At 39.1% G+C, this 131960-nt stretch overlaps 1 protein-coding gene across 1 annotated transcript; it reads left to right on the forward strand.

Moving 5' to 3' along the window:
- The first annotated feature begins 4144 nt into the window (after positions 1 to 4144).
- LOC122806302 (glutathione S-transferase P-like) lies at positions 4145 to 120252 on the forward strand. The gene is made up of 7 exons (XM_044076613.1): positions 4145 to 4273; positions 10540 to 10575; positions 22048 to 22154; positions 72634 to 72721; positions 74435 to 74538; positions 81518 to 81625; positions 119904 to 120252. Coding segments are annotated over exons 1-7 (633 nt in total). The 5' UTR covers positions 4145 to 4272; the 3' UTR covers positions 120093 to 120252.
- The last annotated feature ends 11708 nt before the right edge of the window (positions 120253 to 131960 follow it).

Here is a 131960-nt window from a genome sequence, read left to right on the forward strand (position 1 = left end):
TTGTACCCGTTTTTTCTTTTTCCTCCCACTGCATACAACAATGGCCATCTTTCCTTTTCAATAACATGCTGTAAAGTTTAAGCTGCCAGATAAAAGATAATCTAATGTCCAACATTTTTCACAGAGAATTGTACAGAAATGCTACAGGTTATTTGTGCCACACCCTCCACATACTAATGAAAATGTTTGGGTCCTGTAGGTAAGGCACATGAGATTGTATGTCACTCTGTAATGTACTAGCAATTGCCTTCTGCACTAATCTGCTGGTACTATAAAGTTGCTTAACATTATGTTTAATTTCCTGGTCCCCATCTTTTATCTGCTGTTTTGTCTGGCACAGATTAGTTGCTATATATGTGCATAAGTCTTGTATCAACCAAACGTATAACTTATCCAGATACCCGTTGCACTATTTTTATGGGATAATAGTGCTGCAATAGGGTTAGCACATGTGACAGAAAGCCTGAGGCATTTGTGACCCATTTTTCCAGCTGAAATTTTGTAAACAGCTGAATTCAAAGCTGTTAGCAGCACCACCGTACGTCTCAACTGTACAGATTTTCACAGAATGTCCAGATTTTTGCCTCATAGTTTTGGTCCATTTTCATAAAATTGTGGTCTTCTGGCAAATTAGTGGCAAATCATTAAAGACTGAAGTTAGAAAATAATGACAAACATTTGAGTTTCTGACTTCATACCATTCAGAAAATTCATGCTAATGCAAAGCCTGTTATTCTATCAACCTTCTAATTTTGTAAGAGCAATATTTAAGCATTGTCCCTATTTTGGGACATTTGTCTCACTTTTATATATGGCTTTGTCCAGATTTCATGATCTCATCACAATAAACAAAACATGTTGGGGGGAACAGGTTCCTGACCCAGAGACTCTGGAATAGACTGCCCATACATGTCAAGCAGAGCACCTCCTTGGCCCTCTTCAAAAGGAACCTTGATGATTGGATGGGAGATAGGAAATTCACCGCGGGGATCACGTCAGTCGCCTGCTAGACAGGGGTCCAGGGAAGTAAATACTGTGGGAAGAAATATCCAGGGAATTATTATGGTTAAGCTTGTATAGGCCCTAGGGCTGATAGCCTAGTACCAACCTATGAACCTATGATATTTCTAAAGCTTATGACAATTTGTGTCATAAGCAACTTTGGAATATTCTGTGATGTTATTGGCATGCAGTAAAGTTAAGACTGATGCTGATAGTGTATGAAAAATATTTAGTTGAGTTAATAATCAATGGATAGATACACAGAAATATTAAATTGGGGAAAGGCATTAGACAAGATTGTCCCCTAACATGAATATTGTTTTTTTAGTTATGAACTCACTTGTGTATTCGTGTGAGACTGTATTAAAACAAACAGAGTAGTTATTAAAAGAGGTAACAGAAGTGTCCTGAATTTGATTTATGATAATGTGGTGTAGCAAAAATTAGATATGATTAACTACACATATGTTTGCTGGAGGTAGAGTTAGGTGCAAATAAAGAAAAAAGTGAAGTTATTGAAGACAAGTAAAGCTTGCTTGGGAGTTTGTTTCATTGAAAAATATTAAAACTTCAGGTATTACCTGTGGGATATGAACATGTGTTGAAGAGTAAAAGGATAAGGTGATGACGAATATGAAGGGTATGGTTTAATGTTATTATTTAGTGAAAAGCTTATCTGAGTACTGAAACTCTTATAGGAATAGGAGGATGATCTGCAAATGTATATATGTTTATTTTGACATTTGGCAAAGGTTTTGACTACCATTTTTTTTTTCAGATTAAGAGTGAACCTGATAAAAAGGGACATTATAGTGAGAGAGTTAAGGGAGGTTTCAAACGGTTGCAGCCATGATTTTTTTATTTCTCTTTTTTTATCTTATATTAAAATTAATAAAAGAAAGATAAGCAACACTTAAGAAGTTTTTGAATAAAATAAAATGATCATTGAGAAAGTTTTAAGATAAAATCAAAAAGATATTGGAGGAAATATAAAAGAATGTTAAATGTTATTTTTTGTGGAAGTTGAATAGAGAAATTTTGAATTGTAGTAGGAAAACAGTATTGCTAAATTATGAGGGAATTTTATTTAGAAAATGGTTATTAAAACTCTTTCTCTAACAATATCACTAAACAAGACATACTCAGATGCGTAACACATGCACTAACAGACAACTAAATATATCCACTTACCTAACCCTTACTATAACTCACATACACCCACAGACACTCCTAAGCTCTAATACTGAACCCCACTTAACACCATACACAACACTAATACATATGGAAAACCCGACATTCAAACATCACAACATTTGACCACTTGCACACCCACAGCACACATTCAAAAGTCAAACCATTCAATACTTTAGCATGTAACCTTTTAGTAAATAATTACATACATGCATGTTTTTTTTATTTTTATTTTAAATTTTTTTATTTTAAAAATAAAAAAAGAAAAATAAATAAAAATACATGCATGTATACAAATATATCAGGGATGAACAATAATCCCTTTCTAGCCTGCCAATTTATCAAAAAGTCATCCCTAAGCTGTTTTTAGAATTATCTAAACCAGTGATTGCTCTAATATAACTGTGTAGTCTAGTCCAGGCATCAGTTACTCACTCAAAGAACTGATTAGTACATCATTCATTCCTATATAATCCCCTACATAGGTTGCCAAATGCGTATGTACCACTCTGTGATAACCCATCATTTTCCCATAGGTAGATGACTCTAAATGCCCTGTAGACCTGAAAAAGATCTCCTCTTAAATATCTATATGAGACAATGTGCAAAGTCAATTGTCACATTCCATATGCTATCTTTCTATTAAATGCATCATTCCAGTTAATGTTAGACAACAACTGTTTGCTTCCATTTAATTATTAATCCTCTGTGTATATGCTTAGATTTCAATTTGGAAGAATTATCTGGCATAGTTTAACATTTATAACTGTGAGTACTGCACATTAAAGATGGTCAAACTTCATATAAACTAACCATCATCTCTATAGGGAGACAAACAATATCCAAGATATATTTTGTATCGTATAATATCCAATATATTTTTAGTCAGCTATTGCAATACATCTGCTGCAAAGATTCTCTTCCCTTGTCCTTGAGAAATGGTATCTATCCTGTCTAAAAACATGTGAAATCAAAATAAGGTTAGGATGTTTTTTACAATCACAATCACAATTTTTAAAATGGGATATTTTTTCATGTAGCTACTAATTCAAAATTTTTTCTTCAGTCATGCTGGCCTGACTCTCCTTTCTACAAACTATGCCATGATGGCTGTAAATTTTTAACTAAGTCAGTGAGTCCTTAGAGATGAGATCATTTGATCCATACTTCCTTACATTTAGGCTTCCTAAGGTCTCACTCACAAAGCGAGTCAGGCCCAGGGTGAATTCATGGTTGCCCAGTCAATTGCCATGCATAGTTAGTCCTGAAGGATGAGACTGTGTCACTCTGTTTGACATATAAGGGATGTTTACTCCAGAAATGGTGGGGTATAGCTAGAAGAAGTAGTAAAAATAGTAGCAGAGGCCAGAATAGTTTTGATATTTAAAACAAAATCTTTGGATTTCTGTAATGAGATGAGGGAAAAGGGAGGCGAAGCTGCCCTGGGCAAACTGCAGCACTCAAGCAGACAAGACAGACTCACATTCTCCTTCTGCCTCCGCGCTATGATATAATAAAAATATATGATCTGCCACTGTAATGCAATTCTCAGCTAAAGTGTGTTGTTAAATCTGTACTCTATATTTTCTGAAACTTTTCATTTAAAAGTTTTCACACCTAGAAAATAGCAGCAGAAGGATATTTTAATACTAGTTAGCCTGTCCCTGTCTACCCCCATAGCAAAAAAAGAGTAAGTACTACCAAATTAGCCACACAGATAAGTTTCATATGCTTATTGCTCAGGCCCCTAAACAATGCTATCTCACCATTTCATTTTAAAAAGGAAATGTGCTTGAAGGCAAAAACGTTTTACTGTTAAGCAGTAGTATGAACCATGTCAAAAGACTTTTTTGGCAAAACACCAGCTCTACCTATAACACAAATACCTGCAGGCCTAAAATAGCAAAGCTTAGCAACTGTGATCTCAGAATGACTCTGCAAAAATGTTGATATATAACTAACACAGAAGAGCTGCCAAGTTTGCAGGCTGATTCCTATTCCCTCACTTTGAAAACGTTCAGCCTCGTCGGTCCATACACAGACAAGGGGTTACGAGATCTTCTAGAAAAAGAAGCGAACAGTAAGTGCCTACTTATTATACAGACAGTTAAAGTGATGATATTGAACGACATATAACTCATTTTAATAGCATAATACAGAACTAATCCTACTATTATTTTTAATAGTCATTTTATTTTGTGTTATTATCTAGTGATATGACTGCGGGTACTACTGATACTTAGGAATACAGATTTATGCATATAATAGACAAGGATAGCATAACTGCAATTTCACCTTGCAATACAAAACATTTTTGTTGTATAGATATTACCACTGCTAGACTGTGAACTGCAAACTTTTTTTCCCCAAGCACAATTTGCAAATGCTCAAACTCACAACAGGGAAGGGCATTCTAGAAAGCATGGCATTTAGTGCTGGTTAAGTGAAATTAACTGACACGCCTAACTGCATTAACTTCAGCCTTTTCTCATATTTGTTTTTTATGTATGAAGAAGGAAGGCTTTCCAAGTGTTACTGTAGCACAATGTAAATGTTATAGAACGCAGTTATGCCACATGGTGCATTCGACAAAGTCTTGAACCTGTGTTACCACAAAAAAATGTTGATTCTATCAGTTCATTCACACATTTGCACTGACAATAGGCAGAGGTGCCTAACAGTCACATAAGTAAGTTAAATACAGTTTAACTATAGGGTTTAAAGAATACCCACTTCAGTCATGACCTGAACACTGGCAAGTTCATAGCTAGTAGTATAGCCAAAATGTGCCACTGGTTTAGTAAAGTATATGCAAAATTTTATAATATTTGCAAGAGAAGAAGAAAACATCAGCATGTCCTATGATAATTAATATACACAGAATAAGTTACAGATTTCATGAATTTTTACATATATCTAACAAGTATCTGAAGAGCACGTACATTCACTACGTAGAGTCAAAATTTCGGGAAAAATCACCTCAGACATTGCATTATCTTATTATTCCTAAGGAACAGAGGATGCCTGTTGTAGAACTTGGGCTTGAGTTTGGAGAAGGCTCTTTTACTGAGTTGATAGGGGAAGGAAGAATTTGCCAGTTTCTTTGTGTCGTTTACTTTTGTCTTGAATTTTAGTAACCAAGGAAATAGAGGTAGTTCTGAGCTTCTTGGAAATGGATAGCAATCAAACATGGATTGGGCCAAGGGAAGACTGAAGTTCCTTTGAGTAAGCGGCAGCTGCTTAGTATGTTTTACTGTCACTAGAGAGCATCACACATCTACGGGACTATTCTTTACCATAGCCCGTATATTTCTATTAATCCAAACATTGTAATCTGTTATATTGCTTTAGAAGAAAGGGGTCTATTTTTTTTTTTTAATTTTGATACTTTGACCAGTCTGTGAAATATGCCAGCATAAAGTCCACTTTGGTTTAATAATGGTTCTGTATGCTGTGCTTTTTTTTTGGAGCACTAGCAGTAAAGCTTTGGGAAACCTGGTAATTCACAAAAGGTGTATATCATTTTATTTTATGGTATTGTGCTGGAGACTATAATAACACTGCATAAACAATGGCATCCCCCAAGTGCCCTGATTGCAGTACTTTAAGGTTTTGATGACAAGGGATCACTGAAGCTTCGCTCTCAGAATTTCTTGTCATCTGCCACTTAGTATCTTCTGTGCTACTTGTATTACAATATAAACTAAATGTTATCATATGCCTTGTATCTAGACAAAGAGGACATGAGTGACAAACGTTACCACTGAGAAAACATTCACTTAAATTATGCAAAATATTTACCATTACTATGGCCTCAAACCTCTGAAGAGGTTAAATCAATCTATATGAGCAACAGGGGTGCAGCAGTTTTTTGGGGGATGAAGGGCAATCTCGTGTCCAAGTATTCTCTGGAGGGGCAGACTTCAAGGAAACAACATTGTGACTATCAGAAGGAGGGGAATACAGGTTATGCTCTATGAAATGAAGGGATGAAGAAGCAAGACGTGGATTCTTTTACTTAAACTACTCATTACAAGTGCGAAGCTAATCTAACATTTCAGCACAGTCCAGATATTAATTCATTTAATCTCTGCTCACAGACTGTGTGCTCCTGAACAAATCATTTACTGCAAAATGCTCACTGATAATCCCTGAAACGAGATATCAGTGCATTTGTGGGTTGTTCCGATTAAGAAAATATATTAAAAAATGAGTCCATGTTAGCTAATATATATGTGTGTGCAAACAATATGTAGCTAAATGTGAATAATTCTGCAATGACACACAGCCTTAGGTCTCATTTCTAAACACATCATTGAATATGATTAGAAATTATTATTTAGTATTATGCAACAGCAATGTAAATGTTCAAAAATCCTAGCAATTCATAAATGCATGCATATGCCAAGGCCACTGGGCCTTACAAGCATTATCATCTTACTAGTACCCTCCCTCAGGCCAAACCTAAACCTCCTTTCTCCAGGCCACACCAGTCAATCCTAGAGTACATTTGTGGATCATTATCCAGTTATCAATGTTATGTTTAAAGGAAGATAGTAAGTCACACTGCTCAGCATGCAAGCGAAGTTTATTCCAGAGGTTTGGTCAGCATGCAAGGGAAGTTTATTCCAGAGGTTTGGTAGGTGCTGGGCTATAAAGCTGTTACTTCACTTTGTTTTGTTTATCTGTTGGTGAATTTATGTTTGTGGTTGTAATACCAGTAGAGATGCTGGACTTGAGGTCCAGGACAATCAGGTTTCTAATGGCGCAGTAAGTGATGCACAGAGCTCCCTTCAAATATATGTAAGACACTGAATAAGAGGATAGCACTTCCAGCTTCTCTTAGTAGATCAGGGACATTAGTCCTGTGATCTTTTTAGTTAGGAACCTTTGGAATCTTTCTGTTTGATATATTTAGTGAGATACACTTGCATTGAGGAGAGCCATCCCAACGTGTTTTGATTTTGGGACTGATATATTAGTAACAATGGAATGTCCATTAAATGGACTCTGCCTTAAAAAGGCACTGGGTGCCTTTATGTATAAGCCTTGAAACAAGAGATGCAGGCCATCCTTAGCAAAGCAAGCTAGACTGCTGAGCATCTCTCCCCCTGACAACAGCTATTTAAACAATTATTAAGCCAATTATCTTCTTCTTATTATTATTATTTTTTAGGTATCTTGTGAGGTGAAGGAAGGATTCCATTCAGGACTAGTGTCTTACCTGCATTTGTAACATGTATAGGAAGTTGTATCTGCATATTCCTGGGGTTTTGCATCTCAAGTCATATTGCCGTGTCATAGCCATAGTTGTCTAAATTTAAGGTCTTTATGTCCCTTGTAACTTCAAAGTTCTAGGATCCTGAAAGACAACTCACTAGAACAGAACACACTGTAACACTAAACACATCAGCTTTTCTTTGTGAGCTAAGAAAGACATCTCAGTAGGACAGAACACACTGTAACATTGAACAAATCAGCTTTTCTTTCTCAGTTAATTATTTATCCTTTTGCAGAAAATAATTGGTAACAACTTTAAATGGGTCTATATTAGAACATCGAAGTTTTACAACGTCGAATGTTCTAATATCGACCCCTATTCAGCGAACGCTTACAGTAGCGAAGCCGCAGAACAACGAATATTTTCCTAGGGAAAGTATTCGGTGGGCCATTTCTGCGGCGTCGCTATTTCCTCGACTGTGATGCGAAGGTGATGGACTGGGTTAAGGTAAGTGTGCGAATGGACTGGGTTAAGGTGAGTGTGTGATAGTTAGGGACCTTGGGGATAGGGAGCGGGTAAGGTGAGTGTGCGTTAGGGACCTTAGGGTTAGGGAGCGGGTAAGGTGAGTGTGTGTTAGTTAGGGACCTTAGGGTTAGGGTTGGGTTAAGGTAAGTCAATAGGTAGTAGTATATGTATGGTTTAGTGTAGGGTTTTGTGAAGTGTGTATGTGTGGATTATGTATTTTGGTGTGCTTGTGTTGTGTGTGTTTTTTCGCGGAACAGCAAATTTTTTCCCTTGGAAAAAATTTGCTGTTCTGAGCGTTCGAGTATATCACATTTCAAGATTTCAAGGTCGAGCTTATGGTGTTCAACATTGTGGAATTTCGGTAACGTGATATAGACCCCTTTAAACAAGTATCAGTGGTGTTAGCAAGAAAAAAAAATAACCAAAATGTGCCCATTCTCTTTTCATTAGTAAGTGGCAGCATCATTTAAAAATTTAACCACCAACCATTAATAATAAAAAAGAAAAGTTTTAACATTTATCTTGATTTTTGTGATATATCGTGCAGATGTAGCTTAATTAAATGGCAATAACAGCTATCTTGAGAATTATAGACATAAGAAACTACACTTAAAAGTGTATCTAATGTAGATTAAACTATAAAAAATACAGTATGGCATATAGTGTCACTGTCACCGCATAGTATGTAGCGAGACTTCCAAACACGTCAGCTTTACAAAACATCAAAATTCATTCCGTCACAGGCATGCAAAAAGTCTAGATCAGTAAATACTTCAAAACACATAAAAAAAAGAAAAGAAAATGTAATATCCTAAAAGGTATTGTATAATAATAATATCTCACATTTTATAATGTAAGTTATGCTATGATTTACTGAAGGATAATTTGCTGGTAAAATGAATAAACCTGATTAAATCCTAGCATAACCAATAGTTAGGGATATTATATCATGGTATATATGATATTAAAATTAGCCATTGACTCACTCAGAAACAACAAGATGGCTCCTCCCTTACTAAACATGATCAGCACCAGGTCCAGTTTATCAAAAGGGAACAAGGCATAATTGTATAGCAACAGACTTGAGTAAGCAAACAAGTCACCAGCACACTAATTCACATGCACACCCACACGTAACAACGGCGCTACTCTTTCTTCACAAGTTTTCTCATTATTTCCCCTCCAAAAACCTGTTTTTACATAATAATCGTGTGTAACAAACATTTGTTCAAAGCACCATTACTGTATTTGACTTGTTTAAGTAGCACAGCACTTTTGCTATTTAGTGATCAACTGATCCTATGCAGATGAATCACTTCTGACACTGTGCTAGTATTGTCCTCACATCTAATCCATAACTGCACAGGGTTAGGTAACCTTGGATCCTGTAATGTCTCAAAAAAAAAGTAATTAATGCCATATTAATCAAACAAAATGTGTTTTTCACCAAAGCAGCCATGTGTGATTTATACAGGGTCCACCTTTAAGGTGATGTTCATTTGAAACATTACACTTCAGAGGAACTAGGGCTGATAACTCTGCACGTAAAAATCAACTTCCAATAATTAGCAGACTGGAGTTCCGCTGTGGTGACCCCTAACCGGGAAAAGCTGAAAGACACAACAACAACAACACTTCAGGGGATCTATTACTTAAAGCTCATTGCAGACAGCTGTAGCCAGATTCGTAAGGGAGGATATAGCATGCAGTTCTGAATTCTTGATTTCTGAAACAAAGTACCAAGACTGAAACTCCAAGTTAAACTCCTCCACTGGAGGAGGCTTTGCCCTGCACCCAAGTATGCACCACCTTGGGGTTAATAATAACTGTCCAGTGATTTATCAAATTCTGTTTGAATTCTGTGTTTCTGAATTTCATGACTGAAAAGAAAAGTACAGTTCTCTGTATTTATACATTAACAAATATACAAAATAAGGTTGACTCAATGGGTTTTGTAATACCACAGAACCTTTAGCTCTAGATAAGCCTACTGTTAGACAAACTACAAGGTCAAGCAACTGTCTCATCCATGCTTTGTAGCACATGCACAGTCCTGTCAAATATATAATGAACAGTTAAGCATTCTGGTTTGTGGATAAGTGAAGCTTCCGTACAAATACATGTCACTTCAACTTGCATTTTCTGGTACTCACTTCCTCAACTCTGTGTTCACATTGTGACATACCATATGTGCAACACGTGCACGGTGGACGTAGCTGTTGTACCCAAATTGTGTTAAGTCCAGAACAGGTGATGTCACACCATAATAGAATGATGCTGTAAAACTTACTTTGATAATGGCAGTCACACAATACAATCCTAAAATTAACATGTTTTAAGCATGGTATTGTTTCTGCTTATTAATTCCTCTCAGCATTTCAGGGGTAGATGATTACAATGGTAGTAACATTTATAACATTCTTTCACTGTTACTGCTACAAGTGTGAGCATCTTCTTTTTAAATCATACAGTCAAGTTACAACATGGTGTGTTCAAAATCATATGCTTCTTTGTATGTTTTAGTTTTTGGTCAATTTTCATATAAACATAAGTAAATAAATAACAAGCTTTCTCTTTCCCTCTTTTTGTGTTTTGTCTAGTGACAAACTACGAGATCTATTATTTCCCAGTACAAGGTAAGTCATGATTTTTGATGTAGATTAAATATTTACAGAACTTCACTTTATTGGTATTGAAGCTATATAAGTTTTGTTTCACCTTCCAAAACACAAATTCTCAAATCATGTTAATTCAGGCACTGTATTTAAAAAAATGTTGCTTTCTCCAAATTTGTAGATGAAGGGCTAAAGACTAATTATCCCAACTTTGTGCAAAAAGCAGGGTATTTGTCTTTTATTTGGGTACGGTGACATTGAAGGTGTCAATATGAAGAGTGTGGATTCCACCACCCACCACTTCAAGGATACAGTGGGCATTTCCATGGAATAAAACACTATTTTTTTAGACAAATATCAATTTGCAATTTTCTCATTACAGTTTTGTGCATTCATGGTAGAAAGTGGAACACTTTTCAGAGAGGCCACTGCAAACATTATAAAATGTACTGCACATATTGGTTGACTACAATGAGTGAGGTAGTTTTTCCAACTTGCTATACATATAATGGACTAGGTTAAATCACAGGCCACAGGTTATAAAAATACAGGAAACTGAAAAGATATTCCAGGTGGTTATTCTATAAATGTTATACATCTCTATGAAAGAAAAGGGATTTATAATAGTTGAACGAAACACAATTTACAAACCATTTTCTGTCCATACTAATTTGATAATGTTTCCTCAAGTGATTCAATTCACAGAGAATCAAGTGTAACTTTTTTATTAAAGTTGTGTCCTTTACCACAATCAGCTGTAATAACAAAACAGTATCATAAAATGTTTGAAGAAAAAAATTGCAAGTGGTAGCCTTGTTCCCCAGATTCTATTTTTGGTGAAAACCAATTTCAGCAGCAATCAGGATGTCAAAGTACTAAAACACTGTTTTTTGAACTGTGTTCTTTTTAACTGGATCTTTTTAACAGAAGAAAGAGAGAATTATTCATGCCATCAAATGGAATCTGCAATGCCTGAAATTGCATTAAAAAAGAGAGGGGGGGGGTTCAAGAACAAGAAGCCATAGTCTGAAAATCTAGTGGTAAGAAACATCAATAGAAACATGAGAAAGTATTTATTTGTAAAAATATAAGAAATGCACTGAGAAACATAAAGAGATGCAGTTGTTATAAAAACATGGCAGAACTTAAGAAACTATTACAGAGACAAAAGGCATTTCTAGTGTGGGATACAGGAAAGCTGACAATTTATTCGCTATGACCAGTAGGTTGTGCAATAGGCAGGAACGAAGGCAGACAACTCAATGGTAACAGAACAGGCCTCAGACACTGATACAGTATTTGTATCTGGGTGACTCCATTTGTATTACACTGGCTACTTACAGACAAAATGCAAAGAGCACATAGTAAAAGTTGGAATTGGTTAACTACACTTACAAACCACATCCGGCCTTATTTTACCAGCAGTGTCTGATTTGGTTCCCACATTCTCAAATCTTCACATGGTAGTGTTGTCGCCTCACAGTAAGACGCTGTCCGGTTCGATTCTCAGCTAGAAAGTCTTCTGCGTGGAGACCTGCGTAAATGGGCATACCTTCGTTGAAGGTTGTGCGTCAGGCCTGGCAAGCCGGTACGTAAAAATCAACTGCCAATCATTAACAGACTGGAATTCTGCTGTTGCGACCCCTAACTGGGAAAAGTCGAAAGACACAATTCTCAAATCTTCACAGTTCTCATCATTAAACAACAGTACATCTATTTCAGTTAAAACATTCAGGCATTTTTTTTTATCATTGTATCATTTTAAGAGGACATAATTTGTAGTCATTAAGTTTTTCATATATATTTGTATTTACTTTGCCAAAAAGCAGGTCATATTTTTTCATCCTCCACTCACTGTATTTCCCAAGTCACTGCAGAATATTTGCCTCTTTAAAGCACAGTCTCCCCAAGAATACATGGTTGACTAATGCACTAATACTTTATAAATGGGTTCCTATCAGTTAATCAAAACTTCAGCAGTTTGAAAACTGATTATCGCGAAGACGAAAGAATTAGGTGGGCCATTTCTATGGCTTCGCTATTTTCAGCACTGTGGTAGAAAGTTACGGGTCGGGTTCAGGTAAGTGCACGATTGTGCAGACGTTAGGGTGCGGGTTAGGTGAGTTAGGGTTAGGGCACGTGTGAGGTGGGTGTGCAATAGTGACAGACATTAGGGCGGATTAGGTGAGTTAGGGTTAGGGCACAGGTTAGGTTAGTTAGGGTTAGGGTTAGGGTGCGGGTGAGGTGGGTGTGTGATAGTAACAGACCTTAGGGTTAGGGTTGGGGTTAAGGTAAGTGGATAGATAGTAGTGTATGTACAGTTTAGTGTAGGGTTAGATGTAGGATTTTAAGTGTATATGTGTGGATTGCTGTTTTTTTTTTGGTGTGCTTGTGTTGTGTGTGTGTTTCTTGGAACAGCGATTTTTTTCCCTGGGAAAAAAAATTGCTGTTCAAAGCCTTGGATGGTTTTGCGCTTCGAGGTTAGAAGTTCGAACATATGGTGTTGGAACTTCTGCCGTTTCATCGAAATGATATAGACCATTTATAAACAAATAATCAGGGTGATGAACCCACTATTTTAATGTTAATTTAAAGACAGTTTACTCCAGCTTTGTAAAACAGTGTCCCTTTCAATAATACATTGTCTCCAGACAGCATCAAGTGGGCTAATGCTTATGCATACAAGTACACAACCTTGATCAAGCTGACTTATGTTTCAGGCATTTCCCTCACATCTTATTGCAATACCCAGAACTACTGTCAAACATTATCTGTTTAACAAATTAAGACTCTCCAATATTGAAAACTTGACTTTTGCATTTAAAACAGTACTTGTATACCACTTGTTTGTTGGGTAATTATGGAACAAGCTAGACCCTTTTAATCCACAAGCTGGACCACAGCCTTTTCCCCTGTTTGGACTATGTCCCCTTACATCAACATCTCCATCCTATGCCAGTTTTCCCTGACAGAAATGAGCATGCGGCCAACCCCCCCCCCCCCAGTGGGCATGCCCATCCTTCCCTGCTGCTCCATCAATTGTCCAAGATACTAATGGAATCCAGGGCAGCTGGGCTGTAGTCAGGGCTTTAACTCTGTATGCTATGAGCACAGAAGTTCCAGTGGTACATAGTTGAATTTCTTAGCAACTTATTGTTTGCCTGAAATTCCACACATAACTTAACATTTTTCACATCCACATTTAAGCCAGGCACCATCCTAGCATTCTAGGATGAAATTGGTACATCATGTTTTAGTATTAAAAATTACATTGGTGAAGGATTATGACTATGTCTAAATCTGTAAACTTTCCAAAAACAGATGGCCTACTTAGTGTGCTATCATTAGCATGGCACATTGGTGGTCTGTTGTATCTTAATTTGGCATTTACTACAACACAAATAGTAGCTGTAATTCCTTTTGATATACTCATTTCCATTTTTTGAATTGTTTCATGTCTCATAAGCATATTCTCTAAAGCTTCACTTTCAGAATGCACGTACTTAAATTCTCCACAGTGTAAATGAATTTTATTTATCTATTTCCTTACAAGTAAACCAGGCCCAGTACCTTGGACTAATATAAAAGGTAATTTTCTTTTATTACCTTATGAGTAATTTTCATATCAATAATTCTTACTATTTACTATGTGCTTCTGTGTAAGTTTTCACTACAAAATCAGCTGGCTGAAAAACTCTTAAAAATGTCTCTAAAGTTTTTGTTTAGTTATAAGGATTATATTATTGCCATTATTTAAAATGTACATGCTTGTTCTCTCTCTGGAGTTCTACCAGAAAATATTTCATTTGACCATCCTGTTCTAAACGTATCAGATCATTCCACTCTTTCATTTTCAGAAAAAGATAGAAAAGCCACTGCAATGTTTCATTTCTGCTCCTTTAACACTATTTTTTCAAATGCTTCTCTATGTATAATCATCAGGCTTTTGCTGTGTGACCACTTCTACCACAAGTATAAGATTTTTTATCCCAAGTTTACGATAAGAAGATGTTTGCTGTTTACCCACACACACGTAACATGTTGTAGTTTTGCTGGAATGCATGCTGTTGGAACCATGCCTCTACTCTGTTGTTCTCTTACTTGATTACATATTATTGTTTGCAAATATGTTTTGACATTTCTTCTTCTGCTTATTCCTGCCAACCATCAACCACGTCCATTATTTGATAATCCTTTTCACTCCTCATGATTTGGCTGTTTTTTCAATGGTTTGGTATGACCTGGACATTAGTAAGGAAAAATGCACAGGCAGGTTCATAACCACCACCTCTGGAATCCTGATATCCATTTTGAATGGGTCTGCATTGTTACCCTAGTGTATCCTGATTCCAGTTACAGTGCTGTATGTTGCTAGGCAAACCACAACACACACATCCTGGTCCTTAATCTATGTGCTTTGTGTCTGGTCTCTACCAGATATCAATATTAGTACTGCAGTAGACCAAGCCTTCCATCTGCATGAATGGGAAAGCTCAGTTGCTCAATGCCACATCTAACCAAAAACAGCACGGTGCACAGAGTAGTTTACTACCAAAAGGAACCATGCATAACTCTTTTAAACATCTCGATTACCAAACATCTGTGAGTTAAGCTGTTTTGCCCTAACAAAACAACAGGACTCCAACAGAACTGCATTACTCTAAGAGTCATGTGTTTAAACAACTTAATGTGAAGTCACATGATCATATTTAAAAGGACAGAAACTCAAAACACACCACACCATGAACATATTTAAAACCATTTCTTCTTCATCACTGTAACATACATAAAAACTGACTCACACCTCTTCTAGTTGGGTCTTCTAATTTGTATGTCGGTAGTAAATTGTTGACCATTTACTTTATTCTCAGAGCTTTATCCATCTATCCTACAAAGCCGGCATACTATTCTACTTGCACATTTTCAACATGGTACAGCGGTAGCGTTGTTGCCTCACAGCAAGCAGTTATCCTGTTCAATTTTCGGCAGGAGTGCCTTCTGTATGGAGTCTGCACGTGCTCCCTGCGGTCGAGTGGCCTCTGAAAGACATGCGTGAATGGGCGTACCTTCGTTGAAGGTTGGCCGTCGGGCTGGCAACTCGGCACCATAAAAATCGACTGCCAATCATTAACGGACTGGAGTTCCTCTGTGGCGACCCCTAACCGGGAAAGGACAAATAATAACTTATTTGCAGCCTCATTTATTAAAGCGATATCTAAGGCTTTTTTAAATTTCAGGTTGCTTTCTGATACTATCCTTCTTTGAATGCCTCCATTATTTACTGCACATATAGTTCTGTCTCTGATGATATGCTACAATTCGTCCACTCATTGTCTAATGCCTTTAAGTAATTACAGTTTTAGGTCAAGTTTCATAATTCCTTTACAGAATCTGACAGAGATGCAATAAGCATTGTAGCACAGCATTAATGTTTCTATTGTGTACTATCTTCCTATGTTTACGATTAAAATGCGTCTAAATATGTTACCAGTTGCATGCATGCATGTCTTTTCCATGGTTTAGTGGGCATTAAGAAGTTGTTTGTTAAACTATAAGCTTCAGTCCATATCTGTAAAAGAGCCTAGATTTTTCCTGTCTTCATTTGTAATATCATTGGCTATACTATACAATATCTGCTCTATCCATTCAGGGTAATCTTCCCAGGACTAGGTTTTCACATCATATATTGTCAAGTACCCACAGTTGCTTTTTCTTCTTCTAATTTCTCCTCCTCATGTTAAATGCAAGTGTTAAATTCTTTACACCTCCCTGCCAATAAAACTGAAAGTGTTTATTGACATAAAGTCCAAACACGTTAAAGTCATTTAAGATTTGTATTAAGAAATCTAAATGCTAGTATAAATCAAAATAGTTATAAAAGCAGTATTCATGGCTCAGAGGCTGAGAAAATCATTTTAGATGCAGTCTTGCAGAAAGTTGAGCTAAAATGAGATTAGGAAGGGTTCCAAGAACTAAATGTACTTTACAGCAGAATGTTTATCTTTCCAATTTGTACTGACTAGTTTACCATAATAGTTAATTAAGGGGTTACTGCAGAATTGGCCATTTTTCAGATTGAAGTAATAGTAGCAACTTTCTTCTTGCTAATGCGTTCTGAGCAATATTTTAAAACTCAGAGTATATATGGCATCAATATAGGATAGACAGACAGACAGAAAGAAAGATAAAATCTTGTGCATCCTGCAAAATGCTGTTCATGGTTTCCAAAAAAGAGGAAGAAAATGTGCAAGTCCATGGCAGGTATAGCTTCTCTTATGGACCTTAAGAAGATTATGAGACAGTAAGCAGCTTAATGAAAAGAAGATGGCTGCACCAGTGAGTTTTTGAGTGCGCTAATATGAATCTTATGCCTCAAGATAAGCCATCAGACTGCTACAAAGGCACAGTTAAGAGAACCCATCTTGCATGTCCCCTCATAATATGAATAATCGTAATAAGAAGAAGAATCTTCCTATTGTGTGACACAGTGGCACAATGGATAGCAATGATGCCTCACAGCAGGAGGTTCCCTGGTTTGATGCTCAGCTGGAGTGCCTTCTGTGTGGAGACTGCAAATCCTCCCTGTGTTCACATGGGTTTCCTCTGGCTGCTCCAGTTTTCTCCTACATTCCAAAGACATGCAGTAGTAAATTGGACACTCTAAATTGGGCATAGGTGTGAGTGTGTGGTGTGGAAGAACAACCGTGGCATGGCTAGCCACCTGGTGGTGTAAACCTTGGCTCTTGATGATTGCCACTGTTGAGGTGACACCCTGACCCTATGAGCAAAAATGAGAAAAAGGGGTTGTGGATGGATGGATGTTGCAAGTCCCATGTGAGAAACCTGGCGGTTCTGTGGCAATGTAAGTCTCTAAGACTGGATTTTGAAAATAATCCCAATGTAGTTCTGCTGTAAGTGAATGCTGAGAAAGCACACTCCTGGCACTTTGTAATCAAAAGACACGGAAATGATGTCAGGCAATCATATACAATTCATTAAGTCTGCTGTTCAGCCTATCTAACGTCTAGTCGGCATAGGCAGACAGCTCAAGCTTCAAATCTAACCAGATCCCTGGATATTTAAAGGTTTTTATAGACCTGTTTGTAACATTAGCAGCAGCAAATGTGCAGGAAGCAGCTTCTGTTAGCATCTTGCTGGTTGAGGCCAAATGGAATGCTTTGGTGGGGTTACTACATGGTTCAGTGGTGCAAAGTTAGTCTTCCAGCACAAGGAAGTGAATGTATACTCAACTCAAAATCATATTTGTATTTGGGTCAGAATGAACTAAGACTGCTTCATCTACATTTTGGATTTATTTGCTATTCTCAAAATGCCAGTAAAGTTCATTGATAGTGACATTTATAATTAGACCACTAAGTCCTAAAGGGCACCTGTTTGCACATAATAGAGATTATACAGCTGACAAAATGTTTTTAACGTATCCACGGATTGTTGTTTTTGAACTATTGGAAAGAAAGCTCATCTAACTTGTGGGTCTTCAGCCTATCTGTCCAGCAGTGAAATACTCTTATCAAATGTCTTAAGGCTAACAATGTCACATGAGAAAGTACCCACCAGTCATTTCATTTAGTAACATCAGTGCATCACACTTACAGTGTTTGCATACCCAAGTCAGGGAAGAGGCCATATTAAGTATTATAGCTAACTCAGTGTGCCTTCAAATATTTTAACATGTAAAAATGGATAAGGACCCATAAACCCATTAATTACCCTTATCATATGGCTCATAGCTTAGAAGTGAGACAGGATGTCACCAATTAATGAATTATTTTTCTAACAGAACATTTACTGTTTTAGGTTACAATTCCATCACTGAAAAAGAGGTACTTAATAAGGGGGTTCCTCAAGGATAAGCACTTGACCATGTGCTTTTTTCACTGTTCAGAATCAGTTTGCCTGGGATCTTCCACAAGATGATATTTAAAGCAAATTTCATGTTTCTGCTTAAGTTATAAACTCTTATTTTCAAATGGCTTTGCTTCAATTGGAACTGGTGCACTAATACAATGATCATTAGCTCATTAAAACCAAAAATTATGTTTTTGGTATCTCTTAAAGAATCAGTAAAACACTACCTTTCTGTATTACTTTTGGTGCAACTCTATCTTATACAACCTTGCAAAAGAATTTTAGTTTATTATGTGATCAAACTTTATCCTTTCATGACCATATTGACCTGTTAATGACCAAGTCAGAATACTGAGGCTTGTAAGACAATATCAATTAATGCCTTTTAGACTTCAGAATGCATTCCCCATTATTGAACCACTGTCAGTATAAACACTGTTTTACTACAAGCTACTGAAAATAAAATCATTAGGTTTATCCATTCATGTAATACACAGCCCTATTGTTTTATCACTGAAAAGGCAATATGGTTACCTGTCACAGTAATGGCTTCCTTTCTGTTAAATATTTTAGCATATAATTGCTTAATGAAGGGTACTGCTGTCCAGTATCAGACAAACTTGTGTGGGAATTTTGATATTCCTTGAGAAGTCACCACAGCATTAGGGAGTACACCCCAGCCTTCTTTAGTTAGCTGTGAAAAAGCATTCATCAGTCTTGCCTCTGCCTCTTGAAACAATCTTTCTTACAAAATTACTGGAAGTGATGACCTGCATTTGTTTAAGAAAAAAAATGAAATCACAACATAATTAAAATTTCAAATGCAATTACTTTAAAGACCCTGGTTAGTATAATTATTTTACTCCACTGGAGTGAAGAAAATAAATACTTAAGATTGTTTGCCGCAAGAATGTCTAACTGATTTTATACTATTGTTCTATTCTTTGTTTTAGTAACATCGTATATATAACATTCATGCTACTTTCACTCTTTCTTTCATGTTAGTTATGTGACTGTAAAGATCTTCTTTATTACTGTAATGTAAATATTGGAAGTGCGTGGGTGCTTTGTAACTAAAGTTTTCTTATGTTTCCCTTGTGGCTAAGGTCATGGCTGAAAAAGATTATTGACCAGTCTGCCTACCTATGTAACAAACAATAACTAACTATTTAACTAATTAAATGAATAAATAAATACAGTTACAACACTTTACAAGTGGAGAAAATCAAACCAGTCTGCAGATTCATTAGACTATGGTGAAGTCCTTCTATATTACACAGCTAATAAGTAAAGGGATTGTGTCTATATCTAGGGATGTCATTGTCCCCCTTTACTCAGCCCTCATTAAGCCAGTCATTAAGTATAATGCCCCCTTTGTTATGTATCTGCCCAGACACATGCAATAACTGGAACACCCACAGAGATACCTTACTAAAAGGATTCAAGGTATAAACAACATGTTCTGCATGGACTGACTCACAGCCCCGTCACTATCCTTGGTATCCTACAGGCTGTTAAGAGGTGACCTGTGTCTGGCATATATGGTACATCTGACCCAGTACTGATGGATTTAATGCACATCAGCAAGTCAAATAATAGCAGAAATACTTGGTCTAGGGATCTAAACCTCTTCTGTAACATCAATAGAATGGTTTGGAGGGACAGGTATATCTTGCAGAGGACATCACTGCTCTGGAACATAATCCCCATCCACATAAAACAAAGCTCATATGTGTCTATAATCAAGTACAACTTGGATCTATGGATGGGAAACAGAAAATATACCCCAAGACTGCCCCCTGCACTACTAATGGGCAGAGGCAGCTCGTAAAAGCTTTATGTCTTGCATGGGTCCCCTCAGATTACCTATGGTATGATCCCAGTTATTCTCATTAGGGGTAATATATAATCATCAACCATGGGATGGATAAGGCCAATATAAAACCAAACAGGATAGATTTATTCAAGCACCAAAAGGGAAGTTGTCTAGGCTTAAAATGGCCCACAAGGGCAGCTAGCCTAGTACTTAAGCTATGAACGTATGAATCAGTGAATTCAGAAATTGCATAAATGTGTGAGGACTTCCACATTCTTGGCTTAGAGGAATCTTAAGTAGTTATAATTGGCATACTTTAGTATATATTTAAATTGAATGCAAGTGCTTAAAAATAGTTGCTGCATCTATACGTAGAAAAGTTCAACATTTTTGTTTTCATTAACATTATAATTTAGTATATGTCCTTCTATGAACATTTTATTGAGTGATGTCCAGTGGCAAACTGCCAGGGCAAAAATAAATTATTATTCTGAGAAAATATTCTAGAATCCTGTGGTTCAAACCTATTGCAGTTCCATGAGCGAATTTTGGGGTAATGGTGACAGTTCCTAGGGCGAACTGAGCTGAAATTTGCCTCTCTGGTGTTACAATATGAACGTAGTCAGTAAGAGACATAAAATATGTTTAGCAATTAGCCTTCGAATTCCACCCTTCCTATAAGAATTAAAAGTCATGACACACTGTCCTTCAAACATATATTACAGGACAGGAAAAAAGAGTGTATTGCCTTGTTTCACTTGAAATGGTTACACAAACATTAGACCCAATGGAGTTAGTAACAAAGAATGTTTGCACATATCCTTACTTCAGTGATTTAATCATGTAACCATCCATAAATCTCATTTACTGAATAGCATTACCAAGTCTATGCAGAACAAGACTAAATATGAACAGAAAAAGAAACAGTGCTATGCTGAAATTACATTAGATGACTGACTTGCAGCTCTTGCCTTTACACCTAGTGTGTCAACTGATACTAAAATTGTTTAAAATCAGGGAATCCTTTGATGGAGTCCATCTGACATGCAAAGTGTTTCTGATGATCTGCTTTAGTAATTTATGAATGGCTATCACTTCCAGTCTCTTAATAGCTGAATATTACCAGCCAGCATTTCCCGAAAGAGGACTATGCAGTCTGCATGAAAGGAGTCTGGTGATCCAAGTCAGTTAGTCTAAGACAAGGTATAATGAGGATGAATGCCTTTGTCTTCCTAAGGTTCCAACATTTTGTAGCTGATGATATTAAAGTTGATTTCATGGTAGGCAATGTTTTAGCCACCCCGTTGGCAAGATACATAAATCAGTATGTCATCCTATCAAGACAGAGAAGGAGAACTGAAGGATTAAGGTTTGGAAACAGAAGGCTCTTTTTCCCTCTATCTTACACAGCTTCTAAACAAAGGGATTGTGTCTACGTCTTGAGATTTTACTGTTCTCCTTTATTCAGCTCAGGTGGTATTGAATGGGGCAATAATCGTGATGCTGTGGTTTGTTAAATATTGCTTTATGTCTCTTGCACACACACCTAGCCTGTCCCCCTTCATCACTTTCTCTCCCTGTCTCTGTCATTTCTACAACTGTCTGTTTGTACATTAGTCATGCTTGTACATTTGAAATGCTTCATGGAAGTGTCTTGAGTCACAACCCAGTTCTCAAGAAATCCAGAGCTGAAGATGGAAGTCACGAACAGGGCAAGGAGTCACATTCTATTAGAAAATAAGTGAAACTATAAACAAAATACAAAATTAAGTTTCTAATCGCTCTCTCTGTCTCCCCTAACTTCATAGGTCGTATAGAGAGCACTTATCTGCTTCTTACAGATCAGGGGATACCTTTCAAAAAGCATATCGTCACTAGCGAAATTTGGGGCAAAGGAGACTTGAAAGGGAAGTGTGTAAGTAACCATTTGTCATTTTCTTCATTCGTGTAACTATTAAATGGCTTAGATTTTGAAAATATGTTTTTTTTCCTCATTTTACCTGGATAACTAGCTGCATTAAATTACAACAGTACTATATAGATCACATATTTACGTTGGTTGCAGGCAGTGTCAGTAAAATTAGGATACAGCAAGAGTGACAGGTAGAGAGAGAAAAATCGTACAGTGAGATTTCCCAAATGGACAGCAAAAGATGCAGTTTTCTGATGAAAAATGGTGGTATTGCCAAGTAAAGAATTTACAGCAATTCTACATAGCAGTTGCAAAATCAACAAACAGTTGCTAATGGTCATTATTACATATTTTGGTGATTTTCTTATTATATTAAAATACATATGAGTTCAGATACTCCTCCAGAAAAACAACGGTTCTTCATATCCCATGGTTAAAATTCTGCAATTGCCTCTCTGTCACCTCAAATGGATGCATGTCACCTGTTCACACACCATCAGATGCAAATGGAGAAGGTACAGAATTTCTTCACAAAGTGACATGGCAGACAGATGCAAAAGACAGAAGGGAAGGGAATGAGTTCCAAACAAGAGGTTACTCCCTAGTCTAGAAGACGTCAATTGCCCACCCCCTTCTCTGATGGAGCATAGGAGGGGGACCACTATATGCAGAGATGGAGGCCTCCAGTGGCTCAGTGGTCTAAGCCTACTTGATCAGCATGTCTTGCAGTGCTGGAGGAGGCCTTCAATGGGTTGCAGGTACCCCCTGACCTCATACTCAATCATTGCCTCAACCAGGTTCTGAAAGTCATGGTGATGGCAGTTTACAAGGCTGTCATGCACTGTGAGGCACTGCCCCAACCCTGTGAAGATATTCCCAGGTAGGCATGGGGAGGCTGCGCTCAGTCCCTTACATGAGAGGCATGAGACTGAACTGCCCCTAGGATCTCTGGACCTGTGTAAAAGTACATAGAAGGGAGGAAAAAAAGAGAGAGAGAGAGAGAAAGAGAAATATGGAGAGAAGAACCCATAAGTGCTTTGGACACATACCACTGTATTTAGTGAAATGAGTGGATACTTATTTAATTTTAAAACTATTGCTAACTCCCTACTGACTGCATTCTTAGACAACATATTGATGGCACATGGCACTACTGTTTTGTAACGTAGGTATAGGAAATACTCCTGTTTTACATTATGGATTAGAAATGAAAATACTTATGAATGACTTATTGATATACATATATTTAAACCTCTTTTCACCATGCTACCTCGGTGCATTATGTTTATTTATTTATTTTATTTTACATTTGTTGACCGGGATAGTCCGACTGGATGCATGTCCATTTTCAGCGGAGACCCAGGGAGAAAAGCTCCATGGGTAAGCAGATACAGCATTACATAATACCAGCATGACATATTACAAACAGACTATTTACAGAGATTACATAAGTAAGCAAGTTAAACAAGTTCCACAGGCTACAGTTAATCCTGAGCACAAGTCAGGATTAAATTAAATTACACAGTAAACTGGTTAACAGGTTTTTACACATTTTAGAGAGAGTTAGCCAGGCTTGATACATTGACATAGCCAGTTAAGTGACAAATGTTGTTTGAGTCTAGTTTTAAATTGACCTAAGGTGGAAAGTAATGTAATATCAGCTGGAAGTGAGTTCCAGGATCTACTTACAGAGTTTGCAAAGAGAGAATCACCGGCTGTGTTATTAATTTTGCTAGTCTGAATTAGTAGTTTGTTAGAGGATTGAAGCGGTCTAGGATTGTTATAGGGGTGATAATATTTTTAAGTGCAGGAGTATTGTCTGGATTATAGAGGATTTTATAGGCCATAATCAGTTGGTTATACTGGATTAGGCTGGGTAGTTCAAGCCAACCAAGCTGATTTAGATTGATGCAATGATGTGTCCTAAAAGGCAGCACAGTGGCAAACCTGGCAATGTGGTTGTAGCAAATTGAGAGTTTAAGGACAGTCTTGTTTAAATTCGAGAGTTGATTGGATGCATACAGAAGGGTTGAAAGAAGTTGAGAGCGAGCTATGGCAATTTTAGCTGGAGGAGTTAGGAAGGCTTTTATTCTGTAAAGTGACCCTAGTTTTTTATTGATGGTTTTGATAGTTTGGTTAACATGTAGGTCAAATTTTAGATTATTGTCTGTGATGACACCTAATAGTTTTGTAGATGGGTCAGGGGAGATTATTGTGCCATCATTTGATTTTATGGTAAAGGTGAAAGCAGTAGATCTACGTGTTGGTGAAAATAACAGCATTTTAGTTTTTTTTGGGATTTAGGATCAGACGATGTTCAGAAAGCCAGTTTTCTATTGTATTAAAGGTGGTCTGGGTAGCTGACCATAACTCTATTGGAGATGTAGCTGAGCAAATCAGAGTAGAGTCATCAGCATATTGGATACAGCTGACTTTTGGGATGACAGTATAAAGGTCGTTAATGAAGATGGAGAACAGCAAGGACCCTAGTATAGAGCCTTGTGGTACTCCAAGGGTGTTAGGTAGAAGGTTAGAGAGTTTGTTCTGCCAGAGGACAGCCTGCTGTCGACCATTCAGGTAGGATTGAAACCATTGGAGGGCTCCAGTATCTAGACAGAATGCTTGCAGGGTGTGGATTAAAAGTTGGTGATATATTGAATGCCTTGGAAAGATCCAAAAAGAGGGCTGAGGATATATAATTATTGTTGCGATTATGGTTTATGGTGTTAGTAAAGGCTAGGAGGGCTGAAGTAGTGCTGTGATGAGGACGGAAGCCATGCTGAGTATCTACCATAAGGCGATTTTGGATTAGGTGGTGCATGAGTTGTCTGTGAATACATTTTTCCATAATCTTTGCAAGTGGAGAGAGTATAGCTATTGGCCTATAATTGGAGAATTCAGTAGAGCTGCCTCCTTTGTGAAGTGGGATTACATAGGATATTTTCCAGATGGTGGGAATTTTAGCTTCTACTATGGTTCGATTGATTAGTATTGAGATGGGGTAAGCAATAGCATCAGCTGATTTTTGTAGGTATTCGGCAGGGAGTTGATCAGCAGAAAGTGTAGTGGGGTTTAATTTTTTGATCAAGGTACGTATAAGTGAAGTGGCGACTGGTTGGAAGCTGAACGCAAGTAGGTTTCTAGGGGTGCTACTTTCAGGACCAGGGGAGCTAGGAGGTAGTTGGCTAGCTAGGACTTGAATTGTCTCAGTAAAGAATTGGTTAAAACCATCAGAAACATCTTCAGGAGTTTTATCAATAGTAGTAGCAGAGATTGGCGTTGAAGTTTGTCCAGGATGTAGTAGATTATTTAAACCTGCCCAAAACTTCTCAGGGTTATTTTGATTTACTGTCTGTAAATTACAGTAGTATTGTTTTTTGTCTTGTAAAATTGATTTTTTGGTTTGTTGACAGCTATTTTTTTAACTTTTAGCATAATCTGGTCCATTTTTTTTTGTCTCCCACTTTTTTTCTGCACTCCTTTTTTTCGATGACTTCCTGGACTTCTGGATTCTACCACCAGTTTTTATTATATACCTTGCTTCCATACTAGGTTCAGCCACATATTTGTTTTACAGTCCACACACATGCTGTTTTGAGGTGCTACCATTCCTGTTCAACTCCACCTATGTCCTCTTCTTTTTGAGGTGCTAGAGTCCAGAGTAGTTACATGAATTCTTGTGCTTTCTCTCCAAATGACTACCAGGTCTTCAGTCTAGTCTGTGTTGACCTTAGAGCCTTCTCTGACCTCTGCTTGCACCTAATTGTGGCAATCTGAATGAAAAAATATGCATTACCTTGTTAAAAATCAAGCCTGTTGTACAGAATATTCTAATATATGTGACAGGGCTTTTTCTGTATTTTTTTTTTTTAATTTTACGCTGTTAACATTTTCAATATGTAATGAATATTTCATTTCAATGTTACTATCACTGTTTTTTTTTTTGGGGGGAGGGGGTCCCAGGCCCTCTGCTAAAAATGTGTAAAAGCCCAGTTATAATTTCCCCAGCAAACAAATGCCAACAAATATTTATATTATATTGGTTGCATGTCAAAGCAGCGAACACGCATTCATATGAAAGAATCCTTTTTTTTGACTGGAATTTCTAAGTCAGCATTTTGTATGAGATTGTAGTGTAAAGGGGTCAGGGAATTTGCCCTCACCCCACTGCTGTGTGATCTCGGAGTTGGCATATATATATATATATATATATATATATTTTTTTTTTTTCAATAATCATTTTTATTGTTTTTCAAAACCATAATACGATTCACACACTATTTACATTATGTACAAAATTGCTTCCAGTGTTCAGTTCCATTTCGAATTTCCACATTATACATTAAGAATAGATATCGTATTAATCAAGTACAGGAAAATGTAAAACTAAACATAAAAACATCTACTATAGACAATTATAAACCAACTCAAGCCAACAATCTGTATTATTTCTACATCTTCTATCTAGTCTAAGAATGTGTTTGTACACATGCAAAATGTCCTAAAAGAAAGTGGATAGGAAACTCTAAGCCAATATAATGTTAAAGATTTGTTCCCAAATTTTTATACTATTTATACTTTTCTTATTATTACTAATTAATAATTTGTGCACTAAAATATGCTTGATCGCTAACAGCCTGAATTTTTGCCACGATGTCTGTGCTGGGTTCAACCAATTTGTGGCTATATATAATTTCATTAGTAAACTGATATTCATAATTACAATCTTTTTTGATTTGTCCAAATTCTCCGGTGGAATATGTAGAATCAAAAATTCTCAGGTGAGTGTTGAGTTTTGGTAACCCATTTTTTGTAGCTGCAACTTTAATGAGTTCCACAATTTATAAATGCACTTGCAACTCCAGAACATGTGTAGCAGGTCTACTGTCTGATCTAAACAGTGTGGACATTTAGGTGAATTTTTTTAATCAAATTTATGAAGAGTGAGATGGGTATAATACGCATTGTTAAATATCATCAGTTGAGTAAAGACCAGTTTTTGAAGTGATACGGATTTCAATGTTAAGTTAAACGCCTCTACTATCTTATTATCGTCTAGGGATACCAATTTCTCTTTCCAGTATTTCGATAACAGAATATGATTATTATATTTTCTGTCTTTTACCATTTTATATGCTGAGGATATGTATTTTCTGTCTTGTTGCAATGCTTCCCACAGATGACGCGAAATAACTAGTTCCTCTTTTTTGATTTCGGAACTATTAAAATAATTTATGGCGAGATCTTTTATCTGCCGCATTATAATTAAATAAGAAATAGGAAGATTCATCTCTTTTAAGATATCCTGTACCGCTACTCCTAAGAAGGGGTATAAGTCACTTACAGTTAAATCCTTAATAAATGGAAATTTCTTTAAGTCTATCAGTTGATTACCATATATATATATATATATATATATATATATATATATATATATATATATATATGTATATATATATATATATATATATATATATATATATATATATATATAAATATATATATATATAATTAGCAAGGTATGGAGGTGTACAGGGGAAACTGACCCTGCAAAAAAATTAGTTTTACTTTCTGTCATTTTCTAAAATGATTGTGCTTTGTTCATTTACTCTTATGAGTATTCAACATTTGATAAGGCACTCTTTAGTTGTTTGAACTTTCAAATGTTCGAAACTCATATGGCCGACACCATATGTTTCCTGCACTGTAGTGCGATCTCGGAGTGAGAATAATTCAGTAGCAGGGAGTGTGGGGGTGCAGGGATGCTTGCTTTTACTGTGTTTCCAGGTAGGTGGTGGTTCTATTTCAGGATGTCGGCATTCTGGACTGTTGATCATATGGTGTCGGCCATATTAAAAAATCGTCATTCTGGACTATCGACATTCTGAAATAGATCCATATATATTTATATATATATATATATATATATATATATATATATATATATATATGGATCTACTTCATTTACCATTTCGTCGAATTTCACATGATCCAGTAAACTAACAAACTGGCCATCATGCCGAACTTTGCCCTTTTGTTCACTGTAGTGCTATCACTGAGTTGGTATATTTAGTTTTGTGAGTTTAATTTGCTTATGTTTCTATTTTAATTCTTGGTGGCTAAGTGGTTAGTTTCCTAGAGAGAATGATGTTCTTGGAGTTCGATATTTTAAACTTTCAACAGTGTGGTCTCAATCATGTCAAAGTCAATGAAATGGTAAGTCAACTATAGACTATAGGAAGTAGATGCATATATACATATATATATATATATATATATATGGTTCTACCTCACATAAACGAAACACCACAACACCGACAACGCAATCACCGACACCACATAACCGACAGTACAAAAACACGAAATCCCACATGCCCGACAACGAAATAACCGACGGTACACAAACACGAAACCTCATACACTTCACACACCACAATCAACAACCAAAACACATTCCCCGTCCAAAAACCATATACACAACACAAGCACACCAAAATCCCTACAAACCCACACTAAACCACACATACACAACTACCTACAACCCTGACCCAAACCCTAACCCTAAGGTCCGTCACTACCGACACTTACCTGACCCGCTCCCTAACCCTAACTCACTTATCCGCCTAACCCAAACACAATCACTACCGACACTTACCTGACCGCTCCTAACCCTAACTCACTTAACCCACCCCTATCCCCACTTACCTTACTGCACCCTAACGTCCGTCACTACCGCATACTTACACAGCCTTTTCCCATTTCGGCATCCTCGGCGTGGTGCTTTCATCCGTCGGTCGGTCTTCTGCTTGTCGATCTTCTAGGTCCCGTCGCGTCCGTCTTCTGCGCTGTCGATCTTCTGGGGCTCGCGATTTCCCTGTCGATGTTCAAGTGTCGTTGAAGTGAGGTAGAACCATATATATATATATATATATATATATATATATATATATATATACATATATATATATATATATATATATATATATATATATATATATATATGTGTGTGTGTGTGTATATATATATATATATATATATATATATATATATATATATATATATGTGTGTGTGTGTGTGTGTGTGTGTATATATATATATATATATATATATATATATATATATATATATATATATATATGTGTGTGTGTGTGTGTGTGTGTGTATATATATATATATATATATATATATATATATATATATATATATATATATATATCAAAAAAATATAAGAAAATATAAATACCTCACAACGGTTAGCTGCACTAAACCAAACAGTCAACAGGTAAAAAAAACAAGAAAAGTGCAGTTCCACGGCTGATCTTTTTCATTAAACTTTTTGACTACATTGGATTTGTAATTTCGTCTTTTATCAGCCGTGGAACTGCACTTTTCTTGCTTTTAATATATATATATATATATATATATATATATATATATATATATATATATGTATATGTGTGTGTGTGTGTGTGTGTGTGTGCATGTGTGTGTGTGTGTGTGTATATATATATATATATATATATATATATATATATATATATATATATACATATATATATATATATATATATATATATATATAGATAAAATGGCATCAATGTTATCAATGACCCCTTTTTCTACACAGAGTTGGGGTGCTGTGTCAACTAACCATCTACCTCTCTCTCTTTGTTCAATGCCACTCTCCTACCTTCTTCAACAGTCATGCCTGACTTTCGCAGATCTTCCCTCACTCAGTCCATCCATCTCTTTGCTGGAAGCCCCTATTTCCTATTGACTCAAATCTTCTTTATCATTTTGTCTTTTGCTTCTCCACACTTGTGCCCGAACCACTGTAATCTGTTCTCTTTAACCTTCTCTGCCATTGGAGTTACTTTGGCTTCTGCTCTGATGTCCTCATTTCTTCATCTGTCCCACAATGTGCATCCTACCACTCTTTTCAGGCACTTTATCACCTCTGGCTTCCTCAGCTGCTCTGTTTTTACTGCCCAGGTTTCTGTATCTTATTAGTAGTACTGGTTACACCTTTGTTTTTTACACCTTATTTTTCAGCTTCTTTGACATTCTTCTGTCATACATTATCCCTGATACACTGTGTCAGTTGGCTGCAGACCCTCTGATTCTAGCTGTAACATCCTCATTTAGACTGCCTTTCTCTTCAACCCTCTCTCCCAGATACTCGAAGCAGTTAACTGTTTTCACTGTTTTGCCTTCTATTTCTGTTCTGAGCTTCCTCTGATTCACCCATTTGCTGCCATTATGGTACAGCGATAGCATTGTTGCCTCACAGCAAGAGGTTCTCCTGTTTGATTTTCGGCTGGAGTGCCTTCTGTGTGGAGTCTGCATGTCCTCCCCGCGGTCGGTTGGCCTCCGAAAGACATGCGTGAATGGACGTGCCTTTGCTGAAGGTTGGGCGTCGGGCTGGCAACTCAGCACCATAAAAAAAAATCTACTGCCAATCATTAGTGGACCGGAGTTCCGCTGTGGCGACCCCTAACCGGGAAAAAGTCAAAAGGACAGACAACCATCGTAGCTGCATTTAGTTTCACCCCATGTGTCTTCAGTTTTGCATTCCACTTCCCTATCCTTTGTTGAAGTTCTTGCTTGAAGCCTGACTGCAATGCCACATTGTCTCCATACAGAAACTTTGTTTATCTTTCTCGTCTGACCTGTTTGCTAATGTAATCCACCACCAGTATAAACAGCAGTGGGCTCTGAGCAGAACCCTGATGCACATCCACTCCCTCTGAGAATCCCTCTCTGAGTCTGAACACTGTTTGTACTCAAGTCATTGGGTCCTTATACATAACATGCACTAATTCTACCAATGTTTCTGGGACTTCAAACCACCACAAGGCTGCCCAAATCAACTTTCTTGAGACCTTGCCTTATGCTTTCAGCAAGTCTAGAAATGCCCAGTTGGACTCTCCTCATCACCAGCTTCTTCTCAACAATCTGTATCACTGCAAACATCAAGTCAGCTGTGCTGCATCCTGATCTGAATCCAAACTGCTCATCTCTCAGCTTACCTTGTACTACCCTGTGTATTCGCTTATCAATCACCCTGGACAGAATCTCATGCAATGTGACAGGAGTTTGTTTACTTCTCATTACTGCCCACAGTTGTGGATGTCCCCTTTGTTCTTGTATACTGACACTAGTATGTGCATTCTCTAGTCATCTGGGATACACCTTTCTCTCCATATTATGAGTAACCTCAGGAAACGTTTCTGTCTCACCCACCATCTTGATCATATCTACTGTGACCTCATCTAAGCCCACTTCTTTCCCAGACTTAATTTTTCTTAGTGCTTTTCTTACTTCTTCTTTCGTCATAGGCTGTGTCTGGGGCAATACACCCAAACGTCTCAACCTCTTATAACAAGAAATCTGGACAAAGCCAAAAATAATGAGGGGGGGACAAAGGTCCAAAAATGGGGGCACATTTTAAATATTGTTCTTATAAATATAGAAAGTTCTTAGAATAAAAGGTTTTGGGTTATGATTAATTTTACGAAAGCTACAAAGTCTGAAACTCAAATATCTGTCATTATTTAATGAATTCGATCCTAACTGCTTTGCCAGAACACCACATATTTCAAGAGGAACAGACCAAAAATTTGAGACAAAAATCTAGACACGCTGCAAAAATCTGGACAGTTGAGAGGTATGAATGCAGCTTATGTGAGGTCGTTTATTCAGAAGCTACTGCAAGTACTTCTTCCACCTGCCTTTGATGTCTTGGTGCCTGATGAGCATGTTTTTGCTGGCATCCCTTATGACAGGCATATGACTATTTTCTTTATCTTTCTGTCTTTGCCTTGAAACCTGATAGAGTGTCTGTACTATCTACTGAATTGCATTCCGGACATTAGTAGAGTGCCTCTGATGCTTTGCTCTTTGCTATTGCAACTCCTCTCCTTGCTCTCTGTTAGCCAGCCAGTTTCCTTTCTTAGCCTGGTCCATTTTTTTCTGTCTCCCACTTTTTTTCTGCACTCCTTTTTCTGATGACTTCCTGGACTTCTGGATCCTACCACCAGCTTTTATTATGTACCTTGCTTCCATACTAGGCTCAGCTACATATCTGTTTTACAGTCCACACACATGCTGTTTTGAGGTGCTACCATTCTTGTTCAACTCCACCTATGCCCTCTTCTTCTTGAGGTGCTAGAGTCCGGAGTACTTGCTTGAATTCTTGTGCTTTCTCTCCAAACAACTACCAGGTCTTCAGTCTAGTCTGTGTTGACCTTAGTGCCTTCTCTGACCCCTGCTTGCACCTAATTGTGGCAACCAGTGGTTTATGCTGTGCGCTGACTGATTCACTGGAGATGACTTTGCAATTACTGATTCTACCCTAGTGAAGTTTACCTGAGTTGCCTCTTGGCCATTCTTGTATGTGATCTTATGACTGTCTGTCTTACGTAACCATATGTTGGCCAACATAAACCCATTTGACTGACAGAAGTTTAGAATGACCTGTCCTTCTCAATCCATGTTGCCCACCCTTGTGGAGCAAGGAAATCCTTATATCCTATTCTGTCTGTCTGTCCCACTATGTGCATTCAAGTCAGTCATCATCAATATCAATCCATGCTGTCCTGCTTTATCTAGGAGGTCCTGCAGCTGCTATCTGAAAGCACTCTTTTCCTTGCTAACACAACCATGATGTGGGGTATAAGCTGAGATTATGAATAATGTCCAGTCATTACACTGAAGTCTGATGGCCATGAGTCTGTCACTAATTCTGACCACATCTCTCACTGTTCTCATCTCCCTCACCACAATTCCCACACCATTTCTAGTCTGTTATCCACCTGAGAAGTAGACTCTGGATCCCAAGCCTGTACTGCCCTTTCATGTTGTCTCATGGATACTTAGGATGTCCAGCCTCCTCTTACCACCACATCATCCACTTCCAAGCTGCGTCATGTCAGTGTACCTACACTGAGTGTAGCAATCCTTAGCTAATGTTTGGAAGGTTGATTAGTTTTACTTCCAGCTTTTGCTTAACAGAGGTATCCAGGTAACCCAAGATGGGCAACTGGACACTGGCCAGCCAGTATCTTATTGGGCTTTTATGGTGGGCACACACTGGCTAATAGGGGCACATACACCCCTCCCACAATTAGCATGGGACCCTGGTGTAGGTCAGAGTCATCTGGGCCCTCAACCCACTTATCATCAGCAAATACTCTTGCCCCATTTTGATGATATTAGTCAACATGACTGAATTTCTCAGAACCAATTTTTACACCACTAGTGGCTTGTCCTCATGAGGTGTGCAGTCTTTGATCTGTGTTCTCCTATCTAGGGATACTGCACACCACAGTTGTTGTCCAAAGTGGTTAGTCTTATACAACCTTTCCCTCTATAGGGCACCATCTAGAGGCTGTCCTGCTGCCCACAACTCCATTCTTGGGTGAGTATGAGGTGGAAATCCTCAGCATGTTTTTGGGAGGTGGAAGGAACCCCACTGAGGCACAGGGAGAACATGCAAACTCCATACAGGCATGCATGACCCAATTTCAGGATCAAACCGTATACCTTCTACATGGAAGGCAAAGTCTTTAATCATTATGCCAAGAGGTCTCTAATATATTATATTTATATAAACACACACACACATATCTACACACACATAGAGATAGAGAGATAGAGATAGAGAGAGAGAGAGAGAGATAGAGAGAGAGAGAGAGATAGAGAGAGAGAAGGAGATGGAGAGATAGACAGAGATTATATATATATAGAGAGAGCGAGCGAGAGATAGAGAGAGCGAGAGAGAGAGAGATAGAAAGATAGATAGATAAATAGATACATAGATAGATAGATAGATAGATAGATAGATAGATAGATAGATAGATAGATAGATACCATCAGCATCAAAACCTTTTCCCCATTTTCCCTACGTTCAGTGCCACTCTCCTACCTTCCTCAACAGTCATGCCTAACTATCTTAGGTCTTCACTCGGATACTCATCCCTCTCTTTGCTGAATAACCTTGTTTCCTCCCTCTCTCTCCTAAATATATTACTATATATGAGTATGGATCTATGGCGTGCATTATCTCAGATCTTATTAATCTGGACATTGAAAATCTCTTAACCCTGGACATTCATCAATTTGGCTTTGCCAAAGGAAGACCTGCCGCTTTCACCTTGTTAATTTCTTTGAAAATGTAACCAAAGCAATGGATAGTGGTTATGCAGTGCATACAGCATATCTAGACCGGTCCAAGACCTTTGACTCTATTCCCTATGCAGGCATTATTGATAGACTTGTAAATATGAATATAAATCCTTATATTGTGCATTAGATAGCTAACTTGCTGTCTGACAGAACCCATGTGGTAAGAGACACAGGTGCCACTTTTGAAACCAAAAAAGTTATCAGTAGTGTGACACAGGGCTCAGTTTTGGGACCTCTCCTATTTGGTATCTATTTCTCAGACTTTTAGGCTAGTACTCCTATTCTATGGTTAACTAAGTTTGCAGATGACTGCAAATTGGGTGTTGTTATTCAATCTTCAACTGACTCACAATTGCTCTAACATGGGTTAGACCATGTTAACAACTGGTACAAAGGCAATGGCCTCAAATTAAATGTAAAAAAATGTAATGTAGCTCATTTTGGTAAACAAAACAGTTTCACTTGCTTTGTAGGTGATGCTCCCCTCCAATCAGACATGGTTCTAAAGGATCTAGGCACTCTTGTTGATAATTCCTTATCACTTGACCATCATGCTTCTACAGTAGTTCAGAAAGCCTTTTATCTGGCTCATCTAATTTCAAAAGGTATCTCTGCTAGACTCATAGACGTCTTAATTCCCCTTTACTTGTAACTTATCAGACTCATTATTGAATACAATGCACCTTTTGGCATGCATTTGTCTAAATATATCACACAACTTGAGACCTCAGCGAATTATAATTAAAAGATCAGTGGCCTCCAAAATACTAGCTGTCAGGAGAGACTGGTAACCCGTTCTCTATAATTAACCTTTTACAGACTTCTCATTGGAGATCTGTGTCTAGCCTTTCAAGCAATGAAAGATCCATCACTATTTGAACACTGCATCATTTGATGGTAAATCATGCCTATCAAAAGCTTTTGCATTTCTATTGTAAATTACATCTGTTAAGAATTTCTTGTAATTTGGAGCTTTTCTCTCCGGGCTTCCACTGAAAAAGGGCCTTTGCCTAGTCAGCCTTCCCTGGTCAACAAATATCAATCAATAAATCAATAAATAAATAAATAAATAAATAAAATTTGACAACCCATTCCTTCACAGAACCAATGTTATCTCAAATACTCAGTTAAAGAAACTAAATCTTCATCAGCAGGTAAATAAGACATGGCATGATAGATTCATATCCCAATGTATCCTTCAGCTCTAGAACAAGCCTCAACTACATGTCAAGCAGAATAGTACCCTTGTCAACTTCCAGGTAAACCAAGTTGATTAGTTGGGCAGCCTCGAATTCTGCCCTGGTCTACCTTGTCTTGCGCTCCTTGAGACAACAGAGAACTTTTGAATACAGTATTTTGGCTTAACTTGTAATGGTTTGCAGACTGATTGCCTAGTACTTAGTAGGAACGTATGGATTTATTTTAGTTGGTCGAAATTTTAAATCGTCAAAACTAATATGGTTGAAAACATATGACTGACAATTTAAAATATCAAAAACTAACTAGGAAGAAGAAAGAGCATTTCCCTGCACACCCTCACCCCCTACTAATTATATATATATATATATATATATATATATATATATATATATATATATATATATATATAAATATATATTCACTCTGAGATTGCAGTACAGTGGAGAAAAGGGCATATTCGCATATTCACTATTCCACACTGTACCATGATCTCCAGGCAACTCAGTTTCTTCTCCATAGTTGTTTTCCCATTTTTGCATTGTCAATCATATGGTCTAGACCATAGGAAGTTCAAAAATGTAAAAACTCAACAAACTAATATAGACCCATTTACCTCTGCACTTGATGTACCTATTTTTGGAAGTCTCTATTTTTTAGGCTTCATTTACCCCTTCACACAATTTTCTGAATCACAACATAATTTTTTAAACTGTCCTGTACACAGGAAAACACACTTTATGACCAACATACTTGTGCCACCAATAATTTAAAGAAAGAGGATGCACATTTCGTATTTCCCTCCATTTCAGAAGGAAAATAGATGGCCTTGTGTGGTGGAATTTTGCAATATAGTCCATTAAAATCTACAGATTGTACACTGTCTCTTTGATAAAGTGCTTATATTTTCCATCATTTTTGTCACTCTGTTTTTTAATCATGTGTTTCTGAGTAGTATCCCACACTCCTAATGGAAATGGGAAAATATATTTCCTATTTGGTATTCAAATTTCATGTTAATTAATTTCCCAGATTTTGCTGGATATACCTACTTTTCAAGGACCTTTGTACCTATTTTGAGTGTCTGCAGTTTGAGCGTTTTGATGATAGGTGATCTCCCAATTTCTCCCAGCTGTCATTGTTTTCCCATTCAGAGTTGGCAGTTGCCATCTAACTTCTGGAAGTATTATTCCTGCAGTAGGTAGAAAAGGATGTTGGTCTGCTTATCAGACTGGCTTTCAGTTTGATCTTGTGCTTTAACAGAATCTATCCTATGGAAGTCCCAGAACAAGAATGAAATAAGTAAGTCTGATACAGGGGATAAGAGGGTGTGCAGCACACCCTCTGAGGTGTGACTTCATTATGACCATCCATTAAACCCGTATAGTGGTAATACCTGTGGAATTGATACCAGTATAAACATTTTGTGTAATAACAGAATGGTAGAACTCACATGCAGTTCAATTATTTCTTCCAGTCCCATTGGCTCATTGGGTAGATGAATGAAAAACATCCTGCAGTGTTATAGCCGGACACATTGCTGAGCACTTTATCTATCTTTATTATTTGAGGTTTAAGAGGCAATGTTGATGGTTTTACTGGCAAGCTTGCAAAGGAAATTGTAAAAAGATATTCACTGGGTTATTAGGAAAGATTTATTTTTTTATTTGTTTTTTGGTATTGTCTCATCAATGTCCAGTGTAATGAAACATTATTATATATATATATATATATATATATATATATATATATACACACACACACACACACACACACACACACACACACACACACACACACACAAACACACACATAAAACAAATGTACACACATAAACACATGCATACATGCATGCATTTCTGTTTTTTTTCCTTTGGTGGCATCAGTTTTTGTTAATACATGACAAATTTTATGGATTTTATTTTTATATACTTCAGATAGGTTATGGGTCTGTTTTGTGCACATTGGTACTAATCCATACTGGTAAGAAGTTGTGGCACAGTTTAAGTAGTCATTTTCAGTGCCAGAAATACATCATTACTATGTCAATGGTATAGCACACTGGAGTGTGATTGAGGTTTACTTGGCAGTTATGCATATTCACAAACTCATTTCCCACTAGCATATCTCACCCCCAGCCATCCAAATGCATTTACACCTATAACAACATATACACATCTGCAATTCAGTGAGATTCGAGGAGCTCAGCACAACTGAACTGATTTGTTTGCAGTTAAAAGCATTCTCTAGAGTCTCCTTGCTCCTTTATCTGTTTAAAACTTTAATTTACTGGCTACAGCTAGTAGCTGTAATAGTTTCCCATCCCTCCTCCCTGTTGTTGTCTTGTTCTTATACTTGGTGGCTTTGCAGTTGCCCGCCCATACTGTGTGCTTGGTCTGGGACACTCTTCCCAGTCTAGTGTCTTTTGTTTATTCTACCTAATAAAGAGAGAACATTTGTGAGGGCCAACCCACTTATATTCTTAACCTTGAATTACCTTCTGTTCCAGCTTTCTCCTTTTCCACTTTAGTAAAAAAAAAAAATATTCTAAGCTTGTTTCTCCCCTTTCCTGTAACTAGTCTAGCCCAGATACACATTTGCTGTATCCAGGACTGTGTGTAAGCTCCTGAGCCCTCCCAAGCCTTTCTGTGTTGGAGCTTATCAGTGGGAGTGGTAAGCACTAGGTAACCTATCTACCACATAAGGAGTGGTTTCTGGCCCAGAAATTGTAGTTATTGGCTGTTTGGTCAGTTTTTCCATCTCTCTCAACTTCCTGATTCAAAAACCCGCATTTGCACTTGTTTCCCCCCTTTCCTGTAACTAGTCTAGTCCAGAAACAGATTTGCTGTATCCAGAACTGTTTGTAAGCTGCTGAGCCCCCAAGCCTTTCTGTGTTGGAGGGAAGCCTTCTAGCTTATCAGTGGGAGTGGTAAGCACTAGGAAGCTTATCTACCACATAAGAAGTAGTTTCTGGCCCAGAAATTGTATTTATTGGCCATTCGGGCAGTTTTTCCACCTCTCTCAACTTTCTGATTTAAAAGCCTGCATTTGCACTTGTTTTCCCACTTTCCTGTAACTAGTCTAGTCCAGATACGGATTTGCTGTATCCAGGACTGCTTGTAAGCTTCTGAGCTCCTCAAGCTTTTCTATATTGGATGGAAGCCTTCTAGCTTATCAGTGGGAGTGGTAAGCACTAGGTAGCCTATCTACCACAAGATGAGTGGTTTCTGGCCCAGATTTGTTGTTTATTGGCCTTTTGGAAAGTTTCTTCCATCTCTTTCAACTTTCTGACTTAAAAGCCTGTGTTTGCGCTTGTTTCCCCCTTTTCTGTAACTAGTCTAGTCCAGATACAGATTTGCTGTGTCCAAGACTGTAAGCTTCTGAGCCCCCCAAGCCTTTCTGTGTTGGATGGAAGCCTTCTAGCTTATCAGTGGGAGTGGTAAGCACTAGGTAGCCTATCTACCACAAGAGGAGTGGTTCCTGGCCCAGAAAATGTAGTTTATTGGCTGTATGGACAGTTTTTTCATCTCTCTCAACTTTCCGGTTTAAAAGCCTACGTTTGCTCTTGTTTCCTGTCTTTCCTGTTACTTGTCTAGTCCAGATACATACTTGCTGTATCCAGGACTGTTTGGAAGCTTCTGAGTAGTGCCAGAGTCTTCTCTTCAATTTTCCCTTAGATCTACTAGTTCTCTCTTCTCCTGCACTTATACTAGCTTATTAGTCTAGAACTTTACCAGACTTCTTGTAGCAATTATTGTAGCACACAAGTGCTACCAGCACTAAACATTCTACAAGGAAACAGATCTAGTACTTATTATCAATGCCCACTCCTCCAGGCATGTCTAAAGGTCTGTTCCCTGTGCTTTTTCCTATTAATCTGATGAACTTGGGCATCCTGAGGCAATGTAGCAACTGCCTTATGTACACCAACAACCCTCTCCTCTTACCTTCCAACACTCAGACTTGCGAGAGATGCACTTAGATATCCAAATTGGAAACCACGCACTCTCCGGAACACACACCAGCACTGCCTTCACATAAAAACACAAACCACACACCCACCTTCGTAGTGGCTCTCAATAAAAATCTACCCAAGCAGCAGAGACCTCCAAGGCAGAAACGCACTTGACCACCACAATACAACACTAATCACGAGATGAATAACTCTCCTAAACAGTGTGCCACTCAGCCAAAGCCCCTAAGGCAAAACAGCATGCCCAACACACTAGTCATAGGTGACTGAATATTGAGGCACACTGATGTCCCACTCACTAGGTTGAATAAGGAGAAAGTAACAGTAAGCTGCCTGTCAGGTTCCAGGATCCAGCACATAATGCACACACTCAGGTCGCTCAACAACATGTACAAATATGACTCTGTCGTTATACATGTGGGGTGTGAATGACTGAGACGTACCTCCCTGGACTACATGAAAAGAGACATGGAGGAGCTCTCAGATTATGTAGCCCAGGTGGGTATGACCCTAGCCCTGAGCAGCATCCTACCATCACCCAGAATGATACCACAATACAAGCAGAAAAGTATTGATTTCAACAATTGGCTAAGGTTCTGGTATCACTCTAAGGGGATCCAGTATCTGTCTGCCTGGGATGACATGATTGATAGACCTCAATGCTTGCCAGACATGGCCTGCATCCATCATCCCTGGGCTTCTGGATACTGACCAAGGCTCTTGCCACCCCTGTAGTCCCTTTTTAGATGGTGTTCCAAAGAACAAATTACCACCGTAACAGCTACAAACAAATGCAGTCTGAGGGTCATGTTGCTCAACGCTAGAATTCTAAATCTCAAAATCCAGTCACTTGAAGCACTCCTTAAAATGGAGAACATCGACATTTGTGCTGTAACAGAGACCTGGTCCAAGGCAGCAGAAAGCACCCTTGCACTACCAGGCTATAATTCATTCCACACCTTTTGGACCCAGAACTTGGACTGAAGCTCCAAAGGCGGTGGTGTTTCCATATTCACAAAGGATGTGCACACCTCCAGACTGGTAGCCCAACATTACGCATTAGAGATACTTCAGGTGCAGCTAACATTGTGTAAGACAGCGATTCAGGTCATAGCCTGCTATATGTCCACAACCATGTCCCAAGACTCGCACTCCATGTTCCTAAGCACCCTGGAGAATATTTGGGTCCAACCTAACACTCTCTTACTAGGCGACTTCAACTACCCCTCCATTAACTGGGTAAACTACTCATGTACCAATACACTTGCCCAACATTTCCTGGAGTTCATTAATTACAATTCCCTGGACCAGCTCGGTCTTACCCCCACTAGAGGTAGCAACATCCCTGACCTGGTCATTGCTAACAAGGGCTACCGTTGCCCTACACCAACAGTCAGCTCCTCCCTGGTTAGATCCGACAACAAACTAATCACATTGGAAATCCACATCCCTCCCACCTCACCCCACCCTAGCAAAGGTAACCACAATGAAAAACTTCTCCAAAGCTAACTTTGGGATCCTAAAAACAGAGGTAGCTAACTTCATGGCACCGATGCAAATGGAGAAGAGTTGCATGACCACAGAATCATACACCAATGCACTGTACGAACACCTACACAAATGCATGGATCTTGCCATACCCAATAGAACCAAGACACTCTCCTCCAAAAAAAGGAAGCCATTCTGGTGGTCCCCTGCCATAAACAAACTCTACAACAGAAGGAAATAACTGATGCGAAATAAGGTGAAGTCCCAAGACTGGAAAAACTCCTTTATCTGCCTCAACAAAAAGTTGAGATCCCTCATCAAATCCTCTAAAGCTAGGTATGAAAACAGAATTGCAGCAGTTAGTAAAGACAACCACAAGGCCTTCTATAGTTATGTAACGAATCTCCACGGCAATACCCAGATTTGCTCTGAGCTACTGCACAATGGCACCTCCTATACCGAGCCAACAGATATTGCCAGTATACTGACCAACAGATTCAGTGCCGACTTTACCCCCCAAAAAGGATCAATCACAATACCAATAGATTGCCAGGTACTCAGTATTACTGCTGCACAGGTTAAAACAGCACTGCCCAAGGCCAAGAATACAGCTTCTAAGGGACCTGACAATATCCCTGGTTGTGTTCTACATGAACTACAGAGTGGAACTGCCACCTCACCTGTGTGCCCTGTTCAATCACATCCTCACCTCAGGCTTTGCCCCTGCCATATGGCACACTGCTACAGTCATCCCTCTCCACAAAGGAGGAGTGACTACAGACCCTGGGAACTATCGCCCCATTAGCCTGATGAGTCTGATATGCAAAGCTATGGAACACATCATTGTGGACCTAATAAACAAGGATATAGGGAATCTCCAAACTTTGGATCCCACACAGTTTGGTTTTGTGAAGGGTAGATCATGCCTGCTCAACTTGGTTGACTTCTTTGAGTCAGTCACCAGAGCTGTGGATGAAGGCAAAGTGGTTCATACAGCCTACCTTGATCTGGCCAAGGCTTTTGACGCCATTCCTCACTCAGGAATCATAGAAAAACTCACTAAGCTTAGTATCAACCTCTATATCACTATGTGGGTTGCAAACTAGCTCACAGATAGAACCCACAGTGTGAAAGTAGCTGACTCCAAGTCAGACTGCCGATTAGTCACGAGTGGAGTCCCACAGGATTCAGTCCTGGGTCCTCTCCTGTTTGGTATCTACTTCTCTGACGTCCAGGCCAACATGAAGGGGACTCTGGCTGACAAGGTTCACAGACGATTGCAAGTTGGGAGCTATTATTAACTCCCCACATGATGTTGATATCCTACAGAATGGCCTCACTGTGACCAACGACTGGTGTCAGAACCATGGCCTTAAGCTCAATGCCAAAAAATGTGCCATCATCCCCTTTAGGAAAAACCTGGCTCCCATGAATTACCACATTGATGGTAGTCCACTGAAGACAGAAGGCATTATAAGAGATCTGGAAACACAGGTTGACAGCAACCTCACTTTTGATCACCACATTGCCACTGTGGACAGAAAGTCCTTCTATGTGGCACATCTCATTACAAAGGGTTTTGTATCCAAGAAGAAAGAGATCATAGACTCCCTCTACTCTTCCCTCATTAAGCCAATCATCAAATACAACATCCCATTTGGCATGTACCTCACTAGACACCTACAACAACTAGAGAGGCCGCAAAAGTACCTCACAAAAAGGATCCTAGGCCTAAACACTTGTCCTATATGGACAGGCTCAAAAAACTCCAACTATTCTCTGTCTCATATCACCTACTTAGAGGCGATCTCTGCTTGACTTACAAAGCCATGTCTGACCCAGCTCTGTTAGAAATGCTGCATCTAAAGAAATCCCAATCCCTCCGCACCACATGCTCCAGAGACCTCAACCTCATTACCACAATTAACAGGACATGCTGGAGGGACAGGTTCATAACCCAGAGACTGCCCATGCTATGGAACAAACTTCCCATACATGTTAAGCAGAGCACCTCGCTGACCCTCTTCAAGAGAAATCTTGATTAGTGGATGGGAAACAGAAAATTCACCCAGGAGATAACATCAGTGGCTCTACTCGACAGAGGCACTGGGAACTAAGGTCGGGTGGCACTATGCCAGGGTAATCCTATGGCTAGGCTTGTAAAGTCGAAGACATAAAACCAGGGCCAGCACCAAAGTAGTTGATTTAATCTTTCTTTATTGAAAAATAATGAACATTAAAGGGCAGGGTTAAAATCCTTAAACCCCAAAAAATCCAACCAGACAAGTTTCGACTGAAATAGCCTTCCTCAGTGTAAAAACACATATAATCACATCCAGTAATTTATACACAACACTTAATTGGATAACACTGATTATTGGTTGACTATAAATGATCATTGAGACCAGGATGAAAAAGTCCACCTAATTTGACAATCCATTTTTTCTCCTTGGCATTGAAAATATCATGCCACCCAGATTTATTAATCCTATCACCCATAATTTTTTTCAATGATAGTAAATCTGTAAGAGGCATTAGTGTGTTTAAGTGTATGTTTAAAAGAAGCATTAGCTTGTCTCTTATTCCTTATGTCACTCATGTGTTCCCCAATTCGCAAACGTAATGGCCTAGAAGTTTAGCCAATATAGATGGCAGCACATGTACATGTTGCCAAATATATGACCCAATCTGACCCACAGTTAGCCATAAACTTGATATCATACACCCACGGGGTATTCCTACTACTGAACTGTTTGGTTTGGGCCTCCATTCAAGACAGGAAGGACTTGCTTTTGTACAAACAACACTCATCAGAAAGGAAACTGGATTTGAGGCTAGTGCTGTGTATAAATTACTGGATGTGATTATATGTGTTTTAACACTGAGGAAGGCTATTTCAGCCAAAACCATTCTGGTTGGATTTTTTGGGGGTTTAAGAGTTTTAACCCTGCCCTTTAATGTTCATTCTTTTTCAATAAAGAAAGATGAAATCAGCTACTTTGGTGCTGGCCTGTTTTTTTGTCTTCACATTCAGTTTGTTGGGTCTGTGCACTTGCCGTACTTGTGGGGACTTTTTTGCTTCACATAGGCTTGTAAAGGCCGCAGGACCATTAGCCTTGTACACACCTATGAACCTATTTGAATAAGAAGTTTTTAAAACAGCCCAAACTTACATCAATTGGCTTTAGTCCACCATTTTAAATGTGCTGAGCTATGCACATCGACAGTCCAGAAAAAAATTGAACTAACTGAAGATAAGATATGAAAATTGAAATTAATAGAAATTAGAAGAAGATACAGTAATTGGTGTAATTCACTAAGATCTTGTGACCAGTATCCATATTTTACCAGTAAGATGACAGCTAGCAGCATTTCTATACTTTATAAATGAAATGACTTGAATGTGTATGGGGCTATTTTCATTGCTAGGTGCACATGAGAAGGTGCTTACTGTTGACAATTGACAGTGTTAATGGCCAGCAGAAAAGTTGACAGTAACAGGAAACTGATTTGAAGTAACTAGTGGCATACATTACTCTGTCCACTACCACACCCTAGCAAGACGTAGCTACAGCTATAGATTTAGTAATTACAGAATATGTTAACATGAGACATGCTACTTCCTATGTAATTGAAACCCCATATTTCTGAGGTAACCCTTAGTGCATGTAAACTTTCCAACAATGGGTAGGAGTACCTTAGAAAAAGTGTACACCAATGTAAGGTAAGCCTACAAAGCAGTGCAGCATCCACACCTCAGCAGCTCGGATCAGCTTTCTATCATGCTGATGCCTGCTTAAAACCTGCTCTGGTCAGGGAAAAACCCACAATGAAACAGATCAAGATTTGGTCTGAGGGAGCATTATCAGCTCTCCAGGATTGTTTTGAGTGTACTAACTAGAACGTATTCAAGGAGGCAGCCACAACAGGCCAACATATTGACCTAGATGAATACATAGAAGTAGTGATGGCTTACATCATAAAGTGTGTTGATGATGTCACAGAGATCAGAAGCATCATCACAAGAGCTAACCAAAAGCCAAGGCTTACAAGGAAGGTCTATGATCTTCTGGAGGCATGAAATTAAGCATTCATGGCGAATGACAGGGAAGCCTTAAGTGTGGCAAGGGCAAACCTGAAGAAAGGCATAAAAGAGGCTAAGAGGGAATATGGGAGGAAGGTACTAAACCACTTTGAGAACAAGAGGGATACCAGACAGATACCATTTTTGGAAGCTTTGAGGAGAGGAACACCACAACTGTGCAAAGGTTACACACAGAGCAGTATAATGGAGTACTCAGCCTTAACCTGATGGAAGTAAAAAGGGTGCTACAGAAAGTCAATCTCAGAAAGGCGGCCAGTCCAGATAATATCTTGGGTAAGGTGGTAAAGAGCTGTGCAGACGAACTATGTACAATATTCACAGATATATTTAATACCTCACTTGGGCTAACAAAGGTTCCTTCATGTTACAAAGTAAGAAATACCATCCCTCTACCCAAAAAAGCCTCACCTTCCAGTTTGAATTACTTCAGGCCTTTTGCACTAACATCCACAGTTATAAAATGTTTTGAGATGCTAGACAAGAAACACCTGTCTGCGGAACTACCATCAACTTTTGATCCACTGCAGTTTTCCTATAGAGAAAACAGATCCACGGCTGATGCAATAGCGGTCGCATTGCATCTTGCTCTTGAGCATCTGGAGAGCAAGGACAGCTATGTGAGAATACTATTCATTGACTTTAGCTCAGCATTTAACACAGTTGTCCCTATGCAGGTGATAAATAAACTAGTACATCTGGACATTGGCAAATGCCTCTGCAATTGGATCTTGGACTTTATGATTAACAGGCCACAGAAGGATTGTGTGGGCAAGAATACCTCTAGGAGCATAACACTCAACACAGGTGTTCCTCAGGGTTGAACTTTCAGCCCCCTGTTGTTTACTAATACTATCCTAACCCATGACTGTACAACAAACTTCAGTACAAATTATATTATCAAGTTTGCTGATGACACCACAGTCGTGGGTCTCAACAAGAGAGAAGACGAGAGTGTATACAGAGAAGAGGTTAACACACTGATTGCCTGGTGTGCAAGAAACAACCTGGACCTGAATGTAAGCAAAACAAAACAGATCATCATAGACTACAGAAAGAAGCAAACACCCCATGCACTGCTCTTGATCAATGGTGAGATGGTGGAAAGGGTAAGCAGTACCAAATTCCTCAGAGTACATATCTCTGCTGATCTCTCTTGGTACGGGAACACCTGCCACATAGTGAAAAAAGCACACCAACATCTCCACATTTTGAGAAGACTCAAAAAGGCAAAACTACCATTGTCAGCACTTTCCACCTACAGAGCAGAAATTGAAAGCATCCTAACATCCAATTTTTTGTTATTGTATGGGAGCTGTTCAGTTGCAGATAAGAAATCACTGCAGAGAGCAGTGAGAGTTGCTGAGTGGATAACTGGCACTATTCTGCACATAATCCAGGATCTTTGTACATCAAGGAGCCTAAAGAAAGCCATCAAAATACTAAATGACTCAACTCATCCTGCAAATAGTCTGTTTATGAGCCTGTCATTGGGTAAAAGATACCGCAATGTTCGATGCAGGACACCTAGATTCAAAGATACCTTTTATCCGAAGTGGATCAGACATAACTCCAACATTAGGTCTGATCATTGACAGGTCAGGATTTTGGGACTTCCCATTCACTGTGCAATATTACTTTATATATTATTTATTAAGCCCAGCCAACCATTATCATTTATACTACTAACCCAGGTGCAATATTTTTTCTTCAGCTGCTACTGCTATGTGTTTGTTCACCCATAATGTGGTACATGGTTCATGTGCAATACTATTACTTGAACTTTGCTGCTAGATAAGTATTTTTTTAGTATCTTAACAAGTGTGTGTTTCCAGGAATATATGTAGCTATATACTTAAGTGTAGAGTTGATTTACAACATGGTGGTAGTATTATTATTATATGTTGTTTTAAATTATCTCTTTCTATGTGTGTAGTTTCTTTTTTGTCTGTCCCGTGATGAGCTGATTGTGCAGAATCTCATTTAATCTATACTTGTGTAGATCTAAATGACAATAAAGTTACTTCTGACTTTTGACCTTAGTGCAATGGTCAGATTTCTATTATGAACTAGACTGAAGGAAAATGTAACTGTCATGAATAGGAGGCTGGTTTATATTTTGCTTGATATCTGCTTATAGATTGCAAAGTCCTACAGCAGCAGGTAATAAGACACAGGATAGAAATTTTATTCTGGAGGTGAACTACATTTTTGTGGGCACTCTGAGAACATATGGGATATGACTCTTTGGCAAGGGGGGGGGGCAGAACAGGCAGAGCTAAGATGTGGCATCAAGTAGTTGCTGATATCAGTGCTTTTGGGGTAAGGAATCCCCCCTTGGTACACTATAGGAAAATAGCAAATTACGTGGTAAGACATGCATAGCCACTGCCAATGGGAGGCAGGCAGAGATGGTTAGAGTGCTACAGGGTATATGTGAGGAATTTCACTAGTACATGGGAATGGGAAGGCCATGGACAATGCCCTGATAATCCTCATGCAAAGCATAGTTGCACTTGCAGCATCCATGTCCACCTCCACATGCACATTAGTAAAGACTTAGACACACATTGTCAAACCAGGTGGATCTGGACAGGGTACTGTCCGCACTCATTCAGGACAAGTAGGTCAGACCCCACATGGAAGTCGAATAGAGATTCTGAGGATGCAACCCAAAAAAGGCAGCAAGATTTCATCTGACTTCAACAGCACATGGTAGAAGTATTCAGTCACAATCTAGGTTACATAGCACTGTCCAATCAATGTCTAGAAACTCACCCACATCCACTAAATCACTGCATTACAGCAACTCAACATCAGGCTGACATGCCAGGACTTATTCACAATCTATTGTACCATCTCCTACACTATCCTTAGGGGGAATTGGAAATGGATACTTTGATATGTAGATCACATGTCAAACTGTGCAAAGTAAAAGTCATCAGTCTCCCAGCAGTTACTATCCAGACATGGGTATCCAGGCATAGTTCTTCATTACACTGGACACTGATGATACAATACCAAAAACATAAATAAACACATAAACCTTTCCTAGTAACCCAATGCATATCCTAATACAATTTCCTTTGTAATCCTGCCAGTAAAACCATCAATGTTGCCTCTTTAACTTCAGCACTGTACAAAATGATGACTAAATCAACCTTCTGAAGCAACAAGTTTGTTTTGAGAAACATGAAGTCTGATGTACATTGGCAATAGACCATGCATCAACAGTGTATACAGGGAACATGCACCACACAGCATAACCAACAGTATATACAGGGTACATGCACCACACAGCATAACCAACAGTGTATACAGTGTGCATGCACCACACAGCATAACCAACAGTATATACAGGGTACATGCACCACACAGCATAACCAACAGTATATACAGGGTACATGCACCACACAGTATAACCAACAGTATATACAGGGCACATGCACTACACATCCTAACCAACAGTATATACAGGGTACATGCACCACACAGCATAACCAACAGTATATACAGGTTACATGCACCACAAGGCATACTCAACAGTATATACAGGGTATATGCACCACACAGCATAACCAACAGTATATACAGTGTGTATGCACCACACAGCATAACCAACAGTATATACAGGGTGCATGCACCACACAGCATAACCAACAGTATATACAGGGTACATGCACCATACAGTATAACCAGCAGTATATACAGGGCACATGCACTGCACAGAATAACCACCAGTATATACAGGGTACATGCATCACACAACATAACCAATGGTATATACAGGGTAAATGCACCACACAAAATAACCAACAGTATATACAGGGTACATGCACCACACAGCATAACCAACAGTATATACAGGGTACATGCTTCAAATAATTTGTAAAGCACAACTGAGTATGAAACATCAGTACTTACCAGGTAGTCATTGTGCTGACCAGCAACTTTCTTCATTATATCTGAAATTCAGAATGTGACAATACCACACAACAAAAAAGGGAAACAAGTTTCATATAAAGTATTAGTGCATTTACAATAGTGCACTCATATTACTCTTCTGTACCCACTGCACTGAGGAATGTTAATACCACTCCATGCATAGTGCAATTCACTTTCTTTTCTAATACTGCTTGACATCCTGACATAGCACCTCTCAGGTGTATACCAGTTCTACTTCACCCATCCTAAACCTGCAAATTACTTGGGAAGTAGTTAGGAGGAGAATCACATATAAATCTGTGTCTGATATGAGATCTTCACTGATATGTGTTATGCCTGTACCACTCATTGTGCAGGTGACAGTTGAGAGGTATATCTGGCAGTAGATGTGTCACTGTTACTACTTATTCCAATACAACTCATAATAAAACATTCAAATAAGTCCCTGAAAAAATAACTTTTTTGATCTAAAAGAAAAATGTCAGATGTACAGTATCAGCTAGCCATACACCACACAACATAGCCTGCAATTAACACTGTATGCATCAATTATTATCTATATGATTTTTGTTGTTTCACTTTCACTAAGAGGATAGATCATAATTGTAGACTAGCTTCTTTGCCTGTGCTACCATGTATCGTGCATGTGCATGCTGCAAGGGTTCCTATACTACTACCATCAGCTGACCAATGTCCCTATCAAAACTAGTGGAAAGAATGGTAATGAGAGGTGCACTGCATCATGGGGCAGCTGGCACCAGACCAATGTATAATCATGTTGTGAAGAACACAACACAATATACAGTAAACATCTTGCATATGATAGCAGGATCATACTGAAGAGCACTGCCAGACCCATGTATGAAACCAAAACCGGTCTTGAGCAGGCCAAACACTCACTCACTGGCTTTCCATGTTTGGGATAGGGTGGTGTTGAATTGCTGCTCAGCGGCTTCTGGAAGGGTACAGACTGTCATTAGCTAAGGTTTCAGTATGGCTTGTTAGTGATGCATCTCCAAGCATTACATACTACCTGGCAGCTGATGAAATGGTAATCCTTCCTGTTATAATACCACCACTCCTGTAACCCACATTGGGTCTTAATAGCAACATGGGTGCAATCTATCAAACTAATAATCCCTGGGTATGTGCCACCCCACAGAAGGCATGCATGCAAGGGCGCCCGCAGGCAGGTGCAAGGGGGTGCACTTGCACCCCCCTGGAACTGGCTGGCCGAGAAATTAATTTTATTTTAATTTATAAAAAAAAGCTTTGTCTTTTTTAAAGGCGTTTCTCTTTAAGAATGCCATTTACATCCTGTCAAGCTGCACAGATGCAACAGGTGTTTGCGACCCGTTTTTGTCTTCAGCTGCAAAGACCGGTTGTAGGACCCAACAGTCATGCGTGCGTCGCATGAATTTTAAATATAGCTCCGACTATGCTAAGCGATATTGAGATTAATAAGGAAGATGTAGTAGATAACGCTAAAGTGGTAGAAGAAGATAGACAAGATGGGAGTGAGAATGGTTTGTACTACCCCTTACTATAGTGTCAGGTCCAGGTCTTGAAGTTAAAGACCACTTATTATTTTGCAAATGCCTTTTAGAACGATATCTTTGGTTGTAATATTTTAGAAGCGGTCATTATGTATCAGTGTGATAGAGTTTATTCAGATTTTTAGTGTGCTGTAGCCGTATTGTTATTAATAAAAAAGTGAAAATTATATAGAATATTCCAACCAATTTATCAGCGTTATAACAGAATAATATCAATTAAAAATGTGGTGGCCGGGATCCCATCATTTTTTGTACTGTCTCTGGTTTGTCTTTGCTCATGATTCTTAAAAAGTTGAGATGTGACGAACTGCCATTGTTTTAACAATGTCTTTGCTTGTTAGGTAATGTAGCTTCATTCACTTCTAAACTCTGGATCTCTATCCGTGCCTTTTTCCTTGAATCTTTAGTTAAGACTTTGAGCGTTATGAATCTTTAGTTAAGACGTTGAGCGTTATGACCTACTGATTTTTTAAAGGTATTTCACATCTGTTTGATGTAGAAACCTCGTAGATTTCACTTCTAAATATTTCTGGGCCTCTCTCAAAAAAAGTAAAAAAGTAAAGCAGACTACAAAATCCGTAGTTTGTATTTTTTTTTCTACTTCTGCATTTCTGCATTTTCTGATTTTTTTTTTTCTTTCGGCCATATCGTTTCGCCTGAAGTCCTGCCCAGAAGTCATTTTAGTGGAAAGTTGTTGATGTTGATGTGGTATAAGGCGTTCTCCCTTTCATTTGTGCTGCACAAACAAACGTTAAGTTTAACAAAATGCCTTGAAAGTACAAGCGTACAGCACAAAACGTCCACATGCAGCGTGGCAAGACTATAATTCACAGCAGCGTGGCAAGACTATAATTCACAGCACAACTAAATTCATACATTACTGTTTATGTCAGAAATATTTATAACAAAATACATTTGTTTTGCTTAGTTTGATTTGTGATGGTCATTTCCAAAATCCTAATTAAAATGTCAAAAACATGTAGCAGGGTACATTTTATGAAATTAATAATCAAGTGACGCTATGGGTGCCATCCACATCATTACAGACATTGCTGAAATATTTTTTAACATTAATTCGTAGCAGCTGATGTCTTCTGCACAGAAATACCTCACAAAGAGGATTACTGGCCTAAAACAGATGCCCTACGCCAACCGTCTCAAAAAACTCCAGTTTTACTCTTTAGCATATCGCCTACTCAGAGGCGATCTCTGCCTAACATACAAAGCTATGCCAAACCCAGAGCTGTTGGACATGCTCCACTTAAAGAAATCCCAATCCATCCGAGCTACACGCTCTAGGGACCTAAACCGTGTCACCACAATAAACAGAACATGCTGGAGGGGTAGATTCCTGTCCCAGAGACTTCCCATACTCTGAAACAGACTTCCTATCCATGTCAAACAGAGCTCCTCATTAGCACTCTTCAAGAAAAAATCTTGATGATTGGATGGGAAGTAGGAAATTCACTCGGGGATCGACAGGGGCACAGGAAAATAATTTTCTTGGGTGGCGAAAGCCAGGGTACATTTTTGGCTAGGCTTATGTAGGCCCTAGGGCTAATAGCCTAGTACCTAGCTATGAACCTATATAAACGTGCAGGCAGTGCGCGGGAAGGGAATCACATAATTTCTGCCAAAGAGTCACTCACAGTTTGATACCTTTCGTCAGTTCTTCAACTCTGTGATTTCACACTTAAATGGGGTTTTTACTCCTCCACCGAACTTACTGCAGAATGAAATATTTGAGCAAGCTCTTGGTAACTTTGGGTAAGTCAGCATTATACAGTTTTTCTGTATAAATAAATAACCGGCCTCCTTACTACCAGTAATGTACTAGGAATGCTAGCTTTGGTCGTTTTGTGTGGTAATTACAGTTTTGTCTATGTGACAGGCAATGCGTTTACTGTGTTACCACTATTACTTTGATGAAATAGTTTGTTAAATGGCAAGCAGGTAGAGTCCATGAGTTAATGTGACTAAAATAACCTTATACTAGTGAATTTGTGAACATGGAAGGTAAAGTGGAGGATACTGGGATGCTAAGAAATAAAATGTTTATGAGTGATGGAGCAGCAGATAAACGAATACATTCTAGTGTTCATTGTGTTCTCTTTGTGTTTGGGGTTTTTGGAAGGTGCAGTAGACCATATTGCGCTAAATCATTGGTTTACTTTGCGAAACTGTCCCTGAATGTGCATCAGTATTGCGTTTTGTCCGTTATAACATTTTTGATGAAATAATGAGGTTTGCAGTCCCTAAATCCTACCACATATCACACTAACGCAATTCTCATTAGTCAAAAATGCGTATCACCAAAAAGTATCTTGTCCTTTTAACTTTATGAGTGAATAGTATCAGGGTTTAAAAGGTGGCCCTGATTTGGGCCTTTGTCTCTGATTCTTGAGGTGAGAGAGCAGGACCCATGGTTGGAGCTGTGTCTGTGTTTATTTTAGTATGAAGGGAGAAAATTTCCTGGGGAGAAGAGTGAAGCAATTTAAATCATAACATACTACTGAAATTTTCTGAAGTTTGTGTGCTAATTTGCTTGCTGTTAATGTTATGCCTTAATTAACGTTATATTGGTGTGAAATGGATGCATATTCATTTTAAAAGTCTATCAGGTGATTTGTTTGCATTTAAAGACATTTCTTGAGCTTTATCAACGTGTGCACCTATGAGCAGTTGTTATGGTCTTACTTTTTCCCTGTATGTTGGCGTTTTTCTTTAAGTGCTTTTTATAAAAGAAATGTTTTGAAAACTGTGATTCACAAACTATTAAATTAATTTAAGGAGTTGTTAATTTGTTTTGTGCTGTGCAGGACATTGTGTATGCTTCTTATATGTTGAAATTGTTCACTTTTTGTGTTTTGTGATGGGGAAAGTTACTGCAAATATGCACTTTAGTTTGTTCTAAATATGTGTGTCACTATTGATGTTAAGAAGTTGAGACTAGATGAAACACAAGAAAATTCTGTAAAATAGTAGAATAGAATTCCAGAACTAGTGAAGCCCTGAAACAAGAGTGTGACATCCTAAAATGATCACACATTGGGCATGTGTTTTGTGAGATCCATAGGTACTGTCCTAGCACTGATCCCCTCCCCACACCTATTGTAAGTGTAAAAATGGCTGTAAAATATCATTCATTTTGTAATGTGTAATTCACTGAGGTGTTTAAGAATTAAAGGCTGTATATTATGTTTTATAGTGCATAATGAGCTTTATAATGTGGGTTGCATGATAGAATCATGCATGCATTACTGTTAATATTTACACTTGGTAAGCAGTGGAGTGGACTGAATTTTGGAGGACATTATGCCTGCAACTGTTTGCCTTGTATTAAGTATGTGCTCATTATAGTATATTCATGCAGGCATGGAATGTGGGGTAATTTCAGAGACTGGTTTCTGTCTCTCTTTTTTGTAACCAATAATTGCAAACAGCTGATGATGAATTATTAGGATTTGATACTTGCCTGACACTGGGTGCTGTCTAGGCAGTGGAAGAAAGCTTAGGTGTACTTCCTCTCCTTCTGTATAGGGGACTAATCTTAAATCCTTGGCTGTTTTTTAAAAACGAGTCCAGCTTTTGTTTTTTTGTGTGTGTGTGTGTGTGGGGGGGGTAGATAAATGGAACTCCACACAGGTGAGTTCTGTGAAAACGTAAAGTGCAAAAATGAATGCATTTATAATCTTGAAGTAAAGTGAACAAAATCAAAGTCAGGTGCCATAAATCGCCACTGTATTTAAAGTCCTTCAGCTCATGTTTTTGACACGGCACAATACATGAACACCAACTACCCTTATTTCATTTGCAGGACTCTCTTCTGTGGATGTCCCACTTCGTAAGTGGGACAAAAGACTAGCAGTATCCAGCCTCCGTGAAGAGATCAAATTACTTCCAGAAGTAATTTCAAGTCTGAACCAAGGGTAACGCTACCAAAACTCTCTTCTGCCAAATTTAGTATAGAACTATTCCAAAAGAAGTCTTTGCTGAGGGAAAATTTTACATCGCTTTCCCATTTCCGCATCTGCTGATGGGTCTCATTTAGCAGACATTGGCATCAAAGTAATTCATTCATGGAACCTATTCTGACAGACTAGTCACTCTTTACAAAAAATATCCTGCTACATCTATATATACTACCAGGGACACAGTTACATTAGAAAAAAGTGAATTGTCATAAGTTTTATGTACTGTTTAATATTTTGGGGATAAAAGGAATTAAGATGTAGTAAAACTTTTGGTGGACTACAAAAGGTATCAAATGATGTGACTATTACTCTGCTGATTCAGAAGGACCTCCTTTATAGGAAGCTAGTTTGTTACAAAATCAAATTGTCTCTCTAGTGGTAGAAGTTACCAGCTGAAATAAAAGGAAGCATAATGGCACAACAATCATCCCTGATACTGGAATGCATAGGAAAACACCAATTACATTCAATGGCTTTCTTTAATCTAAAATATTTTAAACTTTATTTTTAAGTTGATAGTAAAGTAGGTAATTAGCTGTTGAATTTGAAGGAAAGTAAGCTTTAATTAGGAAACCTGTTCAGGCAGGTTTAATATGTGGTTTGTTGGCATCCCTGAACCATTGGATGACACTAACTCTCCTCACGAGATGGCTCAGGATTTTTTTGAAAGTTTAGATAATAGATATAAACCAAGATGACATGCTGAATAATGCTGGAGGGATAGATTCCTGTCCCAGAGTCTTCCTATACTCTGGAACAAGCTACCTATCTATATCAAACAAAGCTCCTCATTAGCACTCTTCAAGAAAAATCTTGATGACTGGATGGGAAATGGGCAAATCATCTCTGTGGCTCTGCTCGACAGGGGACAGGAAAATAATTTTCTTAGGTGGTGAAAGCCAGGGCACCTTTTGGCTAGGCTTGTATAGGCCCTAGGGTTGATAGCCTAGTACTTACCTAAGAACCTAAGTATGTTTATATTGGTTGTAGAAAGTCAGTGGACTTTGATGGGCTCTCCTCAAACAGGTAGTGTTTGTGACAGATTCTGACACTTGTCTCTGCTCCTACTTCTGTCTGCTGTCATACTAAAAAGTTTAGTAACTCCCTCCGTGACTTAACCTGTTTGGATGTGCTTGAAATATCCTAAACTCTGCGGGTTAACATGCGGTTGTGTATGCCATCATGCTAAACAGCCACAGGAGCAGGGATTGGGGGAGCAGTGTCCCCACCTTGGAATGGATGTTTTGATATTGAGATTCAAACATAGTTGAGAGTTAAAACTAGTTTCCCTTGCATTCTTCCTTACTTTAGGTACATACAGTTCCATGATCATAAAGTAACACTCAGCAGTGTGTTTTTAAGAACTTCTTAATCCTGTAACACATAGCCCAGCAGTGGTTATCTGCTCTGATGGCCAGTAAGAATTAATAGTTTGATTCGCTTGGTGTTTTGATATAAATTGAAACCAGAGAAAGAAAACTTGCAGACCAAATGCATTGCTAAGAACTTCCCATTTTGATATAAGTTGTCACTTTAGTAGACCAGAGTTTAGGTGGAAGTGTGATTGTTGCAGATTTATGCCCCATATTCCTACTGAGCTTTTCTCCCCAGGCTTCCACTGAAAGAGATTTTGCACAGTTGGACTATCCCGTTAACAAATGCCAAATAAATAAAAAGGATTGAAGTTGCTAAATAATAACAGACATTTGAGTTTTAGATGTCATATCCTTTAGAAAAATGCATACTAACACAAATCCTGTTCTACTATTATTATGTTCATTAGAGCAATATTTATAATCCGTCCCCATTTATTTTAGGAGTTGTCCAGATTTCTTGCAGTAAGAGGTTGAGATGTACATGTGTGAGAGTGAAATGCCCTATTTAGAGTTAGCAGGTGGAATTTATTTTCACATACAATTTCAAGGAATTGTGAGCTTCAAGGGAAGAGATGTTTACTGTTCATGCGAAGTCTGCTTAAAATGTGCAACTGTTTTGTTTAGCAAATGGTATCACTGTTGTGGTATAGAATGTCAAAACTGTCTTAGTAGCACAGCAGGTAGCATGCTTGCATCTTGATGTAGAGGGCTGTAGGTTCTACTCCCACCACATGTAGATTTGTATTTTAAGGGGGTGGAGTGCTGCAGTCCTGAGTATGTCCTCCTTTGGATGAGATGCCTAGTAACTATGAACCTGTGTTTCCTCTTGCCACTTATTCCTATTGCAATATATAAGCTTAGCATTTTTTTTTTAAATGTAACATAGGCAAGTTATTGTTTAAGGGCAGTAGGCACTGAATTTGTAGATGAAACACTGAAATATAAAGCTGTTTTCTAGCAACAACCTTTCCATTAGTTTCATATCTCTTTAATGTGAAATTATTCAGATGACTTTTACTTCTGCAGAGATTGTGCATATTGACTGATATTGGTAGATTGCAATGATAGACGTTTAAGTGGCCTTTTATGGTTGAAATGTTCTGAATTGGGCAATTTGTCATTATTGGTTCATATGTTTTGTTTCATTGCTTAATGGAAAAAATGTTCAAAACTATAAAACACACTCAAGTGGTGCTGTATTAACGAGGGATATAATTCAGTTATTGTAAATTATAATTAATACAATCAGGAAGGTGAATCAAAGCAGTTATGCATGGTTCTGAAATGTGTGCAAGGGGCCTATGATTTGAAAACAGTCCAAATGTAAACTTAACCTGCCATTGGCCAGATGCATTTTCTTTGAATGTGGGTTTAAATGCTGTTTCAGTGCATGCAAGTTTCAAAGGTAGGGAAGTTTTAATGCTAAGTCTGTTTTCATTGTAAGACTATTGCTTTGTTTAAGTTTAGCAAATGTCTATCAGTGTTTGTGCTATAAAACAGGGGGTTACTAAGCTATTGGCCCTGAGGCCCTAAAATTTGAAATAAAAGTTGAAAATTAAAACCATCTGTAATCATTGTAGAAGTAATGCATAAAACAGTATGCACACAGAGTTTTGGACAGTGTTTATGGCAACCGGGGAGAAATAGCCAAGTAATGGGATACTGGAATGGCTGCGTGTGTGTGTTGGGGGGGGTTTGAAGGGGGTGGGGTTGGGGGCGGTGCTTTGACGTGGGTGGGGTTGGGGCGGTGCTTCGGGTTTGCACCCCCCTGCAAAAAATCCTGCGGGCTCCCTTGCATGCATGGTATTGGCTTGATCCTGAGATGAGACCAGGAAGTTGATGTACTGATCTACATGTACAAAGAGTATATTAAGGAAATGCTAAAGTATTCTGGAGGCAGAAGCTTATGAGATACTCAGTGTATCCCTACTTTGTCTTTGGAAACTTCCAGTGGTAAATATAATGAGGGCTGCACATACCATATTATCCACAGGTACAGGCAGACCATGCAGATCCCCAGTCCTCATCTGTGAGCCATACAAACTGACTAAAGCCCACACTGTATCCTTCTCATTCTAAATCTATCAATAATTACTTAGTCTGCAAAGTTAAAATGAGTCAATCTTTCTCAATATCGTCACCTTCTTCTCTGGTGGGTGTTGCTGGTTGCCAGTGGTTTTGGTGTGGCTGAGACATGCAGCTCACAATGGGAGACAGCCAAGATAGCAGCTACAACAAGTATCTCCATGGAGTGCAAAGTAGATTGAAAAGGCGTGACTTCAGTATCTATAATGAATGTGCACACAGTGCCACTGCATCTGAAAATGAATCCAACAGATGTGGGAAAGGTACCTTGCTCACATAAGGTAGTTGCAGAATTTTCAGTCAGTTCCCATTTACATGTCATTAGTGCCTCATTTGCATACATCTTTCCAAACCACATTAAAACTGCTGCACCTAAGTGCAGCCACTGTCTATGAATTATGTCTCAGCTGTGTTATGGAGCAGCCAATGAAAATTCCTGCTATGCCTTAGCAAAACAACTATGAATACTGCCTCATATCTCAAAATAGTTCCACTTTTATGGCAAAACCCCATCCCTCTTTATAATTAAACCCAGCCTATGAATTCATACCTTTAAAAAGGAATGGAATGAAACATGGGCACCAGCAAGCCCCAGCGCAGGATCTACAGCATCAAACGTCTCGATGCCCAAACAGCCTTGAGCTTGTTCACCAGACCTATGAACCTATAATGGTAATCATGCAGCACAGATATGCATGAAATTCATGTCTGTTATCAAATCTAACATATATAATGTAGTACATTGAGACGTCTACCTCTTCAAATGATATCTGTATCTTATTCTACCTAGGAGGACAAGCTTGCCTTACAACACGATAGTAGCATGAATACCATAAATAATATTTGAATAATGATCACAAACTGATGCAATAAGCACAAAATAACGTTCTCTAGGTTGCGACCTGAACAATTGCCCTCAATATAAAAAGCGCATGAAGAGCTGTTGCATTATGGGGATGCCAGAGGAAGAAGATAGTTGAATCAGCCTGTTTTGCAGATAACCATGTATAGATGCCCTCCATTTCCCTGTTCTTTCTTTTCTATGCATTGCAGTCATCTCTGCAACCTTCTACAGATCTTCAGTTCAGCACCACATTCAGCAATGTATTTAAGGGAAAATGTGTATGTACCTGCACAGAAACACAGCACTTTGTTGGACTTGAGAATGACACAGCAAAAACAAAACTAGAAGTAAAATCCAGGCATTTATTCACTACTGAATAATCCAGGCATGAGTACTTTTGTGCTGCTCTGCACTGTTAATTCTTTGTTCTGTATTTAAGGGTCTCAGTACATTCTCTGCACTGTTATATTTTATGATGTCAATTCAACCCTCCAAATTGTCACCCAGAATATGTCTGCCTTTCCTGTTATTCTTCTAGACCTCACCTCTGTGCACCATAATGATGTGGTGTACATATTTTACCTTATCTACTTTATGTTTTTCCCACCTTCGTGTACATTTCTATAGTTCTGAGCCTTTCTGGATACTTTTCATCCATTTTCTTTCTACCTGCTTGGTAACAGCCATTTGTGCATACTACCAGCTTTAATCAATCTACAAACATGGCACTGAGAAATGAAAGCTTATTAAAAACTAAGCATCTCTAACACCTCTGGTATTGACATCCTATATCTCTTGATTCCAAATCTCTTACAAAATATCACAGAATTCTGCCAGTCTTTGTTATTATCATGATATCAAGGTATTCCTTCCTTTGTCCACCCTGCAGGTTCTCATTCTAACACCTCTGCTGCACTTTAACACCACATCAAAGAAAGTACAGAGGCCTACAGTTCTTCACAGTGAAACCCAGCTATTACCTAGGTGCCCATTCCTCCTATAATATCACATCATGGTGGAGGTTCTGCTCTCTCTGATGACCATTCCAGTCCTTCTTTCAATGGCAAATAGGCTGATATTATCTTCCAACCACAATGCGATGCACAAGACCCAATCTTTAATTCCATATCTCCTTTCAGGAAATTCATTGGCACAAGGAGACAAACACACCACCTATAAGTTTCCAAGCACCACTTCATTCTCCAAGTAAAATCTATGTACTTTTGTCAGTGTTGAACTATACACTTCAGAACCAAATGGGATAATCTGTCTAACACTTGCACCAGGTCTGTTATAGTCCACTCTGCAATTTTCCACAGCCCTTGGAAGTAATATGTCTCAACCATATGTTGTAAACTACTATATGACAGCATTTTCATAACATAGGCACCTTCCAAGGTTTAATGCTGTCATTTGATCATTATTATAACCATTACTGGTGATGAATCCTCAAAATAAAGATGATCAATTGAATAGTTCACTGGTAGCTCCCGAGAAGACACAGTAAGCTAATCCTTGAACCTGAGATTTGTGCTAGAGCATTAACAGTCCTTCTGTTGAATTGCATCTAATGTATACTGAGTGGAAAGATGCAAACTGACTGAGAAAGCCATAAGAGCATTCCCCTTCCCTCTGCTCATATTCATTTATCTAGTGTGAGTTTCCCTACGCATGGTTGAATGTAACATGGACCAATTTGAACTTATTCATTTCCATTTCTCTTTTTTGCAATTGTTCAATCACTTTCTACAAAAGAAACCACTGCTGGTGCATTGTCTATGTGTGCACTAGCAATAGGTCCAAGTATTTGGGCTTTTAATTTTCCTCTGCAGTTGTGCAACTATGGAGTTCGGATATGTAAGTAAGAGATGTGTGTGTGAGTCATGGGGTAAGAAACACATTTTTGTTTGTTTCACAGAGCTGAAGTTTTGACTAGTTTGTTTCATGTGTTGAAGCTTCAGTGACTTGAGAATGAATGAAATGTAGAGGTAACCTGGTGTCCCTTTCCAATACACACTATTGACAGCTAATAGGGGTTTCCTATTTAGCCACAAAAGCATAGTATCTCCAAGGCACTTATTTTATTTATTTATGTATTACTCAGACAAAAAAGACTAGATGTAACTATTTCTTTTTAGGGATGAACAAGCAGCATTGATTAAGAAAGTTTCTTGGAGTCACAAGATATACGAGTGGAAACTGTGGGAATCTAGCTTGGAATTACAGGAAGAAGCTTATTAGCGGCTACATGTTCATAGGTCCAGCTGTCAAACTTATCACCTATTTCCTTAATGACATGTTGTTATTGTCCACTTCTCATATATATATTATTTCTGAGTAAAGTTAAGGGGGGAAGCAGCATAATGCATAACTCTGGAAAGCACTGCGTAAATTATCTGTCACTTTTTTCTGTTACTGATATTTTAAATTTAGTATTAGGTTTCTCAGTCTGATATTACCTTCCCTAGTGGCGTGTTCCAAGCATATACTTTCAAACAGAACTGGATCAGATATTCCCCTAAATCTAGTGACAGATTGCCTTTAAGTCACCCATAAGAAACAGACTATAACCACAGTTCCTGAAGCTTTTCTCAATAATTTATTTTTCCCAACTGTATAATTTTTTTGATAAGGAATCATTACACCTTTTCAAGTTCCTTTATTTGGCTTATTCAAAGGTTATAAAATTTAGCATTGTATTCAACAATTAACTGGATCAATGAGTATAAGGTGGTGTAACCATCTCCTTAGACTGACTAAACATGCCTTTCAGAATAAAATAACAACACAATATGTTTTTTTTTTCTAATTCTGGTAGCTATACTCTGGTCAAATTTTAACCTGTCAGGTTTTTATGAGGATTCCAGCCATAGCTCTCATCCTCTTAGCATAAAAAATCTGGACAAAGCCAAAAATAGTGGGAGGACAAAGCCCCCAAAATAGGAGGATTACTCGAATAAAAAGTATTGTTACCATGCATTTTCTAAAGGATATGAAGTCTGAAACTCAAATGTTTGTTATTATTGAGTGAATTCAGTCCTCACTGATTTGCCACAAAAAATAAAGAAAAAGATAAATTTTATGAGGAACAGACCAAAAATATGAAGCAAAAATCTAGACATTCTGCGAAAATCTGACAGTTGAGAAGTACAATTCCAGCTTGATGTTATATATCAAGAAAGTACTTTCTGAAGAAGAGAGGTATTGCTATGGGGAACAAAACTGCCACCAGGTAAGCAGACTTTTTGTGGATCAATTTAAGAATCACTTAACTTACAATGCCCCATAGTAGTTTACTCACGTGAAATTGTTCTACAGATTTATGGATGATCTTTTTTTGTCGAGGAATACTTGAAAGTTTTCCAAATTCTTTAGTGAATACCACAAAAATTATTCTGATGATTTTTCTTCTTATAATACCAATAGACAATGTTGGTGTGAAAATATATGTAGATATACAGTGAGAAACCACACATTGTGTTAAGGTGCCTGATTCCAATGCTGGAAGGGATAAGGTAACAATTTATTGGATCTCAGGAGCATTCATGTGGGGTAGAGAGCTAGACATCAAAGAAAATAAAATACTTTGGCTGAAAAATCAATTAGCGGAGTGTAGGATAGGCTGAATGAAATAGGTAATTGAAAGGAGCCTTGGACAAGCTGTGCATCATGTGTCATCATGACTCTGAAGAAGACTTTGAAAGTTCTAAGGTGAAAGCGCTTAGTCGTTTTGTTTTAATAAACAAGTTCTCGTTTACTCCAAGTGTTCGGGATTTTTATTGTTTTTTTGTTAAGATCATTTATTTATTTTGTGAAATGATTAGTTTTCTCATTATGCTTATGGAATATGTATTTAATACAGTTAAAAACATCTTTATGCAACAAATAATTGCAAAATAAAAGTATATGCAACAAATCTGAGTCTGATGTGTTAGTTGTTCACTTCACATATTTTATTTTTCTTAAAGTTATGTTTTAGTTAACTTTACATGTGACAACTTCATGTGTAATGTTTATTTTTCAACCTGCTATCTTTAGAACTTGTGGGTTATAAATTTTAAATTGTTGTCTATCACTGTACATAGTTGGTATTGTTTTATTATTTAGGCATTTGTCTTGTAATCATAGTTTATGTCCCTTTTGCCAAGTCTCATGATACATATTGTAAGGTCACTAGTATTGTAGCAGGTATGTATTTTAGACAATCTTAGAGAAATTTATCATCTTTTAATAAAGTCATTATGTTACCTAAATTGCAGATCCTCCATATGTTTGGCTATTCATACCGTACTTCCTGCATTTATAGCTGAGATTAGCCCAAACATATTCCCCAGTACAAAGTCCTCTGGGACACCATTGGTAACGCCTGCTGGGAAAGATAGGTAACCTCACCACCCTAACTTGTATCCTGTTGCTTAACCAGTGTTCTTCCCATTGAATTGTCTATTGACTGACATTTAATACTTTTAAACTGTCAGGTATTCCCTTATGTGGAATAGTGCAAATATTTTAACAGATTGGCTATTGTTAGCCCACCATCCAGTACAGCTATTACCTCTTCAAACAATACCACAGTTCATAGCTCATAGTTTTAAGTATGTTGTGTCATACCTACTGAAGAAAGTATCCATTCCCCTCTCCTTTAACTACTAACAGCCTTTAGTAGGGCAGGATGAAAGGGGTGGCTTTCCCGGGCACAAGGTGTTATGGGGCACAATCAATAAGTTCAAATGGTGTGAGACTGTGATATCTGAATGCTGATACTGCACTTGCAGTCATGGCTGAAGTGCTGAGGCACTCATTGTGTGGTGATTTAACTGAAGCAAGTTGCTTGTTATATTTGTTGCAAGTAGCTTGATACAGTTTAAAAGTAGAAAAGGTTAGAGCTTTTGTTTTTAGTCTTCATCTTTGAGAAGACCTGTTTTATGATTTTTAACTGAGTTGAGGGAGGTGACAGTTTGGGGAAGTGCACAAGTGCCAGATGACCTTGCTATGGTACTGTAGCTGCTAGCCAAAAAACAGGCAGCCAAGGACTGTAAATTGTCTTGATATAGATAAATAATTAACAGCAAGAACTGCAAGGTCAGAGAATCCCTAAAAGTAAACTGAGGTCAATAAATAGTCATACATCTTGCAGTTTAGAATGGAATGTTAAGGCTACGAGTTTCATCCTGTAGTTTGAGGTTGATTCCCTCAGTCTGCACTCACATACTGTGTGACTCTGAACAGCCCACATAAACAAATCAGGTCTCTTGATCACCCCTGTTAGGAGACCCTAGTTCATAGGTAAATACTAGACTATCAGTCTGTAAGCTTTTGCAAGCCTAGGCAATAACCAGTGGTCAGAATCAATCCATGTACCTTGTATCTGTGAGGTAATGACTTTAACTATGCCAGCCTTGCCCCTCCTAAAGACGCTGCCTCCCCTTTAAGGAATCTAACCCCAGTCTCTAGTGTGACAGGTATGGATAACACTAACAAGAAATACTGTTTTGTGTATCTTACTCCATTAACAAATAAAATGTAGATGAGAGGAATCATTTAGAGTTTATGGGAATGTAAAGAGAAGTAGTGTTTACGTGCCATGGTAGTTTTGCAGATGTTGTTTGAGAGAAGGCCCTACTGCCCTGTGGCAGGGGAATTTTCTAAGCTGCACAGAGAAATTGCTCAGCTCCATGAAGATCTACTCATGAGTGAAGGAGTCTTCTCTCCTAATTGGTAACTACACAATCTACCATTAATGTCTCAGGAATTACCTACAGTGACGAACAGTCAAGTAACTGTGAGTTCTAGAAAGATGAAAGTGGTGACGAAGAGACACATTCCTTCAGCAGTAACCCTCTAAAATTCTCATGTTATACTGGCATAAACTAGTGCCTCTATGAAAGCGTCTAAAGTGGAGACCAGGGATATTACTGGTAGCATCTATTGTGAAACCCTCAAAGGGCAGTATGGGATACCACAGGAGAAGGAATCTATTGGGACACTCCATTCTTGGGAAAGCAGATGAAGTTGGGAGACCTACCATGGCTGCAAGGTGCTTAGTGCCATTTCTGTGAGGAATAGTGATAATCCTTCAAATCCCAGGAAAAGTTACACAAAATAAAGTCACATGGGTATAAAATTAAGCAGAACAAAGTAGGAAAGGTTTGAACAGAAGGCATCTTAGATAACTTTTGTAACATTCACAACAAAGTTGCATGCCCTGCTGTAAGGAGGAAGATGGTATATCTCATTATGAGGTTCAGCATAGGGTTGAGAAACTGTAGAAGAACTTAGGGCTTTGGCTTCATAGCAAACTGAATATCCAGTTGGAGTGATAATGCATACATAAGGGGAACTAAGATCCTATGTGACAGATTAAAGTGATTCATTCACAGCCATTTAAGTAAGCCAAGATGAAAACATAGAAACACATTAACGGAATAATGATCGCTTCACTCAGTGTTACTTATAAAATCCATTTTAAGACCTAGCACCTAAAGAATTCTGCCATTATAAAAATACTGTGTGCTGAAGAGTTTGCCATTTACACTTCTTAAGTAACCCTTATGGATTCACAACTATGAATATTTGTTTGAAAAGTGGCAAAATAGTTTGAATCTATCAAAAAAGCTTAAGCTCCACCCATTGGAAGTTACAGTGCAAACTTCCAGAGCTCCATTGGATGGCATGAGATAATTACTTATCCCTTACCTATTGCTATCCCATAACTCAAACAACAAAAATATCTCAGACTAGTACTTGATCAACATCTCAGCTTTCACAGACACACATTCCCAAATACATAAGATATTAACTCAGCTCAAAATGTCATACATATCACATTTACTAACTGTTGAAGCTAGAAGATCAGTAGAGAGGGCCAGATCTAGCATAAGGTGACCTAGACAGCTGCCTAAGGCACAGTGCTGGTGGAGGGGTGGAGCCATGCAACATTATTTTAACAAAGGTCTGTTTTCCCAGCCCTGTAAAATGATGTAAAGAATGTCCATTTGCCTCTTTAAAAAGTTTGTTTTTAAGAGTGAGTTCCTGCTTTGTGTAAAGCTGCACATGCAATGCAGACTTTCTCCACAATTTGCATGCCAAATCTAAAAGTCAGCCAGCAGCATTGCATGCTGCTTGATTTATGTTGCAGCAACCACAATAAATTGCAAGCAATGCAAGTCCTAGGTTAGTGTGTGTGTGTGTGTGTGTGTGTGTGTGTGTGTGTGTGTGTGTGTGTGTGTGTGTGTGTTTGTTTAATGCCCCAGTTAGGGGCACTGTTTAGTTAAGTGAATTGCTGAGGTTCAAACCCTGTACCTTTAGTTATGAGAAGCAAGAGTCTTAATCCTCCATACTAATTGCCAGGCCTCCTTCATTTTCTTACTTTCTTCATTTTTTCCTTCTTTCTTTTTTGCTTTCTTATGGCAAATCACTGATGATTACAGTCTGTCGTCAGCCATCAAGTTTCATGGTTTTCTGGTTCATAAAATACACATTGAACAAAAACGGTGTGCTGTTAACATTTTAAGTGATTTAGAGTAGTCTGTTCTTATCTGTCTTCAGTTTAGCAGACTATCTCTGATTTTTGCCTTATATTAATGTCCTGCCCTGTCCTTGTGCAAGTCACTTAACCAGGCAGTGCTTTGGGGCAATGGGGAATTTGGTCAAGGCTCCTTAACAGTCTGCATGCCTTGTAACTATAAACCTGTTATCATTGTTTGCCAGCCATGCCCTAATGCACAGCTGATCTAGCCTAATGTTAAGGCAATATCAGCAGCACACCAGTTTTATATGTAACATAAACAATTTATTCCTCAATTGCAGCAGGCACAGCATTGGTAGATGAAGCACTGAAATGCCAACAGCAACCTCTGCATTAGCAATAGTTCTCTTTGATGTGGAATTATTCAGATGGCTTTTACTTCTGCACAGACTACATATGTTGACTTAGCATATGTTATCAGGTGGTTAATATTTCTTATGCTGTCACAAATACTCTTCTGTTTAAACTGTGCTGCACATAGCTGAATCTTATGCTATGATGTTTATGATATTTATACAGTTTCATGTATTTTATCCAATGCTACTAATAGATTATATGTAATTATATTTCTTCATAACAATAAGGTTGTACACAGTCAACAAAGTGGTTATAAGTACTGGTGGAGGTGGGATGAGGCTCTCTGTCAATGAAAGTACCTTATGTTCTTATCATCTGCTCATTTTTAAACTGTTTAATCTAGCTTTGCACAAATAGTGTGTGTGTGTGTGTGTGTGTGTGTGTGTGTGTGTGTGTGTGTGTGTGTGTGTGTGTGTGTGAGTTAAGCTGGAATAATTTGGCTATTGTGTGTTTGTGTGAAACAAATTTGAAAGGTGACTTTGGCCTTTATTATTATTATTATTATTATTATTATTATTATTATTATTATTATTATTATTATTAATTTCTTGACTCAGATAAGGATGCAGTCAACAATGTAGTTATTGCTGGGTTTGGTGGATGTCTGTGGCTATAAATGTATATATATAATCCTCCACCAGTCAGATGCATTTTCAATAAATGTGAATTTCAGTGGAACAGAAGTTTACTGTTGCTCATGCTAAATCTGTTTTCAATGTGAGACTGTTTTGTTTAGCAAATGTTCTTCAGTATTTCAGCTATAAAATTTGAAATAAAGATTTTAAAGCAAATCTCTGTAATCCTTGTAAAAGTAAAGAAATAAACAGTGTACACAATGACAGGTTTGAACAGTATTTATGATAACAAGGGAGAGACAGCCAGATAATAGCACACTGGAATGGCTTCGGAGGGTCCATTACCCTGACGTGGACTGCATTCATGATCCAGTTCTGTCAGTAGCCATGAATGTATTACTTTCCATATTAGAAACACACACACACACACACACACACACACACACACACACACACACACACACACACACACACACACACACACATTACAGTATATTATACAGTTCACATACCTGATGAAAATCAAATGAATAAATAAATAATGGCCACAGTAATGTATTTAGCTCACTGCTCTTAGAGCCTTCACATACCTGATGAAAATCAAATGAATAAATAAATAATGGCCACAGTAATGTATTTAGCTCACTGCTCTTAGAGCCACAGTGCATCCTTTTCAACAACCCTACACACACACACACACACACACACACACACACACACACACACACACACACACAGTCATCAATCACAGCTACTTCTATGAATTTATACATCTCAGATGTCTGATTATAATAACATGGATTAATTTTAGCTTGCTGCCATCAGAGACATCTAATCTACAACCCACTGCAAAAATACTGGCTGGGAGTGGCATGCATTGTGCTTTAAAAATAAATAAAATCAATGTGTTCCTGCGCTAATTACTCTAGGGCATTTTCTATATATATTTAATTTATATGACTTTAACATAAACGCGTAACAAACTTCAGAACAGCCATGGTCCAGTTTAGAAGAAATGCAGTATTTGCCCTTGAGTCTTGCATTCACCTGTGTAAAACGTCTGATTTTTTTAAAATCTCTTCATTATTGGAGAAGTCCAGTAAAATAACTGTAGAGAAATGCATCTTCAAATTCAACATACGTAGCTGCTATTTCAAGCTAAGTAAGCTACAACCGGTCCCACCATAAAACTCTTCTTTATTAATGGTGTACATGACCATTAAAAATTTTGAACTATCGACACATCTTTTTCATAATAAATGTTAAAAATATACTTTCAAATGACTGCAAGAAACTACTCAAGCACAAACTATGGAACATGGGAAAGATTACTTACTTCCTATATTCGGTGTTGCCTTAACTGGCCCATGTCATAAGATTCTGCAATCTCTTTAGAAGTAGATGATCATATTAACAACATTGCCCATATTTATCTGCACTTTTTCTGTATGATGCTGGAAGAAGCCATGGATTTCTGCACATGTTTATCCACGCTAAAACTCCAGGATGATATATCTGTAGTAATGTGTACATGCTTTCATCAAGATTAATGACTTTCATGCAAAAGAGTTGTGCTGAACTGTGTCACACGAAAGTATCATCCTGGATTGTAGGGCAAGTAAATACAGGTGACAAACTATGACTTTTACCAGTGACAAAGAAATGGGATTAAAGTAAACCTACATTTGTGTCTGACTGCATCTCTCTCTCTTTCCTGGCAGGAACAGCAGCGCCATAAAATTTCAGCCAGATGTAGACGGGACTTACAGTGCATTTTAAAAATATATGTATACCTTTATTCATTTATTTTAGCACCAGGCATGGCACAGTCAAGAAAGTGCACTAACAGTGGAATGTGAACCCCACACTCCATGGTTCTGGCAGCCTTGTTACTGTAAGGAAAGCGTCTCATCAAACAAGTAGAGTGAAACCTCCACAGTGATGTACTACTTCATGCTACTAAATCAGCATGTTCACCCCATAAATCATTCTTGTACATGATTAAATCCATACTAAAATGAACTCACAAGTCATTCAGACTTCAATCTATGGAATATATTCAGCATGAATCAAAACAGCTTGAACAGTTTAGTAATTCCAAGCAATATTCAGCTAATAAAGAGATTTTACTGTCCTCTACTGGCTAAATGTATAATTACAAAACAATTAGTATTGTCAGTAAGTGCCACCATTAGCATTCAAATATAAGAAAATAAAGCCTTTCCCCAGTTTGAACATAGTCCAAGATTCCTGTTTTTATCTAAGATCACCAGTCTCTGAGGAGTATTTCCCCTTCTTCAAATAGTGACCTCGGGTGACAGTATGTTATGACAGGTGGTATTGTGAACACAGTCTCCCTGATGGAGCTGTAGAGGACTTGCCCTTCTACACAATGAATAGTATGTTGTTTTGTCTCCCATTTTATAGTACCCTTACACTTGTGTGGTTCTGAAACCAAGCATAACTTTTGGAAAATAGTACTGGGAATGAGCATTTTTGAAGCTTTGTGATTAAAAGTATGTCTCTAACTTAGACTGTGAAGGAAATAAAAAGGCTGCACAGAAAGTTTACAACAAATTATGGTGTGCAATGCACAGTAATACTGTAATGCCCGTCTTTTACCCTTCTAGCCAACCATGTGTTTGAACCTGCTATGATTTTTACATGCTGCACAAAACTGAGAATAGCAGAATTAATTAATTGTTGCCAACAGGTTTTGTGTTTTCATTATTGCTCATATTATTCCATTGTCTTTAGTTTAATGAAGTGTCAATAAATTGTAAAAAAAGAGAGAATAACAGAATGAATGAGTAACAAAAATAGGGGGTGTGGGTTGGCATAACGGCTAAGCTGCTAAGTCACAGATAAAAGATATAGGATCTGAGTCTCACCTTTGGTCATGGTCTGGTTATTGACTAGGTAAATAATAGTCTCTGAATCCGTGACAAACAAATGTTATATATTTGCAATATAGTCAACAATTCACATAGAAATACTGATGCAGCACTTGCTAGTCTGGTTTGTTTTCTGCTGGAGGTGTTTCTGTGTGAGTCTATATATCCCTACTTGGTCTGCTTGGGTTTTTCTTAGGGTCTTCAAATTTCTTCCAAATCCTAAAGAAATGGGTTGAATCTTCTGCACTCTTATTTGCCCATGGCTGAATGCACAATGTATTGAATACATATCGCTTGTGATGGACCTATGTCCCATCCATGACTGGTTCCTGCCTTGTGCCCTTATCCCCATTGTTTGCTGAGATAGGCTGCAGTTCTGCACAACCCAGCACTGAAAAATGTAGATAATGACAAAAAAAAAATTTCTCTTTCTGTGTTTTAGACAGATCTAGTAAATTGCAAAATACCACCCATTCAAAAATAAAATTCCAAAGAATTTGTTTAGGTATGCCATTTATTTACATTTCTCAATTCTGTATATTTGAACTTCCAGTTTATGTACATACAGCCTGGTGGTGTGTGATCTTTGAGACTGATTCCAGTGCTACAAAATAACAAACTTTTATTTAATTACATTAAATATACATCAAAGGTATTGAAACCTTTCTCTGTATACATGTGAAGTATCCATTCAATGTTTTATTAACATCTGCACATTACAAAGTCTCATTATAAATGGTCATTATACAAAGAATCAAATGACTGACAAGGTTTGTGTAATATACAATATAAAAAGAAACAAGAAAATCATTATTTTTGGTTTTCTAGATATAAAAATGTATCAGAATACAGACAATATCACCTCCAGTTTTATTTGTAGAAGTAGTAATCTAATCATATTGCTCACTAAAATCTAAGGCATTTGGGAATGTTGAAGAAATCTAATCTTAAAAAAAAAAATCTAGTAATCTTTTATGAGTCTTCATATTTGTAGACCAGTCATCTTAGAGATTGAAAATAGACATCTAGAGTGCTCTCCAGCCAACAGTAAATGGGCTGTGTGTTCAGCCTTAAACATCCTGACCCAGCCAAGGACAATAGCCACTCAGTGGCTGATGCTTGCCCTCACTGTTGGAGAGGCCTCTAGAAGGCAAATCTTCCCTGAAGGGAAGAGATTTCAAACTAGGTGATATAGGGTGCAATAGATGAACAGGATGAGAGACTGTTTGGACATTGGCTAACGAGCTACATCCTGATTATCCTGGGAAGTATTCAAGATGAAGTTAAAAGAAGCACTCATCCAGGATTTGAACTCCAGGAGCAGTTTAAAGAAGGAAGTTTGTGAAGCTTGTGAACTCCAGTTAAGTAATCAAACATCTGTGTGCACAATAAAGAGTCGGCTGGTATGGGCAGAATTCTAAAGTCTGAAACATTAATCCCACATTTCCTTGTTTTTATTACTAAGTATCCTAACTGGCCCTTTAAAAACTTTTTGTAATAAATTACTGTAAATGCAAATGAGGGCATTATTCTGACTCTTCACTGGGGTAGAGTATTATTATTATTATTATTATTATTAGTTTGCATCTTTTGCCAGTTTTTTTGTTTATTTTACCATATTTGGACTTTCTAATCAACTCAGTAAGACTATTTCTGTTTATTATTGTTACTTAATGTGAGAAGCTTAAGATTTTTTATTGTTAATATGCTCATGAGACATCAATAAATCATTTGGAAACGACTTTAAAGAGCATAAAATTAGTAATTTTGCAGGATACTTAGCTGTCTGTTTTCTTTGTGTATAACTATCTTTAATTTTAAGTTATTCAGTTGTTAACTAGGGGAGTAAAGTAGTAATTGCGGATTTTTTTCAGGTGAGGACAAAGATAAATACAATGGAATATACACTTACAAGCACATACACACACACATACATGAGCACGCACACACACACACATTCTCTTCACTCTGTCAACAGTTTGTTGAGTGCACATTTGACCTAGCGTATTTATGCATATGTAGAAAGTAAATAAATTGGCTGCAAAAGATAAATGTGGGTCTGAAGTATTAATACCTAAAGCTTTGGATGCATGCAGAAAGTTTCATCATTAGTGGTTGGAAGTATATCTCAGAGTGTTTGCAGGTTAGGATTAGATTAAGGGCTAGGGAAGGGGTTACATTTTGTGGTGTGTGTGTGTGTGTGTGTGTGTGTGTGTGTGTGTGTGTGTGTGTGTGTGTGCATTGTATGTGGTGTGTTGCTGAGTGTCTTGCCTACTGTACTTGTGGAAAAACTCATATTTTTTCAATGTTGTTGGTCCCCCATTTGTTTTTGTTGCTCATTGTAAGTTGCATAATAACTTCAATGAGAAGGAAGCTAATTCAAATACTTTTTACTTTTGTAGGCATTTGGTCAACTACCCTTGCTCCAGGATGGAGAATTTAAGTTAAACCAATCTAACGCAATTCTCAGGTTTCTTGGAAGGCAACATGGTAAGTGAAAAAGTATCATCTCATGCATTAACCATCAATAGACACACCATCTGTCACTTTCTGCTGTATGTTTCTCTATGCTTTCAGCTAACTTCGTATATGAGCATTGCACTCCATTGTCTTTCATATGATTTATCTAGAATGCTCTTCTTCTCCTTCTCCCTTTGCTGTTTTGTGTACCTGTTTACCACCTCATTCTCTGCCCATTTTAACACCTTTATTGAGTTATCATTTGACACAGGCAAACATGCATTTATATAAAAGGAAACAAACCATATCAACATGTTCCTAATTACATTTCTCTGGTCATTTTAGTTTATTTTTTGTCTTACTCCAAGTGTTTCTCTTGCCTTCTAAGGGAATATTCCCTTATCCCCACTGTACCACAATGTCAGCAATAGTTTCCTTAGTTGCACATCAACAGTAAACGTTGATGTACAACTAAGGTTACATGCAAATTGCATGTTTTCATGTAGTATCTATTTTTGTTTTTTACTTTATTGTTTTTTTTTACCACGAAAGTGCATTTTCGACAAAATGCAGAAATGCAAATTCAATGGATCAAAGTAGATCCAGATATATATATATATATATATATATATATATATATATATATATATATATATATGGGTCACCTTCATTTCGTCGACAGTTCATTTCACTGACAACCAAGTCAGTAGGCCCAATTCACTGAAAGTTCATTTCACTGACACTTAATTTCACTCTCACTCATTTTGTTGACAATGATATAAGGCCTATTCCCCACTGTTGAGCGACACTGGAGTTAGAATAGATAGTAAGGGGGGTTTGGAGGGCACAGCCCCCCACATATCATAAACGTTTGACAGTATACAGATGTATACTTACAAGTGCAATGAATAATTGTTTCCAAAAAACCATTATAGAACCTCAGTATGTGGGGGGCTTTGCCCTTAACAACCCCCACATCCCCTTACTATCTATTCTAACTCCAGGGTCGCTCTACAGTGGGGAATAGGCCTTATATCATTGTCGACGAAATGAGTGTCAGTGAAATGAAGTGTCAGTGAAATGAACTTTCAGTGAATTGGGCCTGCTGAGTTGAGTGCCAGTGAAATGAACTGTCGATGAAACGAAGGTGATCCATATATATATATATATATATATATATATATATATATATATATATATGTGTGTGTGTGTGTGTGTGTGTGTGTGTGTGTTTTGAGAATATATGCTACCTAAAACTCTGAACCAATGACCAATTTTCAGAGTTTAACCCATACTTATGAACAATAATGTTAGTCAATAAAATTGTGGTTCCGTTTAGACAGTTAAACCAATAATGAATAGGGTGTTCCCTTCTCTTCATAAAACCTTGAGTTAAATAATGACACTGTTATGACTGTAAGGCATTTGCGTCTGAATAATTACAAAGTTATCATTTCAATACTCTTATTTTTCCTACTATTGGTGGAATAAAATGTGTATCCATATAGTCCTATTCACACATATGCATCCCAAAGTATTTACAATGAGACATTTTAGGTACTGGTACGAGAGGAAAATAATTCAGTTTTCGGTGACTTTCTTAACATAAGTTACATTAGGAGCATTTTAACGCTGTAGTGTTGCTTATGTTGGGATGCAAAAGAATTATTTTAAGTTGGTTTTAACTTATTAGTAAAATCATGTATAACTGAAACTCAGATTTTTTCCCCCACACTACTCTAGGTCTCTATGGCAAAGATAATAAGGAGGCTGCTCTGACTGATATGGTAAACGATGGAGTGGATGACTGCCGCACAAAATACTTCAAATTCATCTATAGTGATTATGTAAGTTATCCTCTTATTTTACCACATGCAACAGTAGAACAGAAGTACCTAACCAAGCTTAAATGAATTATGTCTACCATATTATGTTGTTTTTCTGTTGTTTTTTCATACTAGTATCCCATTGCAGGTAGTATAAATGATTATGATCAAATCTCCTATCATAAACAGGTTATTACTTGTTCAAGACATGAAAGCCAAGAAATTCACCTCATGAGTGAAGCTTGAAAGAGGAATCTTGGCATACGTGTGAAGAACACATAATAGGTTTATAGGGTCATAGGGCTATACTAGGTTGATGACCACTAGGGCCCTTGTAAGCCTAGCCATGCAACCCAAATGTGACTCACAAATTTGATTTATATAGGGGGTGATTTACTGACTGACTTAGTCCATCGGAGACATAGCCACCAGACCAGGGATGAATTTACTATTACTCTGCCATTGGTCCGAGTCTCACTTAAATAAGGATAGGGATAGGGAGGAACGCTGCTGCACATCGATGGGGAGCCCGGTCCAGAGAATGGGAATTCTCTGAGAAACATCTCTGTCTCTCCAACATGTCCTAGTTATGTTGCAAGCAAAATTGAGATCTTTTACTCTAGTAATTCCGATGCCGTTTGTTTTGTGGATGTGCAAATGGTTCATCAATACAAAGTCTAGAGATGTCTTGTATGCCAGGCAAAGATCATCTCTCAGATGTCTGTATGATGCTATGTAAAGAGACGGGGCTTTGAGGTTATCAGCACATGAGAATGTGTTTGCTCCCTGTATTCTGTTTGTAAGAAACCTTTGTAGTTGTTCCATGTGCTGCATGTGTCTAGTCAGGTATATGCAAGAGGGGGCATTAAGCTCTATGATGAGTCTAATGAGAACAGAATACAGTGGTATGATAACTTCTCTGGACCTAGATGCCATGCCCTTGCTTATAATTTGAACAATGCACAAGAATGTTCTTACTACCTTGGACACATGTTGGTCGAAGACTGGGTTACTGTCTACATGAGTTCTCAAATCCCTGACTAGTGAATCAACTTTTAAGGGTGTTTTATTGACTACATAGTTATCCAATGTGCCAGCCTTTCCAAAAGGTACTATAATGCATTTTTGAATTCTGAGTTTTAAGCAATGGTTTTGGCACCCAGCATTTGTCTGTATTAGATCTTCATGAAGGGTATTCTCATCTTGGGGAGATTCAATGACTGCTCCCAGTTTGCAATCATCTGCAAACTTTGTTAGCCATAGGGCTTTGAAATTGGCTTTGACATCTGAAAAGTAGATGCCAAAGAGGAGTGGGCCTAACACAGAGCTCAGGGGGTCTCCACTTCTGACTGACCTCTTTGTGGAGATGGCCACACCACTTCTAACCTCCAGGGTCCTATCAGTGAGCCAACTAGCTGTCCAGCATGTTAAACATGTTTTTTTATACCTAGTTCCATAAGTTTATTGACAATGGCCGAGTGGGGTATTGTGTCAAATGCCATACCCAGGTCTAAGTAGACAGTATGCACCATTTTCCCTTCATCCATTGCCTTAGTGACCTTTTCAAAGAAGTCCACCAGATTCAGTAAGCATGACCTTCCTTTGACAAAGCCAAACCTGGATAGATCCAGTGTCTGGAGATCTTCTGTGTCCTTGTCAGTAAATTCCACGACAATTCTTTTCATGGCTTTCCTTTTCATGTCTTTGCAAATAAGACTAGTCAGACTAATGGGTCTGTAGTTTCCAGGATTTGTTGAAGACCCTCCTTTATGAAAGGGAATGACCATCCCAGTCCTTCATATCATGTGGCACAAAGACTGTTTTAAGACTATAGTTAAATAATGACTCAAGGCTTCCTGATAAGTTGTATTTTAGACTATTCAGAAGGCATTCTGGGATGTTACCAGGGCCCATTGAGGCCATGTTCTTGGCTTTAGTGAGTGCAGCCAGTACATGCTCCCTAGTTGTATTTGGAGGGGTTATGTTTGAGGGTATTTTTGGGGAGATAGTTGGAAGTAAGGGGCAGTAAAGTTGGAACTGAATTTGTCTGCTAAGTTCACTATATTATCAGGCTAAGTAAATGTGGCACCACTAACCACCAGTTCAACACATTACTGTGTGCTGATGTTGAGGTTTCTGACATAGCTGTAGAAGGCTTTATGGTTATCTTTCACCTTGGAGGCTAACTTAACCTCAGACTTGGCTTTGCTTGACCTAATTAGCCCTCTAATTTGCCTATTTACTTTGATGAGAGAGTTTATATCTTTATAGGAGTTATCCTTCCTGGTTTTTGCCATAATTTATTTTGCTTTTGTTGTATCCATCCATCCATAGCTCCTTTTCCCATTTTTACATAGTAAGTCGGGGTATCACTTTAACAGTGACAATCATCTAGAGCCAAGGTTCACACCACTGGGTAACTAGTCCTGCTGTGGCTGTTCTCCCATACCACACATTTGTATGCACACTCACACCTATGGCCAATTTAGAAGGTTCAGTCCACCTACTGCATTTCTTTCTGATTAATTTTGATGCCACCAGTGCAGTTTGTTTCTGGGGCTAGTCCTGGGCTTGCTTCCTGTAGGTAAAGAAGCCTTTATGCAGCCATTGACATGGTTGTACAGAGTTTCTGAGAACAATTCAGTATAGGCTGTTTTGTTCTCAGGGTTTGGAGTAGCGCTGAATTTTGACAAACCATCACTTAATAATAGGTAATTTGCCTTGGAACTTTTCTTAACTGTTACTTGTTTTAATGGGATTACAGAGTTGATTTTAATTTTGGCAGATATGGTTTATGGTCAGACCTTAACAGGGATGACAAGACATTGGGGGGGGGGGGTGCAATGTTCTTCCATATTTGTGAGTGTGAGGTCCAGTATGTTGGAGCCTCTAGTGGGCATTTTCACTGTTTGGTCAAGCATGTTTGTATTTATGAAGTCCAGAGATCTCTGCCTGCAGATTTGAGGCCATGTAGGATTCTCAGTCTATAGAGGGGTAATTAAAGTCTCCTATGAGTAGAGTGTTAAGGTGGATTTTAAGTGTCTACAGTAGGTCCAAGTATGCATTGTGAGCATCTTGTGACATGGAGGGTGACCTGTAGCTGGCTAGAATATGGTACAGGATGTTGTCTTTGGTGAGCTTCACATGGAGGAACTCCAGCATGTCATCCTGGCTTGACCACCCTAGAGGTGTGCTTGTTGTTTATGTATATTGAGACACCTCCTCCTTTAGCCCTTGTCTGTGCATCTGCTGCTTTAAAACATGTCTTGGTAACTGGTTAGATATCTATATTCTTGAGTATGAGGAGGGCTTGGAGGGAGTGTAGTTTTATTTTATTTTATTTTTTTTAGGCTCCTAACTATGAGGTTCAGTTGAGTTGATTTTGCTGTGTCAGTAGGTTTGTCAGTTTGGCATCCCCTAAAAAAGGCACTATGGGGTTTACAAAGCTTTAGCCAATATTCCAAAGCATACAGGGGAAAGCTGCAGATCATCCTTGAGAAAACAACATGGTCTGTTGACCATGTCCTCTCAAGCTGACAAATACTGGATCCCCTTAGAATGACACCAGAAAGGCAGCCAGTTCTTGAAATTATTTTTTGCTCATATTGTGGCATCATCCTCGGTGATAGTAATATATTGCTGAATGCTAGGCTCATACCAGCCTGAAAAACATCATCAAAAAGCTCCAGTGTCTCTCTTCAAATAGCCCAGGGAGATACATCTCAGGTCATTTACACCTACATGGATTATGATGGAATCATACTGGCACCTGTGGTGTAATGACGTGAGTGTATGCATGCGTGATTTGGTGGAGCATGGCTCTAGATAAACAACTAACAGTCATCTTCTCCTTGTTCAACCTGGTTAGAGGTGCATCAGTATATCTTCCAATGGACTCCCCTATGGCGAGAGTCCCGGGAGGTGTGTTTACTTGCCTTAGGAGCTTAATGTTTGGGGCACCAATGAAAGTGACCATATCTGTGGTGCTAGATGTTTTTTCTGAGTTTCTTTGGCCTTGCTGAGGCATAGCTTTGGCAATGGCTGGTCTAGGCAATCTTTGCTGTTTAAGAAGATTGCTTTTAAGTGCCTCAGCATACGTTAGTCTATGTGTGTTGTGTGCTATGTGTGGTGGGTGTTGTGTGCATGGATTCAACAACCTAGCGTGTACTTGTATGTGAGAGTTTAGCCTCCAGTGTTATTGTGTAAGTACACCTTTCACATACCGTGGTTGTCAGTAAACATGAGACAATTTACTACTTGTCTCAAGATGCCCATGTCCACCAAGGTGGCTACAGAGAAGTTAGGAAATTGCATATCCATACTGTCCTGTTCTTTGATTTGTGAGCTTCAAAGGAATGGTATATTGGGGTTACAATCCAAAACCTGATTTGTGAGCTGCAAGGGGGTGGTGTACTGGGGTTATGATCACAGACCTGATTATAATTCTTTTTAGTCCATGGACATTTACAGGAGCACTAAGAATTTTACCAACTTTCAAATGTAGTAAAACACTTTAGCATCTATGTGACAAACTGCAGGTAGAAAAGAAGTGCCCCTTGGTAGAACTAATGGCTTTTTAAAGAGCTACTAGATGCTTCATTCTGCCACACTTACTGTTTATAAGTGTGGCAGTGGGAAGTTCTGACAGCTTTTAAAAGCTCTTTTATCTTCTTCTGCTGTTCTTTGTCAGCTAGCACTGTTTGTTTTAGTCTCTAGCAAAAAGACTGATCTTAACAGCATTTGGTGTCTTTCGTTAAGCAAAAATAAAGGTCTCACATGACAGAAGCAGTTCACAAGTGTGTCTTTTCACCAGGTTCACGGTATGGTCACTTCAGTCCATGCATTAAGCACTACATAAATGTTAACTTAAGTGTCTCATGCGTTCTTGCATGTCAGCTGCTTTGGTTATTTTATCATTGACTGTACCTACAGTTACATCTGAATTTGGGACAGTCCCTTCCACCTAACATTCTTGTTTTTAAAAAATACGTTAATCAAACAAAAATTCAGAAACTTTCACCTGTTACTTACAGGGGAATATCGTAGCACCATGAAAAGATATGAACGGTACAATCAACAAGTAGGTGTAATGTGAAGTTAAATACCTCACCTGGGTTATTTCTGAACAGTTTAGATGATTATGTGATGGACGGTATTTTATTATACTAAGAAAACTATGGCATACTTTCATTGCACTTTTGGTGTATATCCTAAAGCCTACCAATACTATACCTGTTACGGTAAAAGGAAATTCACAGTACCACCCTGTACCACAGCAAAATCACAGAATTCAATCTATGTTGCACTAGCTGATGAATAACTGATTTAACAGTGAGCAAACAATTACACATAAATAATTATTGTAATTATGCCAAGACCTGTTAATATCTCTGTAATTATTGTAGATATACCCCTATTATCAGTGGGGCTTTTCTTCATGCTGATCCGAGCTTCAGCTTGTTACAAAACAACTTTGTTGGGATATAGGAAGCTGCTAGGCATGCCGTCACTGGGACCGTAAGATGTCTAGCCCTTAAACACCTTTAAGGAAACTACAGTAATACTCACCTTCTTTCTGTTGCAGGATTATACAGGTAATCACTAGGATGAATTTGTGGCTACTGGAGCATTCATTTAAGTTGCCTGTGAAGACCATAGTAGCTGTGTTCAGGAAGTTAGTTCCATAAGTGGGGAATGGATTGGATTACAAACCTAACTCTCCAGTGAGGTTTGTTAATGCGCTGACATAAATTAAGATCTATTTATTTAGCATTTGTTTACTGGGAAAGTCTGACTTGGAATGAAGCCAATTTTCACTGGAGGCCTCGGGAGAAGCACTCCAGATGCATTTCTTTCTAATGTGGAAGGAAACCAGAGTACCCAGAGAAAACCCACTGAAAGTAGGGAGGACATGCAGGCTCCACACAGAAGGCACCCCAGCTGAGAATTGAACAAGAGAACCTCTTGCTGTGAGGTGACAACTCTACAACTGCACCACTGCGCCGCCATCTATCATATGGATGTTTGAGATGCCACTACTTCTGCTATGATAATCAAGGTCAAACAGGGCTAGTTCCTTCATTGCACAGAAGGGCATATATAAGTCACTGTAAGGGATCTGTTAAGCCACAGAACACAAGACAAGTCAAGCTGTCAGGACAGCCGAGAGCTTTATGACCAATCATGAGCATTAAAAGAGCAAAGCAAGAAGTAAAGCAAGAAGGGAAACAACAGTCACAATGAAGTCAAAAGAAAGTACCGTCACATGGTAAAACAAAAAACACAGCAATGTCATATGAGCTATTTTGCATGGGAACAGAAATGCAATTAGAAGAATCCAGCTGGCTGTATTCAGAACTACATAAATACCTCCTCATCCCATTTGTCAGTCCTTTGGTTAGACATCTGTTCTGCTTGGGAAGGTCCTGATAGACATGGGGGGCAAGCACAACTTAGAAAATTGCACTAAAAAAACAGTAACACTTGAAAAGTATTGTTTGGAAATACATGATATTACATAATGCTCGTGCTGACACTGCATATAGAAGTGTTAGCCACTGGGGATCAACCAGATTAGAATGTAACAGTAAAGATTAGAATGCAACAGTAAAGATAAAAAAACAAACATTTGTTTTTAATTTTCAGTGAAACAGTATGCATTTTCATATGTTTAGATAAAGATACAGCAATCAGGGAATTTAGTAACAATGATAGTGCATCTTTAACTGCTATACCAAAGTTAGTTTAGTCATTTGTTTTAAGGAGCATACCTAGGGGCTCCAGGTACAATTGGGACACAGAGGCTAGTACATGTATTTTGAAGGCATGATTACAGGATTCCAGAACTAGCACTGTAGGTAAAATTGGGTTATAGATTATTGTGCAATCCCATTTTCTGTCTGTAGGTGTCATTGTGTGAAATTATGTAACAGCAGCTAGTCACACATTTGCTATGAACGGTAAAACTGCATTTGAGGGTGTTACCTAATCTCTTTTGCAGGACATTGGCAAGCAACAGTACATTAAGGATCTCCCAGGATGCCTCAGCCCATTTGAGAAGCTTCTCCAGAAGAATCGCAATGGAAGTAGTTTCATAGTTGGAGATAAGGTAAGAATATGCATCAGGAATCAGTTGTGTCTCCTGAGTATGTCAGAAGCTATCAACTTTCTTGTTAAAACAGAGTTTTGCAGTATGTCTATGCCTAACCCTAATCTATGATGACAGAGAGAAAGTAGATCAGTTTTATCAAGGCAATGTAATCCTCTGATTCTGGCTATTATTTATAAATGGCTCCTGCATTCAAACACTAGAAAGCAGTCAGGAAGATATTATCTTTAAATGTGATTGTGACCCCCCTGCACTGGCCCAGTAATCAAGGAGCCTCAGTCCTCACTACTAACAACAGTGAGGGACGTGCACATTGGGAGGATGACAAGCACAATTTCCCTTAAGAGCACATAGAGATCACAGTCAGTCTGGGGCTGGTTTCTCCCTCTCTCTCTCTCCAGATCCCCAATAAGACTCCCCACTGGCACAGCTATAGGGTTCAGATCTCAGCTGAGTGGTCAAGCCAAATCCTCTAGCACCCTCTCTGTCTAACCAGTGCTTTGTGTCCCTTCCCAAGTAGCTGACACACACACACACACACACACACACACACACACACACACACACACACACACACACACACACACACACACACGCACTTTGAGATTTGATTTATTTGCAAACACACAGACACTCCTGGAGAAGGCTGGCACAGGTTCTCTAGCTATGCCCCCTTCTGCCCAGACTATAAGGTAGTAATCACTGCCACCAACCACCGTTACCTATCAGCTAATATAAGGCGCTTACCAAAGGGTGACCAATTCTACTGTGTAATGTTACTGTTATCCAAATGGTAAGTGTGACTAGACTTTTAAGGCTATTTAAGAGTGGCCTGTCCAGAGTCACCAAATACATATGCAAGTATGCTAAGAGCTTAAATATCTCTAACAAACCAGCAACAATTAAAAGGTTTAAATATATTTAATAATAAATAATAAAAGAACAAGACAATACTTAACTTGGCACAGTGACAACAGAGTTCAGAATCACAGGAAATATTTTAAAACAACATTGCAGGACAGTCTCACAAAAAAACAGAAACATCTAAACTAATCTTACTGTATTCCTATCTATCTCTAAGAGAAATACTATGATCTAAGTCTTACTTACAGAGCAAAACGCAAGCAGAAATGCTGGGTGAATGTTTCTAGGTCCAAAGACAAATACAAAATGCACTGATTTTCTCTCTGAGATAGTTCTTAAATTACTATCAAACATTTATGCTGGCTCATCTCAGATTACATAATTTTTGTCACCTCTGCCTTAGTTTCCAGGTCAATAAGAACTTAAAATTTAACATATGTCTGTGAAAAATACTTCTCTCTCAAATGTACAGCTGCTAGGAAGCCACAAAGCAATACAAAAACAGTTTACATGTGAAACCTAGTAATTATCTCTGTCTCAAGACAATAGAAAGATACCCCTAGCACTAGACATCCTGTCTCTTAGCTGAGATAAACTAACAGGGAGGTCACACACTTGGATTTGGATAACTTTATAGCACATTGTAAAACTCTTTACTTATTTTCTTAGAGTTTGCAAGTTAACTCTGTATATTCTAGCCTTTACCATCAACACATACATTTGCATAGGTATGTAGTTTATAGACATTTCTGCTCTTTTCCAGCAGAGTGCATTGTGGTTACATTCTTGAAGTTCAGTGCATAACATATAGTTTTCTTACATTTGTAAGACAAGCATACAAATCATATTACTATTCACAAATGACATAGAATTATTTACAAAATTCTAGCTGGCTGGGCTGGCAGCCTTCACAACCCCCCCCCCCCCTGAAAACTCAAACTAGTTTTTCAAGTAACCCTTGAGAAACATTGCTTGAGAGGATTGAGCCTATTTGGGAATAACTTACCCCATTCCCTGTCTTGAGAGCCCATCTGCATTGACATTGCTAACCGCACTGGAGTACTGCACTGCCATATCATATGCTTGCAATCCTAGGCTCCACCTTTGTAACTTGGCATTTTGCTGGCTGGCTCGATGTAACTATGTTAGGGGATTCTGATCTGCAACTGCAGTGAATTTTCTTCCATACAGATAAGGCTGAAGTTTCTGCAGTGTCCATACTATGGCTAGACATTCCTTTTCTACAGCTGCATAGCATTCCTCTCTGGGTTGGAGCCTATGACTGAGATAAACTACTGGATGCTCTTCTCCCTCTGAAGAAATCTGGCTAAGTACAGCCCCTACATCATGGTTCGAAGCATCCACCTGCACAACAAATTATTTGCTGTAATCTGGGCTCGCTAACAAAGTGGGTCCTCCCAAAGCTCCTTTAAGCTTCTGGACCTGCTCACATGCTGGGGTCCACACTACCTTATCTAGCCTGTTTTTCCTTGTCAGGTCTGTGAGGGGAGCAGCTATGGTGCTATAACTGGGGACAAACTTTCTTTAGTACCTTGCTGTCCCTAAAAATGCCCTCACCTGCTTTTTGGCAACAGGTGTTACCCACACCTGAATGGCTCCCACTTTGGCCAGTTCTGGCCTGATCTTACCACTCTCCACTCTATGTCCCAGGTAGGAGACCTCTGCCATACCCACCTGACATTTGCTGGGCTTAATGGTCAACCCTGCCCTCTGTAGTCTGCTCAGCACCTTCCTGACATGCTGAAAGTGCTGTTGCAGGAATTGCTGAAGATGGCAATATCATCTAGGTAAGCAAGGGATAAATCACATGCTCCTGCTAGGATAAAATCCACCAGCCTCTGGAAAGTCACTGGGGCATTTTTCATCCCAAAGGGCATCTTTGTGAACTCATACAATCCAAAAGGAGTCACAAAGGCTGAACTCTCTCTAGCATTGGGAGTCAAGGGCACCGGCCAGTAACCCTTGGTAAGATCAATGGTGGTAGGATACTTAGCCTCACCCAGCTGCTCTAGGGCTTCTTCTTTCCTAGGCATGGGGCAAGCATCTGACTCTGTGTGACTATTTAATTTCCTGTAGTCCACACAGAACCTGGTGCTGCCACCCTTCTTTGGTACCAGCACCACTGGGGAGGCCCAGGAACTGTTGGACTCCTGAATTACCCCTAGTTCCAACATTTCCTGTATCTCCTCCCTCAGAGTCTGTTTGACTCTCTTAGGCACCCTATAAGGGGCCTGCCTAATAGGCCTTTGGGGACCTGTATCGATATGGTGCTGCACCAGGTAGGTGCATCCTGGTTTCCCAGTGAACATGTCCTCAAACTCCTGTAACACTGCTCAGATTTCTTGAACTTGGGTAGGGGATAGCTGCTGGGACATTGCTACCCCTTCCACTGAGGTGTCAGTCCGAGCCTCATCAGTCACCAATGCTCCCTGAGACTCCTCCTGCAATCCACTGCAAATACTCAGCACAATGGCCTCCCTATCATGGGAAGGTTTCATCATGTTAACATGGTACAATTTGTCCCCCTGCCTCCTGCCTAGCAGTTCTACCATGTAGTTAACATCACTGACCTTCCTTACCACCATGTAGGGTCCTTCCCAAGCTGCCTGCAGCTTGTTGTGTCTGACAGGAATGAGAACCATCACCTGCTGCCCTACAGCATACTCTCTAGCTCAAGCTTTCCTGTCATACCAGACCTTTTTCTGCTGTTGGGTTTCTGCCAGACTCTCCTTGGCCAAGCCCATGAGTTCCCTGAGCCTTGTCCTGAGGTTTAGGACATATGCCACAACAGACTCCTTGTGCGATTTACACTCATCCTCCCACTCAGCTCGAATTAAATCTAGAGGTCCCCTCACCATATGCCCATACAGCAACTCAAAGAGTGAAAAACCTGTGGATTCCTGGGGAACCTCTCTGTAAGCAAACAACAGATGGGGCAAGTATTTGTCCCAATCCCTCTTAAACTGGTCTGAAAATGCCTGTAGCATTGTCTTGAGTGTAGAGTTTAACCTCTTAACAAGACCATTAGTCTGGGGATGGTAGGGGGTGGTTTTTAGGTGCTTCACCCCACAGTACTGCCACAGTCAAGCCAGCAGGTCTGACAAGAAATTGGCATCTCTGTCAGTCAGTATTTCTTTTGGGAAATCTACTATGCTGAAAATCCCTAACAAAGCATTTGCCACATTTTCTGCCTCAGTGGAGGACAGAGACACTGCTTCAGGGTATCTTATAGCATAATCTACTACCACTAGGATATACGTTTCCCTGTGGAACTTGGGATACTCAGAGGCCCCACAATATCCATAGCTATCCTCTGAAATGGGTCCTCAATCACAGGCAAAGGCATCAAAGGAGCTTTCACCTTGTCTCCTGCCTTGCCTACCTTTTGGCACTGCTCAAAGGTCTTCCAGTACCGTGTTACATCTCTGGAAATCCCAGGCCAATAAAAGTTCTGCATAATACATATCTTTGTACATTTTATGCGCATATGACCTGCAAAGGGAAAATCATGGGCTATGGCTAGAAGTGCCAGATGGTAGGTTCTGGGCACTGCCAACTGCTGTGTTCTCTCACACTCTAATCCTCCCTCAGGGGTCCACTCTCTAAACAGTAACTCTTTGTCCCAGTATACAGTTTCCCCTTTCCCTTGAGAATCAGGTGCCTCACTAGCTTTCTCTCTCGGGCCTTGTAATGTAGGGTCTGAGAGCTGAGCATGTCTCAACTCTCCCTTTGTAACCCTTTCCATCTCCCTTTCCACAGGAAGTCTGGTATCCTCTGGCAGTGGTGCCTCACTGTCAGCCTGAGTACTACTACTCACCTCTGCCCTTGCAGTCATTCTGTCCAAGGGATCATCAGTACTCACAAGCAGCTCTGGCTCACAGTCAGTCTTAATGCTACAGGGTAACACCCTCCTGGAAGTAACCACCTCACCAGTCTTGGCTGCAAGTGTGTGGTCTGTCTGGGTCTCCCCCAGACTACCAGACCCACATGCTTGTCTCCAAGCCTGACTGCATGTAACTGCATGAACACATGGTACTGCATTATCAAAATCCTTCCCTATCAGGACATCTGCAGCTTGGTAGTTTGGTATCCTTGATGTCTTGAGACAACTTACTGTTGGCATTTTGTCATTCCCATTTACTGGCTCTTCCACCTTTTGTTCCCCACCTTGCCTCTGTGGACATCTATATGCTACATAGCCCCACTGGCTACATTTAAAACATTTAACCCTAGGTCCTGGACATGTATCTGGACTAGTGGTTTTCCCTGCTACTGGCAGATTCTGTTGGGGCAGTTTGGGTTGCCCACCATGGGTTCCCTTAGACCCATGAGCAGCACTGGGTTTCCTTTTCCTGTGTAGTGATGACCTGCTTGCTAGGTATAAGTCTCCATTCTTCCCCATCTCATCTATAGTAAGGCATTGTCTATCAGCTAACCAGATTCTGATGACATCAGGCAAAGTGCTAAGGGCTTGTTACCTCACCAAAAGGTCTGCCAGCCCTTCAAAAGTGGTGACCTGACATCCACTCACCCACCTATGAAAATAAGTGCTTAGTTCAGCAACATATTCACACACACCTTCATCTGTCTTGTGTCTATGCTCACAAAACCTTTTCCTATAAGCTTCAGGTGTTAATTTAAAGAATTCTACCAAACAATTCTTTACAACATTATAATTTAATCAATCATTATCGGACAGTTTGGACAGAACAGTTACAGCTTTACCATGGAGTAAGGTGTTCGGGAACCATACCCAGAGCCTTGGTCAACATCATACTGTTTACATACCCTCTCAAATATATGAATGAAGCTATCAAAATTATCCCCTTCTGTAAATTGTGGAAGAAATTTACTGGCCTTTGTTGCTTCTGGGGTTCAGTTACTCCCTTCCCCATTACCTCCATGACTCTGGCAAAGAGTCAGCATCTCCTTTTCATGTTGCCTCTGCCTCTCCTTCTCCTCAGCTTCCAGATGTCTCAGTCTCTTTACTGCTTCTATTATCAAATGCTTGGAGTTGGAACTCAAGTCTCTTTAACTCCAGATGGATTTTTAAGTTCTCTGTGGAAAGGTTGAGCTGTCCATTTTCTGAGAGCTGTACATCTTCATGGCCAGTCTGATCATCCTCCTGGTTGCTATTCTCTGATGCAGTTGTAACCAAAGCTGTAATCATGTCTGCTTTAGTCAGGTTTCCATGCACCAGTCCTTTAGCCTGGCACATCTCAGTCAACTGGCTCATTGTCAGCTTGCCATACTCCTCTGCTGACATGCTTGCCTACTCTCCCTGACTAACTAAGCTAACAAAAGAAATAAAACAAGTGTGATATGAACTCTGAATGTTCACTGTGTGGCTGATTTAGAGTACAGACACCTTCAGTGATCACTGTATACAGGCTACAGGAATTCAATATCCACACCACTACAAGCCAAATAATATGTGATGTGGCTATCTCACCACTATCAACCAATTAATATGTGACATGGCTATCCCACCACTGCCAAACAATTAATATGCGACACCCCTGCACTGGCCCAGTAATCAAGGAGCCTCAATCCTCACCACTAACACCAGTGAGGGACGTGCACATTAGGAGGATGACAAGTACACATGCAGTAAAGTATAATTTCCCTTAAGAGCACACAGAGATCACAGTCAGTCTGGGGCTGGTTTCTCCCTCCCTCTCTCTCCAGATCCCCAATAAGACTCCCCACTGGCACAGCTATAGGGTTCAGATCTCAGACGAGTGGTCAAGCCAAATCCACCAGCACCCTCTCTGTCCAACCAGTGCTTCGTGTCCCTGCCCAAGTAGCTGACACACATACATACACACACACACACACACACACACACACACACACACACACACACACACACACACACACACACACACACACACACACACACACACATACACACACACACACTTTGCAATCTGATTTATTTGCAAACATGCAAACACTCCTGGGGAAGGCTGGCACAAGTTCTCTAGCTATGCCTCCTTCTGCCCAGACTATAAGGTAGTAATCACTGCCACTAACCACCCTTACTTATCAGCTATTATAAGGCCCTTACCAAAGGGTGACTAATTTCCATCTATATTACATAATGGAACTGTTAAAAGTTCGATCGTTACATGGTCGACACCATATGATCGAACTTTGAAAAGTTTGAAAATGTAATAAAAAAATAAACCAAAGAAAAACCTACCTGAACAGTTTAAGCAGGGGGTCAAGCCCCCCCTGCACCCCCCACAACCCCACTCTTTAAATATACCAACTCCAAGATTGCACTGCAGTGCAGAAAGGGAAATGTTCCCATTCCACACTTTACGGCGATCCCTGTTGAAACGTTCAAACTTTTAAAAGTTCGATCAATATGGTGTTGACCATATGACATTCGAACTTTTAAAAGTTTGACATCGTGATAGAGACCCACCAATTTTACTGTGTAATGTTACCGTTATCCAAATGATAAGTTTGTCCAAACTTTTAAGGCTATTTAAGAGTGGCCTGTACAGAGTCACCAAATACATATGCAAGTACTCTCAGAGCTTAAATATCTCTAACAAACTAGCCACAATTAAAAGGTTTAAATATATTTAATAATAAATAATAAAAGAACAAGGCAACACTTAATAACTCAGTACAGTGACAACAGAGTTCAGAATCTCAGGAAATAGTTTAAAACATTGCAGGACAGTGTCACATAAATACAGAAAGCATCTAAACTAATCTTACTGTATTCCTATCTATCTCTAAAAGAGATACTGTGATCTAAGTCTTACTTACAGAGCAAAACGCAGGCAGAAGTGCTGGGTGAATGTTTCTAGGTCCAAAGACAAATACAAAATGCACTGATTTTCTCTCTGAGATAGTTCTTAAGTTACTATCAAACATTTATGCTGGGTCATCTCAGATTACATCATTCTTGTCACCTCTGCCTTAGTTTCCAAGCCAACAGGAACTTAAAATTTAACATGCGTCTGTCAAAAATACTTCTCTCTCAGATGTACAGCTGCTAGGAAGCCACAGAGCAATACAAAAACAGTTTACATGTGAAACCTAGTAATTATCTCTGTCTCAAGACAATAGAAAAAAAAAACCCTAGCACTAGACATCCTGTCTCTTAGCTGAGATCAGCTAATTTTATGGCAAATTGTAATACTCTTTATTTATTTTCTTAGAGTTTGCAAGTTAACTCTGTATATTCCAGCCTTTACCATTAACACATACATTTACACAGACATGTAGTTTATACTCTTTTCCAGCAGGGTGCACTGTGGTTACATTCTTGAAGATCAGTACATAACATAAAGTTTTCTTACATTTGTAAGACAAGCATACAAATCATATTACTATTCACAAATGACATAGAATTATTTACAGAATTCTAGCTAGCTGGGCTAGCAGCCCTCACAATTCTCCCCCCCTTGAAAACTCAAGCTAGTTTTTCAAGTGACCATTGAGAAACATTGCTTGAGAGGGCTGAGCCTATTTGGGAATACCTTACCCTATTTCCTTTCTTGAGAGCCCATCTGGATTGGCATTGCTAACCCCACTGTGTTCCCGCACTGTCATATCATATGCTTGCAACACTAGGCTCCACCTTAGTAACTTGGCATTTTGCTGGCTGTCTCGATGTAACCATGTTAGGGGATTGTGATCTGTAACTACAGTGAATTTTCTTCCATACAGATAAGGCTGAAGTTTCTACAGTGCCCACACAATGGCTAGACATTCCTTTTCTACAGCTGCATAGCATTCCTCCATGGGTTGGAGCCTATGACTGAGATAAACTACTGGGTGTTCTTCTCCCTCTGAAGAAATCTGGCTAAGTACAGCCCCACCCCATGGTTTGAAGCATTCAAACATCTACCTGCACAAAAAATTCCTTGTTGTAATCTGGACTAGCTAACACAGGGGGTCCTCCCAAAGCTCCTTTAAGCTTCCGGACCTGCTCACATGCTGGGTCCATCCTACCTTATCTGTCCTATTTTTCCTTGTCAGGTCTGTGAGGGGAGCAGCTGCAGTGCTATAACTGGGGACAAACTTTCTGTAGCATGCTGATGTCCCTAAAAATGACCTCACCTGCATTTTGGTAACAGGTGCAGGCCATGCCTGAATGACTTCCAATATTCATAAATGACATAGAATTATTTACAAAATTCAATCTGGCTGGGCTGGCAATCTTCATAGTGATCACTTTATTTAACAGAAAAAAAAGCATTTGCAAATTTTCACAGAGATTTTACCCCTTTGCTGTGTTGGTACAACTGTATAGTTTATTATATTAAGTATGGATGGTCTGGGGATTGAATCCCTCCATCACAAAACAATGTTTTATATATATATATATATATATATATATATATATATATATATATATATATATATATATATATATAATTTTAATGAACTAAAGTCTAATCCTTTAAACAGATACTGTAGGCCGTGGATGAAGCTATGTAGAGAAAACCACCATAGTCAGGAATAGCAGTCTATCTGCAGCTGTTGTTGTCGGAAATATTTCCATTTGTATTTTAGCTACTTTTTTGTGCATTTATTTTCTTCTGATCCATTCATTGAGTCTGTCAATCCCAATTAGCCAATGAACCTGTTTTCCCCATTGTAGACACCCCTACAGCCCATTCATTAGATTTGAGCAAGATTCAAACAAAGTGGGAGCAGTAGCCATCATCTCTGGGTTTTATGTTAAGTCCTACTATACCCAAATACCCAAAGAGTCTGAAGGAGGGCATAAAAAAGGGCCCCCTGAGGTACATCCATACCTCCATGTGTGAATCCTCTATAGGCCTCACCTTTTATGACAGCAGATTTGGTGTGATCCCCAGTCTTCAGTGGAGATTGTAGCACCAAAAGTGTGCCTGGGCACGAATTCTACAGCCTCCTTGAAAGACAGGCAAATAGGCAAAGCTTTGTTGATCTTCTTCCCTGTTTCCAGCTCCTGTTACACTTGAGACACTAATTGAACTTGAATTACCTGGGTTGTAGGCTTTATTCCTGTATATCAGTGTAGTTGTCATAGTAAGGTCATGTACTTCCACAGACTGAGAAGAGAGTCTGTCTCTTGTGAGACTCATACAGCAGAGGTGTAAAGGCAGATGCTCTGCAGATAGAGAATAAGCTGGCTGATATTTTCATAACTGGACATGTAGACAGTGGTGGCAAGCAGTTATGAAAATAGAAGCACATACACATAAATAACTGGATGCAGGTGGTCAGAACACAGATTTGTGTTAGATGATTATGCAGGCAAGCAGAGATACAGACACATAGGTTGATATATGTAGGTAAATATATGGACAGACAGGCCGATGTTATATGCAGGATGGTGAATAAATAAATGGGCAGATGTGTGGAGTTAATCATTTACATGGGGACATGACTTTTGGGGGTCTCAAAAGCTATATTCCTAACACCTAACTGTTCATAAATTCATAAATAAATAAAGGGTAATAAAGTGGTAATGGCAGCAAATGTGGGAAATTAGAATAAACTGAGAATTGAGATAGAAGGGAAATTGTGGAACAGGTTAACATCTTCAAGTATCTAGGAGGGGTGGTTGAGGAGAAAGAAGATCTGAATGAGAAGGTCAAAACTGGAGTCAGAGAGGCTGCAGCCAACTGTCACGGTGTTTCAGTTGTAGCATATGACAGGAGAATGTCACATAAGCTGAAAATCAGGTGTACAAAACAGTAGTGTAATCAGTACTACTGTATGGTACAGAAACCTGGGCAGTAAAGACAGAGCAGGTGAGGAAAACTAGACCCTGATTGTCACAGGTCTTCTTTCACACATTCTGTGTGGCTCTTTGTTGGATGCACTTGATTCCTCTTGTCTTCGTCTTTTTTGCCCAAATCTTCTTCACCAGATTGCCTTCTGATTTTCTGCATATGTACCCAAACCACTGTAATCTGTATCCTTGATCTTTTCTGCAAATGCAGCTACTCTGGCTTCTGCTCTTATGTCCTCATTTCTTTGTCTGTCCCACAGTGTGCATCCTACTGAGATGGGCCACCATCTTTCCATCTTATTCACTGTAACCTGTGTTCACAAGTGTGCATGCATCCATTTGCTGTACTACTGACTTGTGTTGAGGAGTGAGCATGCATTAATATGCGCCATTAGTAACTTGTATTAAGCATTCATGATACCTATAAAAAGCAAGTTTTAGCCCTTCTGATGATTGCAGATGGCACCCCTTATCTTCCCCCTGTCCACCTTCCCCATGCCAGCCCCAATTGCTCTGTTGTATCTGCACTATGAATACAAGGAGCTCATTCCACATATCCACTACCATTTCTGTTAAAAAATACTTTCACCACTCCATACTAAAGCTGGGTCCTTTTAGCAGGTATTTATGAAATATTCTCCGTGCCCTAATCTTTCTTCCCATCTTTATTATTTCACAACTCCCAGTAATGGTTTGTATACCCATATCATCTCTCTCTTTTCCATCTTGTTTTCCAGAGGAAAATGTCTGTCTTTCAGCCTGTCCTCATATAACTCTGTTAGACTCCTGACCATCATAAGGGCTCTTCGTTGTACAGTCTGCATTAAAGCAGAATCTGTCTTTCCTAAGGGTCTTCAAAACTGTTTACACTTCTCCAGCTGGGGCCTCTTCGATGCACTGTGAACAGGGAGAATCATTTTCTTTTCCCTTAATATGTCCCTTTGAATTATACTGTACAATTTTGATAGCACTAGCTAATCTACTTTCCAGCTGCCCCAAATGAGCCATAGTAATCTGTAACTATCATCCCACGCTGATTTACCTCCCCATATTCTGATGCTGGAACCCCTAGTCTGTACTCTCTGTCTCCAAGATGTCCTCTCACAGGTGTACTACTCTGCATTTGTCTAGATTAAACCTTATATGCCAATCTTGCCACCTTTTCCCTGTCTCCAACAGTCCCTCCCTCCAGTTTGGTGTCATGTTTGTATATGGATAACTGATCAGAGTACAGGGATAATATAAGGTGTTCAGGGTGCTGTCCATGTGTTGGAAGAATAATTAAGTGTTCAAGGTGCTGTCCATGAATATGAATATCGATCTTTTTCTGAATTCTGCTTTCAAGTGGATGTTTAAAGTAGGAAAAAGACCAGAGATGTGTCTTTTATGAGTCACACAGAAATTAAAATTTCCCTATGCTCCAACCCTAGTGTGCTGCTGTGTTTTTAAAGTCAACTGTCTCTCTAGTTCCAAGCTGCTTATGTTAATTTGACCACATATTTCCTTCCCTCTCTTCTTTCATTGAATCTTGTCAGTAAGCACATTATTATTTTGTGAAATTACTCCCTTCAGCTATTTAAATTTATTGGCCATGCCACTGTATTCCATAGATCCAGAACACTAAGTGCCCACCCCTTCCAATTTATCTTGCTCTTTTAAAATTAGTGGCTGTCTTCATAGATAGCTAAAGCTAGAGTTACCCCCTCCTTCATATCTTACAGCTTAGTGCACACTGCAGTTCTTAGGATATTAACCCATTTTTCCATCTTACCTTTAAAATCTGCAACACACACAGTACAAAGCAGACACATTGACCCACATATGCTGATACACTTGAATGTAACCTTCCTAAACTCCAAAGACTTCCTAGATGAAGTACACATAACAAATACCCTCAGCAGCCCCAAAGGCACTGTTTCAAAACAACACCCCCCACATCAAAACATACAGCTACATCTCATGCAGTCTATACTTCTAAGCTCATAAGGCAAGCCACCACACAATCCAGTATTCTAGTCATTGAAGACTCCATTGTGAGACACACTGCTGCCCCTCACAATAGCCTGAGTAAGGAGAAAGTCACATTTATTTGCTTATCAAGGGCCAGTATCTGCCACATTATGCATGCACTCAAGTCATTGGTCCACAAATACCAGTATGAATCAGTCATAGTCCATGTGGGTGTAAATAACCTGAGGTGTACCCCCTAGACTATATGAAGAGAGACATCATGGAGCTCTTGAAATATGTGTCCCAGGTTGGTATGAGCCTAGAATTGAACAGCATTATACCTTCTCCAAGGATGATGTCACAGTATGAACAGAAGATGACTGATTTTAATAACTGGCTTGGTTTCTGGTGTCATTCTAAAGAGGTACAATATTTGTCAGCATGGAAGGAGATGGTCAACAGACCATGCTGCTTTGCAGGTATGGTCTGCACCTCTCCTCTCTAGGCTTTTGAATATTAGATAAAACATTGTCCTCTTCCATAGTGCCTCTTTTAGGCAATGCCAGATGGAAAGTACTTTGGAAATAGCAAATCAAAACCAAGGCATTTCTGCTCAATGCTAGGAGTCTAGTTAAGAAACTCCACTCCCTACAAGCTCTCCTCTCCTTAGAGAATGTTGACATCTGTGCAGTCACTGAGACACGGTTTAAAGCTGTGGAGACCACACCAGCAGTTCAAGGCTATAATGCCTTCCACACATTTAGACCAGCTACTACACAGACAGGGACAAAAGGTGGAGTTGTCTCAATTTACATAAAAAATAAATATACCTCAAGGCTGGTCAAACAGGATGATTCACTTGAGCTTCCCCACATTCAAATCACCATAGACAAAATCCCATACCATTTCCTTGTAAGCTGTGCCCCTCCCTCTTTGACCAAGGAAACCCATGACATGAATTTAAGCTTACTGGATGCACTCACCATCCAACCCAATAATTATTAATGGGTGACTTTAATTACTCCATTATTAACTGGCAATCATATATAACATTAAATGTGCAGGCACAGGAATTCCTGGATTTTGTAAACACAAACTTCCTGGACCACATTGCCAATATGCCGACCAGGGGCACAAACATACTGGATATGGTCCTAACTAATATGGAAGATAGCTGCACATCCCTTGTTGTAATGTCTTCTCTAGTAAGGTGAGACTATAAAATGGTTTCCTTTGAAGTCAAAATACAAACCGGACCTCCAGCTTACCCTGGAATGTTCAGGGACTACGTTAAGGCTAACCTCCTACTATTAAGAGATAACTTGGCAAAATTTTAAGCCCCCTTCACTTTGGGGCAATACAGCAACCTGTGAAAGATGCACTTATATAGCCAAACTGGAAGCAAAGCTCTCTTTACCCAAGACTGGACTAGACAGTCAAGAGGAGAGGGTAAACACTTGCACCACACCACACTCATCACATAGTCCCTCAAAACTTACACCACCAAAACACACACACATAGAAACACAAAATACACACCTACATTTGCAGAGGCTCAATAAAAAATCTGCCCAAGCAACAGGGACTTGCAAAGCAGAAACACAAGCAACCTCCACCCCCCAACACAACCAAAATGACACATAGCCCACAAACTCAGTGTGCCACTCAACCACAACCCATAAGGCATAACAATGTACCCAACACTCTAGTCATAGGTGACTCTATAGTCAGGCAGACTGCTGTTTCACTCACCAGGCTAAACAAGGAGAAAGTTACTGTCAGTTGCCTGTCGGGTGCCAGGATCCACCACATAATGCACGCATTCAGGTCATTCCACAACAAGTACAAATATGACTCTGTCATTGTCCATGTTGGTGTGAATGACCTGAGACATACCTCCCTGGACTACATGAAAAGAGACATGAAGGAGCTGTCCGATCTTGTAGCCCAGTCAGGTATGACCTTAGCCCTGAGTAGCATCATGTCATCACCCAGAATGATACCACAGTACAAGGACAAAATGATTGACTTCAACAATTGGCTAAGCTACTGGTGTCATTCTAAGGGGATCCAGTATCTGTCTGCCTGGGATGACATGATCGACAGACCACGATGCTTTGCCAGAGATGGCCTGCACCCATCGCCCTTGGGATTCCGGATACTGGCTAAGACTCTTGCCACCCCTATAGTGCCTTTTTTAGGTAAGGATCAAATGACAAACTCACCATCGTGACAGGTACAATCAGGCAAAATCTGAGGGTAATGCTACTCAATGCTAGAAGTCTAAACCTCAAAATGCACTCACTCAAAGCACTCCTTAAAATGGAGAACATCGACATCTGTGCAGTGACAGAGACCTGGTTCAAGGCTCCCGAGAGCACCCCTGCATTACCAGGCTATAATTCATACCACACCTTTTGGCCACCTAAACAGAACCGAAACACTAAAGGCAGAGGTGTGTCCATATTCATTAAGGATAGCCACACCTCCAGGCTAGTTGTTCAGCATCATGCATCCGAGATTACCCAAGTGCAACTAACTCTGGGCAAGACTGCAATCCAAATTGTAGCTTGCTACAGATCCCCCACCATGCCCCAGGATTCCCGCTCCTCATTTCTTAATACACTGGAAAATATTAGGGTACAACCTAACACCCTAATAATGGGCAATTTCAACTACCCCACCATTAACTGGGAAAACTACTCATGTACCAACTCTTTTGCTCAATGTTTTTTGGAAGTCATAAATTCCAACACCTTGGATTAACTTATCCACACCTCCACCAGTGGCAGCAATATCCTAGACCTGGTCATTACCAACATGGGCAACCGGTGTTCCACACCAGAGGTCAGTTCCTCGTTGGTCAGATCTGACCACAAGCTAATCACCCTAGACATCCACATCCCACCCCCACCCCCATTAGGGAAACCACTGTAAAAAATTTCTCCAAAGCCAACTTCACGCTTCTTAAGACAGAAGTGGCAAACTTCACGACACCCATGCAGATGGACAATAGAGGTACGACTGCTGAATCCCACACAAATGCACTTTATAAGCACTTACATGAATTGTGCAATCCCTAACAGAACTAAGATGCTATCCTCCAAAAAAAAGGAAGCCAATCTGGTGGTCCCCTGCCATAAACAAACTCTACAGCAGAAGAAAGAAACTGTTGCAAAAAAGAGTAAAATCCCATGATTGGAGGAACTCCCTGGTCAGCCTCAGTAAAAAGCTGAGATCCATCATAAAATCTTCCAAAGCTAGTTACGAAAACAAAATCGCCACTGTTTCTAAAGACAGCCACAAAGCATTCTATAGCTATGTCAAGAATCTCAATGGCAACACTCAGATCTGCTCTGAGTTACAGCACAATGGCACTAAATATACAGAACCAACTGATATTGCCAACATCCTGGCAGATAGGTTCAGTGCTAACTTTACCCCCCTCTCACCCCCTAAAGGGCCCATCTCTATACCGGATGAATGCAAAGTTCCTGTAATCACAAGCTTCACAGGTAAAAACCACACTCTCCAAAGCCAAGAACACAGCATCCATGGGACCTGACAACATCCCAGGCTGCGTTCTACATGAACTACAGAACAAACTGGCACCCCACCTAAGTACCATGTTCAACCATAGCCTTACCTCAGGCTTTGTGCCCACTGAATGCCGCACAGCAATGGTTATCCCACTCCACAAAGAGAGAGCCAACACAAACCCCAGGAACTACTGCCCCATTAGCCTGATGAGCCTAGTCTGCAAGGCTATGGAACGTATCATCATGGAACTCATAAAAAAAAACATTGGTAATCTCCAAACTCTGGACCCCACCCAGTTTGGGTTTGTAAAAGGCAGATCATGTCTTCTAAATCTGATAGACTTCTTTGAAGCAGTCACCAAAGCCATAGACAAGGGTAAGGTGGTTCACACAGTCTATCTAGATCTCGCCAAGGCTTTTGACACCATCCCCCACTCTGGAATTATAGATAAACTCACTAAACTAGGTATAAATCCCTATGTCACAAGATGGGTTGCCAACTGGCTCACTGACAGAACCCACACTGTGAAAGTAACAGACTCCAAATCCGACTTCAGACCAGTGACAAGTGGAGTACCACAGGGTTCATTCCTGGGTCCTCTCCTGTTTGGTTTCTACTTCTCAGAAGTACAGGCTAACACAGAAGGTCTTTGGCTAACAAAGTTCACAGATGACTGCAAACTAGGAGCCATAATTGAAACTCCTAACAATGTGGACATCCTACAAAAGGGCCTCACTGAGACAGATACCTGGTGTCAAAGCCATGGCCTCAAGCTCAATGCCAAAAAGTGCATTGTCATCCCTTTTGGTAAAAACTCTGTACCTATGAACTAGCACATAGGTGGTAATCTACTTAACACAGACAGTGTGATAAGAGACCTTGGGACACAGGTGGACAGTAGTCTCTCCTTTGATAATCACATCGCCACAGTAGTCAGGAAATCCTTCTACATGGCACACCTCATCACAAAAGGTTTCTCATCCAGGAAAAAAGAGGTCATTGTTCCCCTCTACTCATCACTCATTAGACTCATTACAGAGTACAATGCCACTTTTGGTATGTACCTCACAAGACATCTACAACAACTAGATAGGCCACAGAAATACCTCACAAAGAGGATTACCGGCCTCAAACAGATGCCCTACACAGACCGTCTCAAAAAACTCCAGCTTTACTCCATTGCATATCGCCTACTCAGAGGCGATCTCTGCCTACCATACAAAACTATGTCAAACCCAGAGCTGTTGGACATGCTCCACTTAAAGAAATCCCAATTCCTCTGAGCTACACACTCTAGGTACCTAAATCCGGTTACCACAATAAACAGAACATGCTGGAGTGATAGATTCCTGTCCCAGAGACTTCCCATACTCTGGAACAAACTACCTATCTATAGCAAACAAAGCTCCTCATTAGCACTCTTCAAGAAAAATTTTGATGATTGGATGGGAGACAGGAAATTTACTCCAGGATCTCTTCTGTGGCTCTGCTGAACAGGGGCACAGGAAAATAACTTTCTTGGGTGGCGAAAGCCAGGGTACCTTTTTGACTAGGCTTATAGAGGCCCTAAGGCCAATAGCCTAGTACCTACCTGTGAACCTATGAGAACAGTGCTGCCTATGTGGAACTGTTCATAGAAGCCTTAAAAAGGATGTTAATAGCTGCATAGAGGCAGCTGTACCCTCCAGGAAGAAGTAGAGAACTAACTCAAAAAACAAGCCATCCTGGTGAAATCACAACATCAATACGCTGTATAACAGAAGGAAGAAAATCATGGCAAAAAATTAGGAGTTGTAGCACCCAGCAAGATAAAAGCGCTCTCGTCAAATTAAACAAACAACTCAGAGGATAAATGAAGTCTGCCAAAGCCAAATTTGAGGCAAATTTTACCTCCCAGGTTAAGGATAACCACAAGGCATTTTTTAACTATCTCCACAACCTCAAAGGCAATACATAATTGTGTGTAGAGCTCATAGTTAATGGCACCACCTATACTGAGCCAGATGATGTAGCGAACCTACTGGCAGACAAATTTATCTCTAACTTTACCCCTCTCCCTCTTAACCTTCTCTCAGTAAATATCATCAAATATAACTTCCCTTACATTCACTAGGGAACAGGTCCTCAATGCTTTCTCTAAGGCCAAGAATACTGCACCAATGAGCAAATATAATATCCCAGTATGCCATCCAATTAGCATGAAACATGACTTATCAGACCCATACATGGCATTGTCAGACCCCACTCTGATGGACCTCCTGCATATCCACAAAACAAATAGCACCGGAAGTACCCATTCAAAAGACTTAAACCTTGCCTGTGATATAAGTAGGACCTGCTGGAGAGACAGTTATGTATCCCAGAGACTACTCCTTCTCTGGAACAGCCACCCCAACCATGTGAAGCACAGTTCCTACCTAACCCAATTCAAGTGTAACTTGAACAATTGAACAGAGAACAGGAAATTCATCCTTGGTTTGGCACTTATGTCTCTATTGGACAAAGCAGCCTGTAAATGGTTCATTTCTCTGGCCCCTTCTTGTAAATGTTACATCTCCCAAGGTCCTGCTTACACTTATCAAGAGTACCAGAACATGTCAGAGATATGAGATGTGTGGTTAGGCTTAAAAGGCCCTAGTGGTCATTAGCCTAGTATATACTTATAAACATATGAACCAACATACAGTACGTACCAACAGCAGATGGTCATAATGGTGGCCCTGTTAAGGGATAATACTAGATAATCAGGAAGGTGGCCATGGATGTGAATAACAGGAAGTGCCCAGAGTACTTGTCCATGGACAGGATAATATTAGGTGGTTACAGTAATGTTCACAGACAGTGGTAACATTAGATGTTAGGGTGTTGTCTATGGGAAAATACTAGTTTGGTAGCATGTTCTCCACAGATGTAGATAATGGTGGGGGGTCAGATTGCCGTCAATGGATGGGATAGGTTTTTGTGGTCAAGGTGCTATTAGTGGGTAAGAATAACAATAAGTGGTTAAAGTGGCCCACAGAGGGCCAGTGTGTGGCATTCATAAAAGGTTTTGTATGTCCTTGGTGGCATCCCTATATGGAGCAACTTGTTGCTTATCATAGTAGGCTGATGATATGATTCAGAAGTAAGGGATGAGGGTTATAGGACTGGCAATAACACTGACTGGAACAGGGGAGCCAGGCTCTAAAATAAGGCAAAATTAGGCCATCTGATGGGCAGAGTTAAAGTGCTGTATATTTTGTCATCTAATGTGTAGCAACAAGTTCATTTCAAAAAAGAGCAGAGACTATGACATTTGTCATTATGGGACATCTGAGTTGAGAATTTCTAAGGAAGGGTTCTTTTATAAACATTTTTTCCACATCTGGCATTAGCTTGTTACTAGAAACCTCAGAAGGAGACATGATCTTTAGAGATTGCATGCAAAAGGCCAAATCATCACTACCTGACATCTGGTTCTGTTCTCAACTGGCACAGGTGTATGAACAAAAAGGAACCATCCACAGTGGTGTAGACCAGGGTTTGAGAAATGATACAAGTTATTCCAATTTAGAAATGTTTTCAGTGCCTTAGCAACAGCTTAGGACCTCCATATATATATATATATATATATATATATATATATATATATATATATATATATATATATATATATATATATATATATATATATATATTTTTTTTTTTTATATAGATTATATATATATATATATATATATATATATATATATATATATATATATATGAGTCTACTTTACATGGTCGACTTTTTACAAAGTTGAATTTCATATGGCCAAGACCACAGGATCGACTTTTGAAAAGCCAACCATGGGGAACTGCTATGTCTGTACAGTGCGAAATGGGAACATTTCCCTTTTCCACACTGTAGTGGGATCTCCGAGTTGGTATATTTAAGTTATGGGGGTGTGAAGGGGGCTTGCCCCCTGCTAACAGTTTTAAGGTAAGCGTTTGTTGTGTTTTTTTGTGTTTATTTTACATGGTTGGCTTTCCAAAAGTCGATCATATGGTCTTGGCCATATGAAAGCAGACTTTGTGAAAAGTCGACCATGTAATGTCGACCCATATATATATATATATATATATATATATATATATATATATATATATATATATATATATATATATATATATATATATATATATATATATAGGGTTTCACTTCAGAATGTCGAGTTACTGAAAACTCGAACTTCATATGGTCAAGACCATATGATCGAGTTTTCAGAAAATCGAAATTCCAAAGTTAAATAAAAAGAAAAAAGAAAAAAGTCAAACACATTGTTTCTGCAGGGGGGCTACTTAAATATACCAACTCCAAGATTGCTCTACAGTGGGGAAAAAGGAAATCTCCCATTCCGTGCTATATGCAGAAGCCCAGAATGGGAGATTTCCCATTTCCTCGCTATAGTGCGACCATGGAGATGGTATATTTAAGTACAGGGGTGTGGGGGTGCAGGGAGGTTTGCCTCCCTGCAGAAATGATGTATTGGACTATTTTTTTTTTTTAATTTAATCTGCCCCCCACACTCCCCGTAAATTAAATATACCAACTCCAAGATCGCACTACTGTAGAAAAAAGTTAATTTCCTAATGTCACATACCCTGTGGGAGGTTCAGGGGCACTTGACCCCTGCAAAAATATAGTAGAAAGTGTGTTTGTTAGTTAGGTGTTGTTGTAGGTGGAGAGGATCTTATTTACTTGTGCAATGTAATTTTCAGTGTTATGAAGCACACTTTCAGTGTTCTGAATTTTCAATGTTTTGGGTTTTCACTGTTTTGAATTTTCGATGTTATGGTCTCAATGTTATGAAATTCAACGTTATGAAATTACAATGTTATGAAGTCGACATATATACACATATATATATATATATATATATATATATATATATATATATATATATATATATATATATATATATGTGTGTGTGTGTGTGTGTGTGTGTGTGTGTGTGTGTGTGTGTGTGTGTGTGTGTGTGCGTGTGTTTGTGTCATACCTAGGCATCTGGGAATGGAAAGGGATAGTTGAAGATGACATTTTTCTAAATGTGGGATTTTTTTTATACGTTAAATATATAAGCCCACTTGACGCAAGTGTCCCTTTTCAAGGGATGACCCAGGAGCACTCTTTGGTTAGGAAGCTTCCACAGAGTCGCACAGTAGGCAAATGAAGGGTGAGGGAATCTAACAATAGACTATGAGAAGTATGTCATTATCAGTACTTAGCTTTAATTCCCTGTGCTGCCAGACAAAGAAGGCTGAGGAATTCAAAACCTGTATTACAGGAAATAACTTGTTAATAGAGCATAGCCTTAAAATGACATGCTGGAATCATTGTGTGTCTGTGCCACTTCAAAAAAAATAGCACAAACATAAGAAATGTGATGTTCCCTTGCTGACTGGGATGACAGTTAATGACCAGCTAAATGTATGGTTTCACAAAGATCACATTGCTGGATGTCATGTGAATGAAATCAGGTTACCAGCATGCTGCTGTTTTGAACATTATCTTATTAATATCTACTGTACTTGACAGTGACTTGTAATGGGTAATCAGACTATATCCAAATCAGAAGAGAACTTGTAATGTGTAATCAGACTATATCCAAATCAGAAGGGAACTTGTAATGTGTAATCAGACTGTATCCAAATCAGAAGGGAACTTGTAATGTGTAATCAGACTGTATCCAAATCAGAAGGGAACTTGTAATGTGTTATCAGACTGTATCCAAATCAGAAGGGAACTTGTAATGTGTAATCAGACATTATCCAAATGAGAAGGGGAACTTGTAATGTGTAATCAGACTGTATCCAAATCAGAAGGGAACTTGTAATGTGTAATCAGACATTATCCAAATCAGAAGGGAACTTGTAATGTGTAATCAGACATTATCCAAATCAGAAGGGAACTTGTAATGTGTAATCAGACTATATCCAAATCAGAAGGGAACTTGTAATGTGTAATTAGACTATATCCAAATCAGAAGGGAACTTGTAATGTGTAATCAGACATTATCCAAATGAGAAGGGAACTTGTAATGTGTAATCAGACTGTATCCAAATCAGAAGGGAACTTGTAATGTGTAATCAGACTATATCCAAATCAGAAGGGAACTTGTAATGTGTAATCAGACTGTATCCAAATCAGAAGGGAACTTGTAATGTGTAATCAGACTATATCCAAATCAGAAGGGAACTTGTAATGTGTAATTAGACTATATCCAAATCAGAAGGGAACTTGTAATGTGTAATCAGACATTATCCAAATGAGAAGGGAACTTGTAATGTGTTATTGTACTGTATCCAAGTCAGAAGGGAAATAGTAGCACAAAAAAGCAGCATCAAAAAGTCAGGTAACAACGTCTGGTGCCCTGGATGTATTCCAGACGTGTGACTAAAATAAACTTGTTTGGTTCATGTGATTAATGTACTCAATATATATATAATGATGAAGCCTATGATATGGTCAAAACGCCCAAATTAAGTCTGTTGCAATCACTGTCATGATGTATGCTTGGAGCATTACAAATTTCTTACTGGACTTCATAATGATATCATGTCTCCTTGACACAAGTGTCAGTGACAAGTTCTCAAATTTTAATCAAATACAACAATTTGAAACCTGCATTTACATAGGAAGCAACTCCCCCTCTCCCACAAGCCCTCTACACAACACCTTACTAATATATATTCAATTCCAGGGTAATGTACCTAGGGAAAGTGGAATTTCCCAAATACCAGTCTGACTTCCTTTAAATGGATTGAATTTTCATATCCCATAACACTGGAAAATGTCACAAAAATAAACCACTGTTAGGGACGGGATAGACCACTGTTGTGTTGGGATTTTTTTGTAAGTGTTGTGTCTCTTATGTTACTGATTCCATACTTCAGCATGCAAACAATAATGGATGGATGTTACTGGAGAAATAATAAAACATACAGGGTGTCAGATGGCGTGACGCCACAGGAGGAAGGTTTCTCCACCCTTGCAAGGTCTATTATTTTCCCTAAAATACTCACTGTAGTGGAAGTTATTGTGCATAGAAAATGGGCTATCTGTTAAATTTGGTTGTATTTGTTTTGTTGTTAGTATGTACATTTTTATATATATTTTAATATAAAATAACCCTCCCAATTTTTCACATTTGGTGTTGGATATGTAACTAGTGTCTGGAGGACATATTTACAAGGAAAATATACATGTATACATTATGTAAGTATTTAGGACGCAGAAACAAACACACACACACACACACACACACACACACACACACACACACACACACACACACAGAGTTTCATATATATGCACAGACTAACATATGCAGAGATAGACAGTGTGTTACACATTTGAAGAAAATCACAAACACACACACACACACACACACACACACACACACACACACACACACACACACACACACACACACATGCAGAGACACAGACACACATACTCACACATTAATTTGCTCAGCAATCACAATATCTTTCTTGATTATATATACCTCACGTCTCATTGTGAGCAAATGAATAAAACTTACATACAGTACAAAAGAATGCATCTTCTTATTTCATATTTTTGATGTGTGTCTTTTAAAATGTTTGATTTTCTAGTAAATCTCTGAGAACTACAGTTAGTCAACAAACCCAATCTTAATACTTCTTATTGTACAGAAAAAACACGTTAATGCAAAACCTCCTGCTTTATTAACTTTTTAAAATGAGTTAGGCTAATATGTAAAAATTGCCACTGATTTGGGATTTATTTCACCACATTCTTTTTGACTTTGTCCAGAATTCTTAAGCAAAGAAGTTGAGAATTAAGCGCGCACACACACACACACACACACACACACACACACACACACACACACACACACACACACACACACACACATGCAATCTCTCTCTCTTTCTGTCAAACGCACATACTGTTTCTCTCTCTCTCTCATATACATATACTCATTTTACTCTTACATAAGCATGCACGAAAACACACACACACATCCTTCTAAAAGAGTTAACTGCATTACTCTTGTTTTATTTATTTTCCCAGAGTCACTAATGTGTTTTTTTTTAAATGACATAGATTGTGAAGGGAAACTAAAATAGCATCACTTGATCTCCCTGTACCTGCTGCTGCAGTTATTTTATTTTTTTTCATTTTATTTACAGTCTGGCAGTTAGCACGGTGGACTAAAGCTCTGACCTATTAATAAGCTGCTTCCTGTGGCAAAAGGTACAGGGTTTGAATCTTACCACCAAACAGTACTTTGAGGAAACTGGTAATTAGGCTCTTAATGGTCTCATGGACTGCACGTCTGCTAGCTACCTATGCATTTGTTTAGATGATAACACTTGCACTTAGCAAGAGCAAAGCAAGATGGTGTTCATTCCATTTTTTCTACTTGGTCTGTGCTTCACAGACACTTAATATGCTGCTGTGAAGCCACAGACTACTTACCAGGCTCTCCTTGTACATTAATACTCTCCTGGAAATGTCTGTCTTCCAGTTGTGTATCATATAGGTCCATAGGTATATACTAAGCTAATGACCACTGGGTCCTTTATAATCCTAGCCAAGCATCCAAATTGCATCCCATAATTTTATGTGCCTTAGAAGTTATTTTAAGGGGTATATGTAAGCTGGAACAAGATTTATAGGCTGTATCTGTCCATTAGAGACATAGGTGCTAGACCTGGGGTGTATTTCTGATTTCCCATCCACTGGTCCAGGTGTCTCTTGAATAGGGTTAGGGAAGAGTTCTGTGACACATAGATGGGAAGGCTGTTCCAGAGAAGGAAAATTCCCTAAGACACATACGTGTCCCTCCAATGTGTTCTACTTACATTACAAGTAAAGTTTAATTCCCTGATTGAGTAATCCTGACAGTGCTTGTTTTGCAGATGTGCAAAAGGTTCATCAGACCGGGAACCAAGGATTTCTTGTATGCCAGGCATAAATCAACTCACAATAGACTGTAGGAAACAGAGTATATAGATAGGACTTACAGGCATTCTGCGTAGGACATACTTTGTATGCTCTGTATTCTTTTTGTGAGGAACCTCTGTGTGTGTTCCATTTGTTAAATGTGCCTGGTCAGGTACATACGGAAGGAAGCATTGTACTCAAGGATGGGTTTGATGAGGACTGAATACAGGTGAATGATGGCTTCCTTGGACATACATGCTATGCCTTACTATGTCCTTACTACCTTAGACTTAGACATATGTTGTTTGAAAGCCAGGTAACCATCTACGTGTGTACCCAAATCCCTGACTACTGGTTCTGCTCTTAAGGATGTGCTGCTTATGAGGTAATTTCCTAGGGTGGCTGACTTCTCAAAGAGAACTATTATACATTTCTTGACATTAAGTTTTAAGCTGTGGCTTTGCACCAGTTATTTGTCTGTGTTAATCCTTCTTGTAGGACGTTAGTGTCTTGAGGATTCTATAACTGCTCCTAGTTTGCAATCATCTGCAGACTTGGTCAGTCAGAGGCCCTTGACAGTAGCCCTGACTTCAAAGATATAGATGCCAAAAAAGAAGCAGAACCAGCATAGAGCCCCGAGGAACTGTGCTAATGACTGGCCTCTTTATGGAAGTAGTCTCCCCATCCTAACTTCATATGTCCAATCTGAGAGCCAGCTGGCTATCCAGCACATAATATAGGGGAATATGCCTATATCAGTGAGTTTGTTTTCAATGCCTGACTGAGCTATTGTATCAAATGCCTTAGCCAGGTCAAGGTAGGCAGTATGCACTGCCTTGTACTCATCCTTTGCCTTTGTGACCTTCTCAAGAAAAGTTCACCAATTTGAGTAGGCGTGATCTGCCCTTGATAAAAGTTTTCTTGTCCTTATTAATCATTTCCATGATAACTTTTTCCATAGCTTTGCATATGAGACTTGCCAGACTTATGAGCCTGTAGTTCCAAGTGTCCATTGATGGCCCACCCTTGTGCAGATGGATGACCACTGAAGTTCTCAGTTTGCAGGCACAAAACCTATCTGGAGGCTATGATTAAACAGTGACTCCTATAGTCCTGAGAGTTCATGTTTCAGGCTATTTAGGAAGTATTCTGGGGTGTCATCTGGACCCATCAATGCAGTATGTTTGGGCTTAGAGAGTGCATCATGCACCTGCTCCTAGTTGGAGGAGTTATCCAATAGTATTTCCTGGGCACAGATGGGGGGAGGGGGTAAAACTTTAGATAAATTTGTTGGCCAGCAGATTTCCTATGCTGTCTGGCTCCATGTAGGTGTCTCCATTTACAATAACGTTCTTCACACTACTGTGTACTGCCTTTGAAGTTTCAGACATAACTAAACAAAACCTTGTGGTTGTCCTTTACCTGGGAGGCTATCTAAACAAAACCTTGTGGTTGTCCTTTACCTGGGAGGCTATCTAAACAAAACCTTGTGGCTGTCCTTTACCTGGGAGGCTATCTTTACCTCAAATTTGGCTTTAATAAACTTAATCTGACCTCTTGATTGCTTGATTAAATTGATGTGAGTGTTTTCATCATGCTGGGCATAGCACTTCCACATCTTGGCTATGAATTTTTCTCTTGTACAACCATTTTTCTTTGGATTCCACCAGGGTGTTTTGTTTTCTGAGTTAGTTATGGGCTTATTTCTGGTAGGGACAGCTGCCTCTATGCATTTATTGACATGATAACTTTCTTGGGTGGCATAAGCCAGGCAACCTTGTTGGCTAGGCTTACTTAGGCCCTTGGGCTGATAGCCTAGTACCTACCCATGAACCTATGAACCTATGATTGTACAGGGTTTCTGTGAATAATTCTGTATAGGCAGTTGTATTCTCAGAGTTTGCTGGGGGCTTGAAATTTTGACACGTTATCACTTAGTAGTAGGAAGTTTGCTTTAGGATAGTTCATAAATGTTATGGGGATAGCCAGGGTCACAAACCTGATTTTTATTTTGAAGGAGACAGCTTTGTGGTCTGCTGACCTTACCATAGAGGACAGGACACTGGGGGGGGGAGTACAGTGTTCTGCCATGCTTGTGAGTGCCAGGTTGAGTATGCTTGCATCCTTAGTGGGAATATGGACTATTTGGTCCAAGGTGGTTGTGTTTACAAATTCCAGCAGTCTGTGGACCTGCAAGTTTGAGATCATGTAAGTACCCCAGTTTATAGTGGAGCAGCTGATTTTGCCCATGAATATAATATTGGGTTGATGGCCCCCAACAAGTCCAAGTATGAATTATGGATTTCTTGGGTCATACAGAATGATCAATAGCTTGCAAGAATATGATATGGAACATTGACTGTGGAAAGCTGGACATGGAAAAACTCAAGCACATCAACTTGTCTGACTAGTCTTGAGGTCAGTTTTTTGTTGATATAGATTGGAGACACCTCAAATGTTGGTCCCTGTCTATGTAGTAGATGGTCAGAATGTGTGGAAAGCATTGTAGCCCTCCACTGCTGGAGTGCTGTCAGCAGCTTTAAACCATTTCACAGTAAATGCACATACGTTTACATTCTCCAGGGTGAGGAGAACCTGGAAGGAGTGGAGTTTCTAATTTAGGTTCCTGTTATACATCAGTAACACCTTTAGATTCCCTTGGTTGGTTTTGCTATGTCTGAAGGTTCATCAGTTTGGCATTGCCTAAAAAAGGCACTATGGGGGAGGAGAATGTTTTAGCCAATATGTGAAAGCATAGAGGGGACAGTTGCACACCATCCTTGGAAAAGCAATTTGGTCTGTTAACCATATCCTCCCATGCTAACAAATATTGTACCCCCTTGGAATGACAAGAGAAACTAAGCCAGTTATTGAAGTCTATCATGTTTTGTTCATATTGTGGCATCATTCTCACTGAAGGTAGAATGCTACTTAGTTCTAGGCATGTGACAGCCTGGGACATATAATCTGAATGCTCCAAAATGTCAGTCTTAATATAGACCAGGGAGATACATCTCAAGTCATTTATATGCATATGGACTATGACTGAGTAATATTGGTACTTGTGGTCTAATGACTTGAGTGCATGGGTGATTTGATAGATCCTGGCCCCAGACAGACAAATGACCATGATTTTTTTCATTATTCAGCCTGTGGATCATGACATCTGAAGGTCTCACAATGTAGTCTCCAATGATCAAAATATTGAGTAGTGCGTTAGGTTGCCTTATAGGGCTTTGTAATTGAGGCTCCAAAGGGTGTGGCTGTATGTGTTATGTTGGGTGTTGTTTTGATGGAGTGTTTTTGGAGTTGCTGAGGATTCCTTTTGTAGGATGAATGTCTAGGAGGTCTTTTGGGTTTAGGAAAATTACTTTTTTTGAGTACCTCAGCATATGCTGGTCTATGTATTGGGTAAGTACTATGTGTGGTGGGTGTAATGCTTATGTTACTAACAACCTGCTTTTTATTCTGAGTGCTTTTTTGTAAGAGTCTTGCCTCCAGTAGCATTGTGTTAATTACATCTCTTACCTACTGTTTCCATTTCTGTAAGGATTAGTGGGTTGTCAGTGAATATGACACAATTCCTGCATTGTCTCAGGATGCCTATATCTACCAAGTTGTTGACTGAGAAATTGGAAAGTGCCCATCCATGGTGTCAGTCCTTTTTTAGGTGAGCTACAAAATGTTGGTACAGGAGACTAATGTGGGCACTATTAGAACTAAGCTATGTATAACTGAAGTCATGTGGCAGTACTCCTCAGCATGCAAACAAGTTGCTCTTTGAGCATCTGAGTACTGGGTAAAGTTACAGAGGAAGTTTTATAAGGAACATTTAGTTTCTAACTGCCTGCATCTATACAACACTCTGCTAAATGCCACTGAGTGACAAGCAACATAATTTATAGGTTCAAAATAAAGTGAATAAAATAACTAAAAAGCCCTCTGGCCAATGAAATGATGTCACTTTAAGCTTCCCTGTGTGTTTCCCAACATAGACAGACCAGGCTACCTTTCTACTGCCACTAGAATTGCAGTCCCAGTCTTCTTGTCTTCTTAATATGAAAACACTCATTAGTTAGCCAAAAGTTAGAAGGTACCAGAAACAAATCAAATAACTACCTACAACAAGTATTTCTCACTTAAGCCTACCTGTATGTATCCCAACTCAGATAGACCAGGCTACCCTTCCACTGCCACTAGAATTGCAGAGGCCCAGTTATTAAAATACACTATAGTTAGCCAGAAGTGAAATGGTATGAATCAAATTAAACAACTATCTACAAGTAATTACAAGTTGATTCAAAGATGGATAAGTCAGAAATGAGGAACATACATTTTAATGCCATTTCTAAACCCACTAACAGCCTAAGGGAGAGGCTTCCTAGTTCCTAGTAAGATGAGCACAAGAGATGAGATTGAGATGAGCTCCTAGGGTCAGGAATACAGAAGATGAGACTGGGAGTAGCTTCCAAGGCCAGATATACAGTAAGGTCAGGCATACAAAAGATACGACTGGGAGGAGCTTCCAAGGCCAGATATACAGTAGAGCAGGCAGCTCAAAAGCCTCCAAGTTTAAAAGGCACAGCAGGAAAATAGTGGGTGAGTGGAAAACAACAAAACTGATGTAAATGGTAAGATAAGTGCATTATTTAAATGTAGTTTAATGTACTGCACTAGATGGAAAATGCAGTCTAAATGCTTTGTTTGCAATCTTCCAAGACTCCAAAGACTAAGATAGATGACTGCTCATGCAATGTAACATAACAGGGGGGCTGGGTTTAATTGCCTTCCAGCTCTAGTTTTAACTCATACAGCTGGACAAAGATGTTTTTTGTTTGCTTATAGGTTCATAGGTAGATACTAGTCTATCTGCCCAAGGGCATTTATAAGCCTAGCCAGAGTATGTCAGCTTTCGCCACCCCATTGATTAATTAACTGAGCTTCTGTCAAGAAGAGCCAATGAAGTGATCCCAGGGATGTATTTTCTGTAATCCATCCACTCGTCAAGGTTTCTCTTGAAGAGGGTTAGTGAGGGGCTCTGCCTAATGTAGTTAGGAATTTGGTTCCAAAGCATGGGGAGTCTCTGTGACAGGAATCTATCCCTCCAGCATGTTCTATTTATTGTTGTGGTGAGGTTTAGCTTACTAGAGCGAGTGGCTCGCAGTGACTTGGATTTCTTCAGGTGGAGCATGTCCATCAATTCTGAGTTGGACATGGCTTTGTAAGTCAGGCAGAGATCACCTCTGAGTATGTGATATGCCACTGAGTACAGCCGGAGTTTTTCCATTTGGGCTGCATAGGACATATATTTGAGGCCAGTAATCCTCTTGGTGAGGTACTTTTGTGGTCTTTCCAGCTGTTGGAAGTGTCTTGTGAGGTACATCCCAAATGGGGCATTGTACTCTATGATGGGTCTGATGAGTGATGAGCAGAGGGGCACTATAACCTCTTTATTTCTAGATGTGAACCCTTTAGTAATTAGATGGGCTACATAGAAGGATTTCCTAACTACTTTGGCAATATGATTGTCAAAGGAGAGATTACTATCTACCTGGGTCCCCAGATCTCTTATTACCTCTTCTGTATTGAGGGGGCTGCCACCTATGTGGTAATTCATAGGTGTTTTGTTTTTCCCCAAATGGGATGACTATGCATTTTTTGAGACCATGACTTTGACACCAGGTGTCCATTACAGTAAGGCCCTTTTGGAGAATGTCCGTGTCAGCTGGAAAGTCAATTATGGCTCCCAGTTTGCAGTCATCGGCAAACTTGGTTAGCCATAATCCTTTTGTGTTTGCCTGTACTTCTGAGAAGTATATGCCGAACAGTAGGGGTCCCAGGACCGAGCCTTGTGGGACACCACTTGTGACTGGTTTAGAGTTGGACCTGGAGCCCACTATTCTTACCGTGTGAGTTCTGTCTGTAAGCCAGTTGGCAACCGATCTCGTAATGTAGGGGTTTATGTTCAGGCTGTTAAGTTTTTCTATAATTCCCGAGTGGGGAATGATGTTAAAAGCCTTGGCGAGGTCAAGGTAGGCTGTGTGAACCACCTTCCCCTAATCTATGGTCTTGGTGACTGTCTCGAAGAAGTCAGCCAGGTTTAGTAGGCATGATCTGCCCTTAACAAAGCAGAACTGGGTCGGGTCAAGTGTTTGGAGGTTCCCAATGTCTTTGTTAATGAGTTCCATGATGATGCGCTCCATAGCCTTGCAGACCAGGCTAGTCAGGCTTATGTAGAGTGGAACAACCGTTGCTGTGCACCATTTTAGGGGCATGTAGCCTGTGGAGTAGGCTGAGGTTGAACAGTGTGTTTAGGTGGGGAGTTAGTTTGTTCTGTAGTTTGTGCAAGATGTAGCCTGGGATACCATCTGGCCCCATTGACACTGTGCTTTTGGCTTTTGAAAGGGCTGTTTTCACCTGTGTGTCTGTGATTTCCGGGACACTACACTTTTCTGGTATTGTTGTGGGCCCTTTTGGGGGTGAGAGGGGGTGAAGTTTGTACTGAATCTATCTGCCAGGATGTTGGCAATATCAGTAGGTTCAGTATATTTTGTGCTATTTTGCACTAGCTCAGAGCATATCTGCGAGTTGCCACTTAGATTATTGACATAGCTAAAGAAAACTTTGTGGTTATCTTTCAAATCCTTGGCTATTTTTCTTTTGAAGTTAGCCTTGGATGATTTTATGAGGGACCTTAGTTTCTTACTGATACTGGTCAGGGATGTCTTTCCTTCTTGAGATTTGCTTTTTTTCTGAACTAGTTTCCTCCTTCTATTGTATAGCCTGTTTATGGCAGGGGTCCACCAGACTGGTTTCCTTCTCTTAGGGCAGTGAATCTTGGTTTTGCTAGGGATAGCACAATCCATGCATCCTTGTAGGTGCTCATAGAGTGCATTTGTAACGGTTCCTGCATCTTGGACACTGTTATCCTTTAGCGTGGGGGCTGTGAAACATACCACCTCTGTCTTAAGTAAGGTGAAGTTTGCTATAGAAAAGTTTTTCTCTGTAGTTTCCTTGGTTGGGGGGTGGTGTGGTGTGGACACCCAGAGTGATTAGTTTATGGTCTGATCTAACCAGTGATGGGTTGACCTCCAGTGCGGAACACCTGTCACCCATGTTGGTGATGACCAGGTCCAATATGTTTTCACCTCTGGTAGGGGAGTTTACCAGCTGATCCAGGGCATTTGAGTTGATAAATTCCAGGAAGCGCTGGACCTGGGAGTTTGCACTTGAGTAGTTTTCCCAGTTAATGGTAGGGTAATTGAAATCGCCCAATATCAGGGTGTTCAGTAGGACCTTCATGTTTTCCAGTGTCTCCAGAAAGGCCGAGTGGTGGTCCTGGGTCATGGAGGGTGATCTGTAACAAGCCACAATTTGCATTGCAGATTTGCCTGATGTTAGTTGCACATGGATGATCTCAGAGGTATCATGCTGCGCCACTAACCTGGAGATGTAGGTATACACCCCCTCCTTTTGTGTTTCGGTCCATGTTCTGTGGCCAAAACGTGCGGTATGAGTTGTAGCCCGGTAGTGCTGGGGTGCTCTGTGGAGCCTTGAACCAGGTTTCAGTTACTGCACAGATGTTGGCATTCTCCATACTGAGGAGTGCTTCGAGCGCATGCATTTTGAGATTTAAACTCCTGGCGTTGAGTAGCATAACCCTCATTTTTTTATTTGTGCTGTTTACAGAGGTGGGTTTGACTTTTGAGCCTTGCCTAAAAAAGGCAATATGAGGGCAGCAAGAGCCTTGGCCAGTATTCGAAAGCCTAGGGGTGACAGGTGCAAGCCATCTCTTGCGAAGCAACGAGGCTTGTCGAGCATGTCGTCCCAGGCTGACAGACACTGGATCCCCTTTGAATGACACCAGAAGCTTAGCCAATTGTTGAAATTGATCATTTTTTTCTTTATACTGCGGTATCATTCTTGGTGAGGGCAGGATGCTACTCAGGGTCAGGGTAATACCCACCTGGGCTACATGATCAGAGAGCTCTTCCATGTCTCTTTTCATGTAGTCTAAGGAGGTACTTCTCAGGTCATTCACACCAACATGAACAATGACAGAGTCATATTTGTACTTGTTCTGGAGTGACCTGAGTGCTTGTGTTATGTGGCGTATTCTGGCTCCCGACAGGCAGCTAACAGTAACCTTCTCTTTGTCCAGCCTAGTGAGTGGGGCATCAGTGTGCCTGACTACAGAGTTGCCTAGTACTAGTGTGTTAGGTATGTTATTTCACCTTAAGGGCTGTGATTGTGCGGCACACTGATTTTGTGTTTTATGTGTTGTCTGGTTTGTGACAGGAGGTGCAGGTTTTTTGGCTGTCTGCTTTGGAGGCCTCTGATACTTTTGCAGGTTTTTATTTAGAGCCTCTAAGTATGATTTTGTGTATTTATGTGTATTTTTGCCAGTGCTGGTTTAGTATGTCTATGTGAGGCTGGAGGTGTGGTGCAAGTGTTAACCTTCTCCTAATGACTGCCTGTTCCAGTCTTGGGTGGAGAGAGCTTAGCCTCCAATTTAGCTATATAATTGCATCTCTCGCATATGTTAATGTTTTGTGGTAGGAGGACAGGGTTGTCTGTGTACATGAGGCAGTTATAACATTGCCTCAGGATACCCAGGTTCATCAGCTGGACTAGAGAGTATGCCTGAAATTGCCCTTTGGTCATGCCTGAATAGTAGGGTGAGCTGCTTAGTCACTTGGTTGGTGAGGGGTGAATAATGAGCCTTGCCCTGCTGGCAATCAAGTGACAGGTTATATTAGTGCTTGCTATTAGGTCTGAGCAAGTGCTGGACTGTAGGATGCTTTTTAAGTGCTTAGGTTGAGAGTTAGACTACTTTCAAGGGAAAAACTGAAGAGAAGACTTGGTGGAGCCGGGAATAATTTAGCCCTAACTAACCGGCGCTGTCCAGACATGCAAAACCGCGCAAACGCGTTTTTTACAGCAGGGAAATGAAAAAGATAGAAATTAGCCCAAAATGGCCTATAAACTACTAACTTCTGGGCTGGAACCACTCCTCCAGGGACAGATGGCTGTTCAAAGCTCCCTCTCTCACAGTTGAACAGAGAAACTTCCTTTTATCCAAGTATTGTATGGGCAACTCAGAAACTTGTAACACAGCCCTGAATTCAGCACTAGCCTGAAAACTGGACTATACTAGCTTAGAAAGGTGGGAAACAAGGAAAACAAATGTTGAAAAAAAAAAGGCAAAAACAGTAAAAAAATACACTTAAAACAGCTTTAAATGACTACAAACAGTAACAAATACACTTAAAACAGCTTTAGATGACTACAAGCAATCAGAAAAGGCTTTTAAACAAATTACCAAATTAACCAGTAAAAAAAATCTCAAAACTGAGCCTGTTCCTGTAGTCTTCAATCAGACAAGTTCTAACTGCACACTCCTGCCACTGGGGTGCAGGGGAACCTTCTCCAAAAAAGAAGGCCTGGATTAGTGCTCAAGTTATATAAACAAAGCTAGATTCAGCAGGCCTGAATCTAGTTTATGCAACAAGCAAACAAGGCACACCAATTTCAGTAAGAAACAGTTAAAATATGCAGGCACTATAAGCCTCTAACCAGAAATTCCCAGCTCAGAAGGGTAGAGTCCAGCCTCTCCTCCCACAAGACTGTAGACCACAAACCTTCTTAATGTAAAATGACTGGCCTGAAGCCCAAGTACTTAAACCAGAACTAATACACTTTTAGAATAACAGACACTGAGCCTTCAATCAGCAGTTCCCAACTTAGAAGAATGTAAACTACCTGTCCTGCCACAACAGTGCAGACCACAACCCTTCTTAATGTAAAACAACAGGTCTGAAGCCCAAGTGCTTAAACCAAAAGGCGTAGAATGATAGCTACACTTTAATCAGGTTACTACCAAGCAGTAATAAATACAATTGAATACTTTTAAGAAGGCCTGAATTAGTGCTCAAGTTATACAAAGAAATCTAGATTCAGCAGTCCTGGATCTAGTCTATGCTACAGCAAACAAGGCACACCAATTTCAGTAAGAAGCAGTTCAAATATGCAGGCACTATAAGCCTTTAACCAGAAATTCCCAGCTCAGAAGGGCAGAGTCCAGCCTCTCCTCCCACAAGAGTGCAGACCACAAACCTTCTTGATGTAAAATAACTGGCCTGAAGCCCAAGTGCTTAAACCAGACTAATACACTTTTAGAATAACAGACACTGAGCCTTCAATCAGTTTGCTTGCTTTACATTTGAAAAGTGAGTAAAACAAAGAATTAGATGGGCAAGTTTGATAATCCACTTGACAGTGCTGAAATGTAATAATGGATATTGTCTGAAAAGTGACTAAAACACAGAATTAAATGTGTAATGCTGATAATCCACTTATGATTTCAGATTTTCAGAAAAACAATGCATATTGTGAAACCCAAATCAGTTTATAGCTGTAGCTTCAGAATCAGGAGAGAGAGAGAGAGAGTAAAAATGCAATAACACGAGAGTCCACTCAGAACTGATTTAAACACCTAGGGATGCCACAAAAAATTGAAAAGCACTGCAGACTATAAATCATTACCACTATAAAAATGCCTTCAGTTAATAGCTTTAACATCAGATTCAGAACAAACAGAAACCACACAAAACTTATTTAAATTGCAAGGTAAGTGCAGTATTTTAAATGTAGTTTAAATGTACTTCCATGGATGGAAAATGTAGCCCAAATGCTTATTTCCAGCCTTCCAAGAGTCCAAAGATTAAGATGGCTGACTGCTCTTATACTGTAAAACACCAGGGGGCTGGGTTTAATTACTATAAGCTCTTGTTACAACTCACGCAGCTGTCAAAAACTGGCTTTTTTGTTTTACATTTAAAAAGGAAACAAAACACAGAATTAGAATTAGCAATGCTGATAATCCACTTAAGAGCTCAGAAAAGTAATAATACTGTTTAATCCCAATTAATTTATAGTTGTAGTTTCAAATTCAGAAGAGAGATAGTAAAAATATAATAAAATGAGAGCCCACTCAGAGCTGATTTAAGCACCTAAGCACAGCACAAAAAACACTTGAAAAGTACTGCAGACTATAAAGCACTGCAACAATAAAAATGTCATTTAGTAACTTTAGCTTCAGAACAAACACAAACAGGAACTTCATGCAACTAATTTAAATGGTAAGATAAGCGCATTATGTTAAATGTAGTTTAAATGTACTTCACTGGATTGAAAATGTAGTCCAAATACTTTAAAGTTTCAGTGTCCAAAGAATAAGATTGATGACTGCTCATGTAATGTGAAATAGCATGGGGCTAGGTGTAATCACTACAAGCTCTAGTTACAACTTCCATACCAGGCCAAAGCTGGCTTTTTTGTCTTAAGTTTGAAGAATGACTAAAATACAGAATTAGATGAATGATGCAGATAATCCACTTAACAGCTTAGAAAAATAATGGTGGATGCTGTTTGAAAAGTGACTTCTTCTTCTTCTTCGGCTTTTCCCGGTTAGGGGTCGCCACAGCGGATCACCTTGTCTGCTCATGATTGGCAGTGGAGTTTTACGGTGTCGAGTTGCCAGCCTGGCACCCAACCTTTCACAGAAGGCACACACCCGCACGCAGTCACACCTAGGGCCAATTTAGAGTGTCCAATCCACCTACAGCATGTCTTTGGGATGTGGGAGGAAACTGGAGCACCCGGAGAAAACCCATGCGACCACAGGGAGGACATGCAGACTCCGCACAGAAGGCATCCCAGCTGAGATTGAACAGGAGAACCTCTTGGCTGTTTGAAAAGTGACTAAAACACAGAATTAGATGAACAATGCTGATAATCCATTTAAGAGCTCAGAATAATAACTATGGATACTGTAAAACCCAAATTAATTTATAGCTGTAGTTTCAGATTCAGAAGACAAATAGTAAACGTGCAATGTGACTCCACCCATTTTCTAAAAGTATATTTACATTAATCTCCTGGGTCTGGCTAAAATATTAAAGTTTGGGGATGAAACCCAACTAATAAATGGTGATTGTTACATTGTAATTGTTAATTTTGCAGCACTTTATTTGATGGATATTTTGCATGTTTTATTAACTGGATACTGTGCATATTGAATAGTTAGCCTTTATGAGGGCAAGCATCAGAAAGATGATCTTTGTGATAGTAGGACTTAATGATCCACATTAAGGTTCACAGCACAGGTTTAGAGTTAGCCCTAGAAAGTAATAATTGTATCTGTGAAGTTATTTGACCTATGTAAGCATTCACAAGCCTTCATCTACTTTTCCAGTCCATATATCTCTCTTCTGATGAGCTTCATACCCCAGTGTGTATCAGTCTCCCCCTCACTCTCACCGTTGCCCATTCTTTAACTTGTATCTTTATTCAGAGTATGTTACTACACTGCAGCTGTTATTTTTGCTTAGGTCATGTACCAATCATAATATAGCAAAGGCAGCAGGCTAATTATTACTTTGCACATTTTTTATACAAGGGTCATCAACTGATGCTTAATTGCTCATTCTCACATGTATGCTGACTTGTACCTGTTTTCTTCACTGGTACAATCTCTATATTCTTATATGTACAGTAATTTCTCAAGCTGTTTAAATTATGTCTTGTATGTACGTAACAATTATTCTCAGGCTTTCACTGTTAATGGACTCTTTCCAGTTGCATGTAATGATCAGTATTCATGCATCCATTTATCATTAAGTCCATATATACCTATGTAATTTAATTAAATAATTAACAAGCCCATCCCTCCTCCCCAACCACGCATCTCTAAACAATACAGAGATTCATATTACTTTGACATAGGGGAAGGTGAGTAATGGTTATCGTGTGCCACGGAGAAGGTGAGTAATGGTTATCATGCTTTAAATACTTAGGAATTAGGAATGGATTTCAAGTCACTAAGCTAGGAGCAGCATACAGAATTACAGGTAATGTCTCAGGTGACATTGTAATGGTTTCTGTAGGTCAGTGGGCATATAAGATAGCCAGCAAGTGAGTCAAGAGTCAGGGTGAGATTTTAAACCAACTAAAGGCAGTCCAAGTAATATTACTACATAGGAAAAATGAAAAAAAAAACAGGGTTACTAACTGACTGGTCCTTTCAGCAGGTTGCTCTAAATTATTTCGCTTAGCTCTAGTCCAGCAGTGTTATATAATGAATTGACAACGGCATCTTCATGGCAAATCTAATTATAATTTCTTTTCCTCTGCAGATTTCTTTTGCAGATTACAACCTCTTCCAGCTGCTACAGGTACACCTTGTCCTGACTCCTGACTGCCTGAAGGACTTTCCCCTACTAAAAGCCTATGTCAGCCGTATTGCTTCTCGCCCCAGGATCAAAGCCTACCTTGATTCTGACGAATACAAGAGCCGTCCCATCAATGCCAATGGCAAACAGTAGCAAGATGCCAGTGAAGTGGGAAATTAATGATGAAGGGAAACAGATATACACTGCTGAACTGATATTCAGTCTTTGGAAAGATGTCAAAATGTTTACGAAAAAGTTTTGTTAGAAATTTTATTTTTTGCTATTTGAAGTAATAAAGATTATCAAAACAAAATGTTTTACTTACTGAGACCTGAATGTTTCAAATATATTGCAGCTAACTAAATAAGGATTAGGTCTTAGAGTCCTAATTAGGAACATTTTTTTCAGAGAATCTTTTCACCATACTAAGTCTAAAGAGATTTATGAAGAAATCACTGAGACACCAACAACATAAATGTAGTAGTACAAAGAATGTCAACACATTATTTTAAATATTTCACAGTCAATTATTCAAGTGCTGGTAATGTAGGATATACAGAATAAGACAATAAAATTAGTTTTATATGTATGGTATTTTACAATATATTGTGCATGATAAGACTATGCTTCTTTTGAGGGTACTGATTACATCATACAGATGTCTAAAACAGATTATGACAAATGTGTGATGTCATCAAAACATCAACAAAAACATAGATAGATTATGGCCTGGAAGCATGGAGAATAGTCATAGATGCCCCACTACACATGCATGGCCCAATAAATGACCCCTGTAATTACAGACCTACTAGTTTCACTAGTATTTACAGCAAAGTTATGGGATGCATAATTGCTGAACTAATTTGACCTAGATGATATTCAAACCCTTGACTCTAACCAGTTTAGATTTATAAAAGGCAGGTCTAGTCTATGCAATCTGGTTAATTTATTTGGTAGGTTCACTGGAGCTGTAGACAATGAGTTGTCTGTCCATACTTCTTAACTTAACCTGGCTAAGGCCTTCAGGATAATCGCCCACACAGGTGTTATAGATAAACTCTCTCAACTAAACCTTAACTCCTATGTTGTCCATTGAGTGGTAAATTGACTTATGGATAGAACACACAATGTGAAAGTAGTGAGTACCTCTTCTAGGCAGAGGAATGTGAGTAGTGCTGTTCTATACAACTCCATCCTGCACCATAAGCTCCCTTCTCTTTGGCATCTACTACAGAGAAATGAAATCTAACATTGAGAGAATTTGCAGGCATCTGAGAACCTGGTGAAACAAACTTGGTGCAGTTGTGAAAATCCCCTTCCAAAATTCAGAGTATGCTTCAGGGCCTGAATCAGACCAGAGACTGGTGTGTCATTCATGGACTCATCCTGAGTAGCAAAAAAAAAAATAATTTGGTTCACTGAATTTACGGAAATCTAAACACTGAGTGCAGCTGTACATTTCCCTTCTGACCCTCAGATTATTCAGCAGGGTCTGAATCAGACCAACACTTGGTGTCTCGGTTATGGACTTGTCCTGAACACCAAACACATGTAGTATTGTTACCTTATGTAAAACTACCAATCCCTACTCTTACCTCATCACTGGTACCACTCCCCTAAAATATAGCACTGTCATGGTAAGAAAGTCCTTATACTTTGTACAGGTTATCTGTTATGGTAGCTTATCCAGATCCAGGAGATCTAAATTTCACTATAGACTTCCTCAATCAAATCTATCATCTTATGCAATGCCTCCTTTGAGAAATACCTGTCTAAATGACTTGCTGAATTTGAAAGACCTCAGAGATTCTTAACCTAAAATGTATATGATGTAATCAACCTAAGTTACTCCAATAGGATAAAATCTCTTTCCCTTCTATTCCATGTAATACAGACTTCTGAGGGGTGACCTATGTTTAGTATATCACTCACTGAAAGACTCTGCCCTTTTCAGCCTCCTCTACCATCTTAATACCAGCAATCCTGCAAAGACCTGTTCTACAGACTATAAACCAACATCATGCACTTAGCAACTGGAATAACTGGCTTATGTTATCCCCTATCTTTGGAATGGCCTCCCTTTGCACATCAAACACAACAACTCCATATTGTTCATTCTTTCATTCATTCATTTATCTGACTTTGTTAAATGGGTAACAGAACTGATCCAAAGACCATTTTCAGCCATGACCTGGGCCAAGAGGCAATAATAACTTTTCAAAACATCATTTACTAAACAAATTACCTTCCAAAGTACATTTCAAACCAATATTTGTAGTCATGTTATATTATAAACCAACATTTGCAGTTCAGTAACTACTACAGATTTGTTTTATATGAATATTTATACAAGTCACTGCATTTTCTGCAGCAACTACTCTAGCACAAATATAGTTCAATAACTAACATACTTGTGCTTTTACATAAATGCTATTTACACAATCACTACTTTATATACAAGGATACTAGAATTTTTTTATACCAGTTATATAAATATCTTTGTATATCATTATAGCTGCACATTTTAGAGTATATAATGTTTTTTAGTAAGATAGCTTAGGTACCAGTTCCATAGATCAGGCCTGATTCCCTGTAACAATTCCCCTTCTATTTGTTAGTAAAGTGTGCTTTCAAGAGATTCTGAAAAAAGGGTTAGGTTGCAAGCTTCTTGTATTTTGTCGGATAGAGTATTTCAGGCCACAGGGGCAGTTTTATATAATTCTCTTTCAGTTGTTGGTTTGGTACATCGGGTTGTTTGCAACTGTAAAGTAATTTTATTCTGTCATTACCAAAAAAATGTTTAATGAATTAGGCAGTCTTTGTTTTACAACTCTAAAGTAGAAAGCATGTATGATCAGTTGTGTTTGTTATATGGTATGTATCATATCTTGAATTTTCTTCCATTAGTAATCACCAATGAAAAGACCCTTACCACTTGTCTATAAAGCACTTCTCTCTGTTTTTCTAAGCATGAAATGTCCCTGAAGATTCAATAATGGATGAATGACTTTTAAGTCCATATGTAGAGTAATTCATTCACTCATTCTGTGATTTCATGTTTAGTTCATTTCAGGATCAGAATATGCAGCTAGAACTTATTCTGGTTCTAAGTGAGTACATGGCAATGAAACATCTTAAACACGGCACTCGAGCATTGCAAGATGGACATACACAGTCACTTTTACAATGCAAGCAAAGGCAATCTGGGGACTCATCAAATCCCCTGTGGTATGTCTTTGGGGTTTGGAAGGATACCAGAGGACCTGGCAAAAGCACACATGGCTACAAGAGAGACAAGCAGACTCCTCTGAGACCAAATATTGTGAGGCAAACACTAACCACTGTGCCAGTACTCTGCTTATATAAACACACACTTACACCACACACACACACACACACACACACACACACACACACACACACACACACACACACACACACACACACACACACACACACACACACACACACACACACAGACACACATCTATATCTATATATCTATATAGATAGATAGATGCATAACTTTCCATCAAAATTACAGTTTGTCATTTCAGAATGATTGACACCTAATTGCCAAATACCAAAACATTGATCCACAGAGAATACAAAAAAAAACACTCACCAACTCCAAGATCACACTACAGCAAGGAAAACGTATATTCCCCAATCTCGCCTGTACCATAATCTTGTACTGGCTAAATCCAATATATTTTGATCAGCTGAACTGGCTTTGACAGATTTTTATAAATTTCCATTTCTATGGAAAGTAATGTTCCTATATATATATATATATATATATATATATATATATATATATATATATATATATATATATATATTTTTTTTAATATGGGTCTACTTCACATGACAGAAAACTCATTTGACAGAATTTCATTTGACCGAGACCAAAGTACCTAATTTTCAAAATACTGAAAACTCATTTCACTGAATCTCATTTCACTGAATTTTAAGCCATAGACATGATGTGGGTTTCCCTTCACCTGTGACTTGTTTGTGATAAAAATAATTACTGTAACGTACAGTGCTGACTGTCAAAATACTGATAATCTGTAGAAAGTAGTGTTGTAGTGTTTCTAAATGTGGGTTTGTCTCTTTACATTTTTAATGGAAGTATCTAAAGTAATATGGTGGATGTTTTGTGCGTTCCCAGCAGTAGTGGTAGTGTGTAGAGTACTCCTGTAAGGCAAGTAAAAGGTATCAGCCCTTTTCCCCACTGTAGGGCAATCCTGGAGTTAGTATATATAGTTGGGGGGTGGGGGCATAGCCCCCCACCTAGTTTGGTTTTATATCATCTGGTTTCTGTTAAGAGGGTAAGCACTTTTTTAAAGTTCTGGAAAGAGTTAGTCATTGCTGTTGTAAGTGTGCATGTTTATGGTTTAAAATTTAGCATTTTGAAATTCAGCAGTGTAAGCTTTCAGTGAAATTAGATTCAGTCAAATGAGTTTTCAGTATTTTGAAAATTATGTATTTTGGTGTTGGTCAAATTAAAGTCTGTCAAATGAATTTTCTATCATGTGAAGTAGATCCATACATATATATATATATATATATATATATATATATATATATATATATATATATATATATGCAGTAGCATTGTTACCTCACAGCAAGAGGTTCTCCCGTTCGATTCTCGGCTTGGCTTGGGAGCGCCTTCTGTGTGGAGTCTGCATGTCCTCCCCGTGGTTGGGTAGCATTTGAAAGACAAGCATGCGTAAATGGGCGTGCCTTAGTTGAAGGTTGGGTGTCGAGCTGGCACCTCGGCATTTCGTAAAAAATCTACTGCCAATCATTAGCAGACCGGAGTTCCGCTGTGGCAACCCCTTACCGGGAAAAATCCGAAAGACAAACAACAACAAATATATATATATATATATATATATATATATATATATATATATATACACACACACATATACATATATATTAAATAAAATATAAATATATGTATACGTATTTATATATATGTATTCCTTGTTTCTGCATGATAAAAAATACAGGACAAATGTACAAACTCTAAAGTTTAATAACCTAAGCATAGCTTTCAAGTAAAAAGCATATATGATCAATTGTGTTCATTATATAGTACAATCATATCTTTAATTACCAATAATTAATTACCAGTTTTAAATTCATAATTACCAGTAAAAAGACCTTTGCCATTTCTGAGTTCACTGACAGCTATTCATCAGAGTTGTGTTAAAATGAAGATCACCATTAAATATTGTAAGTAACCAATCAGGATTTTAGATGAGAGAAAACAGTCACTATGAAATCTAAGAAGTACACAATCCCACATGGAGTCCAGGTTGAAAGGTGAGAAGGAATGCTTCCTGCTCAGCCTCCTGCTGAAGTCAGTGCCACAAAATCCATGTTGTGTTAACAGAATAAAAAAATCTCCTGAAAAAGTTCTCCAATATTACCAAGTCTATACAGTGAAACTACAACAAACAGAAGAGTCTACTTGAAGTGAGAAAATTGCCTTGTAAACACTCACAAAGGGTCTGATGGCAACATGTGTAGAAAAACAACACCAACGGGTATACCAGTAATAATGAGGGAGAAGGGCTGGAAGGAATACATCTGGATATCTGGGTCACAGGAATCTGCACAGAATAGGAGTTTAAGTATTAAGCAATGGAAGAAGGGTTTTGTGCCAAGAAAACTAGTAACCTAGAAGAAGCAAAGTGCTGGCAGGGAACACACAGGCCATCCAAAACAGAGTCAGTAGCCAGCCTGAATAAACAGACTCACCAGATTGCTAAAGCCCGACAAAAAATTAACTAACAGCCACTTTGAAAGAGAGATTATTCTAAATTCTCCCAGATTCTGAAACCCCCTAAACAACTTGCCAAAGGGAAGCATTATCCCTTCTCTGAGGTAGCCAAGTAAAACAGACTAATATCCAAAGTTGCTGTAAGCTACTATATAAAGGCATCTCTAAAATGGAATGAAGTGCAAATGCATTCTTCATGTAGGGGAGGTCAGACAGAAAATAATGTCTATCTATAATGGGGAAAAGCTGCTTATGGCTGCGGATTCTACAGATTTCTAGAAGTGTACCAGAGTAAAAGGTCTGACAGAAAAGTGAACCCCCCTTCTAGCCGAGACTTGTATAAAAGAATATATCACACCTCTGCTTTCCCTAGGTAAACACATATGTGTTTGCACGTACACGTGTGTGTGTGCGCGTGTGTGTGTGCGTGTGTGTGTGTGTGCGTGTGTGTGTGTGTGTGTGTGTGTGTGTGTGTGTGTGTGTGTGTGTGTGTGCATGAAAAGTATGAGAAGCTCCTTTTTCTGCATTAAAGAGAGTGGAAAATGCAGTTCATTGTCTGAACATCTACTTAATCTAGTTCAGGGCTGTAGGGTAGCTTGAGCTTTTTTTGGCAATCACTGGCTGAAAAGCAGAGGAGCCGATTTTATCTTAGTTATTATTTATTTTTAATTAAGTGCAGATTTTGTTTTAGGAGTGTTTTGGGTGGACTGGAGTGTTTTAGATTTGTACATAAATCTGTTTTGCATGTTCAACGTGTGAATTTTTTTAGTTTCCAAAATTGACAGCTGCAACATCAAAATAAATGTAATGCAGTCTGAGAAACATTAATGTTGTTAGCATTAAAATTATTTTGGCTACTTTTATGTTATCCATGTCAAGATTACAAACTATTTTGATATTGAACTTCTGATCTGAAAGATATAAACTGAACAAATGTGGTCCAAAGTGGATCCATGCACCATAGCCTGAGTGACTGCTGTCCATTCAGAGTAAGAACATTCAGACTCGGTGGCCCAGTATCTGTTGGTTGGCCAATTAGAAACCCCTGACATTAAAGAAGCACTGAGACCAGATTAAACAAGCTTATTAGTGATGACCATGTGTTTTAGAGACTGAAATGTGCATGGGAAATCATTTTATACCCTCTTATAGTACCAAGTGAAGAAAAGCAAATGCTTGTTTTACAATATAAACAGAGGAAAAGACATTATTGTATACAGAGACAAGGTTTGTGTTGGTGACAGCAAAGTTCCAATCAATTTGAATTAAGTTTGAAAGTGACCTGTTATTATTTGCTGAGAGGTAAAGATCTTAACATGATGGTAGTGGCAGAAGCTCTAGACTGTCCTAATGACCTTTGTAACTGAGTGAAAACTCAGCATGTTTTGAATTCTGGTTGAGGTAGCTATGGCTACATGATCAGGAATAATGTGGTTTCCTGAATTCAAGTTCAATATGATGGACAAACGAACTAACTAACTGTATTAGCCTGTGATATGTACATGTTCCTGGCATTAACCAGGCACTAGCCATCTACTTCCATAAATGTTTCTTGTCTGTCAAGGACTTTACCCTATAGGAAAACTTAGACTTGGGATATTTAGCAGTTTGGGTTTCCCCTGAGCTCAAGGCCCTGATTTTCAAAATAAACAAAACCAGGTTAGCCCACTACAGCATCAAGGACACCCCCTCTCTAATTGTTTACAAGTTCCTGTGTAATAAGTGCAAAGAACTGATCAGAACCACTAAAAGCAACTACCTCCCAGGCCATCAAGAAAGACCCCCTGTTTAAACACACTGGGAAAAGAGGAATCTGGTAAGAATGTTGGACCCACTTACAAATTACCCGTGATTACTTTGTTTCTTATTTTAGATACTAGTAAGTACTCCTTCCACTTACACAGACTTTCCCCACTGCCCCAGCTTTCTGTGGTACAGTCCTGTAACTGCTACAGACCTTGAAACAGCAAAAAGCAGCTGGAGTAAAAGACCTCTCATGTACAGTCCTGAAGAGAGAGCCCATTAAACTGCATCCCCACTAGGGCTACTCCTTACATGTTCCTTATCTTAAGGAACTATCCCACAGCTGTAGAGAATTATCAATATCAAGGACCTAACAGCCAAAAACAGTGATACATTTCTGAACTGATCCCAGTTATAAAGCTGATTGAAAGGTTATGCATCTACAACTAATGTCCTGTCTCTGCAGTAATCTGCCAGGAATTGATTCCTAGCATCATTTCAGGACTACACAGAGGGTAGCAGCAGCTTTGATCCAGCTATCAAAACTTATTCTTATGAAAAGAGGCTAATGTACAGGTATTCCCTTCCTGAACATCAGCCAATAAATTGATACTACAAAGTGGCACAGTGATGCAATAGTTAGCATTGCTTACTCACAGAGCTTGGTTCACTAATTGTGCTCTCTGCCAGGGTACCTTCTTGTGGAGTCTTTACTTTCTCCCTGTGTCAACATGACTTTTATTGATGTACTCCAGTTTTCTCACATCCCAAAGATATGCCATACCTAACATGGCAGTCTTACAAACAACCCACAAGTGTGCATGCTGTGTGTGTGTTTGTGTGTGTGTGTGTGTGTGTGTGTGTGTGTGTGTGTGTGTGTGTGTGTGTGTGTGTGTGTGTGTGTGTGTGTGTGTGTGTGTGTGTGTGTGTGTATACACACACGTCACTTTATCCAAGCCTAGTTTCTCTGCCTTGCATCCCCCCAAGTGTCAGGGCAGGCTACGGCAAGCACTGCATCCCTGAATCGGATTAAGTGGGCAATCACAGAATGAATCAATGTTTGATACTATATCTCTAACCTCTCTTGTGGATCGATTTGCCCCCATATGAATTCATATTAATTGTTCAACAGCTACTTAACAGGGAGTAATAGTCAACAAAAAGACACGTTAAATTAAAATTCAGAGACAATCTTTCCTTTCTCAGAGTTTAACCACTGGTGTACCTAAGGTTCTGTAACCAGCCGCCTTCTGATTTATCTCTTCATAAATGATATATTTGCAATGACTTACACAAACAGCACACAAAGCAATCCAAAGTTAATTTTATTTTCTATCAAATCACCAGTATTCCGGACAGTTTTGCCCAGCAACTTTATCAAGGAATGGTGTATCTATTTGCTTTGCCTTTTATTACATCATAATTTTTATCAAAATTTCACTTGGAACATTTAAAAATCAAGCTCCCATACATATATCAAAGATCACAATAATGTAATATTATTTCATATGAAAACATGTATACATTTTTATAAAGTACATAATGAATAGTACTTAAATAACATTTTAAACTGCATGTTTTCAAGCAGAAAGCTGTAAATACTACCTGTACAAACTGTAAATATATTTGTAGTACTCCTTAAAAACCACTAGAAGACACCAAAAGCAAATAAATAAATACAAAAGGACTACCCCCTTTTCAATTACAAAAGATTTTTATTTGACTCAAATAAATGATATACCATAGGAGCTTTCAGACTTTTTTAAGAGTGTGAGTGTGTCTGTTTGTGTGTGTGTGTGTGTGTGTGTGTGTGTGTGTGTGTGTGTGTGTGTCTGTGTTTGTGTGTGTGTATATAAATTAAATATATATATATATATATATATATATATATATATCTTAAGGTACTGTTTCCCACCTCCCAAAAAAACATGGTAAGAGTTTCCACCTCAAACTCACCCAAGAATAAAATTGTAGATAGCAACTGACAGCTTCTACTGGGGGAAAAGCTGTATAGACCAACCCCTTTGGGCATCAGCTGAGGTGCACAGTATCTTCTAGACTGTGTGTTGCAGCACTGCTAGCAACTCGACAGTTTAAAAATGCCTCTAGGTCATCTGGTCCATACCTCTCAACTATACAGATTTTCGCAGAATGTCCAGATTTTTGCCTTATATTTTTGTTCCCTTTTCATAAAATTGTGGTTTTCTGGCAAACCATTGGCAAATCATTAAAGATTGAAGTCAGAAAATAATGACAGACATTTGAGTTTCACACTTCCTACCCTTGAGAAAAATTCATGCTAATAAAAACATGTTATTTTATCAACTTTCTTAGTTTGTAAGAGCAATATTTTAAAATTATTCCTATTTTTGGACCTTTGTACCCCTATTATTTACAGCTTTGTCCAGATTTGTTCCTCTAAGAGGTTGAGAAGAATAATCTGGTCATGTAGATTAATGTCGACAAAATGTTTATGGGCATGTCCCAGTGATAAATGGGTTGAAGACCAGATCTATGCCAGGGCCCCCTGCTAACAGTGCAAGAGATCTATGTGTCCATATTGGCCAGTATCATACCTCTCAGCTGTCCAGATTTTCCCATAATATCTAGATTTTTGCTCATATTTTTCTTTGTTTCTTATAACATTTGTAGTTTCTGGCAAATCATACATTTGAGTTTTAGACTTCATATCTTTCAGAAAATGCATGCTAACACAAATCCAGTTATTCTAGCAATTTTTAAAGATTATAAGAGCAATATTTAAAATCTGTCCCCATTTTTGGGCCATTGTCCCCCCATCATTTTAGTTTTTTTTTCCAGATTTTTCACACTATGAGGTTGAGAGGTATATCCAGTATGTTCCTGCCATAAAGCCCAGAAGCCTGGGTCAATAAGCTACTGGCTGGTCTGTGTCCAGTTGCCCAGCTTGGGTTAGCTGGGAATAGCTCTGCTGAGTGAATGCTGGGTGTAAAACCAATCAACCTGCCAAGCATGAACCAAGGATTGCTGCACTCAGTAAAGGTTCACTGGCAGGATGCAGCTTGGAAGTGGATGCCATGATGGTAAGGAGGAGGCCAGACATCATTTATATCCAGGAGACAAGATAGAAGAGCAACTATGCTTGGAATACAGAAACTACTACTCAAAGGGAAGACAGACTAAAAATGTCGTGGGAATTGTGGTGAGGGAGTGGCTTCAGAAGACAGTGAGGGATGTGGTCAGACATAGTGACAGACTCATGGCAATCAGAGTCCAGTGTAAAGATTGGCACTATTCAGCAGCAGTTGCAGGACTTAGATAAAGCAGGACAACATAAGCTGGTGTTGATAAAAAGGAATGTAAATGCACATATTGGAACAGATAGAACAGGATCCGAGACTGCCAGATCCACACAGGAGGGGCAGTAGGAATAAAGGAGAGACCATTCTAGACTTCGGTCTGGCAAATGGCTTGATGGTGGCCAATACATGATTCAACAACAGACAATCACAAGATCACAAGGGTGGGGCAACAGGAATAAAGAAGGACCAGGCATTCTAGACTTCTGACAGGCAAATGGCTTGGTGGCCAACATATGGTTCCTCAAGAGAAAGTCAGTCACAAGATGAGGTACAAGAGTGGCCAGCATACATCTCAGGTAGAATTCCTCCTAGTAAGGGTAGGAGATTGGGATAGAATGAGTGATTGCAAGGTCATCGCCAGTGAAACAGTCGGCCCACAGCATAAACTACTGGTTGCCACAGTCGGCTGCAAGCAGTGGTCAGAGAAGGCTCTAAGGTCAACAGATACTAGACTAAAGACCTGGAAGTTGAATGGATAGACAGCACAAGAGTTCAAGGAAATACCCAGAACTTTAGCACCTTAGGAAGAAGAGGAAATAGGTGGAGTTAAAGAAGAATGACAGCATCTCAAAACAGTGTGTGTGTGTGTGTGTGTGTGTGTGTGTGTGTGTGTGTGTGTGTGTGTGTGTGTGTGTGTGTGTGTGTGTGTGAATGTGCGTGTGTGTGTGCGAGAGAGAGACAGAGAGAGAGATTGCTACAGAACAGATAAGTGGCCAAGCCTATTATGGAAATAAGCTACATAAAGAAAGCTGGTGGTAGAATGCAGCAGTCCAGGAAGTTATCAAAAGAAAAAAGAAGTGCAGGAAAAAGTGGGAGATAGAAAAAATAGACCAGGCAAAGAGGAAATACTGGCTGGCTATCAAAGAGGCTAAGAGAGTAGCTGCAATAACAAAGAGCAAGGCATTAGAGGCACTCTACCAGCTTCTGGAAAGTGATTCAGTAGCTGGCACAAAGAAACTATCAAGTTGCAAGTCAGAGACAGAAAGATAAGGAAGATAATCAGACACCCTTCATGACGGATGTCAGCAACAACCTGCTCACCAGTCCACAGGACATCAAAGACAGATGGAAGGAGTACTTCCAGCAGCTCCTGAATGAAGAAAACCCCAAAAAAGCTATACTATCCCAGACACAACC

This window comes from Protopterus annectens, chromosome 1.part1, assembly GCF_019279795.1.
Source record: "Protopterus annectens isolate FY-2018-M chromosome 1.part1, PAN1.0, whole genome shotgun sequence".
NCBI lineage: Eukaryota > Metazoa > Chordata > Ceratodontiformes > Protopteridae > Protopterus > Protopterus annectens.

Excerpts from the sequence above, each read along its gene's own strand:
- LOC122806302 (XM_044076613.1), top strand. Across the intron at positions 10,576-22,047 it reads CTATTATTTCCCAGTACAAG|GTCGTATAGAGAGCACTTAT; the intron begins GTAAGTCATGAT and ends CTAACTTCATAG. Across the intron at positions 74,539-81,517 it reads AATTCATCTATAGTGATTAT|GACATTGGCAAGCAACAGTA; the intron begins GTAAGTTATCCT and ends TCTCTTTTGCAG.